The 141,049-nt window shown below is 43.1% G+C and overlaps 4 protein-coding genes, 1 long non-coding RNA gene and 1 pseudogene across 11 annotated transcripts; 2 read left to right on the plus strand and 4 right to left on the minus strand.

Annotated features, from left to right (window-relative positions):
- Window positions 1-14,616: 14,616 nt before the first annotated feature.
- LOC311134009 (fibroleukin-like) lies at window positions 14,617-18,124 on the minus strand (the record flags this gene model as incomplete). The annotated part of the gene is made up of 6 exons (XM_084167623.1): window positions 14,617-15,363; window positions 16,210-16,472; window positions 17,004-17,116; window positions 17,238-17,330; window positions 17,771-17,957; window positions 18,110-18,124. The coding sequence occupies 6 exons, from the start codon at window positions 18,122-18,124 to the stop codon at window positions 15,033-15,035; spliced, it is 1,002 nt and encodes a 333-aa protein (XP_084023749.1). The 3' UTR covers window positions 14,617-15,032.
- Window positions 18,125-21,409: 3,285 nt separating this feature from the next.
- On the plus strand, window positions 21,410-64,816 carry LOC311133459 (ras-related protein rab7-like). 2 transcript variants are annotated; one of them, XM_084166941.1, is made up of 7 exons: window positions 21,410-21,768; window positions 25,202-25,322; window positions 46,586-46,648; window positions 55,465-55,591; window positions 60,828-61,046; window positions 62,789-62,917; window positions 63,343-64,816. In XM_084166941.1, the coding sequence occupies exons 3-7, from the start codon at window positions 46,596-46,598 to the stop codon at window positions 63,436-63,438; spliced, it is 624 nt and encodes a 207-aa protein (XP_084023067.1). In that variant the 5' UTR covers window positions 21,410-21,768; window positions 25,202-25,322; window positions 46,586-46,595; the 3' UTR covers window positions 63,439-64,816. The 2 variants fall into 2 exon arrangements, with proteins under 2 accessions (XP_084023067.1, XP_084023066.1); XM_084166940.1 differs by lacking the exon at window positions 25,202-25,322 and having other exon boundaries at window positions 21,433-21,768.
- A 2,307-nt stretch (window positions 64,817-67,123) lies between these two features.
- Window positions 67,124-75,135, plus strand: LOC311133460 (actin-related protein 2/3 complex subunit 4-like). Its single transcript, XM_084166942.1, has 7 exons — window positions 67,124-67,475; window positions 70,043-70,155; window positions 72,855-72,973; window positions 73,052-73,163; window positions 74,041-74,136; window positions 74,353-74,523; window positions 74,605-75,135. Exons 2-7 carry the CDS (start codon window positions 70,105-70,107, stop codon window positions 74,608-74,610), a joined length of 555 nt encoding a protein of 184 aa, XP_084023068.1. The 5' UTR covers window positions 67,124-67,475; window positions 70,043-70,104; the 3' UTR covers window positions 74,611-75,135.
- Window positions 75,136-78,598: 3,463 nt separating this feature from the next.
- Window positions 78,599-90,098, minus strand: LOC311133454 (6-phosphofructo-2-kinase/fructose-2,6-bisphosphatase 4-like; annotated as a pseudogene). The gene is made up of 14 exons (XR_014615385.1): window positions 89,865-90,098; window positions 86,236-86,352; window positions 86,015-86,111; window positions 85,637-85,703; window positions 85,150-85,224; window positions 84,965-85,021; window positions 84,537-84,658; window positions 84,150-84,357; window positions 83,911-84,057; window positions 83,597-83,701; window positions 83,382-83,511; window positions 82,340-82,402; window positions 79,942-80,006; window positions 78,599-79,809 (listed from the first exon to the last, which is right to left on the minus strand). The product of XR_014615385.1 is annotated as a 6-phosphofructo-2-kinase/fructose-2,6-bisphosphatase 4-like (transcript).
- A 7,585-nt stretch (window positions 90,099-97,683) lies between these two features.
- On the minus strand, window positions 97,684-103,184 carry LOC311133462. Of its 5 annotated transcripts, none has more exons than XR_014613588.1 (4): window positions 102,549-103,184; window positions 99,465-102,032; window positions 99,103-99,261; window positions 97,684-98,744 (listed from the first exon to the last, which is right to left on the minus strand). It is a non-coding gene; the product is annotated as an uncharacterized lncRNA (long non-coding RNA). The 5 variants fall into 5 exon arrangements; XR_014613589.1 differs by having other exon boundaries at window positions 99,465-99,720; window positions 100,478-103,184; XR_014613590.1 differs by having other exon boundaries at window positions 99,465-99,532; window positions 99,635-103,184.
- A 7,705-nt stretch (window positions 103,185-110,889) lies between these two features.
- LOC311133399 (actin nucleation-promoting factor WAS-like) lies at window positions 110,890-120,684 on the minus strand (the record flags this gene model as incomplete). The annotated part of the gene is made up of 9 exons (XM_084166898.1): window positions 110,890-111,137; window positions 111,261-111,351; window positions 111,456-111,688; window positions 111,857-112,004; window positions 112,334-112,376; window positions 112,510-112,615; window positions 112,835-112,922; window positions 113,434-113,520; window positions 120,604-120,684. 9 exons carry the CDS (start codon window positions 120,682-120,684, stop codon window positions 111,085-111,087), a joined length of 930 nt encoding a protein of 309 aa, XP_084023024.1. The 3' UTR covers window positions 110,890-111,084.
- Between the last annotated feature and the right edge of the window lie 20,365 nt (window positions 120,685-141,049).

The following is a 141,049-nucleotide window of genomic DNA, read 5'->3' on the forward strand; positions in this document are numbered from 1 at the left end:
TGCCAAAACCGGAAGTGTCATTCAAAAGCACTATGAAGCATATAAATATGTCTGGATTTCATTAGAGCTTTGATCAGCATGAAAATTCTAACCTGATGTTACCGGAGCCTGATGAGCCATTGTTAAATGCATGTTATGAGCCGTACATTAACATCATTTCATGAGCTCAAGACCAAAAAAGCCCAAATGGTTGTGCCATTATCCAATACATACTGTATATGATATCGGCTACTGCACATTACGCACGACAGAAAAACATAAAAGCCCATATGTAGCTAGATATATGCTCTCTTGGGTAAATAAATGAAACGAGCTCCGTAGGTTATTTGTTTTTGAGTGTGAACTGTATTACTGCACTGTATTGTATTATACTGTATTATATGGACTGTAATTACGCACATCGTTCAAACCGTGATAAAGCAGAAGAGAACATGCGATTCTGGTGCAGCACATGCGGCCTACAAAGTTACAAGTATAGGCTAACGCATTTGATTTTAATTTTGCAATATAATAGGGCCTATTTGTATAATTAGTAGGCTGATGCATACAGTTGAAGTCGGAAGTTTACATACAGCTTAGCCAAATACATTTAAACTCAGTTTTCACAATTCCTGACATTTAATCCTAGTAAATATTCCCTGTTTTAGGTCAGTTAGGATCACCACTTTATTTTAAGAATGTGAAATGTCAGAATAATTGTAGAGAGAATGATTTATTTCAGCTTTTCTTTCTTTCATCACATTCCCAGTGGGTCAGAAGTTTACATACACTCAATTAATATTTGGTAGCATTGCCTTTACATTTTATAACTTGGGTCAAACGTTTCGGGTAGCCTTCCACAAGCTTCCCACAATAAGTTGGGTGAATTTTGGCCCATTCCTCCTGACAGAGCTGGTGTAACTGAGTCAGGTTTGTAGGCCTCCTTGCTCGCACACGCTTTTTCAGTTCTCCCACAAATGTTCTATAGGATTGAGGTCAGGGCTTTGTGATGGCCACTCCAATACCTTGACTTTGTTGTCCTTAAGCCATTTTGCCACAACTTTGGAAGTATGCTTGGGGTCATTGTCCATTTGGAAGACCCATTTGCGACCAAGCTTTAAATTCCTGACTGATGTCTTGAGATGTTGCTTCAATATGTCCACATAATTTTCCTTCCTCATGATGCCATCTATTTTGTGAAGTGCACCAGTCCCTCCTGCAGCAAAGCACCCCCACAGCATGATGCTGGCACCCCCGTGCTTCACGGTTGGGATGGTGTTCTTCGGCTTGCAAGGCCGCCTTTTTCCTCCAAATATAACGATGGTCATTATGACAAACAGTTTTATTTTTGTTTCATCAGACCAGACAACCTTTCTCCAAAAAGTATGATCTTTGTCCCCATGTGCAGTTGCAAACCGTAGTCTGGCTTTTTTATGGCGGTTTTGGAGCAGTGGCTTCTTCCTTGCTGAGCAGCCTTTCAGGTTATGTCGATATAGGACTTGTTTTACTGTGGATATAGATACTTTTGTACCTGTTTCCTCCAGCATCTTCACAAGGTCCTTTGCTGTTGTTCTGGGATTGATTTGCACTTTTCGCACCAAAGTACGTTCATCTCTAGGAGACAGAACGCGTCTCCTTCCTGAGCGGTATGATGGCTGCGTGGTCCCATGGTGTTTATACTTGCGTACTATTGGTTGTACAGATGAACGTGGTACCTTCAGGCGTTTGGAAATTGCTCCCAAGGATGAACCAGACTTGTGGAGGTCTACAATCTTTTATTATGAGGTCTTGGCTGATTTCTTTTGATTTTCCCATGATGTCAAGCAAAGAGTCACTGAGTTTGAAGGTAGGCCTTCAAATACATCCACAGGGACACCTCCAATTGACTCAAATTATGTCAATTAGCCTATCAGAAGCTTCTAAAGCCATTACATAATTTTGTGGAATTTTACAAGCTGTTTAAAGGCACAGTCAACTTAGTGTATGTAAACTTCTAACCCACTGGAGTTGTGATACAGTGAATTATAAGTGAAATAATCTGTCTGTAAACAATTGTTGGAAAAATTACTTGTGTCATGCACAAAGTAGATGTCCTAACCAACTTGCCAAAACGATAGTTTGTTAACAAGAAATTTGTGGAGTGGTTGAAAAATGAGTTTTAATGACTCCAACCTAAGTGTATGTAAACTTACGACTTCAACTGTATATACTTTCCACCAGTCTTTCACATTGATGTTGGGTGACTTTATGCCACTCCTGGCGCAAAAATTCAAGCAGCTTGGCTTTGTTTGATGGCTTGTGACCATCCATCTTCCTCTTGATCACATTCCAGAAGTTTTCAATGGGGTTCAGGTCTGGAGATTGGGCTGGCCATGACAGGGTCTTGATCTGGTGGTCCTCCATCCACACCTTGATTCACCTGGCTGTGTGACATGGCGCATTGTCCTGCTGGAAAAACCAATCCTCAGAGTTGGGGAACAATGTCAGAGCAAAAGGAAGCATGTTTTCTTCCAGGACAACCTTGTACGTGGCCTGATTCATGCGTCCTTCACAAAGACAAATCTGCCCGATTCCAGCCTTGCTGAAGCACCCCCAGATCATCACCGATCCTCCACGAAATTTCACAGTGGGTGCGAGACACTGTGGCTTTTAGGCCTCTCCAGGTCTCCGTCTAACCATTAGATGACCAGGTGTTGGGCAAAGCTGAAAATTGGACTCATCAGAGAAGATGACCTTACTCCAGTCCTCTTTGGCCCAATCCTAATGGTCTTTTGCAAACCTCAGCCTGGCTCTTCTTTGCTTCTCATTGATGAAGGGCTTTTTTCTAGCTTTGCATGACTTCAGCCCTGCCCCTAGGAGCCTGTTTCGAACCGTCCTCGCCGTGCACTTCACCCCAGCTGCCGTTTGCCATTCTTCATGTAGGTCACTTGGTGTCATCCTACGGTTGTTGAGTGACATTCAAATGAGTTGGCGGTCATCCCGGTCAGTAGAGAGTCGTTTTTGCCCTCTGCCGGTCAGTAGCTTTGATGTCCCCAATGTCTGCTGCTTGACCTTGTTCTCATGAACTGCCGTCTTTGAAAATTTAAGGATGGAAACAACCTGACGCTCACTGTATCCCTCTGCCAGCAAAGCCAGAATTGAACCCTTCTTTTCCTCACTCAAAACTTTCATTTTCAACTCTTTTGGCATGGTCAATAGTTCTTTTTTGATTAATATTACTTTTGAGGTACTATTAGCACTGTTTTTGCCATCCAGCTGGTCCTATTGCAAGAGGATAGTGATGACCACAGCAGTGGATTTTATACTTTTCCTCGTTAAATAAGATTTGGTTCATGTGATCACCTAATCAGTACCTAATTCAGTAGATTGAGGTGTGCCTGTGTTGGAATTCAACAGACACTGGAATGGAATGGCTGTCATACATGTAGAGATGCTGATTTAAGACACATTTGCAGTGGTCTCTTAATTTTTTTCAGAGCTGTATAACTTAACAGTTCCATTTCACGCCATGCTGTTCATATAAATAATGTATTATAATTGACAGATTTCGCAGTTATTTATCCCAGGAAAAGGGAGTGGTTTTGGGCAGTAAATCTCGGTAACCGGGTTCTCGCCATTCAACCCTAGTATGGACAGAGCTGCATTTCCTATTACACTGTGACAAATACTCAGACCTATGAGAATCTTTCTTTCCCAAAATTGTCATTCTGAACAAAGAATTTGGAACTATAAAAGAAGAAGAAGAAATTAAATATTTATTGGGTGAAAAGCCAAAATGTGCAAATGGTCCCACCTTTGTTGTTATATGTGTACTTTGACAATGTAAGTAATTTAACTTGCCATGTCAATAAAGTCTGCTGAATTGAAATTGAATTGATATAGAGAGAGAGAGAGAGAGAGAGAGAGAGAGCAGAGAGAGAGAGAGAGAGAGAGAGAGAGAGAGAGAGAGAGAGAGAGAGAGAGAGAGAGAGAGAGAGAGAGAGAGAGAGAGAGAGAGAGAGAGAGAGAGAGAGAGAGAGAGAGAGAGAGAGAGGTAGGACGGGGAGGAACATGTGACTTGAGATTTGCAACACCAGATGGCCTTGGTCATGGATTCATCTCAACATTCAACCACTTTTGAGGTCTGAACATGCATGACAAAGTTAGATTTTGCAGTAAATTGACCTGAGAATTGAGGGTGTGTTTGTATAATGTTGTGTATCTTTATGTCTGGTCTGTCAGTAGATCCTGGTTGATGGTAAGACTTAAATCCCCAGCAGACTGTCGTCCTCCTGCAGGGAACTGTCTGACAGTCTGTCTGCTTCTTAAGCTGATTCACCAGCAACAACTAGTCCTGCCTGTCATATCCACTCTATACACATGCAGACAGGGAGTAAATAAGATGCAGATCTGTGTGTGTGTGTGTGTGTGTGTGTGTGTGTGTGTGTGTGTGTGTGTGTGTGTGTGTGTGTGTGTGTGTGTGTGTGTGTGTGTGTGTGTAAGATTATGATTGAAGTTAAGCTAAAGCTGGTCTTTTACATAAGCATCTAAATAAATTATCAACTTTATTTTTTACTCACTGACTTTCGCTCTCGCTCTCTCTCTCTCTCTCTCTCTCTCTCTCTCTCTCACACGCACGCACGCACGCACGCACGCACGCACGCACGCACGCACGCACGCACGCACGCACGCACGCACACACACACACACACACACACACACACACACACACACACACACACACACACACACACATACACAAAGTGTGTTCCATCCCTCGCCCACCTTCTTCAGCATCCTATTTCTCCTGTCTTTGGCACGGAATGTTGCTCTCTCCTCACCTGAATCCTCTCCTCTGTTTGAAGTCACTGTATCAGTCAGTCAGTGAGTCTTTCTCCCACTCAGTGTGTGTGTGTGTTTGTGTGTGTGACTCTCTCTCTCTCTCTCTCTCTCTCTCTCTCTCTCTCTCTCTCTCTCTCTCTCTCTCTCTCTGTCTCTGTCTCTGTCTTTCTCTCTCTGTCTCTCTGTCTGTCTGTTTTATTTTAGCCACAGCCAACCCAGGCCCTGCAGGTGCAAGAGAGAGAGACACAGTTGGCCATTGTGCTACTTTACCACATCCTTCAATCCCCTACCTCTCGCTCTGTCCCTCCCCAACATACACACCTGCACAGACATGCTGGTGGGAAAAGACAAGGAGAGGGGTCAGGGGGCTACTGTCACTGAAGAAGGTTTTGTTGATTGGCCTATGGATGATTATTGAAAAAGGTAATGCTTTGCCAGTGCCATGTATTCCATAATCCATGTATCTGTCTCTTACCCTGATTCCTCTGAGCTACTCCTGACCCCTAGTGGTGATCTAGCCAACTTACAGTCTCATGTCAGAATTAGACATCCATCCATGTTTCTCAAACATCAAATTTCGTAGTTGTTGCGAGTCACATTTCAAAGTGTTTGAGGTTAAGTTTAGGCATTAACTCAGAAGTCTTAAGGTTAGGCATTAACTCCCAATGGTTAAGGTAAGGGTTAAGGTTTGGGATAGGCTTAAACAAAGATTATATCTCTGGATTCAAACTTGCAACCTTTGGAATCAGAGGCAGACAGGGTCCTGTGTGGCGCAGCGGTCAAAAGCACTGCACCGCAGTACTGAGGTGCCACTACAGCCTGGGGTTCGATCCCAGGCTATCTCACAACTGGCCGTGACCGGGAGCCCCATAAGACGTTGCACAATTGGCCCAGTGCCGTCCGGGGTAGGGAAGGGTTTGGCCGGTGGGGCTTTCCTTGGCTCATCGTGTTTTAGCAACTCCTTGTGGCAAGCTGCCAGCTGGATCCGGTCATCAGTCGAACAGTGTTTCCTCCGACACATTGGTATGACTGACATCCGAGTTAAGCGAGCAATGTTATAAAAAGTAGGCGGCCAGGTGGGTCATGTTTCGGAGGACTCATGACTCGACCTTCACCTCTCTCGAGCCCGTTGCAGAGATGAGCCAAGAGACCTAATTCGGGGAGATAATGGTGTAAAATAAAATATGCTTGTGGCCATACCACCCTGAACACGCCTGTTCAGGGTCAGGCCTGGTTAGTACTGAGACCGCTTGGGAATACCAGGTGCCTTAAGCAAAAATAATAATATAAAAATAAGGAATCAGACGCTTACGCCCATCCGCCATCCCTGTCCACAACGCCCTTGCAAAACCAAAACCTACTTGAAGGTAACAGAGCTCACTGTTGCCCCTAGTGGCTGGTTTCTACACCATCTTCTGACGTCCTCAGACATGGATGGACGTCAAATACTGACTTGTATCACGGGTGACCTGGCTGGATCTAGGACGGTCAGATACACCAAATCTATCTCTGTGTGTGGTGGGTAAAGTACAATGTTTTGATAGTAGAATGTTTTGTATATGAATACATTTGTTAATGGTTGATCATGTTGACCACCCATGGTTGATCATGTGTAAAATGTGTGATGTCTATTGTGGTGTTTTTATGTACTCTTATGCATTTAAGTTTATTTTTTGTGCCTTCCATTTAGAAGTGAGAGCCATTGCCAACAGTCTCTATGTGTGTATGTGTTTGTGTCTTTCAGGGCAGGCTAAGCAGTTTTATCAAGGCGAAACATCACTCTGTTATGAGGATTAGATTCTGCTCATCCTCCCCTCTAGCTTTCTCCCTTTCCTCCTCTCTCTTGTAAAGGTGACAGATGACAGTTGAGCACTGGGTTATTGGAGAGCAAAGCAGCACATTCTACTAAACTCCTTCCTTTCACCCTATCAGTGCGCACAACATTTACAACATCTACTCTTTTCTTCATATACAGTATGTGTGTGTCAGTGGAGGCTGCTGAGGGGAGGACGGCTCATAATAATGGCTAGAACGAAGCGAATGGAATGGCATCAAACACATGGAAACCATGTGATTGATGTATTTGATACCATTCCACTTATTCCGCTCCAACCATTACCATGAGCCTGTCCTCCCCAATTAAGGTACCACCAACCTCCTGTGGTGTGTGTGTATGTGTGTGTGTGTGTATGTGTCATCATTAATTTGGCTAGCAGTAATTCCAGTGTGTGAGAACAACTCTGTTCATGGACTTGGTTCAAGCTCACCAGACGAAGCAGTCATAAACGAAGGCCTGTTGTGGAGTTTGTGGTTGGAGATACACTGCAAGCCTAAGCAATTGATTTGAGAAGGTGTTACTCGATGTTACTGACCAATTACACAACAAAACAAACCTCTACTTCCACCGCACCTCTCCCCTCTTCCACTCAACCCACCTGCCACCTCTGTGAATGCAGAGAGAGCAATAGAAACAGAGAAAGAAGGAGAGTGAGGCTAGCCACATGGCGTCCCTGTCTTCTCCTTCACTCCCTCCCTCCCCCACCCCCTCTACTCACCACATCAGGATACACTTGTTCTGGTGGGATCCGGTTTCTAACGGAATTCTGCCTTGCTCTGGTTTGCCGCAGGCCTGGTATTATTAGCAGACACATCCCGTCCCCTCTCAGTGGGCTGGTGGTCAGGGAGGGGCATCCCTAACGGACGCTTAATCCCCCACCACCTTACTAACACCCCCACCCACCCTCCCGACACACAACACACTCACATTCCCTCCCACCCCAAAGTCACTCACCTCACCTTGCTTGCGGCCCAGAGTGCATTCCATCCCTTCATAGTGATCTTTACACAGTATAGATCTTAAAGGGAAAAAGAGAAACTGCTGCTTTTCACATACTGAGCTCTCTTTTCACTTTTCTCTTTATCCCCTTTTCCAATCTCCTCTTCTGCCCCTGTAGCTGAGAGCCAAGGCTTTACGTCTCAGCTTAGGACAATAAGGACCTGAGGCCCAGGGACTCTGAATCACGTGACCACTCTCTCTTACCATCTCCTCACTCTATGTGCACCTAATGACCCTTAGGCCAGGGTCTAGTGCCCCAAGTGTTGAGATGAGGTTAGTAGAAGCTTAGCTCTAGTCTAAACTCTAGTTCTACAGGAGTGGATGTGGGAATGCCAACCTCAGCTATTATCATATAACTTTCATATGGCTATTCAATATTCATAAATGTACATACTTTCAACAATTCTTAAAGATCACATTAGGATCCACTGGTGTGTCGTGGTTGAACTACATTCTGGCATACAGATTATTTCGAGGGTCACAAGAATATTGGGTGAGTCACTCCCAGCACTAAAAGGTTTGGAAACTACTTTCCCCACATATTCTTCATATCTCTGTACAATAGCTATAGGATGGTATCATACTAAGCTGATCCTCCACTGTAGGCTATGATACACCCAGAGAACCATGAGGATAGAGTTCTCACGATGTCAAAACCCAGTGTGGTGGGAACGGCCTCTTATTCCCATAGAGAGGCACTGATCATGTCCCCTGTCGCCCTCCGCTCTGCTCCGCCACAATGTGTTTCTTATACACACTGCCTTTTTGTGTGTGCACTGTATGTTCCCTTACTGTTTATTTCCCTATGAAATACAATTTCTATTGTCTAGTGACGGATAACTTTCTTACACATTGTGCCTATGCACGTAGCTGCACCGTGCCCCTGTGTATTCACATGTGAACCTTTTAGGCCTTTTGGCTAGTTTGTTCCCAGATGAACTTTTTAGTACAAGTCAGAAAGAGAGAAAAAATACCCTCTCTTGACTTCAAGCCTCATCCCTAAGCAACGCTGCCATCTTGTGTTGAGATCTGCTCTTGGGGGGTTTAATGTGTTCAGACCTGCTGAGTGTGTCAGAATACAGCTCCATGGAAAGCTCGATTTATAATCATGCTCCAAATCCAGGTCCAAGCCTTCATTGGGCCTGTTTGGGTCAGGATGAGTTTCATTGTATTGGGTCTCTTTGTATAACATTCTTTCTATTTTACAGTATTTCAGTATGTATTGGACTTTACACAACTAAACAGGCCAACTGAAAGTAGGCTTCTATCACGTGTACCCAAAAGGTTGTATCTAATACGAGAAAAGCAGAAAAAGAGTAACACTGAGTCCCTCTTGATCATATATTGCTCTTGAACATCACCAGTAGTGCTTTGAGGTTGCCATGTTAATGTTGGCACAGAACCAGAGGAGAGTGGGTTGTGAGAGCGCCTGTCTGCTGACTCTCATGGTCACTGTAGCCCAATGTCTATCTAGTACCAGTGCTGAAGTGAGGTGAGGCAGGTTGTTGTTTGTAACACTGTGTACTCTGTGCTCCAGGGCTGTTGAAACGGTGCGGGTCACATGTGCCACATCCCCCAGGGGCATATGGCGGTTCTCAGGGGGGATGTTGCTGGCTAACCGCTGCCCAGGCTGGGCTTCCGGCCTTTGGGAAGCTCAGCCCGCAGGTGCCCCTCTCGCCCTCCAGGACCCCCACTATCATCCCACTCCAGACACCATGCCAGGATACTGTGGTGACACAGCCCTGGGCCCTTGGTTCCTCCCATGTCAACAAGACTGAATATGGGAAATTGGCTCCAATTCCATTAATATGATTAAAATACTATATGCCAATCCCTCAGCCATAGTTATAACAGGCAATATCTGCTCTGCTCTGTTCAGAATCATTAGAAGCAGCAGACACGGCGATCCGATTCCTCCTTTACTATTTTTATTATCCATGGAACCCTTGGCCCAGACAATTTGTCAATCAAAGGAAATAACACACATTTCCCTTAAATCTACTGATCATTTCATCTCATTATACGCTGACGATATTTTGCTATATCTAGGCAATGTATCTCAATTTCTCCCAAACACATTGAAGATCATAGATAAATTCAGATTCATCTCAAGTTGTAAAATGAATCTAACCAAATTATCTCTACTTATGGAATACCAAACATTTCGTTTAAATATTTGGGAGTAGATTTATTTCCTTCCTTAGATAAAACCATTGCCAGAAACTTTAACAGAACGCTCAAATCAATACAATCCGACCTCAGTAGATGGATAAACATTCCAGTTCCTTTAACCGGCAGAATATCTATTGTCAAAATGAATATATTGCCATGGCTGAATTTCTGCAGTTCAGTTCTTCCCATGTCGCCCCCTTCTGGCTATTGAGAAAAAATATATAACTGAGAAAACATAATTTAGGAAAATATGAAACATAATTTGGGATAAATCACAGATTCTACAGGGCCCCCCTTAGAGTTGTTTATGAACCATTATTTTACCAGGTACAGTGCATTCAGAAAGTATTCAGACCCCTTGACTTTTTCCACATTTTGTTACGTTACAGCCTTTTTCTAAAATTGATGAAATCGTTTCCTCCCCCCTCATCACCCTCATCACACAATACCCCATAATGACAAAGCAAAAACAGGTTTTTAGAAATGTTTGCAAGATTTGAAAGGCACAAACATTACCAGGCAACTACTTTTAAAAAATATATATATTTACAACTTAGGTCAGCTATGCTGGTATGGAGTCCCTTGGAAAACCCAACTACCAAACCATCCAATGATGGGATTTATAAACAAATTAAAAACATTGCCCTTGAACATTACTGTAACTCCATTATACTACATTTCTCTTGACATCATGTAATGTTGATTGTACCAGTGACAGTGAACTTGTCAGGTTTTGATCCTAACTAAAGATTTTCAGATCTGAGTTTGTCAGCACTAATAGCTAATGAACCTCATAGAGGACAATATGCCTGGTTTGGTTTTACTCTTTCTAACTCAACCCAGGTATCAGTAATTAACAGTTCTCTCTTTACATCTCCAACCACAAGGAGGCAGATTGTCTCTTATTCCACATCAAGTTACATTAAAGCCAGAACTGTCAATCAATGACATGGCAAAAGAGACATCACAGGAGTGTGTGTGTGTGTGTGTGTGTGTGTGTGTGTGTGTGTGTGTGTGTGTGTGTGTGTGTGTGTGTGTGTGTGTGAGAGAGAGAGAGAGAGAGAGAGAGAGAGAGAGAGAGAGAGAGAGAGAGAGAGAGAGAGAGACAGATAATGATGACTGAGGAGGTATGATCAAACCATGTCTGTGAGGGGAGAAGCCAGCTTGAAGCCTTTTCATCTCTAATAGAGGCTTGTTTTTATTGCTAAGCACATCATGCACCTCCCATTTGTGTGTGTGCATGCATGCGTGTGTGCATGAGCATGAATGTGTGTGTGCTTTTCTGGTAGTAGTGTTTATGCATAAGTACTGTGTGTTCAAGTTTGCGTATATGAGAACTGCACCGCATATAGTGTCTGCTATGCTGAGGTCAGTGTGTGTTTGCTTTGCTGCAGGCAGTATGTGTTTGGCTTGTCGGTTTGTGTGTATAAGTAGTGTGTGTGAAATACTGTGGCTGGTTGAGTGTCTGCCTGCCTGCTGTATGTCCGTCTGTCTAACCCCAACGCCCCCCCCCCGGTGTTATTATTAGCCACTCAGAGCTTGTTGGACAGACTGACAGCTCGTCACGAACACTGCTAAAACGGACACAGCAGTTTACACACCCCCTCATCCACCACCCCAACATAGCCTCACCATCCCCCATGCACACACTCACACCCCGCACACACCCTGTACAACCGCCCCCCCCCCCCCCCCCCTACACACACACACACCGTTCACACACTCTAAACTCCCAAAAAAGCTCTGTGAACCACAGCCAGAGGGAGCCGCACGTCTGACGCCAACTCCAAAGGACAACCGGGGGTCAGTGTGTGTGTGTGTGTGTGTGTGTGTGTGTGTGTGTGTGTGTGTGTGTGTGTGTGTGTGTGTGTGTGTGTGTGTGTGTGTGTGTGTGTGTGTGCGTGCACGCATGTGTTTGTGTACATGAGTGTGTATGTGAGTGCATACATTTGCGTGTGTGTCTCTTTCTCTCTATGTGTGTCAGAGAGTGAGTGAGCTACCAAGGTAGGCATCATCGTACCGCCAATGCCATCATTGTGTGGGACTTTGGTATGGGACAGTGTGAAAGCTGTTACAGGTTATTTGTGGTAGGAGAAGGAGAGGCCCTTTACCAAAACTGAGCTCTTCTCTGTTGACTGTCATAGCATCATTTCAAAAGAAATTACAGTTTGGGTTTGGCTGAGCAATCCCACAGCTGGAGTCAGAACACAGGGGCCTGGAGACCTGTGGGTAGAGAGCGCTGAGTTGGCTGTTGGCTGCCCCTCTGTTGTACGTTAACACGTTAGCATGTTATCGGGCCATGGCTTTGTGGGGTCTGAGTATCACCCAACTGATAACTGACCCCCCTCTGCATGAACCTGGCACCAGCTGTCCCTATAGCCAGGGGGGAAGAAACGAGAGAAGCAGCCACCATGTAACTCTGACTGTCTAAGTTTCATAGTGTAACTTAGAATTTTTTTTGACACTACAGACCTTGTTCACCTAAAAGTACAAATGAAAAATGAAGAGGTGCTTTGCTCAAGTACTGTCACATACAGTGAGGGAAAAAAGTATTTGATCCCCTGCTGATTTTGTACGTTTTCCCACTGGCAAAGACATGATCAGTCTATAATTTTAATGGTAGGTTTATTTGAACAGTGAGAGACAGAATAACAACAACAAAAATCCAGAAAAACGCATGTCAAAAATGTTATAAATTGATTTGCATTTTAATGAGGGAAATAAGTATTTGACCCCTCTGCAAAACATGACTTAGTACTTGGTGGCAAAACCCTTGTTGGCAATCACAGAGGTCAGACGTTTCTTGTAGTTGGCCACCAGGTTTGCACACATCTCAGGAGGGATTTTGTCCCACTCCTCTTTGCAGATCTTCTCCAAGTCATTAAGGTTTCGAGGCTGACGTTTGGCAACTCGAACCTTCAGCTCCCTCCACAGATTTTCTATGGGATTAAGGTCTGGAGACTGGCTAGGCCACTCCAGGACCTTAATGTGCTTCTTCTTGAGCCACTCCTTTGTTGCCTTGGCCGTGTGTTTTGGGTCATTGTCATGCTGGAATACCCATCCACGACCCATTTTCAATGCCCTGGCTGAGGGAAGGAGGTTCTCACCCAAGATTTGACGGTACATGGCCCCGTCCATCGTCCCTTTGATGCGGTGAAGTTGTCCTGTCCCCTTAGCAGAAAAACACCCCCAAAGCATAATGTTTCCACCTCCATGTTTGACGGTGGGGATGGTGTTCTTGTGGTCATAGGCAGCATTCCTCCTCCTCCAAACACAGCGAGTTGAGTTGATGCCAAAGAGCTCCATTTTGGTCTCATCTGACCACAACACTTTCACCCAGTTCTCCTCTGAATCATTCAGATGTTCATTGGCAAACTTCAGACGGCCCTGTATATGCGCTTTCTTGAGCAGGGGGACCTTGCGGGCGCTGCAGGATTTCAGTCCTTCACGGCGTAGTGTGTTACCAATTGTTTTCTTGGTGACTATGGTCCCAGCTGCCTTGAGATCATTGACAAGATCCAGTTCTGGGCTGATTCCTCACCATTCTCATGATCATTGCAACTCCACAAGGTGAGATCTTGCATGGAGCCCCAGGCCGAGGGAGATTGACAGTTCTTTTGTGTTTCTTCCATTTGCAAATAATCACACCAACTGTTGTCACCTTCTCACCAAGCTGCTTGGCGATGGTCTTGTAGCCCATTCCAGCCTTGTGTAGGTCTACAATCTTGTCCCTGACATCCTTGGAGAACTCTTTGGTCTTGGCCATGGTGGAGAGTTTGGAATCTGATTGATTGATTGCTTCTGTGGACAGGTGTCTTTTATACAGGTAACAAACTGAGATTAGGAGCACTCCCTTTAAGAGTGTGCTCCTAATCTCAGCTCGTTACCTGTATAAAAGACACCCGGGAGCCAGAAATCTTTCTGATTGAGAGGGGGTCAAATACTTATTTCCCTCATTAAAATGCAAATCAATTTATAACATTTTCGACATTAGTTTTTGTTGTTATTCTGTCTATCACTGTTCAAATAAACCTACCATTAAAATGATAGACTGATAATTTCTTTGTCAGTGGGCAAACGTACAAAATCAGCAGGGAGTCAAATACTTTTTATCCCTCACTGTACTCTGTAAAATGTCATTTTCTACATGATGCAGGGTATTTCCTTAGTTTTCCTTATCAATTCACATGGTCAGCTAATGCTCCATGGTTTGGATCTATTGACACAACTCCTGCTGAGACTGAGGCATTCCTAATATGGACACCGTAAAAGATTATCTGAGAGAGAGAGAGAGAGAGAGAGAGAGCGAGAGCGAGAGAGAGAGAGAGAGAGAGAGCGAGAGCGAGAGCGAGAGCGAGAGCGAGCGAGAGAGAGAGAGAGTTTGGATGGTTGAAACGAATATGGTTGTTTGGGTGATTGAATAAAACCTGTGTAGAATGTCATACATATACACCTAACAGGACACCTGGGTGTCAAGTACCTTTCTTACATAACTTCAAACAGATTTTCAGGCAGAATCTGTTAATCTTTGATGTTTTTATATGTTGACATATCTTATTTACCCAAAATAATACTGATAAAGCATATTCAGAGACACAATAACTCAGTCATTGGTTAGAAATGTTATAGAAATGAATTTCAAGAATAATTTCTCTATACTAAAGCCATGATTGTCAATGTACATGTCTACATTTCATTTTTTGTGGAAAGATTTACATAACATACTGTATGTATGAAAACTTTACTGTTGTTTAAATATCACAACAAAAAAAGATGCGGAGTGGTATATGGCTCGAATTATGGAGAATAAAAATGAAGCAGGCGTGAGGAACCCATGAGCCTTTAGGGTCACAGATTTTGCTGGTTAATGGTGTAATTCAACTTCTTCAACACATACTTGAATTATAAATAAGGATAGAGACATCTAACCACTTTTCCATTTAGCACTATATTTACACCTGGAAGAACTGATTTAGTGTCTCACTATCCCAACATTATCCAGTCATCAGCTGATTAACAATTACCTTCACACACTCTGCAAGCAGATTAGGGTTTCCCTAGCTGGGGCACATCACAAACAGATCTGGGACCAGGCTAGGGTTCCCACCCTAGATTTACATATACAGAACCTGGCTCAGAGTATGGAGTAGTAGGCCTACATTTTACAGATTGCTACTTCACATCAACTGTCCCATTTCAATCTGCTCCCAAGTCATCTTCTTTATTAGAAGTTGCGTGGGCGTGTCTTCATCTCCACACTCTTAAAGGAGTAGCGCTCTCCACTGCGGCTGTCTGTCAGGATGTACCAGGTGCCCCAGTAAATGCCGTTGGTCAGCCCGCTGTAACGCCCGCGGTAGTACCGTCCATTCGGGTTAGCCGCCAGGCAGGCGTCGAACCACCAGCCCGCACCGTAGTACTGTGCACAGTTCCCCGAGGTGTAGCGGTCGTGGTCACGGTCGTTGGTGCTGAACGCTCGGCCGTCGTGGTTGTAGCGTTTGCTGTAGCTCAGGGCGTTGCCCGCGTCACCAGAGTACTCCCGTGCTGTCAGACGGTACCTGGGAGAAGGAGATACAGCATTTACCCAGCGTTCATAACCAAGTGGGAAGGTGGTATTTACCACATATGACTAGGACAAATCCACTTGAACGCCCTTCTAACTGGTAATTACTAGTGGGACACTCGTCTATCATCCCTGATCTCCGACTTCTCCCACATACTGACCTCTGACGTCACCTACTAAGGAAATGACCTCGATAACAGGATTTTCGGCAGTTAAATTCAACAACAAAATATTATTTATAAAAATCTATTAAAAGTGTTTTTGAACACTATAATTTGTTTGCGAGCACGATAGCTGTACTTTTAGTTTATGGTTGACGCAACTTGTTTGCCATTAGCCAATCGGCTTATCTCAACGAGTTCAAAGCACATGAATGCATCAAACTCATATTTACTACTTCACAACTGGAAATTGCCACCTTCCCACTTGGTTATGAACACAGCATAACACCATGAGTAGTGAGTGATGGTGTACTATGTTGTTAAAGAGATATTATGTTCACTCCAAAATCAAAGTTTGTCCTATGTTTTTTTATGTCAAAAGAGGTCTAATGTTGAGATGAGTCCACGTCATACTCCACCAGTTGTGTAGATCCAGATACATGCCTTAATTCCAAATGAATGGGAAAGATAGTCAACGTCTAATTTCAGGCTGTGCCTATCCTCCCATTCAGATGCCGTGGGACCTGAACTGATCTCGACATTATACCACTTTTGTAAAAAAATATATATATATTTGACAATCTTTGATTTTGAGGTGAACAATCTCTTTAATTTGTGTATAATATACACTGTATATCTTAGTCTTCCTATCTGTCTGTGTGTTTGTATGTTTCCATTACTTCTGTGCCTCTGCTGCCACTCTAAATGTGTTGTAGGTGGCTTGGCGCTTCTGCTTGTGCCAGTCCTCCAGTTGAATATGCAGCAGGTGTTGACCAGTGTTGGTAAGAGCATGCAGCTCTGCGTTCCCCAGCCAGTGTTCTCCCTGTGGGGAACCAAAACCCTCACGGTACTCCTGCCACGTCCGATTGAAGTCCACAGAGCCATCTCTCCGTCGCTGGAACATCGTCCACCCTCCGCCTGCCGTCTCCATGTCACACTCTGCCTGGGGAGGGGCAAAGGTCACAACTCTTGGACATCCGACACAATAATGATGAGGTTTCCTTGACCATTGCCAATAGTAGAGAGGATATAGGGGGTGATTATTGAGATACAGTATGCAACGCATTGAGACATTTTACTGTAATCAGTGGCCTTGTGGTTTGAGTGTTCGCCCTGAGATTGGAAGGTTCGGAGTTCCATCCCCAGCCGAGTCATACCAAAGACTGTAAAAATGGAACCCGGTGCGTCTCTGCTTGGCACTCAGCATTAAGGAGATAGATTTGGGGTAAGGCCCTGCGATAGACTAGCGTCCTGTCCAGGGAAGCTGCCTCACGCTACAGAAACAGGAGATAGGCTCCTGCTCCTATGAGCCATTCTGGCTTGCACAAGCAAGGCTACTTTACTACTGTAATCTGTAACATCAGCTCCCTCCTTGTCTGTTTTTTCTCTCCCCTCCAAGCTCTACAGATGGTGCATAACACACATACTGTAAACAGGTTGTTTGCATTTTGTGTGTGTAAGTATTAGGAGGTACGTCGACTGCAGGTCTGCGTGGGTCAGGCTGGATGGTGAAGATTCCGTTCTCTTTGATCCCCAAACGATAGATCTCAGCACAGTCCTGAGGATGCAGCCTCGCTGAGGGGGCCACTGCAACACACACACACACTTGCGCTCTTACATCTGTATATTCTGTACGCACATGCGCACACATGCACTCAAGTACACACAAGCATACATACACAAACACAGAGTACACAACACAGAGTACACACACTGCTCTCACCTGTTGGAGGGTGTTGTGTGATGCTTCTCAATAGTAGTAGCAGGTCTTTCACTCCCTCTCTCCCAACCGCTGCCCCCTCTAAACACATAAAAAAAGAAGAGGTTGTGTGAGATTGAGGACCCATCCCACTGTAGTTATATATAGCAGTTATCTTCTGATCTGCTGTAGTAGTTATATGGTGGTTTTGTGAAGGTTCAAGAGTTGTGCACTGGGTTGTGATATACCGCTGAGCTTTCTATCGGCCTTACTCATCCCAAACAGAGCCTTGCATTCCTGTGCACTCACCTCTGACCGACACAGAGCAGGCCTCACTAAGGCTTTGTTTACTGTGTGTGTGTGTGGCCCTCTTAAGAGATAGCAGAGACACCGTCATTGTGTGGGTGTTGAGTGTTTGTGTAGAGAGAGATCAAGAGATTGAACAGGAGGATACACAGAAAGAGAGAAGATAAGTAGTAACAATGTGTGCATCAGTGTGTATGTGTGTGTATATGTGTGTGTGTGTTCGCCATGCTCCTCACCCAGTCGTCTGGCCATAGCCCTGAGGGCCTGGCTGTGACAGTGGAGGTCACACTCTGTCAGCACTGCAGCCATCAGAGCCAGAATGGCCCCCAGCGTGTCCCCTCCCTGGCCCCTGGGGGCCCCCGGCTCCTGGAGGGAATGCAAACAGCGCTGCAACTGGACCAGACGCTCCGACACATCCCATGCCTGCAGAGACCACACACAGCATTACAGTCATGACATGACACACACACACAAGCACGTACCAGCATTTACAGTCACATCACACAAACACAAACTGACACTAAGGCATGCAAAGTAGATGACTGCCACAGACTCAATCACTCAGTCACACTTACATTCCTCCTAGCCATGTCAGTGAAACACCTGTCATTGCATGAGCTCAGCAAAGCCATATGATGAGGACATTTATAAACCCAACCCTAATTTTACTCCCTTTGATTGTTATCCCTGGAAAGCGTCTGTCAAGTGGTACAAAGTGGAGAGTGCCCCTTATCCCCAGAGTAGGGACCTGTTGCCCACTCTCCACATACTATACCACTGACACTAATGCTTAAGACACCAGACACTACCCACTGGGCACAGACGTCAGTTCAACGTCTATTTCACATTGGTTCAACATAATTTCATTGAAATTACGTGGAAACGTTGACTCAACCAGTGAGTACCCACTAGGTATCTATGCCACTATGCTACAGAGTTGGGCTCAATTCCATTTCAATTGGCTGAGTGACATTATGTCCATAGTCACTGTTTCAGCAGCCTAAACTTTACCACCCACCACAGAAACCAGAGGGACATGGTGTGTCAGACTCAGAGACTCTTCCCCCGCATTATCTAATCACCCATACAGAACAAACATTGTCCAGGCCTTCCTCTGTACCACCCAGCTCAGAATGATCATTGTTTGGTGTGTACAATACCTGAGTCAGTTATATCAATACATCACTCATTCTATTGGGAAAAGCACAGGAAATGACCTCAGATTGACCTGGTGATGTCACTCACCTCGAGCTGGACCTGTCGGACTTCTTGTCTGTGTTCCTCCCTCAGAGGGGGGTTGGAGGCAGCCAGGGGGGCGACCACTACCCTGCAGCCTGCCGTCCCGGGGCTCCCCTCACACCCCCCTGACCCTGTCCTCGCAGGCGGAGCGGCCACCAGATTGTCCCTGCAAGGGGGGTGGGAACAGGCGGGGGGTGCATCCGGGGGGGACAACACGGCCCCCACACACAGGGACAGCAGTGGGAGCATGCCGAGAGAGCCCAGTGGAATCATGGGAAAACTCCTAAAATAATTTGAAAAGCTGGCAGAATTCAGTCTCTCAGACACCTCTGTGTTTCGTTGTTTACTGTCCCTCCTGACACCGGTTTTCACCTTAAAGCTGTTCCGCCTTGCCAGCCTCTTGGACTTGGGTGCCCACACGTCTTAAGTGCCACTTGTCCTCTTTTTTTTGTCTTTTTTGTTGTACTTGATGGGTCTCTGCTCCACTCCTGAGTCCGTCGGCTTGATGCTTTGTTTGAAGCCTTGGATGGTGTCACTCCACGCTCTGCCCATATAACCTTCTTCTATTTCTGTGTGAACTTCTTCATCTTTTTTTGTCTCTCCATCTCTTTTTTTAATCTAATCTTCCTGTAATCCTGATCTCTGTGGCTGTCTCTTTCTATCTGTGTTTCTATCTATATACCGATTTCATCCTCTCCACTTCTCTCTCCCTCTGTTTCGCTTTCTCTCTCTCTTTCTGTTAGTGAGGTTCCTTTGGTTCAAATTCCTAGATAACTGCACCTCTCTTTGCTGTCTCACCTCTCTTTGCTGTCTGGCACACACTAACGCACACACCTCCTGATTCACACACACACGCACGGGCGCATGCACGGACACACGGTCACACACAATCCATCCATCTCTTTGACCCATCCCCTCTCTCTCTCTCTCTCTCTCTCTCTCTCTCTCTCTCTCTCTCTCTCTCTCTCTCTCTCTCTCTCTCTCTCTCTCTCTCTCTCTCTCTCTCTCTCTCTCTCTCTCTCTCTCTCTCTCTCTCTCTCTCTCTCTCTCTCTCTCTCTCTCTCTCTCTCTCTCTCTCTCTCTCTCTCTCTCTCTCTCTCTCTCTCTCTCTCTCTCTCTCTCTCTCTCTCTCTCTTTCCCTCTGACAGTCAGTGCCTGTCTTTAACTCTCCCCTGTTAATGTGTGTCTGTGTGACAAAATGTGTATGTGTATTTGTGACGCTTTTCCTCCAAGAGGCCAAATCTTTTCTAGCACTACCGTCTCTTGTATACCCCCACCTTTCTCACCCCATACCTTTAGTTTATTGGTGGATGTGTTCACCAACTGAGTTCCTACCAGGTCTTAAAGACTAGGCACTCAATAGGGGAGAGCAGTCAGGAATTTGTCCATTAACACTAGGGTCATCCCTACTCATTAGGATGTGCCAAATGGACACACTAACAGAATACACACCCACGGACACACAGTCTGCCCACAGCAAAGGGGCAAAGACACTTCCAGTGAACTGACCCCCATTCCCTTTGGCCTTTGCCCTCTCACTGTCAGACAGTTTGCATACTTCAGCCACGTCCTCCCAGTACGTGTTCAGTCAGTCAGGAATGGAGAGCAGTCCATCATCCCTGTTCCAGTGTCCCTTCTTTGGACAAGCATGAAGGACTGAATGACTTCAGGGAGCTCAGAATCTCAGGAAATATCAGGGTAAGATCAGACACAACAGCACTTTGATGATGAAGTATAGAGCTGAGCAGCTGCATTCTAGATCAAAAACCAGACGCAGAACAGAACCTTGAGTTAGAATCACAAAGTTCTATTATGGAGCCTTGATTCAATATAAATTGTATATTTTACTTATGAGATTCATTATACAAATCATTCAGCTACAGACAGTAGAGACAACAGAGAGTAGCTCCTCAACATCTGTGGTGATGATTATGCTCAGGCAAGATAGTGTTCAGAGCCTCTGCCAGAAATGAACGAAGACTGCCCTCTAGTGGTACTCATATTTGCTGTCTCCATCAAAGAAATGTAATAATAACCAATAGCGCTCCTAAACTACATTTTCAGCCCTACATGAAAAACAAAATAGGCTACTCTTCCAGATATTAGGCAGGGGCTATATTATGCTATGTGCTATAGACTACAAATGTGTGGTATGTTTCGAGCCAGTCTGCTTTGGGTAACATAATACGCCAACGTTTTATGGAGCATAGTGTAGCTCAGTTGGTAGAGCATGGCGCTTGCAACGCCAGGGTTGTGGGTTCGATTCTCACGGGTGCCAGTATGGAAGAAAAAAAAAATATATATATATATGCTCTCACTAACTGTAAGTCGCTCTGGAAAAAGAGCGTCTGCTAAATGATAAAAAAATAAAAAAGCCATATACGCTGTTCATTTTTCCTAAACAAAATGTATCTTCCATAAAAACATGTTTAGGTGTTATCTGCTTCTCTCCTACTGCTCATGGTGTTCTTTAGCCTGGCATGTTATATCAGAGCAAATGTGCTATTGCAATTTGGAGAACATTTAAGAATAGATTAATTTACATCTGGACAGTAAAAAACTAAAGCCAAGGTATTTACAAAAGTATTAAAGATCAATTTCTGGTGCAGTAAGTGGGCGTGGTGTATCATGTTTGTGCGTGATTACGTAACAGCGCGGTGACGCAAGACTAGTTGTTTTGGAGGAAGTGAGAGAAAAAAATCAGTCGCGAAAAGAAACCAGGGCAAAAGACAAGACAACAAAATCTGAACTAAAATTATATAGCTAGATATTTGTATTTACACTAATGTGAAGGGAGTCTGAAAATAGTCATCGGGGAAGCTGAATATCAAAGAGAGATAAGCATCGCAAGCTACAGCCACCAACTCGATACAATAACGCATTACGTTAGCTAGCTATCTGTTTTGCCCGTGACAGTTATTCAAATCCAGCAAGAGGCTGACCTGAGACAATACAGCAGGTCGAAAACAGCGGTCTGGTGTGTTGGAAGTCGAAGGTAAGCTATAAGATATAATTAACTAGCTAATGACTGCGACATACTATAACATAATTTCATACGAAAAGCTTTTGTTCATGGTCTAACGTTACCGACGCGACGGGGGGAATGCAAGACATGGGTGACGGTCACAGTGGGGCGGCCTCTTGCAGACGAATTGAGCAATAGGTCGAGGACGTGTAACCGTGGGCCTCCTGTCCTGTCAGCTCCGACAGAGTGAACATTGCGTTCTAATGTGGACATGTTTTCCATTAACAACTTGGAATGGAGAGTTTGAACAACAACGACGCCGCAAATTGAAGAGGTTCAGGACCTTTCAAATAGCTAAGCTTCCATGTTTAAAAACAACAAATATTTTATGGAACATTACATATAATTTCTTTGTACAAAATATTGATTCACGCATTGTTTGTTAGATATGTCACACGTAGGATCCCAGTGAGTCGATTGTAAAACAAACGTCTTATTGGTCCTGAGTTTGGGGAAATCTTTCTCCCATGTGATCCGACTTCTATAATGCAGTGTCATGGGTTGCAGATTAGGCGAGGACTGGGGTTGTTAAAGTAACAACTAACTTTACAGTAGGATTCCTATAAATCCCACTTAACAGTTATACTAGTTTATATTATGACAACTATTCATTAGTATTTTGGTTATATTCAGTTGGAGTGTTGGTTATAAACTCAGCAAAAAAAGAAACGTCCTTTCACTGTCAACTGCGTTTATTTTCAGCAAACTTAACATATGTAAATATTTGTATGAACATAACAAGATTCAACAACTGAGACATATACTGAACAAGTTCCACAGACATGTGACTAACAGAAATTGAATAATGTGTCCCTGAACAAAGGGGGGTCAAAATCAAAAGTAACAGTCAGTATCTGGTGTGGCCACCAGCTGCATTAAGTACTGCAGTGCATCTCCTCCTCATAGACTGCACCAGATTTGCCAGTTCTTGCTGTGAGATGTTACCCCACTCTTCCACCAAGACACCTGCAAGTTCGCGGACATTTCTGAGGGGAATGGCCCTAGCCCACACCCTCCGATCCAACAGGTCCCAGACGTGCTCAATGGGATTGAGATCCGGGCTCTTCGCTGGCCATGGCAGAACACTGACATTCCTGTCTTGCAGGAAATCACGCACAGAACTAGCAGTATGGCTGGTGGCATTGTCATGCTGGAGGGTCATGTCAGGATGAGCCTGTAGGAAGGGTACCACATGAGGGAGGAGGATGTCTTCCCTGTAACGCACAGTGTTGAGATTGCCTGCAATGACAACAAGCTCAGTCCGATGATGCTCTGACACACCGCTGCAGACCATGACGGACCCTCCACCTCCAAATTGATCATGCTCCAGAGTACAGGCCTCGGTATAACGTTAATTCCTTCGACAATAAACGTGAATCCGACCATCACCCCTGGTGAGACAATACCGCGACTCGTCAGTGAAGAGCACCTTTTTCCAGTCCTGTCTGGTCCAGCGACGGTGGGTTTGTGCCCATATGCGACGTTGCTGCTGGTGATGTCTGGTGAGGACCTGCCTTACAACAGGCCTACAAGCCCTCAGTCCAGCCTCTCTCAGCCTGTTGCGGACAGTCTGAGCATTGATGGCGGGATTGTGCGTTCCTGGTGTAACTCGGGCAGTTGTTGTTGCCATCCTGTACCTGTCCCGCAGGTGTGATGTTCGGATGTACCGATCCTGTGCAGGTGTTGTTACAAGTGGTCTGCCACTGCGGGGACGATCAGCTGTCCGTCCTGTCTCCCTGTAGTGCTGTCTTAGGCGTCTCACAGTACGGACATTGCAATTTATTGCCCTGGCCACATCTGCAGTCCTCATGCCTCCTTGCAGTATGGCTAAGGCACGTTCACGTAGATGAGCAGGGACGCTGGGCATCTTTCTTTTGGTGTTTTTCTGAGTCAGTAGAAAGGCCTCTTTAGTGTCCTAAGTTTTCATAACTGTGACCTTAATTGCCTACCGTCTGTAAGATGTTAGTGTCTTAACGACCATTCCACAGGTGCATGTTCATTAATTGTTTATGGTTTATTGAACAAGCATGGGAAACAGTGTTTAAACCCTTTACAATGAAGATCTGTGAAGTTATTTGGATTTTTACGAATTATCTTTGAAAGACAGGGTCCTGAAAAAGGGACGTTTCTTTTTTTGCTGAGTTTAGTTCCACTACAACCTAGGCATAATACTGTGCTTTCCAGCTAGGCATTTCATCAGCATAGAGATGACTCAGTGCCCTTTCCCCTCGTTAGAGCATCAGTGTCAAACTCACAGTATCTCCAGCTGCGGGAGTCAAACTAGCAGGGACTCAGGTGCTGCTGTCAACCTGGTAGCGTTGAGGGTGTTAAGTATGTGACATGTTTGGAAATGAGTTAATCTCATCAGGGTTATTTATGCACAACACATCTAGCCTATATTTAGAGTTTGTGTCTGAATGTGCCACTGTATCTGTGGGTGTATGTGCATACAAATCATTGAAGTGACTGGTCCCAGCTGCCTCTCCACCTCTCCCTCCCTGTGCAGTGTTCAGAATCCAACATCATTGACAGAGGAGACGGAGGGCAGAGGGCATCAGACCATAACCAAAGAACACTGTTTGGGATTTGCTGGAGTCATCGTGTTATGCATGATGTCATGCTACTCCCACAAGAGAACAATGCCTACTATATTAATGACCATGAAATGTGAAATACAACCATGAATCACTGCCTACTCTAGCGAGCACAGTCAGACGATCAACCCGGTATTCTAGGAATCCGTTCTTCAAGTTATGGAGAACCTCTATAAATACTGGAACTCAAGACTACCTGACCCCTAGCCTCTCTGAGTTGGAGGTCAAAGGTCAGTAGTCTTCTCTGTAGTCATGTACGAGACTGTGGTGTTGGCATGCCCAGTGGGCCATCCTGAAGGGCTGTTCTCCACGCTCCAGAGTCAATACACTGGCCCTGTTCGAATGCTTTAAAAGTTTGCCCTTTATTCCTTGTTTCCTTTGGGTAAACCCAGGTCATAAGTGTTGGGAAGCCAATGAGTTCTTCAAAGAAGCGAGAAAGCACGGATTTTCAAAGTATTCAACAATGGCCCCTACCTCACTACACTTCACTAGTCAATGGAGAGCAGAGCAGGAGGACTGAAGGGGTTCTTGTACTCAGAGGAGAACTAGAGTGTTTGGCCAACTCTGGTGTCTGTGCAGTGCCGTAAATTAGACTGTTTGTAAATATAGCCGTCATTATCATATCAATGTTGGATTTATGATTATGGCTAAACAATCTTTAAAAGTCTCACAGGTGGAGCAGTTGTCTGTAGTTAGATGTCTGCTGGCGGTCGCCTATGGGTTGTATTATGAGTACAGATCCAGAGGCCTAGTTAGTATTTTGTCAATAGAAAGACAGGGCTTGTTAATGGGCTATGACTTGTTCACAGAGCGAGACAGAGTGGATCACAAGGTCTGGACGCGAAGGGTCACTGACCCCACAGAGCCACAGCTGGGACAACTGAGAGAGAGAGAGAGAGAAAGAGAGAGTGACCACTATCCAGGTGTTGTGTAAGTGTTGTTATTTTGGAACCTTTTTTACAAGTGTCTGCTCTGAAAATGGAGAGAAGTGTCAGGCTTTGGCCAGATGGGACATCCCTGTGTTTCACTTAATTAAGGGAGAGTGGAGACTGGAGAGAGTGCTGTGGATGGATGGGAGGCTTGGGCAGTGTATACTGGGGTATTTGGAAATAGCCAGGGGATAATTATTCAATAAACTATTTATTTTGACGTTTTTTAATACTACATTTGAATATTTGTAGCTACTTTTCAAGTGTATACATGTAGTCAACTTGTGCAATACGTTAGGAGATAAAAATGCTTTCTTAATTTCACCACATTATTTTCCATTATGAAGCTTAGCATTAGGCCCCAGTCACATGGTGTTTGTTTACAAGTACACAACAACGAGAGACCGGAGCCTTGTGAGTCACCCACTGTTGTGCAGCACACGCCAGGTGATCTAGTTACTCTATGGAATTCACAACTAAATGTTTGGCAGCTAGATATCTTATAACTTTTAAGTTAACTGTCTAAAATGTGCTAAATGCTCTGCAGTTGTGCATTTGGTTTGCTAATTTAGTAGCAAGTTATCTAGCGAAGTAGTTAGCTTCTTGCAAAATCAAGCTTCTCTTGGTAACAGCAGAGAATTCCCTCCTGGCTCAAGAGCCTTGCTGTTTAATATTTGTTTTGTGCGTGCTGCAAACTGTCAGTAGCATTTCTGAGTTACTTGTATAACTTTGAGCTGGGATGTCTGTCCTGCAAATAGGGATGGGCATTTGCAATTTTTTGACTGTTTAAGTACTCGCAACAGATCGCAACAATGCCTAATTTATCATAACCATTATTGTTGTGTGCTTGTATCCCACAAGACATGCCACCAGAGTTCTCTTCACAGTCCCCAAGTCCAGAACAGACTATGGGAGGAGCACAGTACTACATAGAGCCATGACTACATGGAACTCTATTCCACATCAGGTAACTGATGCAAGCAGTAGAATCAGATTTTTTTTTTAAACAGGTAAAAATACACCTTATGGAACAACAGGGACTGTGAAGAGACACACACAAAGGTATAGACACATGCATACACACACACTGTGATATTGTTGTATGGTGGTATTAAACATTTTGTATTGTAGATAGGTAGTGGTGTAATAATGTTAAATGATGTACTGTTTTATATTTTGTTTTATAAGTAATGTAAGTGTTTTAATATGTTTGGACCCCAGGAAGAGTAGCTGCTGCCTTGGCAGCAGCTAATGGGGATCCATAATAAATACAATACAAATAAAAAATCCAAATTGCTAAGTTGCTACATGACCAAAAGTATGTGGACACCTGCCCATCAAACATCTTATTACAAAATCATGGGCATTAATATGGAGTTGGTCCTCCCCTTTGCTGCTATAACAGCTTCCACTCTTTTGGAAAGGCTTTCCACTAGATGTTGGAACATTGCTGCAGGGACTTGACTTCCATTCAGCCATGAGCATTAGTGAGGTCGGGCACTGATGTTGGGCAATTAGGCCTGGCTCGTAGTCGGCGTTCCAATTCATCACAAAGGTGTTCGATGGGGTTGAGGTCCATGTTCCCTCTAAGCTGTGCGCGTGCGTGACTGCGCACCTCCTCCAGGACTGCTGCGCAGAAGAAATGCCAAGCTGCGCAGAGGCCCAAGAGACTGAACTTCACTGAGTTCACCCCATTAGCTTACACTATATAGCCAGAGCGCAACAGAGTAGAATTTGGGCAGGTAGCCCACAAGGGGTCTTTCAATCACCTGCGAGTGAATGAATGCACTTTTCAGATTAGTTCAGAGCTGTGCGTGTGAACATTTGTTGATATTCTTTCTATTAGCACAGTTATAGATCCGTATAGGTCAGCAATGGGGAGTTACTGCTTCCTTCAAGAGCACAAAACGTGTAGGCTACATTTCAAGATGTCTTTGAAAAGCGAATCATGTAAACATCTTATGTCTTAATTAAAGAGGCAGTGTTGTATTTTGAGACAGTCTTGAATATGCAAATAATTCAAGGGTGTCTAATTCTCTGTATTGTAATAACAATATTTAATTGTATTTTGTAAAGTGGTTTCTTGCATCATACAACACAATACAATGCAATTTACAGTCACCTTTTTGGCTCATGGTGTTACAGACTAAGTACAAAATCATAAATTAATGTCTTGACCTTAAAAAAGAAAGTCTCATGCAATGTAGGCCTGTATTGAACACCACATATAGGCTACAACATAGAAATCAAAAGCTATTTCCACGTGAAAATGTTATGGGATTTGCTCCATTGGTTCTGTTGGTAGGCCTACATTATGCTCAAATAGCCACAATAGCCTATTGGCTACTGTATAAAACTCTAAGGTTACAGCCTCAGTGTTCACTGTAAATGCGAGCCGGAAGTTGCACAGAATTCTCACAAAGTTCAAGTTTGGTCAGTGCCCAAATTTTTTTGAGGGAACATCGGTTGAGGTCAGGGCTCTGTGCAGGCCAGTCAAGTTCTTCCACACTGATCTCGACAAACCATTTCTGTACAGACCTCGCTTTGTGCACAGGGGCATTGTCATGCTGAAACAGGAAAGGGCCTTCCCCAAACTGTTGCCACAAAATTGGAAGCACAGAATCGTCTAGATTGTCATTGTATGCTGTAGCGTTAAGATTTCCCTTCACCGGAACTAAGGGGTCTAGCCCGAACGATGAAAAACAGCCCCAGACCATTATTCCACCTCCACCAAACCTTACAGTTGGCACTATGCATTGAGGAAGGTAGCGTTCTCCTGGCATCCGCCAAACCCAGATTCGTCCGCCGGACTGCCAGATGGTAAAAAATAGCCGAATCCACTAATTTGAAGGGGTGTCCACATACCTTTGTGTATATATAGTGTATATACAGCACCAGTCAAAAGTTTACACACTTACTCATTCCAGGGTCTTTATTTTTACAATTTTCTACATTGTAGAATAATAGTGAGGACATCAAAACTATGAAATAACACATATGGAATCATCTAGTAACCAAAAAAGTGTTAAACAAATAATATATATATGTTATATTTGAGATTCTTCAAATAGCCACCTTTTGCCTTGATGACAGCTGTGCACACTCTTGGCATTCTCTCAACCAGCTTCATGAGGTAGTCACCTGGAATGCTTTTCCAACAGTCTTGATGGAGTTCCCACATATGCTTAGCACTTGTTGGCTGCTTTTCCTTCACTCTGCGGTCCAACTCATCCCAAACCATCTCAATTGGGTTGAGGTCGGGTGATTGTGGAGGCCAGGTCATCTGATGCAGCACTCCATCACTCTCCTTCTGGGGCTCCACGCAAGATCTCACCCCGTGGGGTCAAAATGATCACAAGAACGGTGAGCAAAAATTCCAGAACCACACGGGGGGACCTAGTGAATGACCTGCAGAGAGCTGGGACCAAAGTAACAAAGCCTACCATCAGTAACACACTACGCCGCCAGGGACTCAAATCCTGCAGTGCCAGACGTGTCCCCCTGCTTAAGCCAGTACATGTCCAGGCCCGTCTGAAGTTTGCTAGAGTGCATTTGGATGATCCAGAAGAGGATTGGGAGAATGTCATATGGCCAGATGAAACCAAAATAGAACGTTTTGGTAAAAACTCAACTCGTCGTGTTTGGAGGACAAAGAATGCTGAGTTGCATCCAAAGAACACCATAACTACTGTGAAGCATGGGGTTGGAAACATCATGCTTTGGGGCTGTTTTTCTGCAAAGGGACCAGGACGACTGATCCGTGTAAAGGAAAGAATGAATGGGGCCATGTATCGTGAGATTTTGAGTGAAAACCTCCTTCCATCAGCAAGGACATTGAAGATGAAACGTGGCTGGGTCTTTCAGCATGACAATGATCCCAAACACACCGCCCGGGCAACGAAGGAGTGGCTTCGTATGAAGCATTTCAAGGTCCTGGAGTGGCCTAGCCAGTCTCCAGATCTCAACCCCATAGAAAATCTTTGGAGGGAGTTGAAAGTCTGTGTTGCCCAGCGACAGCCCCAAAACATCACTGCTCTAGAGGAGATCTGCATGGAGGAATGGGCCAAAATACCAGCAACAGTGTGTGAAAACCTTGTGAAGACTTACAGAAAACGTTTGACCTGTGTCATTGCCAACAAAGGGTATATAACAAAGTATTGAGAAACTTTTGTTATTGACCAAATACTTATTTTCCACCATACTTTGCAAATAAATTCATTAAAAATCCTACAATGTGATTTTCTGGATTTTTTTCCCCTCATTTTGTCTGTCATAGTTGACGTGTACCTATGATGAAAATGACAGGACTCTCATCTTTTTAAGTGGGAGAACTTGCACAATTGGTGGCTGACTAAATACTTTTTCCCCCCACTGTATATACAATGGGGGGAAAAAAGTATTTAGTCAGCCACCAATTGTGCAAGTTCTCCCACTTAAAAAGATGAGAGAGGCCTGTAATTTTCATCATAGGTACACGTCAACTATGACAGACAAATTGAGGAAAAGAATTCCAGAAAATCACATTGTAGGATTTTTTGTGAATTTATTTGCAAATTATGGTGGAAAATAAGTATTTGGTCACCTACAAACAAGCAAGATTTCTGGCTCTCACAGACCTCTAACTTCTTCTTTAAGAGGCTCCTCTGTCCTCCACTCGTTACCTGTATTAATGGCACCTGTTTGAACTTGTTATCAGTATAAAAGACACCTGTCCACAACCTCAAACAGTCACACTCCAGACTCCACTATGGCCAAGACCAAAGAGCTGTCAAAGGACACCAGAAACAAAATTGTAGACCTGCACCAGGCTGGGAAGACTGAATCTGGAATAGGTAAGCAGCTTGGTTTGAAGAAATCAACTGTGGGAGCAATTATTAGGAAATGGAAGACATACAAGACCACTGATAATCTCCCTCGATCTGGGGCTCCACGCAAGATCTCACCCCGTGGGGTCAAAATGATCACAAGAACGGTGAGCAAAATTCCCAGAACCACACGGGGGGACCTAGTGAATGACCTGCAGAGAGCTGGGACCAAAGTAACAAAGCCTACCATCAGTAACACACTACGCCGCCAGGGACTCAAATCCTGCAGTGCCAGACGTGTCCCCCTGCTTAAGCCAGTACATGTCCAGGCCCGTCTGAAGTTTGCTAGAGTGCATTTGGATGATCCAGAAGAGGATTGGGAGAATGGCATATGGTCAGATGAAACCAAAATAGAACTTTTTGGTAAAAACTCAACTCGTCGTGTTTGGAGGACAAAGAATGCTGAGTTGCATCCAAAGAACACCATACCTACTGTGAAGCATGGGGGTGGAAACATCATGCTTTGGGGCTGTTTTTCTGCAAAGGGACCAGGACGACTGATCCGTGTAAAGGAAAGAATGAATGGGGCCATGTATCGTGAGATTTTGAGTGAAAACTTCCTTCCATCAGCAAGGGCATTGAAGATGAAACGTGGCTGGGTGTTTCAGCATGACAATGATCCCAAACACACCGCTCGTGCAACGAAGGAGTGGCTTCGTAAGAAGCATTTCAAGGTCCTGGAGTGGCCTAGCCAGTCTCCAGATCTCAACCCCATAGAAAATCTTTGGAGGGAGTTGAAAGTCTGTGTTGCCCAGCGACAGCCCCAAAACATCACTGCTCTAGAGGAGATCTGCATGGAGGAATGGGCCAAAATACCAGCAACAGTGTGTGAAAACCTTGTGAAGACTTACAGAAAATGTTTGACCTGTGTCATTGCCAACAAAGGGTATATAACAAAGTTTTGAGAAACTTTTGTTATTGACCAAATACTTATTTTCCACCATAATTTGCAAATAAATTCATTAAAAGTCCTACAATGTGATTTTCTGGATTTTTCTTTCTCATTTTGTCTGTCATAGTTGACGTGTACCTATGATGAAAATGACAGGCCTCTCTCATCTTTTTAAGTGGGAGAACTTGCACAATTGGTGGCTGACTAAATACTTTTTTTCCCCACTGTATATATGAGGTGACAGCATTGGAAATGCTTTTGGCGGTTAATCTGCTTCTGTTTTGTGGGTGTCACTGTGTCCTGTTGTCGATGGATGGGTCCTGGCCTCTCGGGGCCCTAGGGATCTGGAGGGACGTGGGTGGGATGCCGATCACTGTGATGTTGGCTCAACTTGGGATGGGGAGGGGCTTTAGCAGGGGAATTAGTGGAGAACAATTGAAGGGTTACTTAGTAGCAATGCAAATATCACGGTACAGCTATATGGACACTCAATCATTACGGTATTTTTTATTGGTAAATTTTCAAACATATATAATGATAAATAGACTTGAAACTTGTATCTCATTATGGTGTATGGTGAAATAAGTATAGCCAGTTATAATTGTAATGGCTTAGCTGATAATAACAAAAGAATAACATTATTTACATGGCTCAAAGAGAAGGAATATAATATCTATTGTTTACAGGAAACTCATTCAACAATTCTAGATGAAGTTGCATGGGAATTTTAATTTTAAATTTTAATTTCACCTTTATTTAACCAGGTTAGCCAGTTGAGAACAAGTTCTCATTTACAACTGCGACCTGGCCAAGATAAAGCAAAGCAGTGCGATAAAAACAACAACACAGAGTTACATATGGGGTAAACAAAACATAAAGTCAAAAATACAAACAGAAAATATATATACAGTGTGTGCGAATGTAGTAAGTTATGGAGGTAAGGCAATAAATAGGCCATAGTGCAAAATAGTTACAATTTTGTATTAACACTGGAATGATAGATGTGCAAAAGATGATGTGCAAATAGAGATACTGGGGTGCAAATTAGCAAAATAAATTACAATATGGGGATGAGGTAGTTGGGTGGGCTAATTTCAGAATGGCTGTGTACAGGTGCAGTGATCGGTAAGCTGCTCTGACAACTGACGCTTACATTTAGTGAGGGAGATAAGAGTCTCCAGCTTCAGAGACTTTTTCAGTTCGTTCCAGTCATTGGCAGCAGAGAACTGGAAGGAATGACGGCCAAAGGAGGTGTTGGCTTTGGGGATGACCAGTGCGATATACAGTGGGGAGAACAAGTATTTGATACACTGCCGATTTTGCAGATTTTCCTACTTACAAAGCATGTAGAGGTCTGTAATTTTTATCATAGGTACACTTCAACTGTGAGAGACGGAATCTAAAACAAAAATCCAGAAAATCACATTGTATGATTTTAAAGTAATTAATTTGCATTTTATTGCATGACATAAGTATTTGATACATCAGAAAAGCAGAACTTAATATTTGGTACAGAAACCTTTGTTTGCAATTACAGAGATCATACGTTTCCTGTAGGTCTTGACCAGGTTTGCACACACTGCAGCAGGGATTTTGGCCCACTCCTCCATACAGACCTTCTCCAGATCCTTCAGGTTTCGGGGCTGTCGCTGGGCAATACGGACTTTCAGCTCCCTCCAAAGATTTTCTATTGGGTTCAGGTCTGGAGACTGGCTAGGCCACTCCAGGACCTTGAGATGCTTCTTACGGAGCCACTCCTTAGTTGCCCTGGCTGTGTGTTTTGGGTCGTTGTCATGCTGGAAGACCCAGCCACGACCCATCTTCAATGCTCTTACTGAGGGAAGGAGGTTGTTGGCCAAGATCTAGCGATACATGGCCCCATCCATCCTCCCCTCAATACGGTGCAGTCGTCCTGTCCCCTTTGCAGAAAAGCATCCCCAAAGAATGATGTTTCCACCTCCATGCTTCACGGTTGGGATAGTGTTCTTGGGGTTGTACTCATCCTTCTTCTTCCTCCAGACCAAAAAGCTCAATTTTTGTCTCATCAGACCACATGACCTTCTCCCATTCCTCCTCTGGATCATCCAGATGGTCATTGGCAAACTTCAGACGGGCCTGGACATGTGCTGGCTTGAGCAGGGGGACCTTGCGTGCGCTGCAGGATTTTAATCCATGACGGCGTAGTGTGTTACTAATGGTTTTCTTTGAGACTGTGGTCCCAGCTCTCTTCAGGTCATTGACCAGGTCCTGCCGTGTAGTTCTGGGCTGATCCCTCACCTTCCTCATGATCATTGATGCCCCACGAGGTGAGATCTTGCATGGAGCCCCAGACCGAGGGTGATTGACCGTCATCTTGAACTTCTTCCATTTTCTAATAATTGCGCCAACAGTTGTTGCCTTCTCACCAAGCTGCTTGCCTATTGTCCTGTAGCCCATCCCAGCCTTGTGCAGGTCTACCATTTTTATCCCTGATGTCTTTACACAGCTCTCTGGTCTTGGCCATTGTGGAGAGGTTGGAGTGAGTGTGTGAACAGGTGTCTTTTATACATGTAACGAGTTCAAACAGGTGCAGTTAATACAGGTAATGAGTGGAGAACAGGAGGGCTTAAAGAAAAACTAACAGGTCTGTGAGAGCTGGAATTCTTACTGGTTGGTAGGTGATCAAATACTTATGTCATGCAATAAAATGCAAATTAATTACTTAAAAATCATACAATGTGATTTTCTGGATTTTTGTTTTAGATTCCGTCTCTCATAGTTGAAGTGTACCTATGATAAAAATTACAGACCTCTACATGCTTTGTAAGTAGGAAAACCTGCAAAATTCTCAGTGTATCAAATCCTTGTTCTCCCCACTGTACCTGCTGGAGCGCAGACTACGGGTGGGTGTTGCTATGGTGACCAGTGAGCTAAGGTAAGACGGTGATTTGCCTAGCAGTGATTTTATAGATGACCTGGAGCCTGTGGGTTTGGCGACGAATATGTAGTGAGGGCCAGCCAACAAGAGCGTACAGGTCACAATGGTGGGTAGTATATGGGGCTTTGGTGACAAAACGGATGGCTCTGTGATAGACTACATCCAATTTGCTGAGTAGAGTGTTGGAGGCTATTTTGTAAATGACATCGCCGAAGTCAAGGATCGGTAGGATAGTCAGTTTTACGAGGGCATGTTTGGCAGCATGAGTGAAGGAGGCTTTGTTGTGAAAGAGGAAGCCGATTCTAGATCTAACTTTTGATTGGAGATGCTTAATGTGAGTCTGGAAGGAGAGTTTACAGTCTAACCAGACACCTAGGTATTTGTAGTTGTCCACATACTCTAGGTCAGACACGCTGAGAGTAGTGATTCTAGTCGGGTGGGCGGGTGCAAGCAGCGTTCGGTTGAAGAGCATGCATTTAGTTTTACTAGTGTTTAAGAGCAGTTGGAGGCTACGGAAGGAGTGTTGTATGGCGTTGAAGCTCGTTTGGAGGTTTGTTAACACAGTGTCCAATGAAGGGCCAGATGTATACAAAATGGTGTCGTCCGCATAGAGGTGGATCCGAGCTTCACCAACAGCAAGAGCAACATCATTGATATACACAGAGAATAGAGTCGACCCGAGAATTGAACCCTGTGGCACCCCCATAGAGACGGCCAGAGGTCCAGACAATAGGCCCTCCGATTTCACACATTGAACTCTATCTGAGAAGTAGTTGGTGAACCAGGCGAGGCAGTCATTAGAGAAACCAAGGCTATTTAGTCTGCCAATAAGAATGTGGTGGTTGACAGAGTCAGGTTATAATATCGTTTAGGACCTTGAGCGTGGCTGAGGTTCACCCATGACCAGCTCGGAAACCGTATTGCATAGCGGAGAAGGTCCGGTGGGATTCGAAATGGTCGGTGATCTGTTTGTTAACTTGGCTTTCAAATACTTTCGAAAGGCAGGGCAGGATGGATATAGGTCTGTAACAGTTTGGATCTAGAGTGTCACCCCCTTTGAAGAGGGGGATGACCGCGGCAGCTTTCCAATCTCTGGGGATCTCAGACGTTACGAAAGAGAGGTTGAACAGGCTAGAAATAGGGGTTGCGACAATATCGGCGGCTAATTTTAGAAAGAAAGGGTCCAGATTGTCTAGCCCAGCTGATTTGTAGGGGTCCAGATTTTTCAGCTCTTTCAGAACATCAGCTGTCTGAATTTGTGTGAAGGACAAGCGGGGGGGGGCATGGGCAAGTTGCAGCGGAGGGTGCAGAGCTGGTGGCCGGGATAGTGGTAGCCAGGTGGAAAGCATGGCCAGCCGTAGCAAAATGCTTGTTGAAATTCTCGATTATTGTAGATTTATCTGTGGTGACAGTGTTTCCTAGCCTCAGTGCAGTTGGGAGGAGGTGCTCTTATTTTCCATGGACTTTACAGTGTCCCAAAACTTTTTGGAGTTAGTGCAACAGGATGCAAATTTCTGTTTGAAAAAGCTAGCCTTTGCTTTCCTAACTAAAAAGGAATAGGGGGGCGAAATATACTTCTCCCATGGGCAAAGAAATTCAAAAGGGGTGATGATATTAATTATTAGTAATTTCGATCCGAATGTGCAAATTGTCCAAATAGATACGCAAGGTAGATGGATTCTTTTAAATATGTTATTGGACCATAAACAGATATGGCTCATTAACCTTTACGGACCAAATAATAATGATCCACACTTCTTTGACAATATATATAATAAATTATCAACCCTGCAAGCAATTCAAGACAATATTATTATGGTGGGGGATTATAATACTGTTTTTAAATAGCTCAATGGACCGTAAAGGAAATCACACAACATACAATCACCCACTTGCTCTTAAGGAAATCGTGAATGTCATGGATACATTAGAACTAGTAGATATATGGAGGCTTAAATATCCTGATCTAGTGAGATATACAGTGAGGGAAAAAAGTATTTGATCCCCTGCTGATTTTGTACGTTTTCCCACTGACAAAGAAATGATCAGTCTATAATTTTAATGGTAGGTTTATTTGAACAGTGAGAGACAGAATAACAACAAAAACACCCAGAAAAACGCATGTCAAAAATGTTATGAATTGATTTGCATTTTAATGAGGGAAATAAGTATTTGACCCCTCTGCAAAACATGACTTAGTACTTGGTGGCAAAATCCACGACCCATTTTCAATGCCCTGGCTGAGGGAAGGAGGTTCTCACCCAAGATTTGACGGTACATGGCCCCGTCCATCGTCCCTTTGATGCGGTGAAGTTGTCCTGTCCCCTTAGCAGAAAAACACCCCCAAAGCATATTGTTTCCACCTCCATGTTTGACGGTGGGGATGGTGTTCAGCTCAGGGATGTAGCTCAGTTGGTAGAGCATGGCGTTTGCAACGCCAGGGTTGTGGGTTCGATTCCCATGGGGGGCCGTATGAAAATATAAAATAAAAAATGTATGTACTCACTAACTGTAAGTCGCTCTGGATAAGAGCGTCTGCTAAATGACTAAAATGTAAATCAAATCAAATCAAATCAAATTTTATTGGTCACATGCGCCGAATACAACAGGTGCAGACATTGCAGTGAAATGCTTACTTACAGCCCTTAACCAACAGTGCATTTATTTTAAACAAAAAAAGTAAGAATAAAACAACAACAAAAAAAAAGTGTTGAGAAAAAAAGAGCAGAAGTAAAATAAAGTGACAGTAAGGAGGCTATATATACAGTAAAATAAAGTGACAGTAGGGAGGCTATATATACAGGGGGGTACCGTTGCAGAGTCAATGTGCGGGGGCACCGGCTAGTTGAGGTAGTTGAGGTAATATGGACATGTGGGTAGAGTTAAAGTGACTATGCATAAATACTTAACAGAGTAGCAGCAGCGTAAAAAGGATGGGGTGGGGGGGCAGTGCAAATAGTCCGGGTAGCCATGATTAGCTGTTCAGGAGTCTTATGGCTTGGGGGTAGAAGCTGTTGAGAAGTCTTTTGGACCTAGACTTGGCACTCCGGTACCGCTTGCCGTGCGGTAGCAGAGAGAACAGTCTATGACTAGGGTGGCTGGAGTCTTTGACAATTTTGAGGGCCTTCCTCTGACACCGCCTGGTATAGAGGTCCTGGATGGCAGGGAGCTTTGCCCCAGTGATGTACTGGGCCGTACGCACTACCCTCTGTAGTGCCTTGCGGTCAGAGGCCAAGCAGTTGCCATACCAGGCGGTGATGCAACCAGTCAGGATGCTCTCGATGGTGCAGCTGTAGAATTTTTTGAGGATCTGAGGACCCATGCCAAATCTTTTTAGTCTCCTGAGGGGGAATAGGCTTTGTCGTGCCCTCTTCACGACTGTCTTGGTGTGTTTGGACCATGATAGTTCGTTGGTGATGTGGACACCAAGGAACTTGAAGCTCTCAACCTGTTCCACTACAGCCCCGTCGATGAGAATGGGGGCGTGCTCAGTCCTCTTTTTTTTCCTGTAGTCCACAATCATCTCCTTTGTCTTGGTCACGTTGAGGGAGAGGTTGTTGTCCTGGCACCACACGGCCAGATCTCTGACCTCCTCCCTATAGGCTGTCTCATCGTTGTCGGTGATCAGGCCTACCACTGTTGTGTCGTCGGCAAACTTAATGATGGTGTTGGAGTCGTGCCTGGCCATGCAGTCATGGGTGAACAGAGAGTACAGGAGGGGACTGAGCACGCACCCCTGAGGGGCCCCCGTGTTGAGGATCAGTGTGGCAGATGTGTTGTTACCTACCCTTACCACCTGGGGGCGGCCCGTCAGGAAGTCCAGGATCCAGTTGCAGAGGGAGGTGTTTAGTCCCAGGATCCTTAGCTTAGTGATGCGCTTAGAGGGCACTATGGTGTTGAATGCTGAGCTGTAGTCAATGAATAGCATTCTCACGTAGGTGTTCCTCTTGTCCAGGTGGGAAAGAGCAGTGTGGAGTGCGATAGAGATTGCATCATCTGTGGATCTGTTGGGGCGGTATGCAAATTGGAGTGGGTCTAGGGTTTCTGGGATTATGCTGTTGATGTGAGCCATGACCAGTCTTTCAAAGCACTTCATGGCTACAGACGTCAGTGCTACGGGTCGGTAGTCATTTAGGCAGGTTATCTTAGAGTTCTTGGGGACGGGGACTATGGTGGTCTGCTTGAAACATGTTGGTATTACAGACTCAGTCAGGGACATGTTGAAAATGTCAGTGAAGACACTTGAAGACAAATGTGTTCTTGGGGTCATAGGCAGCATTCCTCCTCCTCCAAACACGGCGAGTTGAGTTGATGCCAAAGAGCTCCATTTTGGTCTCATCTGACCACAACACTTTCACCCAGTTCTCCTCTGAATCATTCAGATGTTCATTGGCAAACTTCAGACGGGCATGTATATGTGCTTTCTTGAACAGGGGGACCTTGCGGACGCTGCAGGATTTCAGTCCTTCACGTCGTAGTGTGTTACCAATTGTTTTCTTGGTGACTATGGTCCAAGCTGCCTTGAGATCATTGACAAGATCCTCCTGTGTAGTTCTGGGCTGATTCCTCACCGTTCTCATGATCATTGCAACTCCACGAGGTGAGATCTTGCATGGAGCCCCAGGCCGAGGGAAATTGACAGTTATTTTGTGTTTCTTCCATTTGCAAATAATCGCACCAACTGTTGTCACCTTCTCACCAAGCTGCTTGGCGATAGTCTTGTAGCCCATTCCAGCTTTGTGTAGGTCTACAATCTTGTCCCTGACATCCTTGGAGAGCTCTTTGGTCTTGGCCATGGTGGAGAGTTTGGAATCTGATTGATTGATTGCTTCTGTGGACAGGTGTCTTTTATACAGGTAACAAGCTGAGATTAGGAGCATTCACTTTAAGAGTGTGCTCCTAATCTCAGCTCGTTACCTGTATAAAAGACACCTGGGAGCCAGAAATCTTTCTGATTGAGAGGGGGTCAAATACTTATTTCCCTCATTAAAATGCAAATCAATTTAGAACATTTTTGACATGCGTTTTTCTGGATTTTTTTGTTGTTATTCTGTCTCTCACTGTTCAAATAAACCTACCATTAAAATGATAGACTGATCGTTTCTTTGTCAGTGGGCAGACGTACAAAATCAGCAGGTGATCAAATACTTTTTTCCCTCACTGTACATGGCGGAGACTCAATCAAGCTAGTCGTCTTGACTTCTTTCTTATCTCATTCTCGTTGGCACCAAAAGTTTAAAAAGTGTTGATAGGGGACAGAATGCGGTCGGACCATCATATAATTGGCATATACATTACTCTTACTGAATTTCCACGTGGGCGAGGATATTGGAAATTTAATCAAAGCCTATTGGATGATAATTTATATTTAACTAGGACAAAGGAATTTATAACTGATTTTTTCGACATAACATACAGTGGGGAAAAAAAATATTTAGTCAGCCACCAATTGTGCAAGTTCTCCCACTTAAAAAGATGAGAGAGGCCTGTCATTTTCATCATAGGTACACGTCAACTATGACAGACAAAATGAGAAAAAAAAATCCAGAAAATCACATTGTAGGATTTTTAATGAATTTATTTGCAAATTATGGTGGAAAATAAGTATTTGGTCAATAACAAAAGTTTCTCAATACTTTGTTATATACCCTTTGTTGGCAATGACACAGGTCAAACGTTTTCTGTAAGTCTTCACAAGGTTTTCACACACTGTTGCTGGTATTTTGGCCCATTCCTCCATGCAGATCTCCTCTAGAGCAGTGATGTTTTGGGGCTGTCGCTGGGCAACACAGACTTTCAACTCCCTCCAAAGATTTTCTATGGGGTAGAGATCTGGAGACTGGCTAGGCCACTCCAGGACCTTGAAATGCTTCTTACGAAGCCACTCCTTCGTTGCCCGGGCGGTGTGTTTGGGATCATTGTCATGCTGAAAGACCCAGCCATGTTTCATCTTCAATGCCCTTGCTGATGGAAGGAGGTTTTCACTCAAAATCTCATGATACATGGCCCCATTCATTCTTTCCTTTACACGAATCAGTCGTCCTGGTCCCTTTGCAGAAAAACAGCCCCAAAGCATGATGTTTCCACCCCCATGCTTCACAGTAGGTATGGTGTTCTTTGGATGCAACTCAGCATTCTTTGTCCTCCAAACACGACGAGTTGAGTTTTTACCAAAAAGTTCTATTTTGGTTTCATCTGGCCATATGACATTCTCCCAATCCTCTTCTGGATCATCCAAATGCACTCTAGCAAACTTCAGACGGGCCTGGACATGTACTGGCTTAAGCAGGGGGACACGTCTTGCACTGCAGGATTTGAGTCCCTGGCGGCGTAGTGTGTTACTGATGGTAGGCTTTGTTACTTTGGTCCCAGCTCTCTGCAGGTCATTCACTAGGTCCCCCTGTGTGGTTCTGGGATTTTTGCTCACCGTTCTTGTGATCATTTTGACCCCACGGGGTGAGATCTTGCGTGGAGCCCCAGATCGAGGGAGATTATCAGTGGTCTTGTATGTCTTCCATTTCCTAATAATTGCTCCCACAGTTGATTTCTTCAAACCAAGCTGCTTACCTATTGCAGATTCAGTCTTCCCAGCCTGGTGCAGGTCTACAATTTTATTTCTGGTGTCCTTTGACAGCTCTTTGGTCTTGGCCATAGTGGAGTTTGGAGTGTGACTGTTTGAGGTTGTGGACAGGTGTCTTTTATACTGATAACAAGTTCAAACAGGTGCCATTAATACAGGTAACGAGTGGAGGACAGAGGAGCCTCTTAAAGAAGAAGTTACAGGTCTGTGAGAGCCTGAAATCTTGCTTGTTTGTAGGTGACCAAATACTTATTTTCCACCATAATTTGCAAATTAATTAATTAAAAATCCTACAATGTGATTTTCTGGATTTTTTTTTCTCAATTTGTCTGTCATAGTTGACGTGTACCTATGATGAAAATTACAGGCCTCTCTCATCTTTTTAAGTGGGAGAACTTGCACAATTGGTGGCTGACTAAATACTTTTTTCCCCCACTGTAGGTACAGCAAATCCCCTTATTGTATGGGACACCTTTAAATGTGCCTTTAGAGGCCATGCAATTCAGTACTCATCTCGAAAACAAAAAGCAATTTAGGTCAAAAGAGTTTATACTAACAAAGGAAATAGAAAGTCTAACAGAACAGATAGAAGGCAATAAAAACTGTAACATAGAATAAATTACAGGAAAAACAAAAATAAATGGAGAAACGTATTCAAGAAAGATCAAGTGTAATATATTATAAAAAATAAAGCAAACTGGATGGAATATGGGGAAAAATGCACCAAATTATTTTTTTATCTTCAACATAGGAATGCTACCAAAAATAATTTAATGAAACTGGTTACAATTGACAGAGTAACCCATGATTCACCAAATGATATTTTGAAGGAGGAAACAAAGTACTTTAAGCATATGTTTTCGTTTCAGTCGCCTCCATCTCCTCTAACTGAAGCTAATGGTAGATCTTTTTTTTCTATTGATAATGTAAAATTAACAGCCATACAGAAAGACTCATGTGAAGGTGAAATTACAGAGGAGGAACTTCTAGATGCAATTAAAGACTTTAAGTCCGGGAAAACTCCAGGGTTGGATGGCATACCAGTCGAGGTATACCAAACCTTTTTTGATATACTAAGAGGACCGTTATTAGCATGTTTTAACCACTCCTATGTAAATGGTAGATTATCTGACACTCAAGAAGAAGGTCTGATCTCATTATTACTGAAACAGGATACAAGTGGAAAATATAAAAGATCCAGTCCATTAAAAAAATTGGAGGCCCCTTACACTTCAGTGTTGTGATGCAACAATTCTAGCAAAATGTATAGCGCATAGAATTAAAAAGGTATTGTCGGATATTATTCATTCTAATCACAGGTTTTTTACATGGAAGATACATTGGAGATAATATCAGGCAAGTATTGGAAACAATAGAACACTATTGAAAATCTGGGAAACCAGGCCTGCTATTCATAGCAGACTTCGAAAAGGCATTTGATAAAGTACGACTGGGGTGTATATATATATATAAATGCCTGGAGCATTTCAATTTTGGAGAATCTCTTTATAAAATGGGTCAAAATCATGTATAGTAACCCTAGGTGTAAAATAGTAAATAATGGCTATTTCTCCGAAAGTTTTAAACTGTAAAGAGGAGTGAAACAAGGTTGTCCATTATCGGCATATCTATTTATTGTGGCCATCGAGATGTTAGCTATTAAAATCAGATCCAACAATAATATCCGGGGATTAGAAATCCAGGGCTTAAAAACAAAGGTGTCATTGTACGCTGATGATTCATGTTTTCTTTTAAATACACAACTAGAATCCCTCCACAGCCTCATAGAGGATCTAGATACATTTTCTAACCTCTCTGGATTACAACCAAATTATGACAAATGTACTATATTACATATTGGATCACTAAAAAATACAATTTTTACATTACCATGTAGTTTACCAATAAAATGGTCTGATGGTGATGTGGATATACTCGGAATACATATCCCAAACGAAATAAATGATCTCACTTCAATACATTTTAATAGAAAGTTAGCAAAAATAGATAAGATCTTGCTACCATGGAAAGGTAAATACCTTTCATTTTGTGGAAAAATCACCCTGATTAACTCTTTAGTATTATCCCAGTGTACCTATTTGCTTATGGTCTGGCCTACGCCTAGCGAACAGTTTTTTAAAAATTATATGAGAAAGAAATATTCCATTTTATTTGGAACGGCAAGCCAGACAAAATTAAACGGGCCTATTTATATAATGAATATGAATTCGGAGGACAGAAATGATTAAATATTAAAGCATTAGACCTATCACTAAAAGCTTCAGTCATACAATAGTTATACTTAAATCCGAACTGGTTCTCTAGCAAATTAGTAAGATTGTCTCACCCAATGTTCAAGAATGGCCTTTTTCCCTTTATTCAGATTACAACCACTCACTTTCAGTTATTTGAAAAGGAGATCATCTCCCAAATATCACTATTTCTAAAACAAGCCATAGAAAGTTGGTTGCAATTTCAATTTAATCCTCCAGAAAAGACAGAACAAATAATGCAACAAATATTGTGGTTAAACTCAAATACACTAATTGACCAAAAACTTGTTTTTTTGACAAAATGTTTAAAAAAGGTATAATCTTCGTAAATGATATTATCGGTAGGACTGGTGGAGTTATGTCGCACATGCAGCTAACAAAAACATATGCAAATGTCTGCTCTACCCAAAATTACAACCAAATAATTGCAGCCTTACCGCAAAAATGGAAGAGGAAAGTGGAAGGGGGAGAAAGTAAGGAACTTGTCTGTCGGCCTTGCATTAAAGAACATAATTGGTTAAGGAAAACTGTGATAAATAAAAAAAAGTATATCAGTTTCATTTAAGGACCAAAGGATTGACAGCCGTCCCATATAGATTGCAAAATAATTGGGAAGAGATTTTTGACGTGCCGATCCCATGGCATAGTGTTTATAAACTGATACGCAAAACGACACCGCATTCAAAACTTAGAATCTTTCAATTTAAATTATTATATAAAATTCTTGCTACCAATAGAATGTTATTTATATGAGGGATACAATCTTCCCAGCTCTGCAGATTTTGCTGCGAAGAGACAGAATCATTAGATCATTTGTTTTGGTACTGTCCATTTGTAGCTTGTTTTTGGACACAGGTCCAGGAATGGATAAAGGATTGCAATATTTACCTGGAGCTAACCTTGCAGATAGCATTACTGGGTGATCTGAAAAGTCATAGTCAATCGATCAATAACATAATAATACTTTTAGCAAAAATGTTTATTTTCAATGCACAATCTGTAGAAACAATGAGAATTGAAAGGTTCAGAACTTTTGTAAGACATCACAGTACAGTTGAAATATATATGGCAAATAGAAATCCTATATGGATGGTGTTAAAAGATAGATGGGAGGTGTTGAATGGAATTGAAGGATGGGACTAATAACAACTAACAACAAATAATAACAAGATAACTAATAATGTAAGCATACTGTGTCCATAATAAGTATATAGGTTGTGGGTTGGGAGCTTTTGTGAAAGAGCACAGTTAGAAAGATATGGCATATAGAAGCAAACCGGATGGACATCATGAAAATGATCGGAGAGGTTGAGAGTAGAGGAAGTTCAGGAGAAAAATACTAATATATATATATATATATATATATATATATATATATATATATATATATATATATATATATAATTATTATAAAATTGACTGTGTCCATAAAATGTAGATAGTAGGTATAAACTGGAAGTAGAGGCCTAAGCATTGTTGTTCACTAGTTTACTCCAAGTAGGTAAAGGGTGGTGGGGTTGGAAAGTAATAAAGGGGAATATATACAGTGGGGAGAACAAGTATTTGATACACTGCCGATTTTGCAGGTTTTCCTACTTACAAAGCATGTAGAGGTCTGTACTTTTTATCATAGGTACACTTCAACTGTGAGAGACGGAATCTAAAACAAAAATCTAGAAAATCACATTGTATGATTTTTAAGTAATTCATTTGCATTTTATTGCATGACATAAGTATTTGATCACCTACCAACCAGTAAGAATTCCGCGTCTCACAGACCTGTTTAGTTTTTCTTTAAGAAGCCCTCCTGTTCTCCACTCATTACCTGTATTAACTGCACCTGTTTGAACTCGTTACCTGTATAAAAGACACCTGTCCCCCTGCTCAAGCCAGCGCATGTCCAGGCCCGTCTGAAGTTTGCCAATGACCATCTTGATGATCCAGAGGAGGAATGGGAGAAGGTCATGTGGTCTGATGAGACAAAAATAGAGCTTTTTGGTCTAAACTCCACTCCACTAAACAGGTCTGTGAGAGCCGGAATTCTTACATGCAATAAAATGCAAATGAATTACTTAAAAATCATACAATGTGATTTTCTGGGTTTTTGTTTTAGATTCCGTCTCTCACAGTTGAAGTGTACCTATGATAAAAATTACAGACCTCTACATGCTTTGTAAGTAGGAAAACCTGCAAAATCGGCAGTGTATCAAATACTTGTTCTCCCCACTGTATATCTCCATGGTAATAGGCCGGACAAAGGCTGTTGTACTCATTAATCTGACTGTTGGCCTGGCTGTTACATTGTTGTTTCCCATGATAAACACAAGATGGATTTGAATGGGTCTCACTCATCATTGTTTCAGTATAACATTGGGGGGCTTTTCTATTATCCCTTATCTCAGGCAGTGCCTGATAGGATTGGGATGGGTTCTTTCCCATGACACTGCACCAGGTGTGTGTGCCTTTGTGAGAGATCTCACCTAGATTGCTCCATTGAGTGAATGTGCCCTCAAAGTTAGAATGTCTGCCAGTAGTATTGAAGCATAATCACTTATTAAAACTGCAGTTTGGGAACGGCCACCCTAGAAGTGATTGGGAAAGAGTAGAGTTTTATGGTTGGGTCGTTCTCTCGCCTCTGGCGGGAAACATGATCTAGTGCTCAGACTCACTTTGTGTGAGTGTGAGAGAGATTAGGGAACACATGACTGGAATGAATGGAGTTCAAGTCTGATTGGCCCAGTGTATCTTAGTCCATGCCACTGTCATTGCTCGTCCATATGTATATATTCTTAATTCCATTCCTTACTTAGATTTGTGTGTATTGGGTATATTTTGTGAAATTGTTAGATATTACTTGTTAGATAATACTGCACTGTCGGAGCTAGAAGCACAAGCATTTCGCTACACCCGCAATAACATCTGCTAAACACATGTATGTGACAAATAACATTTGATTTGATTTTTTATTTGAATAGCACTGGCTCTACACACAGTGCTAAATCACACACATTATAGCATTTTTCTGACACTCATTGTGCAGAGCTATGGATTTCAACCCCAGCGATCAGTTTGAAACTATTTGAAAAATATAAAATGTCTAGAGAAATCAGGTCAATATGCTTGCAATAACTATTTTTTTCCAGGTGTGTGCAAATTTTTGTGTTTAGGTAGTGCAGGGGTGTCAAATTAATTTTGCCCTGGGGGTCCGTTCGGTCTTCACCATGGTCTGGACCCCAGTAGGGCCACACTGAAAATGTGTTATATTTCCTCGCCATCAAAATGTGCAAATAATGGTCCTCTATCCATCGTTTTTGGAATTTCGGATGATTCCTTACTGTCTAGCTTTCGTTTTGATGATTGTTAGCGAGTTGGACACATTGAAGAGACTGTCAGGGAAGATACATTATAATGTCTACACAGTTTCGATTTGGTTTTAGTCATTTGGAGGAAAGAAATCTACAAAAAATGCATTGTTTTTTTTTACTAAGACATCATGGCGTGCCATATTAAATCGTCTCGTGTGCGTGCGTGCATAGTCCAAATCCTTGGTTGCATCCAAATAATCTCCTTTCTTCCAAAGTATGGATTTGAAAGGAAATTAATGGTAAATGGAAACTCCCTCTTGGCCTACACCAATACAATGCTTTTAAATGTGTAGGGAGTAGAGTGCACACTTCAGGAGGAAGGAGAGATTATTGGGACGCAACCCTGATTTTGTGTGTGTGGTCTCTCCTCAGACACGACAGAATGACATCCAGGAAGAAAGTGCTCCTGAAAGTCATCATCCTTGGGGATTCTGGGTAAGTCACCGAATATTTGTGTTCTCTTCCTGTTTGACCACAGTGTTTCGTCTTCCACTTTGATCAGAGACTGCTGTTTGGGTATTCCAGATTCATTAGAAACTACAGTCTACCACAGTCTTCCTGTACAACCAGACTGCTGTTGGTTGGTTGTCCCACACATTTACAGGTAACTGCTTAAATAAAGGAAACACTCGAGTAAATGAGGGGTACAAAGTATATTGAAAGCAGATGCTTCCACACAGGTGTGGTTCCTGAGTTAATTAAGCAATTAAAACATCCCGTCATGCTTATGTATACTGGTCATGTATACAAATGCCCAGTTGCCCATTATTTTGGCTACCATGGCTAGAAGAAGAGATCTCAGTGACTTTGAAAGCGGGGTCTCAAAGGAGCATAGGGGGTTTAAAGGGTGTGTGTGTGTGTGTCTGTCTCAGTCACCAGATCCCAACCCAATTGAACACTTATGGGACATTCTGGAGCGGCGCCTGAGACCGCATTTTCCACCACCATCAACAAAACACCAAATTATGGAATTTCTTGTGGAAGAATGGTGTCGCATCCCTCCAATTGAGTTCCAGACACTTGTAGAATATATGCCAAGGTGCGTTGAAGCTTTTCTGGTGCCTCATGGTGGCCCAACGCCCTATTAAGACCCTTTATTTTGCTGTTTCCTTTATTTTGGCAGTTACCTGTATGTCTCCATTTGATTTATGACAGTGTACTTTCTATTTCACTTTCCCTCCACCCCCCTCTCACACTGTGTAATCTGATGCTGCTCTATTCTCATTGTGTCACTGCATGCTCAGCACTGCAGAGGAGAACTAGAGAGCGTGAGTGTCCACAGAATTGCATCAGAGCACCTCTGATGGGGTTTTAATGGTATCTGATCTCTCATACATAATCAGAGTTCGCAGCTGAACATTGTATGCTGGAAAACACTCTGTTTGTTATTTTTGATTAAAACAAAAACGCTATTCATAAATACGAATACAGAACTTGTTTTTGCTTGGATTCCACAACGCGGTTAGCTTTTAACATCTAGGACCGCTATTTCTTGTCCCGGAATCCCGCTTAAGAGACAGGTTGAAGCCTGCTTGACAGAGAGGCTAAGCTGCTAGCCATCAAGCTAACAAAGTTGGTACCAGATGAGTTTTGCAATGGAGCCCTCTTTGTCTGGAGAACTAAATGAACGGTTCCAGCGCTGTAGGAGCTGTATCTATTACGCTTCGCTTCGGGACAAACCAGATCACTTGGAGTTCCAATGCGGCAATTGTTTACTTGCCGAGGATTATAGGCTTGAGGTGGCCAGCCTACGTAAGAAACTGGGGAAAACGCAGAGTGGAATGTTTACATTTTCTACGCCGGTGGCTGGACGGCGTTCGCGCTTGTTGGATGCATCTCCGCCTTGTCGTTTGTTATTATCCAACTGGCCGGTGTTGCCCGGAGCGCCCCCATCTGATAGCGCCGTCAAAGGAGCACAGCATGAGGAGAAAGGCAATCAACGATGGTCGCATGTTACGAGCCGTGGAAGGCGAAGACAGCGACCTCCCGCAAAGCAAGCCCAGCTCAGCTAATCCCTACCATTGTGACGCAGAGTTGTCAAAATGCTTCAGAAAATGTACATTACACAAGGGGCGTCGGTAGACACAATATAAGTAACCTAATTTATGTCCCTCTAACTGCCCTGAATGCCTCTGCTGATCCTACAGCTATTGTATGCAGCAATCATGTGCCAAAGAACCAGATTTATATTGTTAGCACTGAGCCTGTGTGCCCTAGGAGGAAGTCCACTGTGTGCAGCTCACCCTGCACTAACATAAAGAACATGAGCACATCTACTGCTGCTAAGCTTCCCAGTAAAGCAATAAAAACAAGTAAGCATCGCAGAAGAAAAGTGCTCAAAATAGCCCACATTAACATATGTAGCTTAAGAAACAAGGTTCATGAAATCAATAATCAATAACAGATTACATTCATATTCTGACTATCTCTGAAACTCACTTAGATAATACATTTGATGATACAGTGGTAGCAATACAAGGTTATAACATTTACAGAAAATATAGAAATGCCAATGGTGGAGGTGTTGCTGTTTATTTTCAGAAACACGTTCCTGTGAAGATTAGAGAGGATCTCATGTTAAATACTGTTTAAGTAATATGGCTACAGGTTCATCTGCCTCACCTAAAGCCCATTCTGGTGGGAAGCTGCTATAGACCACCAAGTGCTAACAGTCAGTATCTGGATAATGTGTGAAATGCTTGATAATGTACAGTTGAAGTCGGAAGCTTACATACACCTTAGCCAAATACATTTAAACTCAGTTTTATCCACAATTCCTGACATTTAATCCTAGTAAAAATTCCCTGTCTGAGGTCAGTTAGGATCACCACTTTATTTTAAGAATGTGAAATGTCAGAATAATAGTAGAGAGAATTATTTATTTCAGCTTTTTATTTATTTAATCACATTCCCAGTGGGTCAGAAGTTTACATACACTCAATTAGTATTTGGTAGCATTGCCTTTAACTTGGGTCAAACATTTCGGGTAGCCTTCCACAAGCTTCACACAATAAGTTGGTTGAATTTTGGCCCATTCCTCCTGACAGAGCTGGTGTAACTGAGTCAGGTTTGTAAGTCTCCTTGCTCGCACACGCTTTTTCAGTTCTGCTCACACATTTTCTATAGGATTGAGGTCAGGGCTTTGTGATGGCCACTCCCAATACCTTGACTTTGTAGTCCTTAAGCCATTTTGCCCCAACTTTGGAAGTATGCTTGGGGTCATTGTCCATTTGGAAGACCCATTTGCGACCAAGCTTTAACTTCCTGACTGATGTCTTGATGTTGCTTCAATATATCCACATCATTTTTCTTCCTCATGATGCCATCTATTTTGCACCAGTCCCTCCTGCAGCAAAGCACCCCCACAGCATGATGCTGCCACCCCCGGGCTTCACGGTTGGGATGGTGTTATTTGGCTTGCAAGCCACCCCCCTTTTCCTCCAAACATAACGATGGTCATTATGGCCAAACAGTTCTATTTTTTTTTCATCAGACCAGAGGACATTTCTCCAAAAAGTACGATCTTTGTCCCCATGTGCAGTTGCAAACCATAGTCTGGCTTTTTTATGGCGGTTTTGGAGCAGTGGCTTCTTCCTTGCTGAGCGGCCTTTCAGGTTATGTCGATATAGGACTCGTTTTACTGTGGATATAGATATTTTTGTACCCGTTTCCTCCAGAATGGATTGATTTGCACTTTTCGCACCAAAGTACGTTCATCTCTAGGAGACAGAACGCGTCTCCTTCCTGAGCGGTATGACGGCTGCATGGTCCCATGGTGTTTATACTTGCATACTATTGTTTGTACAGATTAACGTGGTACCTTCAGGCGTTTGAAAATTGCTCCCAAGGATGAACCAGACTTGTGGCAATAAGTGCATCGATGACGTCGTCCCTACAGTGACCGTACGTACATACCCCAACCAGAAACCATGGATTACAGGCAACATCTGCACTGAGCTAAAGGGTAGAGCTGGCGCTTTCAAGGAGCGGGACTCTAACCCAGACGCTTATAAGAAATCCCGCTATGCCCTCCGACGAACCATCAAGCAGGCAGAGTCAATACAGGACTAAGATTGAATCGTACTACACCGGCTCTGACGCTCGTCGGATGTGGCAGGGCTTGAAAACTATTACAGTCTACAAAGGGAAGCACAGCCGCGAGCTGCCCAGTGACACAAGCCTACCAGACGAGCTAAACCACTTCTATGCTCGCTTTGAGGCAAGCAACACTGAAGCATGCATGAGAGCACCAGCTGTTCCGGATGACTATGTGATCACGCTCTCCGTAGCCGATGTGAGTAAGACTTTTAAGCAGGTCAACATTCACAAGGCCGCAGGGCCAGACGGATTACCAGGATGTGTACTCCGAGCATGTGCTGACCAACTGGCAAGTGTCTTCACTGACATTTTCAACATGTCCCTGACTGAGTCTGTAATACCAACATGTTTCAAGAAGACCACCATAGTCTCCGTGCCCAAGGACACTAAGATAACCTGCCTAAATGACTACCGACCCGTAGCACTGACATCTGTAGCCATGAAGTGCTTTGAAAGGCTGGTCATGGCTCATATCAACACCATTATCCCAGAAACCCTAGACCCACTCCAAATTGCATACCGCCCCAACAGATCCACAGATGATGCAATCTCTATTGCACTCCACACTGCCCTTTCCAACCTGGACAAGAGGAACACCTACATGAGAATGCTATTCATTGACTACAGCTAAGCGTTCAACACCATAGTGCCCTCAAAACTCATCACTAAGCTAAGGATCCTGGGACTAAACACCTCCCTCTTTGCAACTGGATCCTGGACTTCCTGACGGGCCACACCCAGGTGGTAAGGGTAGGTAACAACACATCTGCCCCGCTGATCCTCAACACGGGAGACTCAGGGGTGCGTGCTCAGTCCCCTCCTGTACTCCCTGTTCACCCATGACTGCATGGCCAGGCATGACTCCAACACCATCATTAAGTTTGCTGACGACACAACAGTGGTAGGCCTGATAACTGACAACGATGAGACAGCCTATAGGGAGGAGGTCAGAGACCTGGCCGTGTGGTGCCAGGATAACAACCTCTCCCTCAACGTGACCAAGACAAATGAGATGATTGTGGACTACAGGAACAAAAAGAGGACTGAGCACGCCCCTGTTCTCATTGACGGGGCTGTAGTGGAACAGGTTGAGAGCTTCAGGTTCCTTGGTGTCCACATCACCAACAAACTATCATGGTCCAAACACACCAAGACAGTCGTGAAGAGGGCACGACAAAGCCTATTCCCCCTCAGGAGACTGAAAAGATTTGGCATGAGTCCTCAGATCCTCAAAAAGTTATACAGCTGCACCATCGAGAGCATCCTGACTGGTTGCATCACCGCCTGGTATGGCAACTGCTCGGCCTCCGACCGCAAGGCACTACAGAGGGTAGTGCGTACGGCCCAGTACATCACTGGGGCCAGGACCTCTATACCAGGCTGTGTCAGAGGAAGGCCCTCAAAATTGTCAAACTCCAGCCACCATAGACTGTTCTCTCTGCTACCGCACGGCAAGCGGTACCGGAGCGCCAAGTTTAGGTCCAAAAGGCTTCTCAACAGCTTCTACCCCCAAGCTATAAGACTCCTGAACAGCTAATCATGGCTACCCAGACTATTTGCACTGCCCCCCCACCCCCACCCCATCTTTTTACGCTGCTGCTACTCTGTTAATTATTTATGCATAGTCACTTTAACTCTACCCACATGTACATATTACCTCAACTACCTCAACTAGCCGGTGCCCCCGCAAATTGACTCTGCACCGGTACTGTTATTTTATTTTACTTCTGTTCTTTGTTTCTCAACACGTTTTTGTTGTTGTTTTTTTATTTTACTTTTTTATTAAAAAATAAATGCATTGTTGGTTAAGGGCTGTAAGTAAGCAGTTCACGGTAATGTCTACACTTGTTGTATTCGGCGCATGTGGCAAATAAAAATTGATTTGATTTACAAAAAAGAATTGGATTTCTTTTGATTTTCCCATGATGTCAAGCAAAGAGGCAGTGAGTTTGAAGGTAGGCCTTGAAATACATCCACAGGTACACCTCCAATTGACTCAAATGATGTCAATTAGCCTATCAGAAGCTTCTAAAGCCATGACATAATTTTCTGGAATTTTCCAAGTCAACTTGGTGTATGTAAACTTCTGACCCACTGGAATTGTGATACAGTGAATTATAAGTGAAATAATCTGTCTGTAAACAATTGTTGGAAAAATTACTTGTGTCATGCACAAAGTAGATGTCCTAACCGACTTGCCAAAACTATAGTTTGTTAACAAGAAATGTGTGGAGTGGTTGAAAAACTAGTTTTAATGACCTAAGTGTATGTAAATCTCCGACTTCAACTGTATGTGATATCAATAGAGAGGTATACTTTCTGGGTGATTTTAAATATTGACTGGCTTTCATCAGGCTGCCCACTCAAGAGAAAGCTTCAAACTGTAACCAGTGCCTGCAACCTGGTTCAGGTTATCAGTCAACCTACCAGGGTAGTTACAAACAGTACAGGAATTAAATAATCAACATGTATTGATCATATCTTTACTAATTCTGCAGAGATTTGTTTGAAAGCAGCATCCAAATCCATTGGATGTAGTGATCACAATATAGTAGCCATATCTAGGAAAACCAAAGTTCCAAAGGCTGGGCCTAATATTGTGTATAAGTCATACAATTAGTTTTGTAGTGATTCCTATATTGTTGATGTAAAGAATATATGTTGGTCCGTGGTGTGTAATGAGAAGCAAACAGACACTGCACTTGACACATTTATGAAATTGTTTATTCCAGTTACTAATAAGCATGCACCCATTAAGAAAATGACTGTAAAAACTGTTAAATCCCAGTGGATTGATGAGGAATTGAAAAATTGTATGGTTGAGAGGGATGAGGCAAAGGGAATGGCAAATAAGTCTGGCTGCACAACAGATTGGCAAACATATTGCAAATTGAGAAATCATGTGACTAAACTGAATAAAAAGAAGAAGAAACTACACTATGAAACAAAGATAAATGACATAAAGAATGATAGTAAAAAGCATTTGAGCACCATAAATGACATTTTGGGGAAAAAAGGCAAACTCAGCTCCATCATTCATTGAATCAGATGGCTCATTCATCACAAAACCAACTGATATTGCCAACTACTTTAATTATGTTTTCATTGGCAAGATTAGCAAACTTAGGCATGACATGCCAGCAACAATTGCTTACACTACACATCGAAGTATATCTGACCAAATTATGAAAGACAAGCATTGTAATTTTGAATTCCGTAAAGTGAGTGTGGAAGAGGTGAAAAAATGTATTGTTGTCTATCAACAATGACAACCCACCGGGGTCTGACAACTTGGATGGAAAATTACTGATGATAATAGCGGACGATATTGCCACTACTATTTGCCATATTTTCAATTTAAGCCTAATAGAATGTGTGTGCCCCCAGGCTTGGAGGGAAGCAAAAGTCTTTCCGCTACCTAAGAATAGTAAAGCCCCCTTTACTGGCTCAATTAGCTGACCAATTAGCCTGTTACCAACCCTTAGTAAACTATTGGAAAAAATTGTGTTTGACCAGATACAATGCTATTTTACAGTAAACAAATTTACAACAAACTTTCAGCATGCTTATAGAGAAGGACATTCAACAAGCACAGCACTAACACAAATGACTGATGATTGACTGAGAGAAATTGATAATAAAAAGATTGTGGGGGCTGTTTTGTTAGACTTCAGTGTGGCTTTTGACATTATCGATCATAGTCTGCTGCTGGAAAAACGTATGTGTTATGGCTTTACTCCACCTGCTATATTGTGGATACAGAGTTACCTGTCTAACAGAACACAGAGGGTGTTCTTTAATGGAAGCCTCTCCAACATCATCCAGGTAGAATCAGGAATTCCCCAGGGCAGCTGTCTAGGCCCATTACTTTTTTCAATCTTTACTAATGACATGCCACTGGCTTTGAGTAAAGCCAGAGTGTCTATGTATGCGGATGAGTCAACACTATACATGTCAGCAACTACAGCAACTGAAATGACTGCAACACTTAACAAAGAGTTGCAGTTAGTTTCAGAGTGGGTGGCAAGGAATAAGTTAGTCCTAAATATTTCTAAAACTATAAAAGCATTGTATTTGGGACAAATCATTAACTAAACCCTAAACCTCAACTAAATCTTGTAATAAATAATGTGGAAATTGAGCAAGTTGAGGTGACTAAACTGCTTGGAGTAACCTTGGATTGTAAACTGTCATGGTCAAATCATATTGATACAACAGTAGCTAAGATGGGGTGAAGTATGTCCATAATAAAGCACTGCTCTACCTTCTTAACAGCACTATCAACAAGGCAGCTCCTACAGGCCCTAGTTTTGTCAAACCTGGACTACTGTTCAGTCGTGTGGCCAGGTGCCACAGAAAAGGACTTAGGAAAATTGCAATTGGCTCAAAACAGGGCAGCACGGCTGGCCCTTGGATGTACACAGAGAGCTAATATTAATAATATTCATGTTAATCTCTCCTGGCTCAAAGTGGAGGAGAGATTGACTTCATCACTACTTGTATTTATGAGAGGTATTGACATGTTGAATGAACCAAGCTGTCTGTTTGAACTACTGGCGCACAGCTCGGTCACCCATGCATGCCCCACAAGACATACCACCAGAGGTCTCTTCACAGTCCCCAAGTCCAGAACAGACTATGGGAGGCGCACAGTACTACATAGAGCCATGACTACATGGAACTCTATTCCACATCAGGTAACTGATGCAAGTAGTAAAATTAGATTTAAAAAAAAAAAAACAGATTAAAAAACACCTTATGGAACAGCGGGACTGTGAAGCAACACAAACATAGGTGCAGACACATGCATACACACGATAACATACGCACTATACACACACGTACACATGGATTTTTGTACTGTAGATATGTGGTAGTGGTGTAGTAGGGGCCTGAGGGCACACAGTGTGTTGTGAAATCTGTGAATGTATTGTCATGTTTTTAAAAGGCAGCAGCTAATGTGGATCCGTAATAAATACAAATACATTGAGTTTGGCTCATGAGCCATCGGCCATGGTTCCTCTTTCACCATTAGGACTGAATGGAATAATGCAGTCATGTCGAATACCAGCTATTAATCTATCTTTAACACCTTTCTCTCCCCTGTTTGTTGTCCACCTCTTTCTCTCCCTTCATATCTCTCTCCTTCTCAGTGTTGGGAAGACCTCCCTGATGAACCAGTATGTGAATAGGAAGTTCAGTAACCAGTACAAAGCCACAATAGGAGCTGATTTCCTGACCAAGGAGGTGATGGTGGACGATCGGCTCGTCACAATGCAGGTACAGCAACATGGCCACAGCAACACCATCACAGCAACAATATCCAATAATAAAGATGGTGCCGATAGACATGGCCACCTTGTTTCAGGCTGCTAAGCAACTTTGCAGTACTTTAAAAAAAAATTATGTTCTTTCTCACGTTATTAGCCCAAAACGTTCTTTGCATTATTACATACAGCTGGAAATAACTTTTGGATATCAGAGAGGCAGTAACTCACCAGCATTTCGACTTTCCTGAATTGGATCCTTTGTTCGTACCTTCCAAGGGGATGTTGTACCCATTGTGACGATTAAAACCTATCCAAACCAAAAACCGTGGATAGATGGCAGCATTCTCGATAACTGAAAGCGCAAACGCATTTAACTACGGCAAGGTGACTGGGAATATGATCGAATACAAACAGTCCAGTTATGCCCTCTGTAAGGCAATCAAACAGGCAAAACGTCAGTACAGAAAGAAAGTGGAGTATAAGTTCAACAGCTCAGACACGAGACATACAGTGCCTTGCAAAAGTATTCATCCCCCTTGGCGTTTTTCCTATTTTCTTGCATTACAACCTGTAATTTAAATTGATTTTTATTTGGATTTCATGTAATGGACATACACAAAATAGTCCAAATTGGTGAAGTGAAATTTAAAAAATAACTTGTTTCAAAAAATTCTAACCAATAAATAACGGAAAAGTGGTGCGTGCATATGTATTCACCCCCTTTGCTATGAAGCCCCTAAATAAGATCTGGTGCAACCAATTACCTTCAGAAGTCACATAATTAGTTAAATAAAGTCCACCTGTGTGCAATCTAAGTGTCACATGATCTCAGTATATATACACCTGTTCTGAAAGGCCCCAGAGTCTGCAACACCACTAAGCAAGGGGCACCACCAAGCAAGCGGCACCATGAAGACTAAGGAGCTCTCCAAACAGGTCAGGGACAAAGTTGTGGAGAAGTACAGATCAGGGTTGGGTTATAAAAAAATATCTGAAACTTTGAACATCTCACGGAGCACCATTAAATTATTATTAAAAAATTGAAATAATACGGCACCACAACAAACCTGCCAAGAGAGGGCCACCCACCAAAACTCACGGACCAGGCAAGGAGGGTATTAATCAGAGAGGCAACAAAGAGACCAAAGATAACCGTGAAGGAGCTGCAAAGCTCCACAGCGGAGATTGGAGTGTCTGTCCATAGGACCACTTTAAGCTGTACACTCCACAGAGCTGGGCTTTACGGAAGAGTGGCCAGAAAAAAGCCTTTGCTTTAAGAAAAAAATAAGCGAACACTTTTGGTGTTCACCAAAAGGCATATGGGAGACTCCCCAAACATATGAAAGAAGGTACTCTGGTCAGATGAGACTAAAATTGAGGAATCAAGGAAAACGCTATGTCTGGCGTAAACCCAAAACCTCTCATCACACCGAGAACACCATCCCCACAGTGAAGCATGGTGGTGGCAGCATCATGCTGTGGGGATGTTTTTCATTGGCAGGGACTGGGAAACTGGTCAGAATTGAAGGAATGATTGATGGCGCTAAATACAGGGAAATGCTAAATACAGAGGTTCACCTTCCAGCAGGACAATGACCCTAAGCATAATGCTAAAGCAACACTTGAGTGGTTTAAGGGGAAACATTTAAATGTCTTGGGTGGCCTAGTCAAAGCCCAGACCTCAATCCAATTGAGAATCTGTGGTATGACTTAAAGATTGCTGTACACCAGCGGAACCCATCCAACTTGAAGGAGCTGGAGCAGTTTTGCCTTGATGAATGGGCAAAAATCCCAGTGGCTAGATATGCCAAGCTTATAGAGACATACCCCAAGAGACTTGCAGCTGTAATTGCTGCAAAAGGTGGCTCTACAAAGTATTGACTTTTGGGGGCGTGAATAGTTGTGCACGCTCAAGTTCTGTTTTTTTGTCTTATTTCTTGTTTGTTTCACAATAAAAAATATTTTGCATCTTCAAAGTGGTAGGCATGTTGTGTAAATCAAACCATAATACATACAAACCAAAAATCAATTTTAATTCCAGGTTGTAAGGCAACAAAATAGGAAAAATGCCAAGGGGGGTGAATACTTTCGCAAGCCACTGTATGTGGCAGAGACCCCAGACAATCACAGATTATAAAGGGAAAACCAGCCACGTCGCGGACACCGACATAATGCTCCCGGACAAGCTAGCCTTCTTCGCCCGCTTTGAGGATAACACAGTGCCGCCGACATGGGCCGCTACCAAGGACTGTGAGCTCTCGTTCTCCGTGGCCGACGTGAGTAAGACATTTAAGCGTGTTCACCCTTGCAAGGCTGCCGGCCCAGGCGTCCTCAGAGCATGCACAGACCAGCTGGCTGGAGTGTTTACGGACATATTCAATCTCTCCCTATCTCAGTCCCCACTTGCTTCAAGATGTCCACCATTGTTCCTGTACCCAATAAAGTGAAGGTAACTGAATTAAATGACTATCGCCCGCTAGCACTCACTTCAAAGCACTGTCATCATGAAGTGCTTTGAGAGGCTAGTTAAGGAGCATATCACCTCCACCTTACCCGATACCCTAGACCCACTGCAATTTGCATACCGCCCCAATATATCCACGGATGATGCAATCGCCGTCGTACTGCACACTGGCCTATCCCATCTGGACAAGAGGAATACATATGTAAGAATGCTGTTCATTAACTACAGCTCAGCCTTCAACACCGTAGTACCCTCCAAGCTCATCATTAAGTTGAGGGCCCTGGGTCTGAACCCAGTCCTGTGTAACTGGGTCCTGGACTTCCTGACTGGCCGCCCCCAGGTGGTGAAGGTAGGCAACAACACCTCCACTACGCTGAACACTGGGACCCCATAAGGGTGCGTGCTCAGCCCCCTCCTGTACTCCTGGTTTACCCATGACTGCATGGCCACGCACGCCTCCAACTCAATCATCAAGTTTGCAGACGATACCACAGTGGTAGGCCTGATTTACCAACAATGACGAGACAGCCTACAGGGAGGAGGTCAGGGCCCTGGCGGAGTGGTGCCAGGAAAACAACCTCTCTCTCAACATCAACAAAACGAAGGAGCTGATACCGGACTTCAGGAGACAGCAGAGGGAGCACACCCCCATCCACATCGACATGGCCGCAGTGGAGAAGGTGAAAAGCTTAAAGTTCCTCAGGCTCCTCTTCAACCTCAGGAGGCTGAATAAATGTGGCTTGGTCCCTAACACCCTCACCAACTTTTACATATGCACCATTAAGAGCATCCTGTAAGGCTGTATCACCGCCTGGTACGGCAACTTCACCGTCCGCAACCGCAGGGCTCTACAGAGGGTGGTACGGTCAGCCCAACGCATCACTGAGAGCACACTGCCTGCCCTTCAGGACAACTAAATCACCCGGTGTCACAGGAAGGCCAAGAAGATCATCAAGGACCTCAGCCACCCGAGCCACGGCCTATTCGCCCCGCTATCATCCAGAATGCGAGGTCAGTACAGGTGCATCAAAGCTGGGACCGAGGGACTGAAAAACAGCTTCTATCTCAAGGCCATCAGACTGTTAAATAGCCATCACTAGCGGGCCTCCACCCAGTACCCTGGCCTGAACTTAGTCGCTGTCACTAGCCGGCTACCACCCGGTTACTCATCCCTGCACCATAGAGGCTGCTGCCCTATGTACATAGACATGGAACACTGGTCACTTTAATAATGTTTACAAAGTGTTTTACCCATTTCATATGTATATACTGTATTCTAGTCAAGGCCATCCTATTCAACTATTGCTGTACATACATTGCATTCGGAAAGTATTCAGACCCCTTGACTTTTTACATATTGTGATACGTTAAGTCTTATTCTAAAATTGATTAATTGTTTCTTTCCCCCTCATCAATCTACACACTACCACATAATGATAAAGCAAAAACAGGTTGTTAGAAATGTTTACACGTATAAAAAAAAAAATAATATATGATCACATTTACATAAGTATTCAGACCCTTTACTCAGTACTTTGTTGAAGCACCTTTGGCAGCGATTATAGTCTCAAGTCTTCTTGGGTATGATGCTACAAGCTTGGCCACCTGTATTTGGGGAGTTTCTCCCATTCTTCTCTGCAGATCCTCTCAAGCTCTGTCAGGTTGGATGGGGATCGTCGCTGCACAGTTATTTTCAGGTCTCTTCAGAGATGTTCGTTCAGGTTCAAGTCCGGGCTCTGGCTGGGCCACTCAAAGACATTCAGAGACTTGTAATGAAGCCACTCCTGCGTTGTCTTGGCTGTGTGCTTAGGGTTGTTGTCCTGTTGGAAGGTGAACATTTGCCCCAGTCTGAGGTCCTGAGTGCTCTGGAGCAGGTTTTCATTAAGGTTCTCTCTGTACTTTGCTCCGTTCATCTTTCTCTCGATCCTGACTAGTCTCCCAGTCCCTGCCACTGAAAAACATGATGCTGCCACCACCATGCTTCACCGTAGGGATGGTGCCAGGTTTCCTCCAGATATGACGCTTGTCATTCAGACCAAAGAGTTCAATCTTTGTTTCATCAGACCAGAGAATCCTAAAAAACAGTATATCATTGGAGCACATTTTTTATTTATACATCACCTTTATTTTTACAGGGAGTAATGTTGAGACCAAGGTCTCTTTACAAATGAGCCCTGTAATTACAAAGATACACACAATTTTCAGGCTGAGAAAAGCCTTTGAAGACTGGGGAAGTGATATGATGTGGCTACATCAGTAGTGCCAAACAGGTACACTGCTGAATTGACAATATGATAATAGATTTTAAGGAAGTCTGAAGTATGGTCTATGATTTACATACATTTTAGTCATTTAGCAGACGCTATTATCCAGAGCAATTACAGGAGCAATTAGGGTTAAATGCCTTGCTCAATGGCACATCGACATATTTTTCACATAGTCAGCTCGGGGATTCGAACCAGCGACCTTTCGTTTACTGGCCCAACACTCTTAACCTTTAGGCTACATACTAAGGAAAGGCAAACAACTTGTCATACCAATGGGTGATCAGCATGAATTGATCAACAGTTAATTATAAAGTACTCTTTTGGTAGCACTGATGCAAACTTCAAGTGGCAACCAGACAAGTCTGATTACATGACACTGTGAGTGTGATTAGTTTAAGATCTTAATTCAGAAGAAAACATGTTGCCCAACAATAGTTAATCCTCTTGTCTTCTGTCACGGTTTCCCTCCCTCCTTTCTTCCCTCCGTCGCTCCCTCGACCTGTCCTCATGGTCAGATCTGGGACACGGCAGGGCAGGAGAGGTTCCAGTCTCTGGGTGTTGCGTTCTACCGCGGGGCAGACTGCTGTGTGCTGGTGTTTGATGTGACTGCCCCCAACACCTTCAAAACTCTAGACAGCTGGAGGGACGAGTTCCTCATCCAGGCCAGCCCCAGAGACCCCGAGAACTTCCCCTTTGTGGTGCTAGGCAACAAGATCGACCTGGAGAACAGACAGGTGGGTGACAGATGACTATAGACGTTACCACATCTAATGTTAGTTACTGGACCTAATGCTACTTGGTTAAAGATGGTAATGTTACCACTTCTAGTACTACAGTCACTGGCCCTAATGCTACTGTTGCTAATGTCATCTCCAATGGAGTTTCCATACATATGATTCAAAGTTTCTCAGTAGCAGGGTATGCTCTAATGTAAACTCAGCAAAAAAAGAAACGTCCTTTCACTGTCAACTGCGTTTATTTTCAGCAAACTTAACATGTGTAAATATTTGTATGAACATAACAAGATTCAACAACTGAGACATAAACTGAACAAGTACCACAGACATGTGACTAACAGAAATTGAATAATGTGTCCCGGAATAAAGGGGGGTCAAAATCAAAAGTAACAGTCAGTATCTGGTGTGGCCACCAGCTGCATTAAGTACTGCAGTGCATCTCCTCCTCATGGACTGCACCAGATTTGCCAGTTCTTGCTGTGAGATGTTACCCCACTCTTCCACCAAGACACCTGCAAGTTCCCGGACATTTCTGGGGGGAATGGCCCTAGCCCACACCCTCCGATCCAACAGGTCCCAGACGTGCTCAATGGGATTGAGATCCGGGGTCTTCGCTGGCCATGGCAGAACACTTGACATTCCTGTCTTGCAGGAAATCACGCACAGAACGACCAGTATGGCTGGTGGCATTGTCATGCTGGAGGGTCATGTCAGGATGAGCCTGCAGGAAGGGTAACACATGAGGGAGGAGGATGTCTTCCCTGTAACGCACAGTGTTGAGATTGCCTGCAATGATAACAAGCTCAGTCCAATGATGCTGTGACACACCGCCCCAGACCATGACAGACCCTCCACCTCCAAATTGATCCCGCTCCAGAGTACAGGCCTCGGTGTAACACTCATTCCTTCAACGATAAACGCGAATCCGACCATCACCCCTGGTGAGACAAAACCGCGACTCGTCAGTGAAGAGCACTTTTTGCCAGTCCTGTCTGGTCCAGCGACGGTGGGTTTGTGCCCATAGGCAACAATGATGTCTGGTGAGGACCTGCTTTACAACAGGCCTACAAGCCCTCAGTCCAGCCTCTCTGTCTATTGCGGACAGTCTGAGCACTGATGGAGGGATTGTGCATTCCTGGTGTAACTCGGGCAGTTGTTGTTGCCATCCTGTACCTGTCCCGCAGGTGTGATGTTTGGATGTACCGATCCTGTGCAGGTGTTGTTACACGTGGTCTGCCACTGCGAGGACGATCAGCTGTCCGTCCTGTCTCCCTGTAGCGCTGTCTTAGGCGTCTCATAGTACGGACATTGCAATTTATTGCCCTGGCCACATCTGCAGTCCTCATGCCTCCTTGCAGCATGCCTAAGGCACATTCACGCAGATGAGCAGGGACCCTTGGTGTTTTTCAGAGTCAGTAGAAAGGCCTCTTTAGTGTCCTAAGTTTTCATAACTGTGACCTTAATTGCCTACCGTCTGTAAGTTGTTAGTGTCTTAACGACCATTCCACAGGTACATGTTCATTAATTGTTTATGGTTTATTGAACAAGCATGGGAAACAGTGTTTAAACCCTTTACAATGAAGATCTGTGAAGTTATTTGGATTTTTACTAATTATCTTTGAAAGACAGGGTCCTGAAAAAGGGACGTTTCTTTTTTTGCTGAGTTTATGTGTTTCACCAATATTGGGGTCTCATAGATCTCATCTGATGTTTGTGAATGTCTTTCCATCCACACCCAGGTGACGACCAAGCGGGCTCAGGCATGGTGTCAGAGTAAGAACAACATCCCCTACTTTGAGACCAGTGCCAAGGAGGCCATCAACGTAGAGCAGGCCTTCCAGACCATCGCACGCAACGCCCTAAAACAGGTGGGTGGGGCCAGGATCATCATGGCAGCTCACAGGAGGGAATTGGGGGTTTTGTTGAAAGAAATACATTTTATTTTTGTGTCAAATCGTCAGTTGACAACCCATCCCTTATGGGATTAGTTGACACATAAACAAACATGACAATAATTAACTGTGATAATTCAGTGTGCATCGCATAAAGAGTAAAAATATATATCAATACATAATAGTAAATAAGGTCATCCAAACAATAATTATATCCCTAGAGCAGCAAAAATATATATATACATATACAGATAAATACAGGAAAATGAAATCGAAGGCATTTGAACACAGTCTGGCACAAAGAGAAGATTAAAGTGGGAGACAGGCCTTGTTTTTGTTGACTGTTCTTTCAGAGGACTACTTAGATTCCAGTTTCTCCCTCTCTCTTTTATTTTAATCAGGAGACGGAGGTGGAGCTGTATAATGAATTCCCGGAACCCATCAAGCTGGACAGGAATGACAGAGCAAAGCCTTCAGCAGAGGCCTGCATCTGCTGAGGGGCAACATGGACTATCTTCTGTCTGGCTTTCAGGAACAACCCTCTTCTCTCTCGACACCTGCTCCCCCCTAGGGAAAGGACTGCCCCTCTGGTTTCTGCATGCACCCATATCACATCCCCCTCCCAGCCAGAATCCCACCGAGTTTCCAGTTACTTACACGTACTGCACATGATGGGTGTATACATACACCTCCAACACACATTCATTCACTCCCACACATACACATCTTGATGAATCCAATGCCCAAAGATCACGTGAGAGAAGAATTGGTACACCCCTGTAGACTCCACTATGCCTGCCCGTTCCTGAATCCATATCATGAGTGAACCCACAACCTGGCCCACCCTGTCTGACTGTGTCCCCTCTCTGTCTCACATTTGGGGGGCAGATGGAGCCATGTCCTAAGAGTGCAGTGGAGAACTCTAAAGTGATGGCTGAAGCTTTTTGACATGAGATTATGATGATATCTTTGTGTCATTGTCCTGAGACATCTAATCCTCTGTATTTTCTGTTCTTCTGAAATATGTTTTGTTTTGACTTGAAGTTCTATATTGCCTACCTTACTGTTGACAAATAATCAGCTGTACTATACTTTTTTGTTCGTATTGGCTGTCGATGTTAAGTCTTAAGCCAATCGGAAGCTTATACTTGTTTTTGCACTTTGTTGTTTTACTGATATTTTTTTGTTATAAACTCTTATTTGGGCTAGACTGACGACAAGCCACGAACAACACTGCTCCCATCATCCTTCCCCGGGAAGCCTGTTGATGCTATAAAAAAAATGCACAGGAGGCTGTCAACGCCCTTTTGTAGGGAGTGCGCATTGGTTGGTTTAGTAGCCTCACGTTGCAGGGGAAATATTCATAAGTAGGCAATGACGAGAAAAGCTGACGACACAAATACAATGAAAGACATGGAGAAAGTACTTATTAAGAGATTAATACTATTTGCTACTTAATAATACTAGAGCTACTGCTACTACTGTTCTATATGTCATTTCCATTGTCAGCCAACTTGTTTCAACACTAGAATTACAGCTCTGTCCCTATTTACATCTGTCAACTGTTATGTCTGTATTGTCTCTACTGTATCTCTCTCTCTGCTGGTAGCTCAGGTTGGCAAGAGTTTGTTAATAAGTGCTTAATATTACTTTTTAACAGATTGTGTACTACTATTGCGTGTGGATATAACAGGAACAGTCGGAAAAAGATGAGAGATGAAACAATTAGATGTTATTTCTATCAATCACAAAGAAACAGTCCAAGGATTTGCCCTGGTATTACTCCTCTTAATGAAATAATCAGTGCTATGCCAATTCAGTTGTTGAGTATTGGGATTTCAAAAGTAATGCTAATAAAAAATTATTCAATATAAACATTGTTTCTGATTGTCTTATTGACATGTGTTTTAAAATGCTGGTGAGTGAGTAAAATCACTGAGGAAGCCAAGCCAGTAAAAAAATCCCTATTACAAACTACTGCATGTTGTGATAATTGCATTGTTTGCTCTATAACCCATTAGTTCATATGCCAGCGTGATATACAATAAGGCCGTGACAACAAAAAGACAACAGTCACACAGTGGTGGAATAAATTAAACTACACACATATGAAAAATGTATGCACTCACTAACTGTAAGTCGCTCTGGATAAGAGCGTCTGCTAAATGACTAAAATGTAAATTTGTTTCATCACAAAACCGGAGAGCAACATCTGTCCGGTGAAGTCTACAAAGCAAATATTGCATGTAACAAACAGTTATGACCTGCAACATGGTCAAGGAAGTTAATGTTTTAGACAATTTACTAAACAACTACTGATTTAGAACCACGCAAGTCAGCACAAAGACAACAGGAGCACTGCCTCTGCTATTTCAGCACCATTTCAACTTCAACATCAAATCAATGTTGCTAAATATCATGTGGCTGTCCATGGGACTGATTCTGTGCGTAAGTAAAACATTTGGACTCACCCTACTTGTAGACTAGTTGAACGTCAATGCCATCCTCCTCTCTTTCATGTTGGCAAAACAGTCTATGGCTCTGTCATTGAAGATGAAACGTGGCCGGGTCATTCAGCATGACAATGATCCCAAACACACCGCCCGGGCAACGAAGGAGTGGCTTCGTAAGAAGCATTTCAAGGTCCTGGAGTGGCCTAGCCAGTCTCCAGATCTCAACCCCATAGAAAATCTTTGGAGGGAGTTGAAAGTCCGTGTTGCCCAGCGACAGCCCCAAAACATCACTGCTCTAGAGGAGATCTGCATGGAGGAATGGGCCAAAATACCAGCAACAGTGTGTGAAAATCTTGTGAAGACTTACAGAAAACGTTTGACCTGTGTCATTGCCAACAAAGGGTATATAACAGGGTTCTTCAATTCCGGTCCTGGAGGGCAGAAACACCTCTGTTTTTCATCCTCTCCTTCTAATCAGGGGCTAATTCAGACCTGGTACACCAGGTGAGTGCAATTAACTACCAGGTAGAAATAAAAAACAGAAGTGTTTAAGCCCTCCAGGACCGGAATTGAAGAACCCTGGTATATAACAAAGTATTGAGAAACTTTTGTTATTGACCAAATACTTATTTTCCACCATAATTTGCAAATAAATTCATTAAAATTATTTTATAATTTTTGCTTGCTGACATCAATCAAATGCTACAGTCGCAACGTCAAACTGTTTTGGTCCAGACAGCATCAGATACATGGGCTACACATACTGAGACAGAGGGGCGCTGTTTCTCTCACTCTGATGATTTTTCTGGTGAGATTCAGCCACAGAGAGACAAAATATAAATTATTTTATAATGTTTTTGGGGTCAAATATTTTGGGAAGCCTGTCTTCCCTTGGCATCCATGAATACACTACACTGGAGTTGAAAGGTTGATGGGATAGATTTATTAAGAATATGTCATCATGATGTTACATAGGGAGCATGTTTTATTTTATTCACTTGTGAAGAGTAAATGTAGCCATTTCCATTTTGCTACTCAAATAAAGTTGAATTGGGGAGACAGAAATAATTCAAAGAGGAGCAGTGTAGGCAACGTGGCTTGAATACCTGATCGCATGTTTTAAACACTCTTAAAAGTACTCTTTTAAAATCCCCAGTCATCCCCTCCATATTTTATAGGCCTACAATAATTTATGTAATGGCTACTTTCTTGCCAACTCCCCAATGCTACAAGTTGTATGATTGGAAGTTGGAATCACATATTTTCCTTAAAGTATTTCGCTTAATTGTGTGCATTAACTAAGTTTGTAAGGAATGTCTGAGAATTCTAATCTAATAGTATCGGGGCCGCACGTGATGAGGCACAATACGGTCTGATTTGTTAATAGGCTGCCACGCTAGGGCATTTGCTGTGTTAGTTTACATTAATTAAACGTTTTGTATTGCAGTGGTAGTTCATTTAATAGGAAAAGCATTGGTCAATTTCGATTGGCTATACTCTACACTGTTATTTTGTCAAATCATTTACAGTTTTCAAGTATGTTGCTCCTGAAGTGGGTGCGCAAATCTCTCTCGGACAAGGTAACTTTTTTTCCTCCTGTAATTTCCCACAAAAAATGAAACGCTAATTAGCCGCTAATGTGGCTATCATATAGAACTACACATCCTGTCGCAAGCTTTGACGTCATCACTCAAGGCAATGTTGCAGGGTGTGAAAAACCTCAACATTTCTCCATGCAAACTTTCAGCAACAAGTAGCAAGGAACCTAGCAAGTAAAGTCAAATAGAATAACTAGTAGATATTTTAGCCTTTTTGTAGTTTCTTGTTTAAATCATTGATATTGTGTATTTCTCGTGTGTATTGTTTAGCATCTTTCCAATCACCTACCTTGGTATTTTTTTAAATAACTATAATTGTTTTTAATTACCCTGGCCTTTGTAGCTAACTAGCTAGCTAACCTTAGGTCTCTCTGTCGATCAGAAACAAGGATGGTTCTATGCCATGTACCAGATTGTAACCACTACTACGATAAGCACGCATGCATTTGATCATTTCCCGACCTCTGTAATCCATGTGATAAGGTAAACCCTGTTTGTTAGCTGCTAACAAGCTGTTTTGGTTAGGTCAAAGATCTGTGGTTAGCTAGGTGCTAATGAAAATGAGCTAGATGACCACTGACTGTAGTTACGTGTACAACGCACGTTACAATAAAACCAGTAAATCAAATTGTATTGGACACATACACATATTTAGCAGATGTCATTGTGGGTGTAGCGAAATGCTTGTGTTCCTAGCTCCAACAGTGCAGTAATATCTAACAATACAAACATCTAAAAGTAAAAGTATGGAATTAAGAAATATTAGGACGAGCAATGTCGGAGTATATATATTCAGTACCAGTCAAAAGTTTGGACACCTACTCATTCAAGGGTTTTTCTTTATTTTTACAATTTTCTACATTGTAGAATAATAGTGAAGACATCAAAACTATGAAGTAACACATGGAATCATGTAGTAACCAAAAAAGTGTTAAACAAATCAAAATATATTTTATATTTGAGGTTCTTCAAATAGCCACCCTTTGCCTTGATGACAGCTTTGCACACTCTTGGCATTCTCTCAACCAGCTTCACCTGGAATGCTTTTCCAACAGTCTTGAAGGAGTTCCCACATATGCTGAGCACTTGTTGGCTGCTTTTCCTTCACTCTGCCGTCCGACTCATCCCAAACCATCTCAATTTACACTGCTGCTACTCGCTGTTTATTATCTATGCATAGTCACTTTACCCCTACCTACATGTACAAATTACTTCGACTAACCTGTACCCCCGCACATTGACTCAGTACCGGTACCCCCTGTATATAGCCTCGTTATTGTTACTTTTTATTTTATTTTTTACTTTATTTAGTAACAATTTTCTTAACTCTATTTCTTGAACTGCATTGTTGGTTAAGGGCTTGTAACTAAGCATTTCACGGTAAGGTCTACACCTGTTGTATTCAGCGCATGGGACAAATCAAATTTGATTTTGATTTGATTTATATACACGTGGTACCAGTACCGAGTCGATGTGTAGGGGTACGAGGTAATTGAAGAAGATATGTACATTTAACTATGAATAAAGTGACAGATAATAAACAGTAGCAGCAGTGTATGTGATGAGTCAAAAAAGTGAGTGCAAAAAGGGTCAATGCAGATAGTCCGGGTAGCTATTTGATTAACTATTTAACTAACTATTTAGCAGTCTTGTGTCTTGGGGGTAGAAGCTGTTCAGGGTCCTGTTGGTTCCAGACTTGGTGCATCTGTACTGCTTGCCGTGCGGTAGCAGAGAGAACAGTTTAAGACTTGGGTGGCTGGAGTCTTTGACAATTTCTACGGCCTTCTTATGACACCGCCTGGTATAGAGGTCCTGGATGGCAGGGAGCTCGGCCCCAGTGATGTACTGGGCTGTACTCACTACCCTCTATAGTGCCTTGCGGTTAGATGCCAAGTAGTTGCCATACCAAGCGGTGATGCAGCCAGTCAAGATTATCTCAGTGGTGCAGCTGTGGAACTTTTTGTGGATCTGAGGGCCCATGCCAAATCTTTTCAGCCTTCTGAGGGGGAAGAGGCCCTGTCATGCCCTTTTCACGACTATGTTGGTGTGTGTGGACCATGATCGATCCTTAGTGATGTAGACACTGAGGAACTTGAAGCTCTCGACCCGCCCAACTACAGCCCCGTCGATGTGAATGGGTGGCTGCTCGGCCCACCGTTTCCTGTTGTTCATGATCAGCTCCTTTGTCTTGCTGACGTTGAGGGAGAGGTTGTTGTCATGGCACCACACTGCCAGGTCTCTGACCTCCTCCCTATATGCTGTCTCATTGTTGTCGGTGATCAAGCCTACCACCGTCACGTCGTCGGCAAACTTAATGATGGTGTTGGAGTGAATTACACAACAGCATATCCATGTAATAAACATTATCTTTACAATTTAAGAGTGTTTAACGGTACAATCCTTTCCAAGATCATCATATGTAGTCTAGTCAATTTACACACATATGGCCTACACACACTGAAACAAATGAAAATATCTAATGGGGGGACTTTCTATGGGACAGAATCTGTCTCTGGAGCAAAAAGTTTCATGCTGCAGCTCTTTTAGGATCACAATTGAACTTTTTTGTTGAGTTTGAAAATTCTAAAATGTTAATAATAAAGAATCTGATAAATGTACCATAGGACCCACTGAGACTCTGGAAACAGACCTTTGTAAATTCCCCCCCTATTGGAAAAATAGTGGAGAGCTCCCTTTACCTTATAAGGAAGAAAACACCAGGCACACACATTTTGCATTAATAAGAATGATGAGACAAAATCACTATCATTCAGTTGAACAATTTCTAGATTGATTACGTTTCTCATATGAACAATGAGAACACCCAAAATAAGTCAGAATGTACTTTTTATATAAACATTTTGCAACTGTAAAGGATATCGTCAACATGTTCTCATCCTTATAAATTGGGAAATTATGTAACCAAAGAATGAAAACCACCTATTTAACAATATGACATTTTTAAATAAGAAAATGAATGTATTCAATGTTCGTGTCTGCTACATACAATCCATTACTTGTAAAGAAACATATTTGTCCAAACGATATAGGCTCCCCTATAAAGTGTTGTACATGGTGTGTTCCGGTTTGCGCAGAGGGTCACGGAAAAGCCATGGCAAGTGTACTACTTCCGTCTTCTCCCCCCAGCGGATACAGAGAAATGGTAAGAGAATTTATGGTGTTTACTATGAAAATAAAGACATTTCGACGTCATTTCAACATCAGTCATACGATGAGCAGTATATTGAATATGACATTATTCGTGGTTTACGCGAGTCTTGCGTTAATCCGTATGTTTATCGCTAGATTTGGTTTGGTAGCTAGCAAGCTAGTTAGCTAACGTTAGCATCCCCACCCAAAATGTGAAATCATCTGTTTTTAGCTAGTGATGTAGCTATAAGGTAAGTTTGCTAGTTTGGAAGCTAGTACCAAATACTGTAAAGTAAAGTAAAGTATCCTTTCAAATGTATGCATAAATATAAACATACATTTTCGGGTAACTAGCTAAGTAAGTTAGTTATCTGTAATAGTGCATCAGGTTCTTTGATGTCACTATGAAGCAGGTAAATAAAAAATGAATACCATGAGTAAAGATCCGCATGCCACATTGAAAATATACCGAACACTAGCTGGTAGAAGAGGGTAGCTAGTTAGCTAGCAACATGGAAATATTGCAAGTCAGGCAGCCAGCCTAGGTATTTAAGACAGCAAATGTTGTCTGTCACATTTGCTGTCATTTGTCCTCACCAGCTAGCTGGATCATTCCTATGATGCGGTGCCTTTTCTGTCCCCAGGAAATATCAGTTCTTATTTACTGTAAAATGTGGATTCCAAAAGGCTTTAAATATATCCTTTACCTTAAACACCAACATATGGATCTTGAAAGGGAATTTTATGCATTTTAAACACTTTTTGTAAGTGGATGTAGGCGTTTTTGCCATGTCCCCAGGTGTTATTTATCAACTTCCACAAGAAATATAAGCAAAAGATGTTTCAAATCTTTCTTCATTCTTTTATATTCTAGTTAGTCTGTTTCATCAATAAAGTTTTTAAATGATTATTGTATTTATGATTTTATTTAGGTTTTCCTGTGTGTCCCTGATCACGTTCCACCCTGTTAGTTTGTTGTAATTCTCCATTTAAGAAAACAACCCCTTCCTACAATGACACCACATTCAGGAAGTGTCATGATTTCTTTGGTGGGAAAACAATGGTGCAAAGCTAAATAAATATAAACACTCAGTTGTCTATTTGTTCATGTTGTTAGTCTGTATGTCCCACTCATACATTTCCACCCTGTTATGCTAAATTATATAGAAAAATGAAAATGTTAAAATGTTTGATAGAGAAGTTAAAATCCTGTTCAAGTGTTCACCATTATGCTAGCTCAATCTTGCTCAATCACAGAGCTATGGCTAATTTAGGCTCAACATTTCTACCCTGTTAGGATTATGCACCTAACAAATTGGAAAATAAACCCAAAAATGTAAGTGCCTGAGCTTGACCAATTTGTTTTTCTGAAAGGCAAACCAGTCCTTTTTCTGATATATGTATGTGTGTGTGTGTTCTCCTAAAGTTGAGGTGCAAATGGCAGCGCATAGTAGGAATGACCCAGCTAACTATGCACTAGCCCCTGATCATGACTCTAGGTTTCATTACATTATACATAAGAGTCATTGGACGAAGGCATCTTCTGTATGGGGGACTTTTGGTTAGAGCCCTAACGCTCTGTCTGAACTAGCCCAAAGGCCGGCAGATGGCGATATTGATCTGGTATTGAGGGTTTCATCTTACCGTCCAAACGCATTGTATGCAGCTGGCAATACACTCGTATCCCCCGTGGACCGGTTCGTACCGAAAACATTCTCCATTCAGGCTGTAAAGACATCAATTTCCTCCTTAACTATATGTATTAATGGCGAGAAGGTGTGGGGGAAAATATGCGTACTTTCTTTATGAAACACAATGTTTTCACCACCATGCTAGTGGCTAATGCTACTTCTTGATGTTGCGCCCTGCGTTCAATTAGGGGTAAACAGACTGCTGCAACCTGTTTGGCTGACCGCGATACGCAACATCCAGGACTAGCATTCCTAAGCGTTAGCCACTTCAGCATAGTGGTGGAAAAATAGTGTTTCGTAAAGGAAGTATGCATATTCCCCCAAAAAATTCATTCTACTGCTGTAAGGCCTGAGCCAATGTGTACACACTGTCCTTATCTATTATAGTGATTATTCAGTGTGAAACAGTGGTGGTGTACAGTACATTGGTATGGTGAACTGTGAATTTAATGGTGCAATTGTTCAGACCCATGTATGGCCATGAAAGGCTTCAGTGTGACTAGGCCTAGGCTATATTCTAGGGGTTTCAGTATGTACTCATGCGGTCAATATATTTCCTCTTTTTACATTTGAGTCACTCAGGGTGTATCAACTTAAGCAGTCAACAATTCTTTTAATTTTTTTGCACAAGGTTAGGCCTATTTGAACTTTTACTGACTGTGTTGGTGAGTTTCTGTGATGGTGAAATCAGTGTTGAGCTGTTAGAAACCACAGTGTCAAATCTGACTTATTATTATTATCTGCACTGCAGCCTCAGCCATGAGCCATTGCTATGGAAGAAACATTATGCCAAGAATTCTAGCTGCAAGTCTAGGCCTGCATGCTTGACAGTACTTTTGCCTTCAGTTCGTAAGGAGGGGTGGTGGTGTGGGAATAAGGGTAAGGGCCGTTTAGCTAATAGTTTGAGGATAGTAGGGTGGCGCGAGGCAGTATTTGGTGGGCATGGGAAAGAGAGACGGAGGCTTCCCTCTTTCTCATCTTCTAACGTTTCTTTCTCCTATCCCTTTCTTCTCTCCCTCAGACAGCGACTCTGCGCCCGTACCTCAATGCTGTGCGTGCCACGCTGCAGGCCGCCCTCTGTCTGGAGAACTTCTCCTCTCAGGTTGTGGAGCGCCACAACAAGCCAGAGGTGGAGGTCCGGTGAGTGTCTCTGTCTTTGTTTGTGTGTATGTGCGTGAGAGTGTGTTTGACCTTGCATGTGTATGCTATCCCCCTCAGGAGCAGTAAAGAGTTGCTGCTGCAGCCAGTCATCATCAGTCGTAATGACAAGGAGAAGGTTCTTATCGAGGGCTCCATCAACTCAGTCCGAGTCAGCATCGCTGTCAAGCAGGTCAGGGATATTATTTATTCCAATGTGTATAGTCTATAACCTGTCCTTTACTGGTGCAGTTGACAGGCTTGATTTTGGTGACATTCATGCTTTATTTAAGCAATAAGGCCAGAGGTGGTGGGGTGTATATGGCCAATATACCACGGCTAAGGGCGTGGATACAGCCCTTAGCAGTGGTACGTTGGCCATATACCACAAACCCTCGAGGTGCCTTATTGCTATTATACAAGGGTTACCAACATAATTAGAACAGTAAGCAATATGTTTTGTGTCATACCTGTGGTATATTGTCTGATATACCACAGCTTTCAACCAATAAGCATCCAGGAGCCAAACTAACCGGTTTATAATTAAGCAATAAGGCACTAGGTGTGGTATATGGCCAATATTCCACGGCTAAGGACTGTTCTTATGCACGACGCAACGCAGAGTGCCTGGATACAGCCCTTAGCCGTGGTATATTGGCCGTATACCACAAACCCCTGACGTGCCTTATTGCTATTATAAATGGGTTACCAACGTAATTAGCAGTAAAAATACATGTTTTGTCATACCTGTGGTATACGGTCTGATATACCACGGCTGTCAGCCAATCAGCATTCAGGGCTCGAACCACCCAGTTTATAATAATACTTTGGGAACACCTATCTTTTTGTCATTGTCGTAACCCAAACAGAAGTGCATAGATGGAAGCGCAGCGGTTCCCTTTTTTCTCTGTTCTTTGAGGCTGATTGTGTGTTGGTTTGTCATAGACATGAAATGTACTACTGTGATTCGTTTTTTTACGACCTGGTGATGATTGGTTACTATCAGAGCTGCTGTCCTGTGATTGGTGGGTGCTGAGTCTGACTGCTGTGTGATTGGTGTGTCCCTGCAGGCGGATGAGATTGAGAAGATCCTGTGCCATAAATTCATGCGCTTCATGATGATGAGAGCTGAGAACTTTTTCATCCTGAGGAGGAAACCAGTGGAGGTAAGAGGAGAGGACTGGTGGTACAACCAACATTATATATTTTTTAGTTGGAAGATCTCAAACTTTTCACATTAAGATAATTACCTGAAGTCTGTTCTCCTCTTAGAGGTGGTCATATTTTCACTCAGACAAAATATTCTGTAAGAATTGGGATTACAAAGAGCATAATGGTCCGCTCATTCCCCCCTCCTTTATCTCTCCCTCATTCGTCCGCAGGGTTATGACATCAGTTTCCTCATCACCAACTTCCATACGGAGCAGATGTACAAGCACAAGCTGGTGGACTTCGTCATCCACTTCATGGAGGAGATCGACAAGGAGATCAGCGAGATGAAGTTGTCTGTCAACGCCAGGGCCCGTATCGTCGCAGAGGAGTTCCTAAAAAATGTGAGTCTGTCTCCATATCTGTCAGTCTTTTCACCTAGAAGTTGCAGTTTTATCTGACATCCATGTTTTTGACTTACGCAGTTCTAAGAAAATTCCCAAACATTCCTTACGCTGATCACGACCGTCACCATGGTTTCTCTGAGGGTGCGCATCACAGGACGGAGAGAGGGGCAAAAATTGTGACCAGTCATTCACAATGGAAAAAAGATGCATCAGACCAATGGGGTGTTGCCCTACATCATTGAGGTATACCTGTGCTCAGAAATATTGATGTTTGTACATAATGAATATTCACAGCCTCGTTTAATTTCTGCCTTTTAGAAGAAAGCATTAAATCAGGGCGAGTCCTTAAAATAATACCCTAATCAATATTAATGAGCACAGGGAAATGCATGGAGATTTCTGATAATTGAAACTATTTGTTTTTTTATATAAATATTATATTCACAGAATGTTTTGCTAAGTTTTTGTTACGACACACCTTCAACCCTGAGGAAAAATGTATTGGTGAATATGTTGTCTTAATACACACAGAGCAGACCCTATCATTGATGGAAATGATTGTGATGATGATAGTGCTGGCGGTGATGATGAATAAATCCCTTTATCGTTTGTTTGTATTTTGGTGTGTTATTTTACCATACTAATATATTGCACCGTGTGTATTGCTTGGATCTGGTCTTTGTCTTTATGAAGAAATATTTGACATTGCAACTATTTACATACTATAGAAATGTGGGTACATTTGTTGGGACCAGTCACCTGTCAGATGACATGTTTGTTTCTGCATAACATGCCATAGTAGATATATCACAACTGTATGATCAAACATGGTATAAGTCTATGGGAAATGATGCATGAGAAATTGGGAATGCCACCTTGTTAGCTACTACATCATGATTAGCATAAATAAATATGCTCAACTATCTAGTAGGCATCGGTTCGAATTCATATCGTTCTTTTATAATCCTGTATGGCTCAGTTGGTAGACCATGGCATTTGCAACGCCAGGATAGTGGGTTCGATTCCCAGGGTCACTGTAAAATGTATGCACGCATGACTCAAAGTCGCTACTAAATTAGCAGTGTATATAATTGGAAATTAAGGTAACATTTTATTTGGATAGACTATCTATTAACCCTAGCTATAACCCTAATTCTAAAGGTAACCTTGGCAAGCAGTTGCTTATCAACAGATAGTTTGTTGATAGTAAGACAGAGGAAATCCAGACTATCCAAATAAAGTGTGACCATTTGCTTTCTGGACCGACTGCTGGTGGCAGCGTCATGCTATGGGTATGCTTGTCACCGGCAGTGACTGGGATGTTTGTTAGGATCCAAATAAATATGAAAGGAGCAACACCCAGGTAAAAGGTTAGAGGAAAACCTGCTGTAGTATTCTGAAAACCTAACCCCGGGATAGTTACATTTTTCAGCGGCACAATTGCACAAATTATAATGCCAAAGACACCTGAATGTCTTTCCAAGCGGTGTTGTTGAGTGGTCCAGTCCTGATTTAAAATTGCTCGAAGATCAGCATTATAGCCTGATTGGAATTTAGGGCTGGGTTCAATCTGTAGCGCCGAAGGTCTGCTTTGTAGCGCAAGTGAAATTTAAAGGTCATTTTCAATTGAGCTCACATATGCATCATTTACTGTGAATGCAGTCTCCTCGAGTCCGGAAACATTGTCTTTAAATTCGAATCAGGCTATAACGCTGATATTCGGTTACTGATTGAATACAGCCCTTAAAGACAATGTTTTTGAGTTCGTGGAGACTGCATTCTAGGGCTGACCTCATTTAGTGGACTGGTCGATTGTTTGGTCGATAGGCTGTTGGTCAACCGAGATTTCTTTAGTCGAGCAGTCACAATAAAAAAATAAGAAATGTATGGCGCACAAGACACCTGTCTGATTCATGCTTTGAAATGCAATTAAGCATTTTAGTTTTACAATTAAATAACAAAGGGAGCTTTGAATAATTAGTCTAAACATGAAATAAATCGCAATTCATGAATGCAGGCAACTGTTTTTAGTCTGCTGTAATAAAGGCTTTCTATATTTTCCCCGTTAGAACAGACTATGGTCCACTTATTTATTTAGTGTTGTTTACACTGTTCCAAATGGTAAGAAAAAAGTATAATATTGCAATCTATCAGAAACTGTTTGGCACACATAATACTCAGACAACACTTGCTCCTATACCCTCCTTTTTATTCATCTCCAGTAGCTTCCACAACTAAGTCAAATGTCTTTCCCTTTCCCTCCTGAGAAACCAGTAAACATTTGCCCGTTTCAAGTAAATTTTTCATGTCTTCCGCATCCATTTTGCTGTCGACATTACTGTGTTCAGAGTTAGTTATAACCAATTTATTGATGTGATTATGTTAGGCTATATGTCAGGCCCTATTGGTCACATGCATGCTTACACTTTTTGAACACAGTGTGACAATTGGGCTATTTCTTGAGTCATTTGTGTCTTATTTATTTAATCAAACAGTGTGCTTAAAGCATCAGACAAGCTCAGTGCATATGAAGTTGATTGTATTCAAACACATAGGGTGTGTCTGTTTATATATGGAAAAATACATTTAAACATTTTGACCAATCGATTGGTCGAAATAACATTTATTTTTGTCGGGGACAGCCCAACTGCATTCAGGGTAAACGCTGCATATGTCGGCTCAATCGAAAATGACCTTTACATTTAAACCGCACTACAATGCAAATCTTCGGCGCTATAGATGGAATCCAACCCAAGGTTTGAATATTGCTGTCCATCAATAATTCCCAACCAAATGTACTGAGCTTGAGCAATTTAGACAAAAACAATGGATATATGTTGCCCTAAGAGTTGTGCAAAGTTGGTAGAATCTTATTCAAAATGTAATGGCTGCCAAAGGTGCTTCCACCATTTATTAACTCTGCGGTGTGAAGACATACGCAATAAATACAATAAATAAAAAATATTAATTATGAAAATATCCAAAAAAAATTCACTTTCAAAATGTGGAAAGGTTTTGTCGAAAAAAAAGGGGGCTAAACGCACTGATTTTTCTACTTGGTCATTAAGAAATGCAGCGCCATGACTGAAGCCTAACGAGAGTTGTCTTGGGGGAGGGGTGGTTTAATGTGGGTATTCGCACATGGCAAGCATTTGCACATACATTCACTCTGCCAAAAAAGTACACAGTTACAGTCACTCACCCTTCTAGATAACTTGAAACCGTCTAACCAGGGCCCGGTTTCCCAAAAGCATCTTAAGGCTAAGTTCATCATTAGAACTTAGCCTAACGATGAACTTAGCCTTAAGATGCTTATAGGAAACCGGGCCCAGGTCTTGAAGTCGCATAGGCTAGCTAGTGCTAGCCAACTTCTTTCACCAATTAGCTTCAGCTAACTGGTGTGTGACCATGGTTTTACATTGGATAGCCTATCTCTGGGGCTAGTTAGGGACCATCAATAAATTACACAATGTAAATGGGACAATATTTTAATGTTGCAAATCGTTTAGTTGTTTCATTAAATGCGTTCAATATTTGTATATGAATTTCTAAAATGTATAGTTGGTTTGAGGTCATTGAAGTTTGGAGCTATTGACCGTTTAAAATATTGTCCCATGTACATTGTGTAATTTACTGATGGTCCCTAACTAGCCCCATAGGGTAATCTAATGTCAAACCAAATTGATCATGGGCAATAAGATCAGGTCAGGTCCAGCTGCGCTCTGAATTGATTACTTGGGTGCTGCCAGCGGTGGGCATGATTGAAATAAACCCAACCCATGGAAAACAGTTTTTTCTATCATGTTTCAGACAAGACTGACTTTATGACCAAAATTATCCTATTTACAATTTGTAGTCAATTTTGACACTAGACTAAATGTTTGAGTCATATCAATGCCACATAGGGTGTTTTCAAAACAAGATGTTGCTTTTTAGGGACAGTTGCTCTTTAAGGCAGCAAAATGTGAAGACTACACAAAACACTTCAATAAGTCTTTTTGAGCAGAAGACTACAGCAAGAGACTTAACTCAAAATATTTATTACATTTGGATGATGTAGATATTTACATTGAAAGAATCATATTCTTGACACATTGACAGACAAGTTAAAATGAACAAACAAGACATGGTGAACATGCTGAAAACTATATAAAACCAGTGAGCGATTTAATGAAATTTAAAGCATTACGGACAACTGATTATGGTGATCATTACTTATACGCGTATACACAGGCATTAGAAGTCATTTCAATTTCCATTGATTTGTTACGATATCACAGATGTCAACAACTATTCCTGTGCTCCTGAACTACAGCAGCATTTTAGATATCAAAGTATCCTTCACTTGTAGACATTAAACAAGAGAGCCAAACACATTCTAGATATAGCAGATCATGGGAAAAAAAACGTGTAAATCTTTTTAGATTTTAACTAGATGAAGGTGAACTTAATTGAAGATGATAGATGTGCAAAACCGCCTTTATAGGAACAGCCTGATTTTATACCAGACATATTAGAAATACTAGCTACAATTTGTGTCCCTGCTTAGAGTCTGCATATCACAGCCTCTGCAACGTGTAATGCAATAGTTGGTTTAATAGGAAATTCAACAAATGGGGTGGACAAACACTAAAATACTAACAATAAAATGTCACCATAAATTGTTCTTAGACTGTGTTTACACAGTCAGCCCAATTCTGATCTTTTGCCAAATTATTGGCAAAAGAGTTTCTGATTGGTCAACAGACCAATTAGTAGAAAAATATCAGAATTGGGCTGCCTGTGTAATTGCAGTCATAGTGACAGATACGATTTCAGAAAAGCTAAACTCTACAATTAGTTGAAAATCCATATGTATTGTATTTAAAATAAGTTTCACACCAGATTGTCCTTACCGTGATCATATACACTCACACACATACAAAACACACTCACTCACACATACCCCGATAGTGGGGCGAATCACCATTGAACTGGATTCCAGTTGTCTAGACTTTCATTGTTCAGAAGGAAAGAGAAAGATCAGGTGAACAAACCAAGATTACATTTTTTGGGGGGGGGAACCTGAAAGAGGAATATGTCCAATGAAAGATCCGGATGTGCTCTTTTCCAATCCCACTGCAAGGAAAAAATTAAAAGAGGAATTTGGATTGATTGCTGATTGAGTAGAGGAAGTGGCCATGGTGAGTGATGTCACTCTGGAGTCTTGGGCGCTGTCATTAATCACTGGTGGGCGGGGACTGTGAACAGGGCTTCCTCCGGCATCCGTGAAGTGTCTACATTCTGTACAATGAAAAGAGATAGAGCGATCAGTCAGCACTAGGACACATAAGGTTAGTCCAATTGAACCTGAACCTCTTTCTCGCTCTGTTTTAGAGTACAAGTCCAGTGAGGGTGCTTGTCTGGGGTACCTACCTCTGGCCTGTCCCTGTGGGTGTTCACAGCTTCCACGTTCAAAAAGACAGACTCTACTTTACAGCCTACAGGGACAGGATAGGATGAGAAGAAAACCAAACAATAGTTCAAGACAGAAATAGAAAGGGAAGAGATTGAGGGCAAATGTGTTTTTAAGTTTCTAAACTAGAGGGCAGCAGCAGTACACTGTGTTTAATACACAGACTAAGGCCAGGGTTCAATTAGATCAGCGTTAACCCACGGTAACCAACAATCGCAGGTTTAACTGCGCTGGAGCTGTCAAATTAGTGAGCGGCTGTTCTTGTGTTCATTGTCACGAAGCCACACCCTATCCCACCCACGTTAGAAGTTAAGAATGAGAAAGTGTAGGCTATATAAAAAGAATTACACTCAAATTGAATATAATTAAATAATAACAATTTATATCAGCCTAATGGAGGAGTAGATTACATCACACATTTCAGTGTTTCAACTTGTAACACGGCTGCATGAGATTTCTACTAATGTGACTCTGTGCATCCAATAGCAATGTCCGCGATAGGTATAACGCCAGGAGCTGTTTGTGGATTTGACAGCTCCTACATCGCCTACACAAAAACAATGCCGGTTACCACAGGTTAACGCTGATCTGATTGAATCCTGGCCTAACACTACTACTGTACATTTAAATAGTGCTCGTAGTCTTGACTGAACTGGATTACATGTATCCAGGTGATTCGAATCAAAAGGATGAATACATGTCATTGGAGTAAATACAGTGAGGGAAAAAAGTATTTGATCCCCTGCTGATTTAGTAAGTTTGCCCACTGACAAAGAAATGATCAGTCTATAAGTTTAATGGTAGGTTTATTTAAACAGTGAGAGACAGAATAACAACAAAAAACTCCAGAAAAACGCATGTCAAAAATGTTATAAATTTATTTGCATTTTAATGAAGGGAAATAAGTATTTGACCCCCTCGCAATCAGAAAGATTTCTGGCTCCCAGGTGTCTTTGGAGTGCTCCTAATCTCAGCTTGTTACCTGTATAAAAGACCTGTCCACAGAAGCAATCAATCAATCAGATTCCAAACTCTCCACCATGGCCAAGACCAAAGAGCTCTCCAAGGATGTCAGGGACAAGATTGTAGACCTACACAAGGCTGGAATGGGCTATAAGACCATCGTCAAGCAGCTTGGTGAGAAGGTGACAACAGTTGGTGCGATTATTCGCAAATGGAAGAAACACAAAATAACTGTCAATCTCCCTCAGCTTGGGGCTCCATGCAAGATCTCACCTCGTGGAGTTGCAATGATCACGAGAACGGTGAGGAATCAGGCCAGAACTACACGGGAGGATCTTGTCAATGATCTCAAGGCAGCTGGGACCATAGTCACCAAGAAAACAATTGGTAACACACTACGCCGTGAAGGACTGAAATCCTGCAGCGCCCGCAAGGTCCCCCTGCTCAAGAAAGCACATATACATGCCCGTCTGAAGTTTGCCAATGAACATCTGAATGATTCAGAGGAGAACTGGGTGAAAGTGTTGTGGTCAGATGAGACCAAAATCGAGCTCTTTGGCATCAACTCAACTCGCCGTGTTTGGAGGAGGAGGAATGCTGCCTATGACCCCAAGAACACCATCCCTACCGTCAAACATGGAGGTGGAAACATTATGCTTTGGGGGTGTTTTTCTGCTAAGGGGACAGGACAACTTCACCGCATCAAAGGGACGATGGACGTGGCCATGTACCGTCAAATCTTGGGTGAGAACCTCCTTCCCTCAGCCAGGGCATTGAAAATGGGTCGTGGATGGGTATTCCAGCATGACAATGACCCAAAACACACGTCCAAGGCAACAAAGGAGTGGCTCAAGAAGAAGCACATTAAGGTCCTGGAGTGGCCTAGCCAGTCTCCAGACCTTAATCCCATAGAAAATCTGTGGAGGGAACTGAAGGTTCGAGTTGCCAAACGTCAGCCTCGAAACCTTAATGACTTGGAGAAGATCTGCAAAAAGGAGTGGGACAAAATCCCTCCTGAGATGTGTGCAAACCTGGTGGCCAACTACAAGAAACGTCTGACCTCTGTGATTGCCAACAAGGGTTTTGCCACCAAGTACTAAGTCATGTTTTTCAAATACTTATTTCCCTCATTAAAATGCAAATCAATTTATAACATTTTTGACATGCGTTTTTCTGGATTGTTTTGTTGTTATTCGGTCTCTCACTGTTCAAATAAACCTACCATTAAAATTATAGACTGATCATTTCTTTGTCAGTGGGCAAACGTACAAAATCAGCAGGGGATCAAATACTTTTTCCCCCTCACTGTATGCATAGAATAAAGCATGTAATTGAAACCTTTATCCTGTGTTACTAATACACTTTTAATGCAGTTATTGATAATAGTGTACTCACCATAAGCCACAGGTGTCAGCTTCAGTACAGTGTGCAAAGGGCACATCAGGTAAGGCAGCTCCTCTGAAGAACAAAAACAGAACAACGTAGATGATGCCTAAATGGATTCAATTTAGTTGTATTAGAGCTAATGCTCATCTGATCATGACAGGTGAACACCCTCTCCTATATGCTCAGTTTGTTTTATAGTATAAATTAAGCTGTAATACTGGGGTGTATTACCTGGCATGATGACTCCTGGCTGTCCCCATTCCACCTGTTCATGCTGCTGCAGTTTCAACTGTTCTGCGGCTATGGAACCTTGACCTGTTCACCAGACGTGCTACTCTGTGTGTCTCTCTGCGCGTGTCTCTCTCTGTGTGTGTGTGTGTCGCTCTCTCACTCTCTGTGTGTGTGTCTCTCTCGCTCTCACTCTCTGTGTGTGTGTGTGTGTGTGTGTGTGTGTGTGTGTGTGTGTGTGTGTGTGTGTATGTCTATCTCTCACTCTCTGTGTGTGTGTATGTCTCTCTCTCACTCTCTGTGTGTGTGTGTGTCTCGCTCTCACTCTCTGTTTGTGTGTGTCTCTCTCTCACTCTCTGTGTGTGTGTCTCTCTCTCACTCTCTGTGTGTGTGTGTGTGTGTGTGTGTGTCTCTCGACCTCGACCTCGACCTCTGAATGCTCGGCTATGAAAAGCCAACTGACATTTACTCCTGAGGTACTGACCTGTTGCACCCTCTACAACTGATTATTATTCGACCCTGCTGGTCAACTATGAATGTTTGAACATCTTGAAGAACAATCTGGCCTTAATGGCCATGTACTCATAATCTCCACCAGGCACAGCCAGAAGAGGACTGGCCACCCCTCAGATCCTGGTTCCTCTCTAGGTTTCTTCCTAGGTTCCTGCCGTTCTAGGGAGTTTTTCCTTAGCCACCGTGCTTCTACATCTGCATTGCTTGCTGTTTGGGGTTTTAGGCTGGGTTTCTGTATAAGCACTTTGTGACATCTGCCGATGTAAAAAGGGCTTTATAAATACATTTGATTTGAAGAGATATACGCTACCTGCGCTCTTATCCAGGAAGTAAGCGAGCAGGCAGCGCATGACAGCCTGGTGACAGATGACCAGGACGTTCTCCTGCCTTTCCAGCTCCATGATGACTGGCTCCAGACGCTGCACCAGGTCCTCATAGGACTGAGGGGACAAGCAGAGGCCTGTTAACACACACAGAGCGAGAGAGAGAGAGAGAGAAAGAGTGTTCGTTCTGTGATGGACTCACCTCGCCTTTAGGATAGCGGTAGCGGTATTTGTCCTGGTCTCTCAGAGCAAACTCCTGAGGGAAATGTCCCTGGATCTCCTCATACATCATCTCCTCACACACACCCTGGAAGAGGGAGAGAAACCAAAACAACAAGCCTGTTTAACAGCAAGCTTAGGAGACATGGTAACCGTCAATCACATTGACTGATGCAGAGCATAATCGTAGATAGAGTTATAGATAGATCTATTAAAGAATAAATACAAACAAAATATAATAACAATAGCCAAAATACAAACACACGTTTGCACACACATACACAAACGCACACATACAGCGTCTATCTCATTGAGAGCCTTCCACTGCTCGTAGGGCACAGCCACAGTCTCAGCTGTCTGGATGGTCCTCTTCATCTGGCTGGTCCACACCTTCAGATCCTTAATGTTCTGCTCCTGGATGAACTTCTCCAGACACTTTGCAAACTGACCAACAGGCAGGGAGAGAAATAATGACGTTACATACAGTTTATATTTCTATTACCAATAGATGGACAGACACACACAAAGAAACACACCTCCTTGCCCCTGCCAGACAGGCCAGAGTCTCCTCCGATGCGTCCCTTGACGTTGTGGTCACTCTCTCCATGGCGACACAGGTAGATGGAGCGTGGTGTGATGTGGATGTTCATCAGGTAGTAGACGATGCGGCTCTGGATGTGGTCCTGGACCTGGTTCACCAGGTACCTCCGGCCCACGTCCATTATCTTGATGTAGGAAAGATCCCTGGGGGGGGGGGGGGGGGGGATGGGGGATGGAGTATGAGTGACTATCAGATCTATTAGCAGTGTGAGGCAGTTAAATGACTGCTGACCTTGTCCATGTGTATTCTGTGTGTGTGTGTATTCTCACCTGTCCAGTATATTGTCAGAGCATATTTTGAAACCACTAGTGTGTGTGTTCACCTGTCTAGAACCTCATCCAGTGGCTGGTAGGAGTTCTCATAGCACTTGATCCTCTTCATGAAGTCCTCGATGACCTCTTCTGTATTACAGTCTATGTAGTCAGGACTACCCAGCTTCACTTGCTGCACGGACAGACAGGAAATACAAACAGGAATAGGAAATGAGTCGAGAGAAAAAGAGAAAGAGCATGCTAAAAGCATGCTTTCAGAACCGAAAAACATCTATCTCGCTTCTTTGCTGAAAGTCTGCCAGGGCATATCAACACAAAGATGGTAGAAATTATTCATCAAGAGGCCTATCTTACAGGAATATCAAATATTAAAGCAGAAGTCTTGAATTTCATGCGCAATCATGCTTAATCATGTCTGATCTTTTACATAACCAGTGGCCTACGTAAAATGCTGAAAGATAGCAGAGATATCACTCACCACTATGTTCTCCGCAATGACATCAGGGTCTTCACACACAGACTCCACAAAGAACACCTGGGAGGTTGAAAATGAAGATTCAGTATAAAATACTGTAAAATATACTGTACCCTGTAAGAAAAGTAGTGAATCCCATGAATCAACAATAACTTCAGATACTAATGCCAGACCCTGGGGTTCCATACCTTAAAGCCGTTCTGCTCTGCAAACCTGGTGATGGTCCCTCTCCTCTGCCTGGTGGTGTTAGTGGCATCAAACACCTGAGGCAATGAAGGGCAAACTCCAGTCAGTCACAACATCCTCATTACACTCAGGTTAGGAGTCCTGGGAGCACCAAGCAAAACATAAACATGTATATGAATTGCGGTGCATACCCAAACAAGTACTGTAGACTGAAGATCAATAGTGGGAAAAGGGTGCACAAGGTTATTTCTTGCAAAGTAGCCTACATGAATTACATTTATTGTGCACCCTTTCCCCCCTATTCATCAACATCCTCATTCACAAACTGATCATGAGCCACACTTAAGTCACTGTGGATCTAACCTGGGTCCAGTCTGTTTATCTAACATTCCACCCCAAGTACTCCGTGTCATATGTTTATCATGACAAGGAGTGGCATGATAGCTAAACAGACTGGTAGCCATACTAGGTCTGCTCTGCTCTACTCACCGCCACCTGGCCCCCCTCCACACTCAGGTACTGCCGCACATCATTCAGCGCTGTCAGTGCACACTGCCTATTGGTGGACACACACAACAGAATCAGAAAGACGACCAGAAACACCTTAAAGTGACACTGTAGGTAAAGACCTATGAGAATGAACTGAATTCAAACTTTGCTAATATAAAGCAACTGGTCAAAATGCACTCCGTAGATATTAATGTAAATACAACTTTGTTCTTTCAACGGTCTCTGCCTATTAAAAAGCCCAATAAAGAGTGCATTCCCTGTAACTTTGGTCTGTAATGAGAGATTAGTGAATAGAGTGGTGGGTTAGGCCTAACTTGACCTGTTCAGCTCATTCCAACAGCCCGTCTCCAGCCTCACCTCCTGATCTTCAGCCCCTCTTCATTGTCTGGACGGAAAAACTCAAAGGACTTGTAGATCTTCACACACTCTCTCCTGTACTGACCCACGTTGAACTCTAAACAACACAGACATACTGTCAGTCAACCCTATTTCCTGTGTGTGTGAGTGAGTGAGTGAGTGAGTGAGTGAGATAGACCTCAAAAGAGACTGTTAGATAATGAGAGAGCTTGAGCTGGTACCTTTGGTTGGCACACCAATCCAGTTGAGATAGCGGGTCAGCTTCTTGGAGATGTAGGTCTTACCTCTGGCTGGGAGGCCAACCGTCACAATAAGTGTGGGACAGTTGGTCATACATACTAAGAGAGACAGAGAGGAGAAACAGAAAAATAGGGGGGGAAAAAATAGGACGAGAGAGACAGAAAGTTTAATGACTGTCCCTATTGTACACAGACACAGTGAATGTCAGTGGATGGTACAGTCTGTCATTGAATCAAATGGGACCTTGCCCATTAATGCAGAATCTAAAATCAACAACTCAGGCCTTAATTAAGGCGTAGACTGGATGGAGCAGTTTTGGTGGATCATTTGAGTAAAAGTGAAGCAGATGCAAACAGATGTGTATACACTTGGGTGATTCGTTAATGAAACAAAACAACAAAAAAATAGCATGATTTATCCATAGAAGGGTCCTTTGGAGGAAATATTGTTGACATATATTTGACATTTGTATCTTAAAGCATAATTGAGAAATAATTAATTGAATTTGGAACATTTGTGACATTTTGGCCTCTTAAAATTCGATGATGTTTCATCTGTAGGTGCTAAGAAGCTCAAGTTGGTGTCAAATGAAGCTTTACCGCTTGCTCTGTAATATGAGTAGCATTTTCTTACATAAATGTATGAATATTGAAAATATGAAGATTAGATTGATTTAGCACATTTTGTAATATATTGAACATAATATACTCTACAGCATTTCAAAGTGGGATCTCTGCTACTTTTAGAGTTACGATCCAATTTGTAAGCGTTACCAACAGAGTGAATGTGAAAATGGATTCAAAATGGTCGCCCTCTGCTGGTGATTTGCAGGATATGCAATGATGCAAGTTAAAATGAGAACAACTGGTTACATTGCCTACTATGCCAATTTCTCTGTATAAAGTGGTCCATAACTTTAAAAAGAGACTGCCTTTAAAAAGCAACAAATCCCTTTGAAAACAGTCTATGGAATCAATATGAGTCAAAATTGACTACAAGTGTAAATAGGATAATTTTGTTTACATAAGACAACACGTTGAGCATTTTTTTAACTTGAGAAATACTGGACCAAACACCTTAGTTAGATGTAAAATTGCACAACTAAAACATCCTCAGCAAAAACGTCAAAATATATTACAGATTTCTTGAGTTATCTTAGATTCATTCTGGGGATTTTGAGGAAGTAAAATAAGCTTCCACATCTACAGTGTCTCATGGGGGATAAATATCATTAAACAAACGCGGAATCAGTCAGGAAACACAACTCCAAGAATAAAATCTAATTTTTCTAACAGAAAAACACGTGCCAATCGGCATGTTCTGTGGCTCTTTAAAACTAGCAGAGATCCCACTCTGGAACTTTGATATGCCCATAGAGTATATTATGTTCAACAATATATTGAACAATTTGCCAAATCTAAAGATATATTATTTATATATTTCATGTTCAGTTTCAATATCCAACTTATATTAATAATTTCTCAATTATGCTTTAAAGGGATATGTTGGGATTTGGGCATTTAGCAGATAGCGCAATGACTGGAAGTTTATAGGTAACACTAGTTAGCATTGGCTCGCGAAACTACCTTTAACTTCTTTCACACTGGACACTGACATAAAAATGGTATCCCCGAGTTCATCTGACTCTGGGGAAGTATATAAAGGGCCTCATTGCCAAAATCTCGAAGTATCCCTTTAAGATACAAATGTCACATGCCAACAATCCAAAGGACCCCCCCACCGTAAAAAAAGGACCCTTCTATGGATTACATTGTGAAAATCCCCAAAAATCATTAGAGATGCTGTGTCATGAACATTGGCAAACACTTAAGGACTGACTTGAGATCAGCCACTCCATAACAGCCATGACCTGGTAGATACCAGAGTCTGGAGAAGCAGGTGGAAAGAAGGACGAATTGGCCAAATGAGGAAAGAGGAGAAAGTAGAGCAGAAAGAGGAGCAGTAGGCATGAATAAGCCTTTTGTGTTGTTGACAGAGGGAATCTAGGAAAATCGCTCCCATATCTAAGAGCAAGTCAAGCAGACAATGTCTTTGGAAGAGCTGGTGAAGCTGTGACACACACACACACACACACACACACACACACACACACACACACACGTTTCCAGATCTAATTAAAGCTGTAATATGTAACTTTATGGGCAACCTGACCAAATTCACATAGAAATGTGACTTATAGAGCTGTCATTCTCATTGAAAGCAAGTCTAAGAAGCAGTAGATCTGTTCTATGTGTGCCATTTCCCATTCTTAAGTTTAGTTTTTGTGTCTTCTACTTTCAGTTTTTTTATACCAGCTTCAAAAAGCTGAAAATACAATATTTTTGGTTATTGAAAATATATTTCACAGTGGTTTAGATGGTACAATGATTCTCTTGCTTGTTTTGTCACATAAATTGAAATTAGGTGAACTATTAGAATTTTAGCAACCACAAAATTGCAGAGCGATTTCTGCATATTGCACCTTTAAACTAGGGTAAATAGCAAGAAGACCTGCTGCTGCTCGACGTGATCCAGACTGCACATAGGCATACTATCTGGTGATCTCAGAATAACCAAGTTTCAGTGTTCAACTGGTTAGGCATAAGTGAAACAGTCAACCAAAGTTCAAAGTGACACAGCATAAAAAACACTGACCAACTGCTCCACTACTGACCTAGTTTGGTAAAGTAATCCTGTGGCCCCCTTCAAAACGGAGGGAGAAGTAGTCTACTGTCCTACAAACTCCGGCTGCTAACTGGCTAACCCTCCTCCTTAACCATTGTAATCCCCTCCAGTGGCCCTATTGGCTAGGATTGGGGGGCTGGATTAGTGAAATCACACAAAGCCTGGCATGGTTCTTTGTTCTCCTTTCTACTTTCTCATTACTGTGCCAAATGTACGAGCCAAAGGGGGAGAAAACCACCTCTGAAATCTGCAATGTCTGCACCTGAAAGAGGAAGAGAGTCGAGCTCAGCACAAGGGAGCATCTGGAATAGTTCAGAGGGAGACAGTGTAGTTTTTTTAGGGTGAGGACCACTGAGGTATAATAAGAACAGGGAACAAATCAACCCTAAAAGTCTACAGATCCCAAGCACGGCTGACTGAACACTTGGTTAACTAAGCGAAAAGTAGACAGAGTTCCACAGGAAGAGAGGCAAACCAAGTCTGCAGAGTAATCATCTGCTGCCTACCTACCACACAGGGCACTACCATCATCACCACGGAAAACGGACGCATTGTCAATGGGGTTGTCATCTTCAATACAGAGATTCCTTACCAGTTCGATACCGTAGCAGGCCATGCGTAATTGCATCATTGGCTTAATAAACAACGTTTTAAAATTGTAACATCAAGAAAAACACACCTTAAAGTCTAATAATTTGAGACGAAATCGAAATGATGCAACGTTGCACCCCTGGAGAAAATGTTGAGCGCACAGAACCTTGTCAGGTTGCGCAACGCCGCAGTGTGTACATAAAAATGTGAATATCTAAGTTCCATGAGGTAGGCCTACAAAATATAAAAATGTACTTAAAATAATCTGTATCTGGCATACGCCTACGTTGCACCCATTGTGCGCTGTTGGCACGAGCCAGCCAAGGCAACTTACCCCTTCTTTGCGAAATGTGCTTTTCAGGCAGCCCGTTTTTACATGGCATCCATATTTTCTTCAGCGGGTTCTGAGTAAGCTCGCGGGGTGATGTTGCCATTATAACCTCTTCGTTGGAAGTCATCTTGGTTGCCGCACCATGCCCCGTTTCTAAGCGACAGAAGTGGTACGTGATGAGGGCTGGTCTGACAACTGCGCTGCGAGGGAATGGATGTCATATCGGCTGAGGAACATCAAACGTATATCATTACCGTAATGTCACTACGCTGAGCGCATCAAATGGTGTGAAATATTCATAATTCCGGACAACACGGTGTTTCGTGCGAGCAGCACTGACTACACCTTTAGATGATCAGATTTCAAGAGTTGTCTTCATTTATAGCCTGAGGGCCAGTCTGTTTGTGCGATCATGCCAGCTCATTGTGACTCATTTTCATGCCAAACATGTTTGTCTTATCAAGGACAGCAATGGAGTAGGCAAGGACACAATATATTTGGGACCAGGCTAGTAGGCTACATGTATGACCATTCAATAAAGTTAAACAAAACGCTGTTATTTATTTTCTGTTTATTAACATTCCTATGAAAATGAGCTGCAATTAACAGAGCATCTAAGTGAGTATGTTTATTCTTATTTTCTTGTCCAAGGCTCACTTGAAAAAGGGATGCCAATGTTAATGTTACTTCCCTGGTTTAGCCTACAGGCCTAGGCTTAAATGATACATTAATATCAAAAAGTAATCTTATATAGGAAGACTATAAATGCTCCAAATACTGCCAGAGTTTTCAGCAAATATATATAGCCCGTTTGTTTTTACATGCTTGAAAATGTTTTGTTCCCCCTTTAACAATGTAGCTACTGCATGCTACAATGTAACAATGAACTGTACTTGTACCGTAATAGAGTAGAACAGTGCACCCTAAAAAGTGCATCTGGCAGCATATTATGCCAAAAAGGGGGGCGCACTCAGCAAGGGAAGGGAAACATAACTGAAAAACAAGTCTTCTGCTGTTCACATGCAACGCACATGGGACAACACAACACATCATGCATAGCATACTGTAGATTCACTGGTTATTTACAGCATTCAGTCAGCTTTTAATCAACTGTTTCAATGACAATTTCTGAGTAGGGAACCTCAAAATCACCCGGGTTGGCCACAAAGATAGTGGATAAAGTTAATTAAAATACGTTTATTATGCAACTATATAACAGTCGGTCTGTGTTTTGAATTGTAGCAATAGGATAAAAACAGCTTTTAACCAGTGTTGTGGTTTTATTGGCCAAATCGACATAAAGTTATACAGACGGAAAGTTGACAGAATGTAGCATCATATTGTATGTAGCTACAGTTTCCCAAGTTGGGTACTCACTTTTAGAGCAGAGGATCATAGCGCCCCCTTGTGTCATTTTTTAGCGGCAAACTGTACTTTCTAAAAACACTAGGTGGGGTTGTCTACCTACTTATTCCCCCAGAGCCATCCAGGAACATTTACTATATGGAAGCATTTAGCTGCCGAAACTCAATTGCAGATGCAAATGAGCAAATGATAAATCAATATCATGTTTGAATTTCCTTTTCCTAAATGGGTATGCATTTTTATGTGACAAAATTCAAATTGAAATGCAAAAAAAAATATATTGCATTATAATTTTCATGATTTAGTATGCTTGTCTGCCAATTTGAAAAATAAATACAGAAGTGTGTTGATATTTCATTTCCATGGTACTATACAGTACAACACTGACACATTTAAAAATCAAAATGACAAATAATTTATCATGTTTGCCATTTCATTTCCTTGTTGTGATAGCATGAATTGTGACGACCCAAAAATAAAATGAATTCTCAATTGGCAATGCTTTTCTATACTCTGTGTGGTTTAAGATTGTCAAAATTCAAATGATCAATCAAATTAGATAAATCAGTCACAATGCTTAATTTTGCTATTTCGTTTCCTCGTTTGACAATCAACACAAGTCGAAAACGATCATGCAATCAAAAACTGTGGGCGGGGTTTCGGTCACTTGAGGCATTAGAGGTTGCCTTAGCTTGCTTGCAACAGTCAAGTTCGGGTATAGCTGTATCAATGTGGTGTGTTTTCAAATCAAATCAAATTTGATTGGCCACACGCGCCGAATTCAACAGGTGCAGACATTACAGTGAAATGCTTACTTACAGCCCTTAACCAACAGTGCAAAATAAAACAACAAAAAAGTGTTGAGAAAAAAAGAGCACAAGTAAAATAAAATAACAGTAGGGAGGCTATATACAGTGGGGAAAACAAGTATTTGATACACTGCCGATTTTGCAGGTTTTCCTACTTACAAAGCATGTAGAGGTCTGGAATTTTTATCATAGGTACACTTCAACTGTGAGAGACGGAATCTAAAACAAAAATCCAGAAAATCACATTGTATGATTTTTAAGTAATTAATTTGCATTTTATTGCATGACATAAGTATTTGATCACATACCAACCAGTAAGAATTCCGGCTCTCATAGACCTGTTAGTTTTTCTTTAAGAAGCCCTCCTGTTCTCCACTCATTACCTGTATTAACTGCACCTGTTTGAACTCTTTACCTGTATAAAAGACACCTGTCCACACACTCAATCAAACAGACTACAACCTCTCCACAATGGCCAAGACCAGAGAACTGTGTAAGGACATCAGGGATAAAATTGTAGACCTGCACAAGGCTGGGATGGGCTACAGGACAATAGGCAAGCAGCTTGGTGAGAAGGCAACAACTGTTGGCGCAATTATTAGAAAATGGAAGAAGTTCAAGATGACGGTCAATCACCCTCGGTCTGGGGCTCCATGCAAGATCTCACCTCGTGTGGCATCAATGATCATGAGGAAGGTGAGGGATCAGCCCAGAACTACACGGCAGGACCTGGTCAATGACCTGAAGAGAGCTGGGACCACAGTCTCAAAGAAAACCATTAGTAACACACTACGCCGTCATGGATTAAAATCCTGCAGCGTACGCAAGGTCCCCCTGCTCAAGCCAGCGCATGTCCAGGCCCGTCTGAAGTTTGCCAATGACCATCTGGATGATCCAGAGGAGGAATGGGAGAAGGTCATGTGGTCTGATGAGACAAAAATAGAGCTTTTTGGTCTAAACTCCACTCGCCGTGTTTGGAGGAAGAAGAAGGATGAGTACAACCCCAAGAACACCATCCCAACCGTGAAGCATGGAGGTGGAAACATCATTCTTTGGGGATGCTTTTCTGCAAAGGGGACAGGGACGACTGCACCGTATTGAGGGGAGGACGGATGGGGCCATGTATCGCGAGATCTTGGCCAACAACCTCCTTCCCTCAGTAAGAGCATTGAAGATGGGTCGTGGCTGGGTCTTCCAGCATGACAACGACCCGAAACACACAGCCAGGGCAACTAAGGAGTGGCTCCGTAAGAAGCATCTCAAGGTCCTGGAGTGGCCTAGCCAGTCTCCAGACCTGAACCCAATAGAAAATCTTTGGAGGGAGCTGAAAGTCCGTATTGCCCAGCGACAGCCCCGAAACCTGAAGGATCTGGAGAAGGTCTGTATGGAGGAGTGGGCCAAAATTCCTGCTGCAGTGTGTGCAAACCTGGTCAAGACCTACAGGAAACATATGATCTCTGTAATTGCAAACAAAGGTTTCTGTACCAAATATTAAGTTCTGCTTTTCTGATGTATCAAATACTTATGTCATGCAATAAAATGCAAATTAATTACTTAAAAATCATACAATGTGATTTTCTGGATTGACAAAAATTACAGACCTCTACATGCTTTGTAAGTAGGAAAACCTGCAAAATCGGCAGTGTATCAAATACTTGTTCTCCCCACTGTATACAGGGGAGTACCGGTGCAGAGTCAATGTGCGGGGACACCGGCTAGTTGAGGTAGTTGAAGTAATATGTACATGTGGGTAGAGTTAAAGTGACTATGCATAAATAATTAACAGAGTAGCAGCAGCGTAAAAGGATGGGGGGGTCTGGGTAGCCATGATTAGTCTGGGTAGCCATGATTAGTTGTTCAGGAGTCTTATGGCTTGGGGGTAGAAGCTGTTGAGAAGTATTTTGGACCTAGACTTGGCACTCCGGTACCGCTTGTCGTGCGGTAGCAGAGAGAACAGTCTATGACTAGGGTGGCTGGAGTCTTTGACAATTTTGAGGGCCTTCCTCTGACACCGCCTGGTATAGAGGTCCTGGATGGCAGGAAGCTTGGCCCCAGTGATGTACTGGGCTGTACGCACTACCCTCTGTAGTGCCTTGCGGTCGGAGGCCGAGCAGTTGCCATACCGGGCGGTGATGCAACCAGTCAGGATGCTCTCGATGGTGCAGCAGTATAACTTTTGGAGGATCTGAGGACCCATGCCAAATCTTTTCAGTCTACTGAGGGGGAATAGGCTTTGTCAAAGTGTTGTTTGCTCTTGGTATAAAATGAATATGTACTTTATCTGCCTTCCTAAGTAAAACTAGTCAAATTCTAACATATACTTTATAGAAAATACGTGATGTATGTTTCTGAACGATGAACCATGCTGTCTTGTTGACAATATGACCTGGCTGCGCAGATTACTGTTAGATTTGAGCAGGGTGCTCCTCCCTCACCGCTTTCGCCCATTCACGTCATGGGCCATAGCCCTGTCACCCCGGCTGGAGGGGCACCAAAATGGCTGAAAGATGCCCTGATTTCTCTCCCCCCCCCCCCCCCTTTTTGCATTTGTTCTCCTTTTTCACAGGAAGTTCTGGCTGGTGACCTGTCTCCATAGCTGATAGATACCGAGAACGAATATCGTCCCCAATGATACCACTAATATTTCTAACTTTACTGATGAGGAAGAGGGCAGACTTGCTTTAAGTGTTCAGTCAAAATTACAGTGCCACTTTTACCACTAGTCACATGTTCAAGAAGATGTTCTGCAAAAATAACAATACAGAAATGTTCTTGCTTTCAAATGATGGTTCTGCCAATCATATGTTGGAAACAATTATCAAGAAAACCTACAGTAGTTGAACACTTTGTGTAGATAGTAATCTGTTTGTTGAACACCAGTGATTCTAAGAATAAGAAAAAGTGTTATCTGTAGGACAATGTCTCATAATATAATAATAATAATAATAATAATAATAATAATAATAATAATAAGCCATTTAGCAGACGCTTTTATCCAAAGCGACTTACAGTCATGCGTGCATACATTTTTTTTTGTGTATGGGTGGTCCCGGGGATCGAACCCACTACCTTGGCGTTACAAGCGCCGTGCTCTACCAGCTGAGCTACAGAGGACCACATCACAGGTCACCAAGGGTACAGTAAGGAATATCCTTAATAAAATAATTTGTGATGGTTAGTTGTGCATGCCTCATTTTCCAGTCAACATGTAACAACTTAATATGCAATATACACTGAGTGTACAACACATTCAAAACACCTTCCTAATAGAGTTGCAACCCCCTTTTGCCCTCAGAACAGCCTCAATTAATCAGGGCATGGACTCTACAAGGTGTCGAACACGTTCCACAAGGATGCTGGCCCATGTGGACTCCAGTGCTTCCCACAGTTGTCAAGTTGGCTGGATGTCCTTTGGGTGGTGGACCATTCTTGATACACACGAGAAACTATTGAGTGTGAAAAACCCAGCAACGATGCAGTTCTTGTCACACTCAAACATTATCTTGCCCATTCACCCTCTGAATGGCACACACACAATCCATGTCTCAATTGTCTCAAGGCTTAAAAATCATTTAACCTGTCTCCTCCCCTTATCTACACTGACTGAAGTGGATTTAAGTGACTTCAATAAGAGATCATAGCTTTCACCTGGTCAGTCTGTCATGGTAAGAGCAGGTGTTCTTAATGTTTTGTGCACTCAGTGTAGTTATACCTATGGCTTGCATAACCAACTCAGTGCCCTTGTAAGTGTCTTCCCTGAGATTTTAAGGTTGGACAGTTCGATCCCTGGCCGAGTCATACCAGAGACTGTAAAAATGGGACGCGATGAGTCTGCTTGGCACTCAAGATAGAGATAGATTGGGGTAAGGCCCTGCGACAGACTAGTGTCCTGTCCAGGAAGTGTACTTGTACATCTAGCTGCCTCACACTACAGAAACAGGAGTTAAACTCCTGCTCCTATGAGCCGTTGTGGCTCGCACAAGCCAAGGCTTGTGCAAAGCTACCTTCTTACTTACTTTGGCTTGCAGCTTTAACAGTACTGACTCAAGACACAGCTTTACTGCTCAAGAAAACATGGTGTCAGTACCTAAGGGGCAGAGCAGGCCGGTGGGCTTCCTATCTCGTGGGGATACCCTGATGGTGCCATGACGTAGACTACATAACCAAAAGTATGTGGACACCTGCTTGTCGAACATCTCATTCCAAAATCATGGGCATTAATATGGAGTTGGTCCCCCCTTTGCTGCTATAACAGCCTCCACTCTTCTGGGAAGGCGTTCCACTACATGTTGGAACATTGCTGCGGGGACTTACTTCGATTCCGCCACGAGCATTAGTGAGGTCGGGCACTGATGTTGGACGATTAGGCCTGGCTCGCAGTCGGTGTTCCAATTCATCCCAAAGGTGTTCGATGGGGTTGAGGTCAGGGCTCTGTGCAGGCCAGTCAAGTTCTTCCACACTGATCTCGACAAACCATTTCTGTATGGATCTCGCTTTGTGCTAGGGGACATTGTCATGCTGAAACAGGAAAGGGCCTCCCCTAAACTGTTGCCACAAAGTTGGAGGCACAGAATCGTCTAGAATGTCATATGCTGTAGCGTTAAGATTTCCCTTCACTGGAACTAAGGGGCATAGCCAGAACCATGAAAAACAGCCCCAGACCATTATTTCTCCTCCACCAAACTTAACAGTTGGCACTATGCATTTTGGCAGGTAGCGTTCTCCTGGCATCCGCCAAACCCAGATTCGTCCGTTGGCCTGCCAGATGGTGAAATGTGATTAATCACTCCAGAGAACGCGTTTCCACTGCTCCAGAGTCCAATGGTGGCAAGCTTTACACCACTCCAGCCGACGCTTGGCATTGCGCATGGTGATCTTATGCTTGTGTGCGGCTGCTCGGCCATGGAAACCTATTTCATGAAGTTCCTGATGAACAGTTCTTGTGCTGACGTTGCTTCCAGAGGTAGTTTGGGACTCGGTAGTGAGTGTTGCAACCAAGGACAGGTGATTTTTACACGCTTCAGCACTCGGAGGTCCCATTGTGTGAGCTTGTGTGGCCTATCACTTTGCGGCTGAGCCATTGTTGCTCCTAGATGTTTCCACTTCGGTTACAGTTGACCAGTGCAGCTCTAGCAGGGCAGAAGTTTGACGAACTGACTTGTTGGAAAGGTTGAAAGAGACAAATCCACTAATTTGAAGGGGTGTATGACAACCGGCAGTTTTTGTAAATACTGTCCCACCAAGGACTAACTCAAAGACTCTCTCACACACAGTCACCGTGTCAAAAAAATTATATGTATATACAGTACCAGTCAAAAGTTTGGGCACACCTACTCATTCCAGGGTTTTTCTTTATTTTTACTATTTTCTACATTGTAGAATAATAGTGAAGACATCAAAACTATGAAATAACACATATGGAATCATGTACAGTGAGGGAAAAAAGTATTTGATCCCCTGCTGATTTTGTACATTTGCCCACTGACAAAGAAATGATCAGTCTATAATTTTAATGGTAGGTTTATTTGAACAGTGAGAGACAGAATAACAACAACAAAATCCAGAAAAACGCATGTCAAAATTTTTATAAATTGATTTGCATTTTAATGAGGAAAATAAGTATTTGACCCCTCTGCAAAACATTACTTAGTACTTGGTGGCAAAACCCTTGTTGGCAATCACAGAGGTCAGACGTTTCTTGTAGTTGGCCACCAGGTTTGCACACATCTCAGGAGGGATTTGTCCCACTCCTCTTTGCAGATCATCTCCAAGTCATTAAGGTTTCGAAGCTGATGTTTGGCAACTCGAACCTTCAGCTCCCTCCACAGATGTTCTATGTGATTAAGGTCTGGAGACTGGCTAGGCCACTCCAGGACCTTAATGTGCTTCTTCTTGAGCCACTCCTTTGTTGCCTTGGCCGTGTGTTGTTGGTCATTGTCATGCTGGAATACCCATCCACGACCCATTTTCAATGCCCTGGCTGAGGGAAGGAGGTTCTCACCCAAGATTTGACGGTATATGGCCCCGTCCATCGTCCCTTTGATGGGGTGAAGTTGTCCTGTCCCCTTAGCAGAAAAACACCCCCAAAGCATAATTTTTACTTGGAGGAATAACCGTATATCACAGGCAGAGTATGTACAGATCTATGGGTTGATCACTAGGAAGGCCACTGATCCATAACTATGGGTGTGGAAGAGTGAATGTGTGGTTTTTCTATGAGAGAGCAGGATACAAAGTGCCATTAATATCAGGATAACATTCATAGAAATACAATGACATTATATGACACCACTTACAATATAAACTATAAAGGCATCACTTTGACAATATTACTACATTTAAAGGGCTTAAACTAAAGCACCACTAGGTGGCAGTAGTAACACAATGACTAGGGCATTAAAAATGACTGAATGGATGGAATATGACTAATTCCTATAAAGTCCCAGGAAAGGGTGGGACCTAATTCAATTTCCAACGTAACATGCTCTGAATACCACGGACATGTTACAAACCCACTGCAGTAATAACCAAACAAAACCATGTGTACGTGTTTACTAAAGGAATTATGCGTCACACCTAGAGTGAGCACATCTCGAGAGGCAACCTTTCGTACAAACCCACCGTGTGACTTATTTACCGACCTGTGTCTGTCCCTGTTTTGCTACGCTTTTACCATGTCGGAGGGTATATCCGTGGTCAGTGGACGGTTCTGAAAAGAAATGCGTTGTTTGCATCACGGAGCGGTGGCCAGGAAAGAAGTAAATCCAAATTGTTAGATGCTAACACCCCCCTTCAAATCAAAACGAAACATGATGTCAATGTTTGCGAGCACACGCTCCATTCTACTTCCTGTCTGCGGCAGCTTATAAATAAGTTGCACGACGGGTTACTATTATACTGCTAGACCGAGATACAAAATCTCGGTCTAGAAGCTGGGCTAAATAACATTCAAGATATAGCACAATGAATTGTGACGTTTAGTTAACAACTGAATCTGATTTGTTCGGTGCTGTTCCGACTGACAGTTTTTATATCAAGTTTTAGATAAAAAAAGAAAGAAAGGTTACCTGTCTGAGAAGTGTTTGTTTTTTGAGGAGGGGTACGACTGGCAGTCGAAGTTGGAGAGAAAGCAGCCAATGGTCAGACATAGGAGGGAGGGGGGGTTGGGGTCGAGTCGAGTGGGCTGGTTGTTGGGCAATTGGACGTCACTAGACACAGGATATCGTCTGGAGGAAGAGAAGAGAACCAGTAACAGGATGAGGAGAAGGTAGAGGCAGAATCAGGAGGGAGAAAGATTCAAACAGAAGGGAGAGATGATAGGTTTTACATCATCCAGATATTATTCATTAGTGCAGATTAAGAAGACACAGGGAGAGAATGTCCTTTGGACTATTGAGATGTTCCATTTGTTTGTTTGTTTGTCACTCACCGTTTGCTGATTGACATGGTTGAAGTTTCACTCGCTGCAGTGATGGTAGGGATTCCAGAGGAATGGAGCTTTAAAAAACAAGGGCAACATCCTGCTTGTAATTGAGATAATGCTATTTTTGTATTTATTAATTGTGCAATGTAAACATGGAAAATATCTGGTTCTCTTGCCTCCTGATGTGATTTTTGAAAGCTCAGCACGCATTTCTGTTGTTGCTGGGAGGAAGTTGTTTGACAGAGGCCCACACCATGGCAACCTATCATGAATGTAGTAATTCAGCAAGAAATCAGTTCATTTACACACACACACTGATATTCAATGGGTACTGTTATTGCTCCTGAGTGGCGCAGTGGTCTAAGGCACTGCATCGCAGTGCTAACTGTGCCACTAGAGATCCTGGTTCGAATCCAGGCTCTGTCGCAGCCGACCGGGAGACTCATGGGCGGCGCACAATTGGCCCAGCGTCGTCCAGGGTAGGGGAGGGAATGGCCGGCAGGGATGTAGCTCAGTTGATAGAGCATGGCGTTTGCAACGCCAGGGTTGTGGGTTTGATTCCCACGGGGGGCCAGTATAAAACAAATATATATATATATATATATATATATGTATTCACTAACTGTAAGTCGCTCTGGATAAGAGCGTCTGCTAAATGACTAAAAATGTAAATGTAAAATTGCTAAAATAACCTCACTGCAACAGGGTTTCCTATGATCTACTAATACAATACAGGTCCTTCCCCTTATGCATTTCCCTGACTAGGCCTATAGTCTGAAACCAACCTCTAATGGTAGACCCAGGTACAATCTGATCACTCATGATGACCAGAAGATTAATTAATGCAGTTCACCTTTTTCCCATTACATTTTACAGCTGATATAGCACTTGTCATAGGCTACTCAGTATAAGAGATAGCTATTTAAAATCAACTGAATTTCTACAAAACACAAATAATACAATACAAAACAAAGCTTAGCTAGCTAGCTAACTAAAGAGATTTGGAAAAGTGGTCTTACCTCACAGTAGTGTTTGCATCCATCATTTGCAGTATCCATGCTTGCTTGCAGCACGCTCATGCTAGCTAAATCAAGTTTTGCAAGCAAGTAAACGTCAATGACCATGCATGGATCATGTTTTGTACTTTATCCACTAATAAATCAGTGAGATTTAAAGCTAAAAAAATATCGTAAATAAACTATTACAATGATCGCATTTTCCCCTGTGTTTTGACTGCACGCACCTCAGAACAATCAGAACATAACAACCAGCATAACAACGAACGCTATCGATTTTTTTCTTTCATTACGTAGACTGGGCAGAATTTGGCATGTTCTAGCAATGGCCCTAGCAACAGATGCTAATAGCACAGATAGAACAATGAGACAGACATTTCACCGGATGTATAAATGTGAAGCATCCGCTTGGCGTTTCCACTCACTACCAAATATGGCAGTGGGAGAAGATGGAACGACATTCTGCTAATTTTCTCATCGATTAAACATTTGATCTCAATACAGTTTTCTGTTCCCAAAACCACAATCTGTTACGAACAGAGTGGACAAAGTATTGTAGACTTTACCTTTTGCCAAAGTAAAAAAAAAAGAAAAAAAGGCATTGTTTAGAAGGAGTGCAAAGGCGAATTGAGTTATTGCACACGTGCACTTCAGAGTAGGCATTCCCTAACGGAAATAGGCAAACGTGTGCTAGAACGCGCCAATAGGATCTCGCTAGCTCGTGCTTGGCTCTGCCCACCTCCTTGCTTGTTCTGCCCACTATGACTAATTTGTTCCCATTTGAAACGACAGACTATAGCCTATCTTGTTTTAGTTATAAAAAACTTTGCTAATTGCTTATCGAATCCCATTGTGGAGGAGGGAGGGGGACACACTTTTTGGCAGGGGGACACTATTTGGCATGACAGGCCCATTCCAAATATGTTCAGCCTCCTGAAGGGGAGAAGGCATTGATGTGCCTGCATGACTGTGTTGCTGTGTGTGGACCATGTTATTCCTTAGTGATGTGGACACAGAGGAACTTGAAGCTCTCAACCCTCTCCACTACAGCCCTGTCGATGTGGATGGGGGCGTGCTCGGCCCTCCGTTTCCTGTAGTCCACGATCAGCTCCGTTGTCTGCCCCTTAATAAAATGAATGTCTATACGGTGGTGACCTGGTCCACATACGACGACCACACACACACACAGAAAATCTTAGGCTATGTTAAACTGAGGAGTGGTCAACTGACCCTCTCCACCCCTTGCCTATATTAGGGTGACAGTGACAGCATGGTCAAGGATGTCCCAGTCCCAGACTAGTCAACAGGTCAGCAGGACTAATCTCATCAGCCAGTAGGTGGACACCTGCTGTACACACTTACTGGTAGGCATAATCATCTTACTCTCACTGACACACACACACACACACACACACACACACACACGAGTCCCTGGACTTGAGGTAGTTACTTACAGACAATTCCTGGCCCTGTTGCATGTTAATTCAATGTTTTTCATTTGGAAGCGTCATTATCTAACCTCCTTTTTTCTCTGGCTGAGAGAGAGCATCAATGGTTTCTGGAGGATGAGAAAATATGAGAAAGGAGGATTAATGCTTGCCTGATGACTCATTCTGAATTTTAATTCCGCTTCTCAATCGACCGCGCCATACATTGTCTGAAACTGCCATCCTAGAAGTTGTTGTGCTGACGTTAAAATGAGGGGCATTGTACGAAACAAATTAATCAGCGATTGGATGTTCTCTAATCAATCAGAGTATCAAAGTTGATAACGTCATCATATAGGCCGGGTCTGGTCCAACCCACCGGTTTCTGGGACCAATCAGATCGTTCAGAATGTGTTTGCATTCTAGAAGACGTCAGGATGGGAAGCAAATCCAGACTCATCGTGGAGAAGAAATACTAGTGGGCGTGGCGTTTGGCCAGAGCAATGTGGATGGGTAGTCAGGCTAGATTAATGCCATCTTCAGGCAGACAAAAAAAGGAATCATAAATCCAGCACTGGATTGAACTGGCATCATGTCTCTTTCTCCCTTTCCCATTTCCTCTCCACCTCTCACTTTCTCTTGCTCACCCTTTCTCCCTCTCGCTACCTCTGGCTCTGATGACGTACAGACTCAGTTCTGGTCAGTGGACAAGCCTGCCCTCACTCATCCACAAAGACAGACAGACGTATCATCACCTCCAGAGAGAAGAGAGAGAAGAGAGAGAAGAGAGAAAGAGAGAGAGAGAGCATTCTCCATTAGCGCTATAGATATACAACGTAAAACACCAAATAATGCATGCAGAGCAGAATTAGGCCGATACCGGCTAATTATCAAAATCCAGAAAAGAGCCATTAAATTATACAACCAGCTAAAAGGAAGCGATTCCCAAACCTTCCATAACAAAGCAATCACCAACAGAGAGATGAACCTGGAGAAGAGTCCCCTTAGCAAGCTGGACCTGGCACTCTGTTCACAAACACAAACAGACCCCACAGAGCCCCAGGACAGCAACACAATTAGACCCAACCAAATAATAAAAAAAAAAAAAAAAAAAAGAGAATTACTTGACACATTGGAAAGAATTCTGAATGCTGTTTGGCCCTAAACAGATAGTCAAAACGTTCAGGTATTCCGCCACTGTGTACTATGTACAGACTCAGTGAGCATAGCCTTGCTATTGAGAAAGGTCACCGTAGGCAGACCTGGCTCTCAAGAGAAGACAGGCTATGTGCACACTGCCCACAAAATGAGGTGGAAACTGAGCTGCACTTCCTAACCTCCTGCCAAATGTATGACCATATTAGAGACACATATTTCCCTCAGATTACACAGACCCACAAAGAATTCGAAAACAAATCCAATTTTGATAAACTCCCATAGATGTTTGGTGAAATACCACAGTGTGCAATCACAGCAGCAAGATTTGTGACCTGTTGACACAAGAAAAGGGCAACCAGTGAAGAACAAACACCATTGTAAATACAACCCATATTTATGTTTATTTATTTTCCCTTTTTTACTTTAACTATTTGCTCATTGTTACAACAATGTATATAGACGTAATGACATTTGAAATGTCTTTATTCTTTTGGAATTTGTGTGAGTGTAATATTTACTGTTTATTTCACTTTTTTTATCTATTTCACTTGCTTTGGCAATGTAAACATACAGTTGTGGTCAAAAGTTTTGAGAATGACACAAATACAAAATTTTCACAAAGTCTGCTGCCTCCGTTTTGATGATGGCAATTTGCATATACTCCAGAATGTCATGAAGAGTGATCAGATGAATTGCAATTAATTGCAAAGTCCCTCTTTGCCATGTAAATTAACTTAATCCCAAAAAAACATTTCCACTGCATTCCAACCCTGCCACAAGGCTGGAGATCAATCTGTCATGCTGATTGAGTTTGAATAACAGACTGGAAGCTTTAAAAGGAGGGTGGTGCTTGAAATCATTGTTCTTCCTCTGTTAACCATGGTTACCTGCAAGGAAACACGTGCCGTCATCATTGCTTTGCACAAAAAGGGCTTCACAGGCAAGGATATTGCTGCTAGTAAGATTGCACCTAAATCAACCATTTATCGGATCATCAAGAACTTCAAGGAGAGACGTTCAATTGTTGTGAAGAAGGCGTCAGGGCGCCCAAGAAAGTCCAGCAAGCGCCAGGACCGTCTCCTAAAGTTGATTCAGCTGCGGGATCGGGGCACCACCAGTGCAGAGCTTGCTCAGGAATCTCAGCAGGTAGGTGTGGGTGCATCTGCACGCACAGTGAGACTTTTGGAGGATGGCCTGGTGTCAAGAAGGGCAGCAAAGAAGCCACTTCTCTCCAGGAAAAACATCAGGGACAGACTGATATTCTGCAAAAGGTACAGGGATTGGACTGCTGAGGACTGGGGTAAAGTCATTTTCTCTGATGAATCCCCTTTCCGATTGTTTGGGGCATCCGGAAAACACCTTGTCCGGAGTAGACAAGGTGAGCGCTACCATCAGTCCTGTGTCATGCCAACAGTAAAGCATCCTGAGACTATTCATGTGTGGGGTTGCTTCTCAGCCAAGGGAGTGGGCTCACTCACAATTTTGCCTAAGAACACAGCCATGAATAAAGAATGGTACCAACACATCCTCAGAGAGCAACTTCTCCCAACCATCCAAGAACAGTTTGGTGACGACCAATGCCTTTTCAAGCATGATGGAGCACCTTGCCATAAGGCAAAAGTGATAACTAAGTAGCTCTGGGAACAAAACATCGACATTTTGGGTCCATGGCCAGGAAACTCCCCAGACCTTAATCCCATTGAGAACTTGTGGTCGATCCTCAAGAGGCGGGTGGACAAACAAAAACCCACAAATTCTGACAAACTCCAAGCATTGATTATGCAAGAATGGGCTGCCATCAGTCAGGATGTGGCCCAGAAGTTAATTGACAGCATTACATTTTACATTTTAGCATGCCAGGGCGGATTGAAGAAGTCTTGAAAAAGAAGGGTCAACACTGCAAATATTGACTCTTTGCATAAACTTAATGTAATTGTCAATAAAAGCCTTTGACACTTATGGAATGCTTGTAATTATACTTCAGTATACCATAGTAACATCTGACAAAAATATCTCATAACATTGAAGCAGTGAACTTACCAATACTTGTGTCATTCTCAAAACTTTTGACCACGACTGTACAATGTTGGGGTCAAATCAATTTATTTGTCCATTAAAATAACATAAAATTTATCAGAAATACAGTGTAGACATTGTTAATGTTGTAAATGGCTATTGTAGCTGGAAACAGCTGATTTTTTATGGAATATCTACATAGGCGTACAGAGGCCCATTATCAGCAACCATCAGTCCTGTGTTCCAATGGCATGTTGCGTTTGCTAATCCAAGTTTATCATTATAAAAGGCTAATTGATCATTAGAAAACCCTTTTTCAATTCTGTTAGAACAGCTGAAAACTGTTGTGCTGATTAAAGAAGCAATAAAACTGGCCTTCTTGAGACTAGTTGATTATCTGGAGCATCAGTAATTGTGGGTTCGATTACAGGCTCCAAATGGCCAGAAACAAAGAACTTTCTTCTGAAACTCGTCAGTCTATTCTTGTTCTGAGAAATGAAGGCTATTCTATGCGAGAAATTGCCAAGAAACTGAAGATCTCGTACAACGCTGTGTACTACTCCCTTCACAGAACAGTGCAAACTAGCTCTAACCAGTTCTTTCTAAAACAATGACATTTCTAAGTGACCCCAAACTTTTGAACGGTAGTGTATGTTTCCCATGCCAATAAAGCCCCTTCAATTGAATTGAATTGAGAGAGAGAGATGGAGATAAAGAGATGCATGCTTATAGATGGGTTGGTTGTTTAGCAAGAAAACCGAAATGTGCGCAACTATGGGGAAAAACAGACGGGGTTGGCTAAGATTGTTGACAACATGTAAACTACGCTATATTTAATCTCCAATGTTAATTGATAACAAAAATAAATCTGCACAATGAGCACTTGTTGTCTCTCAAATACATCATTACAGTTGTTGGTTAGCTAGCTAGCCAATTTTGGCCATATTAGCATATACATGACATCAGTCAAAACACCTCAAAACAGCCACCTATGATTCCCCACATGACAGCTTCTTGTCATTGTTGCTAGCTATCTGGCCATCCAGAATCACAACACATGGACTTCTGACCCATTGAAGCGCTTGCAAAACTGCGCTACACCAATGAATATAGCTCTACATCGTAAACCTACAACACAAACCAAACACACACACACCCAATATCATCAGCCTCTCTCTGACCAAACTAATATTGATTCATGGAATAGTTAAAACAATTACCTCATGGTCCCACTTTCATTAGACTAGAATCAATGAGAAAATGAAATAGGCCTATTTCATCAACGATAAAGGCTTAGAGCACAATATTTTTGCATGTTTGTAATAAAATACATTCAATGCATGCCACTCTTCCTCTTTGTTCATATTGCAGTGTACACTATGCTATTTAGGAAGCAAAGGCATTCTTATCTGGATGGAAAAGAAAAGGCTGAGCCCTATGACCTACACATACAAACACACAAACATGGATTCATGAACATGAACATGCTCTTGAACACACACAACAACATATCATAGACAGATGAACATGCATGCAGACACTCAGTAGTAGATAAATCCCTCCCTGGAGCCTTTAATGGGATTTTGAGAGTGTGGGTTGAACTTTCACACAGATAGAGAGAGGCAGTGTAGAGAGAATGAGGCAGAGGATAAGGATGAGGGAGAAAAAGCAAGGAAGAAAGTGAGGGGGAGAGAGAAAAAAGGATAGAGGGAGATTTACAATCACTTATAGACCTGGAGGCTGGAGAGAGGAGGGTCTGTTGTTGGCAGAGCAGCAGCCCAGAGAGATGAATGTGCCCTGTGGCATACAGTCACAGTGAACACATTACTGGCCTGATCCTACCAATTCAGTCCTGTCCTTACCACAGCTCTGTGCAAAGCACAGACCTCCAAAACACCGCCTTCTGTATGTACCTGACATAGAAACAGATGGACCCCTAATCTTTTAACACACACACTGACATTACCCCCTCATCTTAAGAGTGTTTTTGAGGTTAACAGCCTCCCGTCACTCTGACCTCGTAGCTAGGCTATTTAGTGTCTGAGACAGTGATGGAAATTAAGCTAGCGCACTAGCCCAAGGCTAGTTAGTACTTTTCAGACAGGGCTAGTAGAAATTGTGCCAAAGTAGCCCGGGATGCAGGTGAATTTTTGTATTTTCCATTATTGCATAGCAGATTTTGGACCAGGGCTAGTAGAAATGTTGGTATACTAGCCTGGCTGGCTAGTGCCCAAAATTCTTAAATTCCATCACTGGTCTGAGACATTATTCAGATGATTCTTTGGCTCTACATCCGAGACGGTGCAAATATTTTGGTGGCCCACAATGTCTAAAAACTATGTCAATGTTTAAAACAATGTTTAAATTACTAATAGGGAATTGACAAATGTTTACAACTAGGCTACCTCCCTCTGTGTGGTCTGATTGATGCTTGCAGTCACTAATCAGCTTTTTATTGCATCTGTACTTCTCTGTAGCGTTTTGTGATCTCACGCACCACTGTGAAGGGCACTGTACATTACTCAAAGAAGAATACAATTAGACTCAGTGGATCGACATGGGCCATAAGTAGAGCCAGGAGTTTTTTCTGCCCATATGACCTGGGCCCTGGAGTTTTCCCTGGGGAGCGCTTTCAGCAGGACGTTTTGGAACATTCAGATAGAAATAAGTAATGTAGGACAAACATGCCTCTCCAACATATTCATGGCATTTCTATCTGCAAGGCTCGACAACGTTTGGCAACTGAACATGGACCATGTCAGGTCACGTGGTCCAGCCTGACTTGGATCAATTCTGAAGAAAAGTAGCAACTGTCATCTAAATTGTTAAAAGTTTTAAAAGCAATTATAATAAATGCAACAGTTGGACAATGGATGAAGATACTCCCCCCAAAAAAAATTATTTCACATTTTTTTTCTTAGAATGCACTCATACATGCATTTTCTTATTGTATTTTTTTTTTTTTTTTTTAATTGTATCAAGTATTTCAAAAATATTTTGTGCTAAAATAAATAAAATAATATGTGCCTAATTTGCATAAATACAGCATGTGTATTTGTATATGGATAAATTAACATAAAGGGGTGGGACAGGGCTGCAAGCACCAAACATATGCTCTGTCTAAAGTACGTTCTCGTGCAGAAGTGTGTCAATAGCAGGCTACCCTCGGATTAAAAATCAACACGCTTGGCACAAGCATTTCGCTACACCCGCTATAACATCTGCTAAACACGTGTATGTGACAAATCAAATTTGATTTGACTAGATTACGCATATCTAAACATACTTTACATTTTTTGCGAGATCAAACATAATATCACTATAATCCAAGTGTTCAAATTCGGAAGTTGCCTTCATTTCAGCGCATCTAATTTGTAAACATTTCAACTGTATTAAATTATTACTTTTTCCAATTCCACAAAAAATTTACATCCATCAAAATAAAATCACCTTTCTTCTCTTTCTTGTGATGTAATTATTGAGGCGGTGCGTTAAATCCCTGAAGAAGCTTTAGAGTTCTTATAGATTCAATACAAAGACAATGTATTCCATTGAGCCCATTTTGTCGTAACGTTAAAAGGGAAAAACTACAGTATGAAAAAGTCGCAGGAGTGAAATGGAAGCAATCAACCACCGAGATTTAAGTGACAAATGGATTTTGCACCCCTCAAACACAGGAAATAGATGGCTGAAAAAGACAGATCTTCAGGTGGGCGGAGATGATGTTACTGCTGCTGATGTCATCATTGGAAGCCTTCAGGCTCCATATCCCAGAACAGGGGTCTTGCATAATAGTGCAGTGTCGTAATGGCTGAGTCATGGGATAACACAGCATCAGATGTTTAAATATGGAGATAGTACTACATGTTATACTGTGTAGTCTGACAACTGCAGAAGACAATATACCTATTCAACTGCAAACATTTGTTTTTCCATTGGTGGACACTCAGTGAAAAAGCACTGTTTGTGCACTCATACCCCAGCCTATGTGGCTAGTCTGAAATTGTAATATAGGCTATATTCAGGGTCAAATTCATGATGCGCCTTTATATGGGACAAGGCATTGATTGTTCATAGAGAAAGCAGCCAAACTTTCTGCTGGCATAGTCTGACAATCCCACGTATGGAAGAAACAGACCTAGCGTTCTCGTAACAGGAAACAGTGTCAGTAAATGAAACTGAAGGTGTAGCTGTATAGGCTAGTAGCCTAGCGGTTAGAGCGTTGGGCCACTAACTGAACGTTCGCTGGTTTGAATACCTGAGCCGCCAAGGTAAAAACATCTGTTGATGTGCCCTTGAGCAAGGCACTTTACCCTAATTTGCTCCAGGGGCACCGTTCTACTATGTCTGACCCTGTAAAACAACACATTTCACTGCGCCTATTCAGTGTATGTGACAGTAAAACACTTTCCCCCCTTATTTTTTTGGTATTAACAGAGAAAGAGCAGTTTTTTTGTCACGCCACAGACAGACTACAGTTCACCAAGTATTTTAGAATCCCATAGAACAGCAGATATGTGCAGCACTGAAATGCTTACATCTGACATACAGGAGGACCATGGTTTATAGTGACACACGGTTCAATCAATATAGTAACAATCACAGCATTCTATGACAAGGATTGGGATTTAAGCAACCACATTTAAATCCCATTTTAAACAACTTAGACAAGACGTTTCCAAGGGCAACCCCCTACATACATTTTACATCATCAACAAGCAGCTTGTTTACAGCTGACCACTACTATGGTAAACATTCCATAAGCTCCACTTCTCCAGTCCTGCAAATGAGCTGCCCAATCAAAGCTTCATTCCGTTCATGGCAATGACTGAGCAACAACAATCCGTGATAGGCTATTTGTGGATCAAATAAGAAATGTATTACATTTACTAACAAATAACATCTCACATAGCATTATCATTGAACCAAATTTTAACAAATGCATTTTTATCAAATAGCCTACCAGCTGGCACAGTCACGATTCTGCTGATAAAAATACAACATATATGCTACCCTAAAATATGTAATGGACAGTTAATGTTCCACTAGCTAAATCAGATTGTGATGCTAGCAGAGAGGCACTATCAACAACAGTCTTTGCGAACGCTAAACTTGTATATTAATGACAAATATTCGCCTCTTGCCTTCTAAAAAAAAGAGGCAATATGGCTCTGTTGTTGGAGACCTAGCCCTAGCCTACCTGAGGAGCTTGTTTACTTCCTCCGCTAGTTAGCCAACGCAACGCACTAGGGGCTGCAGCACACATCGTTGAAACTCCGTCATTGCATCCAGCATGAAATGACAAGTGCTACGACTCCATCGGCATTGAACCCTTACCTTCCCTGTCTCGCGTTGATCGTGGGCGGCAGGAAACTCTCATTGTCCAGGTTTGAAGGAGAGTAGTTGCTCGTTGCCAGCGTAGTTTCGTTTAATGTGCGTCTCTCAGCGGCGCTCAATGAAATTGAATGTAGATGGTGGAGAGGATTTCAGAGCGCGCAAATGCAGCAGCAGCAGATGCGCTACAACGGTTGCGTTTTAAGCACAGGCACGGGGTTAGGCTATGTGAGCCACTAGCTAGATTGTGTTTTACACTACCAGAAATTAATGATATTTTAAAATACAAATGTCCCTGTTTTTTTTAAACTAAGGTTGCTTTCAGATGAATCAAAAGATGACAGCCTATGCGGCAATGAGATCAGGGGTCACCACAAGAGTTCAGGGGTCACCACAAGAGTTGAGTGGTGATGAGGTCAGCAAGATTGAGAACGTTTGTATTTGTACACACACAATTCATGGGAAGTTTTAGTCAGAGTTAGATGGAGAATTGTACAGATTTTATTTTAGAAAGGGCTTGATTGAGCATTGCATTCTTCACTAAAACACCACTTTTCCAATGATGCATCATTATTTAACAATGAATTAATTCAAAAGCAAAGACAAACGTGAAGACTTCAAATAACAACATGCTTGTGAAAGCAGGAGGATATTTCTCCTCTCAAGCTGGTATCTCTACAGCCACTGCCCGCTGTAAGAATCCATCTCTGACTGGCTTGTGGTGTCATCTGCAGAGGAGAAGACAGACATGATGAGCTGCAGAACAGGCCTGACTTGAGATGACCCCAGGGTGAGCTGACATCACAGACTGTGGATGAGATGAGATGGAGAGAGAGATACAGTAGGCCTACCTTTATGATGCTGGAGGTGTTGACGTTTCTGAAATGTCTCCCTCTTTGCACTCAGGACCAGGTCAGACTCTACAGCAGAGGGTGAGCCCACCTATCATATGTGCACACACACACACCATTGTATCAACCACACATCGCCATACATTGGACATAGTCTACGACTTTGATTGACATGCCCCAGTCATTTTCTCTCACCGGTCTGAAACTGATGGTCTTTCTGATCCTCTCAGCGTGTGCACCTGCAGGAGGAGGGGGGGCGGGCATAGAGGGAGGTTGGGGGACCCAGGGTGGGAGAGGGCTCTTGGAGACATCTCGGGAGCTGACACTGCGTGTGAGGGGGGACGGGAGAGGAGGCAGAGGCCCCTTCCTCAGGGCCAGGGAGGTGGAGGTCCCTGTATATCTGTTGGGTAAGGTCTTAGAGGCTGGACCTGTGGCAGACACAAAAACAATTCTGTCCTGTGTTCTTCAAACCTGGCTCTGGAGACACACAGGGTGGGTGCACAGGCTTTTGTTCTAGCCTAGCACTAACACACCTGTTTCAACTAATCATCAAGGCAATGCAACAGATGATCCCTCCTAGCCAGCAGGGGGCCTACCTCTGTTGTACATGTCCCTGCTGACAGCTTCCAGGCCCCCCAGTCTGTAGAAGAGGCTGCAGATGACTTTAGAGGTGTGTCTGGCCTCCTCCTCGTTTAGCCTCTGCATCCTGAGCTGCTTCCTCAGAGCAGGGTCCAGCTCACTAGTCTGCACACAAGTGAGGATGAGAATGCATGTGACATTGCAATAGCATTGATGACTGTGATATAACAGATATAAATGTGCTATTAGAATTCTGTGAATTATTCTATGATGATCATAATACACTGTAGGATGAAAACCTTGTATTAAAAGCAGTAACTCTCATCAATGTACTCTGTACATTTCATGACTCTAGGACCAAGAAAATGTATTCAAAATAGCTTCTGAATTTCATAATTGTTAATTGGACATAAGAGGTTTTCATCCGACAGCGACATAATAATGGTTGTGTTATGGATGTGATAAAACAACAGTGGTGTCGGTGTTGTGCTCACACTGAGGCCTTGTTCTGGGTCCACTGCCACCTGGGACTCCTGTCTGTGGAGAAGAGAGAATATTAAATCAGTATTTATCTTTTACTCCATTCTAATGCAGCGTCATAAAATATCTCTAATAGTGAATTGTCTGAGTCTGTCTGAGCTCTAGTGTGCAGATGTACTATATTTCTCACTCTGACACATATGGAGATGGAGTGCTGATCTCAGATCTGCTCTGTTCCTGTTCACAGACACAGCCTGAGGAGGAGTCAGTACGGTTCAGCTGCACGCTAGCTCTGTCTGAGAGAGGGGGAGAGAGAGAAAGATTGGGGGGGTTCAGCAAAAGAGAGCAAAATATAAAATGTTATGGGGAGAAATAGAGTGAAAGAGGGAGACAGAGAGATTGGGAAGAGGAGACAAGGGAGAGTAAGAAAGAGAAGAGGACTGGCCTGCCTGAAGCTGAGAGAGCTTATTATAATGTAAATGTAATCTGACGTGTGTGTGTTTTTCTCTCCAAACCTGGGGCTTGTTGAATCTGTCTCTCCACGGCTGCACAGAACCTCTCTGCCTCTGCCTCATCTGCAAAGTTCAGGCCCGCCTGGCAGTCCTAAACAAACACACAGCCAGTGTGGAAGGTCATCAATGACCAGAACAATCACCCTTTCAGAGCTATGCTATTAGCCAAAGCCTTTTAAGAGCCAGTGATATTATGAACATGTTGCAGAACCAACCAACCAATGAACTCACATAACCCTGTAGGTCTAACCCTAACCCTAGCTCCACACCCTGGCTCAACCCTAACCCTAGCCATTAACCTAATCCCAACCCTAGCATAACGCCAACACTAGCTTAATATCCACACACCGGCTCAACCCTCAGCCCTAACTTCATATCCACACCAGGCTCAACCCTAACCCTAGCTTCATGTCCACATCCTGGTTCAACTCTAACCCTCAACCCTAACCCATTTAATAGCAGAATGGTTAATATGCCCTTAAAAGCTGTTCCATGAGCAGTTTTGTTGCTTTGGTCATCAGGGTTGAAACAGAATTATAGAGTTCTGTTTGATATGGGAATAACTTAACTCTTTAGATGTGATTTCTGGGCATGTCACTTACATTTGCAGGGAAGGTGTGGAAGTAGGAGTGGGGTGCTGAGTATCGAAAAGGAACATACAGCTCCTGTTCCCACAGCAACTTAGATCTCTGGTAGGTTAAAGGTGAAAGAGAGGAGATTAGATAATTAAGTGTACATAAAGTTGATTAGAGGTGCACAAGACACACTCCCCACCTCTCATCATGAGCCGTCTGGCTGTTACCAAGAACCACATACCGGATTTTTAACAGGGTCGTTAGCAATTGAGTTTTCATAGTATTTTCTGCGGCTACCTAGCTCAAATTCTAGATGTTGGATTAAAACGAGACTATAGCATCCATAAAGTGACCATTGGATTTACATTTTTGTTGTATTGACTAAATGTGTAGGTGCAACAGTTTTTATTAAATGTATAATTTATCTCACGAGCACACTTCCGTCCATTAAGAAACAACAATGTGCTACCTTTTTGTAGTATTTCTGACAATGCTAACAGTTTTTAGCCAAAGCTCATAGTTCTACGTGTTGCCAACTTAGCGACTTTGTCGCTATATTTAGCGAGTATTCGGGCCCCTCTAGTGACACATTTTCAAAAAATCGACTAGCGACAAATCTAGCGACTTTTTCTGGTGTTATTGGAGACTTTTGGAGACTCTGACGTGAAAGCACGTATCGTTCTTACTCTTCTCAACGAGCAGCGGGTGCTGCCGTGGGCCCCACCCCCGTGGGCCCCACCCCCCTCCCAAAGCACTCACAGGCGGCCCAGTCCTCGCGCAGCAATCAGCTGTGTGTGTGCCTCTGTGACATAAGCTAAACATCTAGCTGGCTAGCTCATCATCTCTCAGTCTAAACTCAAAAATACACAAAGGAGTGGGAATCAAACCCTGAATTCAAAGGCTGGTTGAAGCCGTTTATTAGAGATGATACACAGGCATACTGCCTGTATTGAAAGGCTGATTTCTACGGCAAACTTAGTGATGTAAAAAAACACATGACAACTCAAAAAACAAAGCCTTATAACAGTTCCACCCAAAACAAGCTGCCATTTATGGTTTAAAAAAATTGACTCTGCAAAAAAGGCTGAGGCCACCATGACATTAGCTATCGCTGAACACTGTTCCATGCTGGCATGTGATCGCATTGGAGAAGCATGTAGAGCTGCTTTCTCAGACTCCACTGCTGCTACCCACTTAGAAATGCACAGGACAAAGTGCACAGAAATTATTAATTGTGTTTTAGCACCATACTTTCTGAAAAGGTTGGTTGCAGATGTGGGTGACCAGCGTTTCAGCCTCCTCCTCGATGAGTCCACGGATGTAAGTGTTCCTAAGTACCTGGGGGTTGTGATAAGGTACTTTAGTGACACCAAGCAGACAATTGTATCAACATTTCTGGGGCTTGTTGAGTTGGAAGGAGGAGATGCCAAATCTATAGCCCGTGCTGTTGTGGCTTTCCTCGAAGTGTTGTCTTAAAAAAGAGAAACTCCTGGGGATATGGACTGATAATGCCTCTGTTATGACGGGGATTAACAATGGGGTCGATAAAGTGCTGAAGGAGGAGTATGGCCTCAAAGATCTGGTTCTTATTCGCTGTGTGTGCCACTCTCTGCAGCTTGCTGTAAGTCATGCTTCCAATAACACCATCCCCCGTAGTGTGGAGTACTTTGTACGAGAGACTTATAACTGGTTTTCAGTGTCTCCAAAGCGCAGTGAGGCCTACAAGGCCATATATGAGACCATCAACTGTGGGGAGAAACCTTTACAGATAACCAAGGTGTGTGCCACACGTTGGCTCTCCATTGAACCCGCGGTTTCACGCATTTTGGACCAGTGGGAGGAGCTTAGGCTGCATTTCGCAGTCACCAAGTCCAGTGAACACTGCTACATGGCTGAGGTTTTATACTCCATGTACAGTGATCCTGAAAACATATTGTATCTGACTTTTATAAGTCAGTGCTGGGTGAGGTACAGTTGGCCATCAAGGCTTTTGAGGGAGAGCAAGTAGATCCTCTTAAGCTACTTGACAACTTGGTTAGCCTGATCAAGTCTGTGAGCAGCAGGGTGCTGAATCCACTGGCAAATGTTGATGTACTCAAAGGGCCAATAGATGGATACATCAGTCCCAAACCGTACCTTGGTTACCTTTTTGAGTCAAAGGCAGCTGAGCTCCACCTTGCGCTTGAGGATGAAAACAATGTCTGAAAGCGGTGTGTAGCCTTCACCATCTCCCTCACTAATGAGTTGAGGGTGAGACTGCCGGACAACATTGAAGCATATTCGTAACATATCATACGAATTGTAATTTGTAACATATCATGCAAAATCGATGATGGACATCCACAAATTAAAACATACCGTATGAAACCTAGCATCAAGCTAAGTGGTTATGTCTCAGATTTACGTACAGAATAATACTAAATGCTATGAGATCAGGTTGCAACAGCGTGCAGTCAAAAGAAAATGAAATACTTGCTAACTTGGTTAACAACATGATTAAATGAGTCTGTTTTCAACAAATCAACTGTTTTAGACTATTGTATTGTAATCAAGCAAGATAAATAAATGTGCAATGACTACTGAGTGAAGGAACAAAATCATTTTGGAAGAACGCTTCCAGCCATTTAAATGGTCTGTCTAAGCATTTCACTACACCACAAGCATTTCGCTACACCCGCAATAACATCTGCTAAATATGTGTATGGGACCAATACAATTGGATTTGATTTGATAAGTCAATGAGTTGAGAACAGGATTCAAAGTATAATGGATAGAGTTAACACCTGTCGATCATAACATTGCGGGTTGGCCTCCGGAGGAGATATTTTGACCATTTTTTCATTTATAGTTTTGACAGCCCGCTCCTGACACACACACACTTATTTTAATTTATTAGGTGGCTCTTAAAAGAGCCTTTGGGTTCGTGGAGAGGCAGGCAAGTGCCAGTGAGTGTGGTGGTCAGTAGAGGCTCCTCAGAGGAGGAAGGGGAGGACCATCCTCCTCAGTGAATTTCATACAAATCTAAATAGTGAAACATTAAAAAAAGTTATAATTTTTAGATAAAACTATACTAAATATATTCACGTCACCAAATAATTGATTAAAACACACTGTTTTGCAATGAAGGTCTACAGTAGCCTCAGCAGCACTCTGTAGGATAGCACCATGGTGTAGCCGGAGGACAGCTAGCTTCTGTCCTCCTCTGGGTACTTTGACTTCAATACAAAACCTAGGAGGGTCATGGTTCTCACCCCCTTCCATAGACTTACACAGTATTTATGACAACTTCCGAAGGACGTCCTCCAACCTATCAGCGCTCTTGCAGCATGAACTGACATGTTGTCCACCCAATCAAAAGATCAGAGAATTCTAGTTCTGAAAGCATAAGCTACAGCTAGCTAGCACTGCAGTGCATAAAATGCAGTGAGTTGACTCAAAGAGAGAGAGAAAGACAATAGTTGAAGAGTTTTGAATAAATTAATTTCTTCCAAAATGAAGGAGAAGCGAGAGAGAGAGCGAGAGACTCGGTTAGCCTACCATTTGAAGTATTTCATTAGCACCTACGTGGTCTAAAAAGGAAGGAAAATACAATCATGAGGATTTTTTAAATGTTCACTTTCACTAGAAGCTAGTTACTTTAGCCTACTCAAACAACCGGCTCAAACAGAGAGGGATGCTATGTTAGCTTGCTGGCTATGGCTATCCAACACTGGAACTCAAATAAAATAAAATAAATTGTATTTGTCACATGCGCCGAATACAACAGGTGTAGACCTTACCGTGAAATGCTTACTTACAAGCCCTTAACCAACAATGCAGTTCAAGAAATAGAGTTAAGAAAATATTTACTAAATAAACAAAAGTAAAAAATAAAATAAAAAGTATCACAATAAAATAACAATAACGAGGCTATATACAGGGGGTACCAGTACCGAGTCAATGTGCGGGGGTACAGGTTAGTTGAGGTAATTTGTACATGTAGGTAGGGGTAAAGTGACTATGCATACATAATAAACAGCGAGTAGCAGCAGTGTAAAAACAAAGGGGGAGGGGTGTCAATGTAAATAGTCCGGGTGGCCATTTGATTAATTGTTCAGCAGTCTTATGGCTTGGGGGTAGAAGCTGTTAAGGAGCCTTTTGGACCTAGACTTGGCGCTCCGGAACCGCTTGCCGTGCAGTAGCAGAGAGAACAGTCTATGACTTGGGTGACTGGAGTTTTTGACAATTTTTTGGGCCTTCCTCTGACACCTCCTAGTATATAGGTCCTGGATGGCAGGAAGCTTGGCCCTAGTGATGTACTGGGCCGTATGCACTACCCTCTGTAGCGCCTTACGGTCGGATGCCGAGCTGTTGCCATACCAGGCGGTGATGCAACTGGTCAGGATGCTCTCGATGGTGCAGCTGTATAACTTTTTGAGGATCTGGGGACCCATGCCAAATCTTTTCAGTCTCCTGAGGGGGAAAAGGTGTTGTCGTGTCCTCTTCACGACTGTCTTGGTGTGTTGGGGACCATGATAGTTTGTTGGTGATGTGGACACCAAGGAACTTGAAACTCTCGACCCGCTCCACTACAGCGCGGTCGATGTTAATGGGGGCATGTTCGGCCCTCCTTTTCCTGTAGTCCACGATCAGCTCCTTTGTCTTGCTCACATTGAGGGAGAGGTTGTTGTCTCTGACCTCCTCCCTATAGGCTGTCTCATTGTCGGTGATCAGGCCTACCACTGTTGTGTCATCAGCAAACTTAATGATGGTGTTGGAGTCGTCCTTGGCCACGCAGTTGTGGGTGAAAAGGGAGTACAGGAGGGGACTAAGCATGCACCCCTGAGGGGCCCGTGTGTTGAGGATCAGCGTGGCAGATGTGTTGTTGCCTACCCTTACCACCTGGGGGCGGCCCGTCAGGAAGTCCAGGATCCAGTTGCAGAGGGAGGTGTTTAGTCCCAGGGTCCTTAACTCTTCCATGTCAAGGTAAGCTTTTGGTTTTATTAATTTATTGCCACCGGGGCAATAAACAGCTTTTTGACTGTACTGCATGATTGTAGCGGGTTTACTAACATGTTAGTTCTAGTATGTTGACCATGACATGACAAAGATGTAGGCTGTGTGTAGCGGTTAGCGGTCATGATATGAAGGTTTGGCTTAGAAAGGTTTTTCTCCTGGTCACAGACAGTTGATGTGTTGTGCACTGAAGTCCACAAGCGAAGGGAAAAGGTGAGAGGAGGAGAGCGGTTGTGAGTTGTGAGGCCGGTTGGACGTACTGCCAAATTCTCTAAAACAACGTTGGAGGAGGCTTATGCTAGAGAAATTAACATTCGATTCTCTGGCAACAGCTCTGGTGGACATGCCGATTGCACGCTCCCTCAAAACTTGAGACATCTGTGGCATTGTGTTGTGTGACAAAACTGCACATTTTAGAGTGGACTTTTATTGTCCCCAGCACAAGGTGCACCGGTGTAAAAATCATGGATATGAAAAACAAAAATGTTTTAAGTGAGAAGTAGGCATTGGCCTGAAGCCGAAAAATAAAGGACATTCACATGAGCACCACAATGCCTACTCCACCCATGCTCTACCAAGGTTTTCCAGCACACAGCTTTGCCCTACTACAGTAGCTATGTTGGTATTGTACTTCAAACTATATGTAGGCAGGTTGCTTAGGATTCAAACCTTCTCAAACAGCCTAATTCATACTCTTCATATATATATATATCATTTGGCTGTATGTATTTTTAGATATAGGTGTAGAAGCCAAATAGGTCATATTGTATATTTGCATGTTTCCAATTCATGATACATTTCTGTTGCATGTGTGTTTGCCATTAATCCCGTCAAGTGTGTGTGCCCCCTCTACAGGCCAATGGAGTATACACTTAAAAGGAAACAGAGACCGTGGAGCATGTATTGCTACAATGTGGGCAGTATCAGAGGGAAAGCGAGAGGATGAGGGAGAAGGGGATACAGGAAATTAGTTTAACGAGTATATTGAGTAGAACGTCATTTGATATAGTCTCAAATATTTTGCAATCTTTTTTTTAGAGCAACGGCAGCTGGCACCTAGGGTTTAGTTTCTCCCTATCTCTGGCCCACACTCCAGTATAGTAGGTGGCGGTAATGCACCATAACGTTGGATGCCAAACGCCGATAAACCCCACTGAAGAAGAAGAAGAAGAAGACTGGAATGGCAGCACACAGTCTTTTGACCATACCAGACCATGTTACCATGCTGTTTGTTTCTTTAGTTTAATGATCACAATTCATTTTGGTAGAATGTTATACATTTTTGTATCCAGAAAAATGACACATAAATGTATTATTATTTTTCAACTTGAATCAAACTCTGGACATTGGATTTGTATGTGTCAAGACTAACATTTCACCACTCTCCATTGTGGCTAAAGGATTAGAATGGAAATTGTATTGGGACAATTATATTGGACAATTTAGCCACTACATTTAGTCAAAAGACGCACTTGGGTATGTAAAGTAGCCTAACAAGCGCACAAACTTTTGGATTGATTAATGGTACATTTGAGTGTATGGCTACACTTATAATGCATTCAAAGTATGGAAAGTTTGCTATTGGAGTGACTTATTTGGAAAATGGCTTGTGAATGCATAGAATCCGATTTCCAATCTCCGCTGCCTAATTCATTGAAGTGTGAAGATTAATGATGTATTGACACTGTTAAAGGAGCGCAGCGCATCGGAGCGCTTATTGATCTATGTTCATGGTTGCATATCGAAATATATATTATTGTGATAGCCTATTGAGGGAATATGGCTGAAGAGAATTATACCACTGCAGATAGCGTTGTGTATGGGGGCGACATGGCGCTAGTGGAGGAGCCTTTATCAGAAAAGGTCTTGAAGGAGAAAGTTTCCCAAATGCGCAAATCCAGAAGGGGTAAACTGGGAAAACTGACTCGCGAAATGAACATTGTTACTGATCTAATGACTGACAATACGAATATTGAAGTTGTAAAAAACAAACATGCTCCAGTTAAATGAAATTTGATTAATTGATTCCTGTCATCACATGATACCTGAGGATGAAATAAAAAATATGTTGAATTGGTATGAACCCAAATGGCAGCATATTAAGGCATTTCTTCTTACTGTGTCCCAATGGATCTCAGGTGTAGCCCCAGCACCAGAGAAAGCTGATGAATGCACTGATGAGAAAGATGACGTTAAACCTACTGACAGTGTGTCCAAAACCTCCAGCCGCAGGTCTAACAGGAGTTCACGCTCTGGTGTATCCTCCACATCCTCAGCCTGCATTCGAGCAGAGGCTGAAAGAGCAGCATTAATAACAAAGGCTGCTGCTCTCAAGTTCAAACACCATCTAGAGGGTAAGGAGGAGGAATTGATCCAAGAAAAGATGGAACTGAGGGAAAGAAGGGAGACTCTTGAGCTGCAAACTGAAATAGCAGCTGCCTCAGCAAAACTCACGGTTTTGACATCTGCAGGGGAAGAAAGAAAGGCCAACTCAACAACAATAGATGGCATGAATGGCTACTTTGAGGAAATGGTGGGGATATACAGGATCTCAGACCATGAATTTCACACAGGGCAGAGGGGCACTTCTGCCAGACATGCACCAAGTGTGCGTCCCAAAGAAGGATCCCAATTCATTGAGCACATTGACAGTTAATCAGCCCAGGCTCACAGTGTTTCAGCTCAATCAGAACAGTCAGGACACAGTGGGATTCAGACAGCAGCTCATGGAGAGCACACTGCTGCACAAGACTCTAACCCAAGTCTGTAGGCCTATACAGGACAAGGATCGTTGCTGACCAACTCACATAGAGGGCCACGGGGAGAACAGACAAGACTTCCCAATTCACAGGAAGGTGCTGAGGACATTTCACGGGAAAACAACATAGAAAACCCTCTCATCACCATTCTCCAAAGACAGAATTAAGTTACTGCTATGTTAGCCAAAAAGCAACATCATTCCTTTCTGCCACCCAAAGACATTACTGTTTTTGATGGTGACATTTTACAGTACAGGTCCTTCATTCAGTCATTTGAACATGGTATAGAGAATAGAGCCCAAACTAGCCACGACAAACTGCACTTCCTCGAACAGTACACCAGAGGGCAGGCTCGAGAGCTAGTTAGGAGCTGCCAACATACAGCTCCAGATAGGGGCTATCACAAAGCCAAGTGCTTATTAAAGGAGCGCTACGAAAATGAATACAAGATTGCCAATGCATACATGGAGAAGGCTTTTAGCTGGCCTAGCATCAAATCTGAAGACCCCAAGGCATTACAGGCTCATGTATTATACCTCAGAGGTTGTTGTAATGCAATGGAAGATATGGACAAGATGGATCTGGCCTGCTTAAAGAACATCATCCTGAAACTACCCTACAAACTCAGGGAGAGGTGGAGGTCAGTTGCCTGTGATTTACAGGAGCAGCACCATGACAGGCGTGCTAGACTCCTTGATCTCATCCTGTTAATTGAAAAACAAGTGAGAATAGCCACACATCCAGTGTTCGATGATATTCAAGATCCTACAGAAACCAGTAGCAAGACTCAAAGGCCACACTCAAGGCTCATTCACACGTCTATTCACAAATCCACAGGGAGCAGCTTTGCTACCAGCGTGTCATCACCACAGCAAACCCCCCAAACCCAATACATCAGATGGCTGTTCTGTAACGGCGGTCACAAATTGGAGCTGTGTCCACAACTTAGGAAAAGGAGCCACAGGGAGAAGATTGGTATCCTAAAGGAAAAGGGAATTTGTTTTGGTTGCTTGTCAAGTGGACACATGTCAAGAGACTGCAATAGGCGTCTCAAATGCAGAGTATATAACCAAACTCACCCAAGTGTGCTTCATATTGATCAGAGAGACAGAGGAACAGCAGAGCAGTCATCAGAAGCACCAGTGAGCAGTGCACTGGTTTCTCTGAACATATATGGGCATACTGGGGCCGGGGACCAGGAATGTGTACTTGCTATTGTACCAGTAAAGGTCAAACACAGTAAAGGCAACAGGGTTATCCAGACATACGCCTTCCTAGACCCAGGAAGCACAGCCACATAATGCATAGAGAGACTGATGACACAGCTTGGCATCACAGGAAAAGGAGCCAAAATTGTGTTGAAGACCATGAATCAAGTAAAAGGAAAGTCGATGCACACTCATGTTATCACAGGATTGGAGGTTTCTAAGTTGAAGAAAAACAACTTAATCAAATTACCTGATGTCTACACTCAGAACAACATGCCAGTGAGTACAGAAAATATCCCCACAGAGAAAGACCTGTCCAAGTGGCCTTACCTGAGTAATGTAAAGATTCCTGAAATTAATGCAGAAGTGGAGATGTTGATAGGAACCAACGCTCCCAAGCTCATGGAACCATGGGAGGTGGTTAACAGCTGCGAAAATGGACCATATGCTGTGAGGACCCTACTGGGGTGGGTTGTCAATGGTCCCTTTCGAAGCCATAATAATGAGGACAAGAGTCGCTGTCCTACTGTTACAGCTAACAGAATCTCCGTTTCGAATCTGGAAGAGATGTTGATAAGTCAATACAACACAGATTTCAATGAGAAGTCCTACGAGGAGAAAAAATAAATGTCAGTGGAAGACAAAAGGTTTATGAAGATAATTAATTATTCTGTCAAGTTACAGGAGGGCCATTACAGCCTGAGGTTACCTTTTCAGGAAGGATGATGTCACCTTACCCGACAAGTGTCATGTTGCTGAACAGCACCTCCTAAACTTGAAATGCAAGTTCAAAAGAAATGAACACTTCCTTAAGGAATACAAAGGTTTCCTCTCTGATGTCATTGACAAGGGGTACGCTGAGAGAGTGCCAGAAGAGCAACTAGAGCGTACAGATGGTAAAGTTTGGTATATTCCTGAGTGGCGCAGTGGTCTAAGGCACTGCATCGCAGTGCTAACTGTGCCACTAGAGATCCTGGTTCGAATCCAGGCTCTGTCGCAGCCGGCCGCGACCGGGAGACTCATGGGCGGCGCACAATTGGCCCAGCGTCGTCCAGGGTAGGGGAGGGAATGGCCGGCAGGGATGTAGCTCAGTTGATAGAGCATGGCGTTTGCAACGCCAGGGTTGTGGGTTCGATTCCCACGGGGGGCCAGTATAAAAATATATGTATTCACTAACTGTAAGTCGCTCTGGATAAGAGCATCTGCTAAATGACTAAAATGTATATTCTACACCATGGGGTATATCACCCAAAGAAGGGGACAATCAGAGTTGTTTTTGACTGTGCTGCTACATACAAGGGCACATCACTGAACTCAGAGCTTCTTCAAGGCCCAGATCTGACTAACAGTCTTGTAGGTGTGCCAGGAGCCTGTAACAATGATGTCTGACGTACAAGCAATGTTTCACCAGGTAAAGGTATCACACAGTGATGTTGATTTCCTGAGGTTCCTGTGGTGGCCTGGAGGTGACACTAACCTCTCACCTGTTGAGTATCGCATGACTGTACATTTGTTTGGAGCTGCCTCATCACCGAGCTGTGCAAGCTATGCATTAAAGAAGACTGCAGAGGAATGTTGTCATCTGGAGGTGGTTGACACAATCAGAAATACGTTTTATGTTGATGACTGCCTGAAATCAGTGTCCGCTGAAGAGGAGGCAGTGCAATATGCCAAGGATAGCACAGCTACTTGTCATAAAGGAGGATTCCATCTCTCCAAGTGGGTGAGCAATAGCCAAACTGTACTAGCCTCCATCTCAGAAGCTGACAGAGCTAAAGAGGTGAAACAGTTGAATTTGGACAGAGACAAACATCCCATTGAAAGAGCATTGGGAGTACAATGGTGTGTGGAGAGCACATTTAACTTTAATGTTACCATAAAAGACCAACCCCACACACGTAGTGGAATTCTATCCATGGTGAGTTCTATCTATGATCCCCTGGGCTTCCTCGCTCCCTTCACCCTGCCTGCCAAACTGCTGTTACAGGAGCTGTGTAGGAGAAGCTGTGGCTGGGATAAGAATATCCCCACGTGTTTGTCTGAAAAGTAATTTAAATGGACAAGCAATCTTGAAAAAAAATTAAACTTTAAGATTGAAAGGTGTATTAAGCCAACTAACTTTGGCCCACTCACTCAAGCTCAACTGCACCATTTCTCAGATGCCAGTGAGCTAGGTTATGGAACAGTAAGCTATGTGAGACTGATGAATCAAAGGGGTGATGTTCATGTATATCTTGTCATGGCGAAGGCCAGAGTTGCACCTCTGAAGCAGATAACCATCCCTCGCATGGAGCTGGCAGCTACAGTACTGAGTGTAAAGGTGGACAAGATGCTGCGTACAGAGCTACAGCTGAAGCTGGATGACTCGGTTTTCTGGACAGATAGTCAGTCAGTGCTCAAGTACATAGCCAATGAGCGTACAAGGTTTCAAATATTTGTGGCCAATAGGATCTCTGTTATCAGAGAGAACGCATCCGTATCACAGTGGAGTTCCTGCTGATGATGCCTCAAGAGGACTAAGTGGAAACAAGTTTCTGGAGTGAAAAAGGTGGATCCATGGCCCAATGTTTCTATGGAAACCAGAAGTGCAGTGAGCCCTGGAACACATGAACTCAGTCAAATAGTGTTGTTGTGTGCAGTGCTACTGTCAATTCAATCAATCAATCAATGAAATTTTTTTATAAAGCCCTTTTTACATCAGCAGATGTCGCAAAGTGCTATACAGAAACCCATCCTAAAACCCCAAACAGCAAGCAATGCAGATGTAGAAGCACGGTGGCTAGGAAAAACTCCATAGGATGAAACCTAGAGAGGAACCAGGCTCTGAGGGGTGGCCAGTCCCCTTCTGGCTGTGCCGGGTGGAGATTATCACAGTACATTCTCTAAGATGTTCAAACGTTCATAGATGACCAGCAGGGTCAAGTAATAATCACAGTGGTTGTAGAGGTTGCATGGAAAGCACCAGTAAGCAAGTGACTCAGCCCCCGTAATAGGGTCAGAGGCAGAGAATCCCAATGGAGAGACAGGAACTGGCCAGGCAGAGACAGCAAGGGTGGTTTGTCGCTCCAAGATTAATTGTCAGATCCAACAGAAAATCTCTTTGTTTCTTGGGACCTAGAACTAGCATCTCTGTTTTGTCCGAGTTTAAAAGTAAAAAATGTGCTGCCATCCACTTCCTTATGTGTGAAACACATGTTTCCAGGGTAGGACATTTTGGGGCTTCACCATGTTTCATCGAAATGTAGAGCTGTGTGTCGTCCGCATAGCAATGAAAGTTAACATTGTGTTTCCGAATGACATCACCAAGAGGTAAAATATATAGTGAAAACAATAGTGGTCCTAAAACGGAACCTTGTGGAACACCGAAACGTACAATTGATTTGTCAGAGGACAAACCATCCACAGAGACTAACTGATATCTTTCCGACAGATAAGATCTAAACCAGGCAAGAACTTGTCCGTGTAGACCAGGGGTGTCAAACGTCCGGCCCGCGGGCCGGATCAGGCCCGCAAACGGGTTTAATCCGGGCCCGCGAGATGATTTTGTAAAGTATAAAAATGAGCTGCAATTTTTCAATAAAATAAACTGCTGTTCCAATTGCGTCCACTGGATGGCGCAATAGCAATTGTGTTAAGCAAGCAAACTGTTTATACCGGGGCAGAGCAAGTAGGTCAAGCAAGTGCAGCCAGTCCGGATGAGCTACTTTGTTTTGCCCGCTATATTTATTACGGCTTCTACTTTTAACATTATGTGCTTTGGCACCCTCATTGCCCCAATATGTCTCTGTCAAAAAAAGAGAAAAGTGGACGCAGAGTGCAGAGTGTTCCAAGAAAAATGGTCATCCTCCTATTTATTCACAGAATTGAATGGGAAAGCTGTATGTTTGGTGTGTTCACAGCATGTTGCAGTGCTGAAAGAATATAACCTTCGTCGCCACTATGTGAGTCTTCATGCCGACAAATATGACAACTTTCAAGGACAGCGGAGAAGAGAGAAGGTGAATGAACTGTTGGCGGGTCTGAAGAAACAGCAGTCTGTGTTTACTCACAGCCGAGACATCAGTGACGCTGCAGTGAAAGCTAGCTACCTCATTGCTAATGAAATCGCAGTGGCTTCAAAACCATTTAGTGAGGGTGAATTTGTAAAAACATGCATGATGAAGGCAGCGGAGATTGTGTGCCCTGAAAAGCGCCAGGCTTTTGCAAATATCAGCCTGACAAGAAACACAGTTGCAGACAGGATTTCCGATCTTTCAGTGGATTTGGACAGCCAGTTGAAGCAAAAAGTAAAGTCATTTATTGCGTTTTCGGTTGCAATTGATGAAAGCACGGACATTACAGATGTTGCACAACTGGCCATTTCCATCTGCGGAGTTGATGACACATTGACCATCACCGAGGAGTTCGTGGAGTTGGTGCCGATGACAGATACAACGACAGCAGCTGATATTTTCACCGCACTCGTAGGCGCGCTGGACAGGGTCGGAGTGGACTGGTCCCGCGCTGTCAGCCTGGCTACAGATGGTGCGCCCTCAATGATCGGGAAAAAAGCAGGCGTTGTGACAAAGTTCAGAGAGAAAGTGCAATCTGCAAATGGAGGACGTGATTTTTGGACTTTTCACTGTATTTTGCACCAGGAGGCTTTGTGTTGCAAGTCATTAAAAATGGATAACGTCATGAAGGTGGTCATCCAAACTGTTAATTTCATCCGATCCAGAAGCCTGAATCACCGTCAGTTTGACAGCCTTCTCAGAGAGAAAGACCACATCTATGGCCTGCCATACCACACTGAGGTAAGATGGTTAAGCCGAGGTGCTGTGCTGAGGCGTTTCTTTGATTTACGAGAAGAAATTGAACAGTTCATGGAAGAAAAGGGCAAACCAGTGTTAGAATTTCATTCCGCAGAATGGATGCAGGACCTTGCATTTATGGTGGATGTTACAGAGCACCTGAATAACTTGAACAAACAGCTGCAAGGGCGCAACAAAGTTGTCACGCAGTATTATAACAGCATACGTTCTTTCAAGTTGAATCTGTCATTGTAGGAGACACAACTCGCCGGTGGTGATGCAGCTCACTTCCCCTGTCTGAAAAATGTGTGCGCGACCCAACATGTGGCAGACATGAAGCGGTTCAAAGATAAAATAACGGGACTGTTACGGGAGTATTTTGGTGAACTGGAGAAAGACTTCAACGTTTTTTGCTCGCCATTCACCGTGAATCCCTCTGATCTGCCCGTCAGCATCCAACTTGAAATAATAGACTTGCAGTGTGACTCGGATTTGAAGGGCAAATTTGCCGCAGCTGGCTTGGACACATTTTATCAGAATCTCTTGCCAGGTTACCCCAACTTGACAGCCCTCGCTGCAAAACTGTTGTGCATGTTTGGAACCACATATCTTTGTGAGCAAGTTTTCTCTGTAATGAGGATAAATAAAACAAAGCTGCGCTCAAGGCTCACGCATAAGCACTTGAATCACATCCTGAAGTTGGCTGCCACTCAGGATGTGACGCCTGATATTGATGCGCTGGTGAAAGCTAAAACATGCCAGGTATCAGGAGACAAATAAACTATGCAACCCCACTTAAAGTGCTGCATGAGACACCCTGATATAGTTCTGTGATCTGTGATATACTTCTGTGAATCACTGAGGCATTGTGTGTTTGTGAGTTCTTTATCCTCAACATTTTCAAATAACTTGAGGTGTTTTATGATTAATAGTGATGTTGTGCTTTTGGACACACTGTCCTCAGGCTCCAGCTTTATGTTTACAGTGGGGGGAAAAGTATTTAGTCAGCCACCAATTGTGCAAGTTCTCTCAATTAAAAAGATGAGAGAGGCCTGTAATTTTCATCATAGGTACACGTCAACTATGACAGACAAATTGAGATTTTTCTTCTCTCCAGAAAATCACATTGTAGGATTTTTAATGAATTTATTTGCAAATTATGGTGGAAAATAAGTATTTGGTCACCTACAAACAAGGAAGATGTCTGGCTCTCACAGACCTGTAACTTCTTCTTTAAGAGGCTCCTCTGTCCTCCACTCGTTACCTGTATTAATGGCACCTGTTTGAACTTGTTATCAGTATAAAAGACACCTGTCCACAACCTCAAACAGTCACACTCCAAACTCCACTATGGCCAAGACCAAAGAGCTGTCAAAGGACACCAGAAACAAAATTGTAGACCTGCACCAGGCTGGGAAGACTGAATCTGCAATAGGTAAGCAGCTTGGTTTGAAGAAATCAACTGTGGGAGCAATTATTAGGAAATGGAAGACATACAAGACCACTGATAATCTCCCTCGATCTGGGGCTCCACGCAAGATCTCACCCCGTGGGGTCAAAATGATCACAAGAACGGTGAGCAAAAATCCCAGAACCACACGGGGGGACCTAGTGAATGACCTGCAGAGAGCTGGGACCAAAGTAAGCCAGTACATGTCCAGGCCCGTCTGAAGTTTGCTAGAGTGCATTTGGATGATCCAGAAGAGGATTGGGAGAATGTCATATGGTCAGATGAAACCAAAATATAACTTTTTGGTAAAAACTCAACTTGTCGTGTTTGGAGGACAAAGAATGCTGAGTTGCATCCAAAGAACACCATACCTACTGTGAAGCATGTGGGTGGAAACATCATGCTTTGGGGCTGTTTTTCTGCAAAGGGACCAGGACAACTGATCCGTGTAAAGGAAAGAATGAATGGGGCCATGTATCGTGAGATTTTGAGTGAAAACCTCCTTCCATCAGCAAGGGTATTGAAGATGAAACGTGGCTGGGTCTTTCAGCATGACAATGATCCCAAACACACCGCCCGGGCAACGAAGGAGTGGCTTCGTAAGAAGCATTTCAAGGTCCTGGAGTGGCCTAGCCAGTCTCCAGATCTCAACCCCATAGAAAATCTTTGGAGGGAGTTGAAAGTCCATGTTGCCCAGCGACAGCCCCAAAACATCACTGCTCTAGAGGAGATCTGCATGGAGGAATGGGCCGAAATACCAGCAACAGTGTGTGAAAACCTTGTGAAGACTTACAGAAAACGTTTGACCTGTGTCATTGCCAACAAAGGGTATATAACAAAGTATTGAGAAACTTTTGTTATTGACCAAATACTTATTTTCCACCATCATTTGCAAATAAATTCATAAAAAATCCTACAATGTGATTTTCTGGAATTTTTTTTCTCATTTTGTCTGTCATAGTTGACGTGTACCTATGATGAAAATTACAGGCCTCTCTCATCTTTTTAAGTGGGAGAACTTGCACAATTGGTGGCTGACAAAATACTTTTTTCCCCACTGTATATGTTTTTATGTTGATGTGCTATTGTTTTTTCAATTGATTTTATTTTATTTGTATATTAAACCTATTCTTGACTCTGTGGTTCTTGCACTTGTTTGGGGAACAGGATTTCATTCTTTTTATCTACATTTCTGCCAGAGAAATGACACCCTGATATAGTTCTGTGATCTGTGAAACAGTTCTGTGAATCACTGAGGCATTGTGTGTTTGTGTGTTCTTTTTCTTTAGAATTTTCAAATAAACTTGAGGTGTTTTATGATTTAATAGTGATGTTGTGCTTGTACTATTTTGGACACACAGTCCTCAGGCTCCAGCTTTATGTTTTATGTTGATCGTATTAAAACAAAGAAAACAATCTGAAGTTGTTGTTTTTAAGTTATATATACCATGATTTTACCGGTCCGGCCCACTTGGGAATAGATTTTCCTCCATGTGGCCCCTGAGGTAAAATGAGTTTGACACCCCTGGTCTTGTAAGTATAAAAGCAAAGCTTGCTTTCATTTAATAAAAAAAAGCTTGAAAAGGGCTTAATGGGATAATGTCATACTGGTGTGTAAAGAATCCAATACTTGACCTTGTATGCGGTACAAATCACATTATTGTGGTAGCACCTCCTCTAAGAGTATGAATTAGGCTGTTTGAGAAGGTTTGAATCCTAAGTAACCTGCCTACACATTGTTTGAAGTACAATACCAACATAGCCACTGTAGTAGCTCAAAGCTGTGTGCTGGAAAACCTTGGTAGAGCATGGGTGGAGTAGGCATTGTGGTGCTCATGTGGATTTCCTTTATTTTTCGGCTTCAGACCAATGCCTACTTCTCATTTAAAACGTTGTTTTTGTTTTTAATAAAAAAGCAGTTGAGTCATCAGTAATATACAAAGGAAAAACACATCCAAACACCCTTTAACACAAAGCCTATTGTTTTTTAAGGAACCTGTGTGCTCATGGTGACTGGTAAAGACATGAGAAAACTGTCACAGCCAAAAAACACATGCACGGAGAGAGAGAGAGAGAGATAAAGAGATTCCAATGAGGCCTGCTCTATGGAGACTGAATAAACAGGTCAACCTGGCATCTTGCCAGAGGTCAGAAGCACTTCCTGCTTTTAGTTTTAAACCAGAGACATTGAATGACAACAGCCGTGACAACTTAACCGCCATAAAAATAATAAAAAATAAAATAAAATATATTTATGCACACTATATGGTCTCATACTATTCTGATTACTGATAAAAAATCTGTAAATAGTATAAGTATTGAGAGACAGAGAGAGGTAACTCCTCTGAAGGTCTGAGTGACTGGTGCAGCGGGTGTTATGACTCGTTTGGTGATGGTTCCTCTGACCTTGACGCAATAGAGACGCAGGAAGTAGGAGTGTTGTGAGGGGTCTTTGACCAGACACACTACCCCACAGCCCTCATGCCGCCACACCGGATGCCCAGGGAGTGACACATACACCTGGGCTACTGCTGAGGCCACCGCCTGAAACGCGCACACACAGACACACACACACACACACACACATAATTAGTAACAGGTTAGAGATTAGGTTCACTATTTAACACACTAGCTCTCACAGCCTCATGACAGAATTAGATGGTTAAGTTTAGGCATTAACTCAGAAGTCTTAAGGTTAGGCATTAACTCCAAATGGTTAAGGTAAGGGTTAAGGTTTGGGATTGTCACGATCGTTGACACATGATGAAGCGGACCAAGGCGCAGCGTTGAAGGTGAACATATTATTTATTTAGAATGATCACACGATCAAAACAACAACGATAACGTGACGTCTACGGTATAACACAAACCAAATCAGAACAAGATCCCACAAAGAATAGCTGAAAACAGCCTACCTAAGTATGGCTCCCAATCAGAGACAACGAGCAACAGCTGCCTCTGATTGGGAACCACCCTGACCAACATAGATCTATATGATCTAGAACAAAACCCAAAACATAGAAAACAACATAGAAGCTACCCCGTGAAACTAAACATAGAAAATCCACACCCTGGCTCAACATTTCAGAGTCCCCAGAGCCAGGGCGTGACAGTACCCCCCCCCAAAGGCGCGGACTCCGACAGCGCCAACAGAACACCACAGGGGAGGGACCGGGTGGGCACTCCGCCTTGGCGGCGGATCCGGCTCTGGGCATGATCCCCACTCCCTCTCTAACCCCCCACAGTACCCCTGGTCCGGTCTGGCCCTGCTGGCCGGAGCTGGACTGAACACTGGTGGAGCGGATTGCTCTAGCTCCGACGTGAAGCATCTGACCGGTGCCGGACCAGCCACCGGTGGAACAGGCACGGGCCGTGCCGGACTGACGACGCACACCACTGGCTTGGTGTGGGGAGCAGGAGCGGGCCGAGCCGGGCTGTCGAAGCGCACCCCTGACTTGGTGCGGGGAACAGGCACGGGCCGTGCCGGACTGACGACGCACACCACTGGCTTGGTGTGGGGAGCAGGAGCGGGCCGAGCCGGGCTGTCGAAGCGCACCCCTGACTTGGTGCGGGGAACAGGCACGGGCCGTGCCGGACTGACGACGCACACCACTGGCTTGGTGTGGGGAGCAGGAGCGGGCCGAGCCGGGCTGTCGAAGCGCACCCGACTTGGTGCGGGGAGCAGGAACGGGCCGAGCCGGGCTGACGAAGCGCACCACTGACTTGGTGCGGGGAGCAGGAATGGGCCGGACTGGGCTGGCGACGCGCACCGTAGACTTGGTGCGAGTGGCAGGAACAGGCCGGACCGTACTGGGAACACACACCACTGGCCCTACGTGGGGATCAGGAACAGGCCGGACCGGACTGGCAACACACGCCAGTACCTCTCGCCGTGCCTCTACAACCACCTTCCCCCTGGTGACCAGTGACTCCCGTAACCTGGCGTCCTCCTGCTGCCCCGTCGTCCACGGCGTTAGCCCCCCCCTAAAAAATGTATGGGCTTCACTCCTACCCGTGGCCAAGGCCTCCATCCCTCTTGCCAGACTCGCACTCATCTCCTCCCACGTCCATCCTCTCTCCTCGTCACGCTGCTTGATCCAGTCGAGGTGGGATCTTCTGTCACGATCGTTGACACATGATGAAGCGGACCAAGGCGCAGCGTTGAAGGTGAACATATTATTTATTTAGAATGATCACACGATCAAAACAACAACGATAACGTGACGTCTACGGTATAACACAAACCAAATCAGAACAAGATCCCACAAAGAATAGCTGAAAACAGCCTACCTAAGTATGGCTCCCAATCAGAGACAACGAGCAACAGCTGCCTCTGATTGGGAACCACCCTGACCAACATAGATCTATATGATCTAGAACAAAACCCAAAACATAGAAAACACAACATAGAAGCTACCCCGTGAAACTAAACATAGAAAATCCACACCCTGGCTCAACATTTCAGAGTCCCCAGAGCCAGGGCGTGACAGGGATAGGCTTAAATGAAAAATCTCAAAACAATTTTCTATCGCTGGATTCAAACTTGCAACCTTTGGAATCAGATGCTTAACCGAAAACTACTTGAAGGTAACAGTGCTCACTGTTGCCCCTAGTGGCCGGTTTCTACGTCAACTCCCAACATCCTTAGACATGGATGGAAGTCCAATACTGACTTGTATCAAGGGTGACCTGGCTGCACAATCTACAGTGCCTTGCAAAAGTATTCATCCCCCTTGGCGTTTTTCCTATTTTGTTGCATTACAACCTGTAATTTAAATTGATTTTTATTTGGATTTCATGTAATGGACATACACAAAATAGTCCAAAATGGTGAAGTGAAATGAAAAAAATAACCTTTCCAAAAATTTGTATATGTATTCACCCCCTTTGCTATGAAGCCCCTAAATAGGATTTGGTGCAACCAATTACCTTCAGAAGTCACATAATTAGTTAAATAAAGTCCACCTGTGTGCAATCTAAGTGTCACATGATCTGTCACATGATCTCAGTATATATACACACCTGTTCTGAAAGGCCCCAGAGTCTGCAACACCACTAAGCAAGGGGCACCACCAAGCAAGCGGCACCATGAAGACCAAGGAGCTCTCCAAACAGGTCAGGGACAAAGTTGTGGAGAAGTACAGCTCAGGGTTAGGTTATAAAAAAATATCTGAAACTTTGAACATCCCACGGAGCACCATTAAATCCATTATTAAAAAATGGAAAGAATATTGCACCACAACAAACCTGCCAAGAGAGGGCCGCCCACCAAATCAGAGAGGCAACAAAGAGACCAAAGATAACCCTGAAGGAGCTGCAAAGCTCCACAGCGGAGATTGGAGTATCTGTCCATAGGACCACTTTAAGCCGTACACTCCACAGAGCTTGGCTTTACGGAAAAAAATAAGCAAACACGTTTGGTGTTTGACAAAAGGCATGTGGGAGACTCCCCAAACATATGGAAGAAGGTACTCTTAAAATTGAGCTTTTTGGCCATCAAGGAAAATGCTATGTCTAGTGCAAACCCAACACCTCTCATCACCCTGAGAACACCATCCCCACAGTGAAGCATGGTGGTGGCAGCATCATGCTGTGGGGATGTTTTTCATCGGCAGGGACTGGGAAACTGGTCAGAATTGAAGGAATGATGGATGGCGCTAAATACAGGGAAATTCTTGAGGGAAACCTGTTTCAGTCTTCCAGAGATTTGAGACTGGGACGGAGGTTCAACTTCCAGCAGGACAATGACCCTAAGCATACTGCTAAAGGAACACTCTAGTGGTTTAAGGGGAAACATTTAAATGTCTTGGAATGGCCTAGTCAAAGCCCAGACCTCTATCAAATTGAGAATCTGTGGTATGACTTAAAGATTGCTGTACACCAGTGGAACCCATCCAACTTGAAGGAGCTGGAGCAGTTTTGCCTTGAAGAATGGGCAAAAATCCCAGTGGCTAGATGTGCCAAGCTTATAGAGACATACCCCAAGAGACTTGCAGTTGTAATTGCTGCAAAAGGTGGCTCTACAAAGTATTGACTTTGGGGGGGTGAATAGTTATGCACGCTCAAGTTTTCTGTTTTTTTGTCTTATTTCTTGTTTGTTTCACAATGTTTTTTATTTTGCATCTTCAAAGTGGTAGGCATGTTGTGTAAATCAAATGATACAACCCCCCCCCCCCCAAAAGGCAACAAAATAGGAAAAATGCCAAGGTGGGTGAATACTTGTTACTTACTACTAGGTCGTGGTATTCAAAATAGATGGTATTTGTATCAGCCACAACCAAATGATCCCCTCTGCCCTCACACACAGCCCTTTCACCTGCAGGGCTTCACGTGTGATTCACTAGGACTGATAACACTGGAAAGTACCTCAGGACTTTCAAAGATCATCACTGACTGGATACTATATATTATTGTTGGATATTGTTATTTAATCCAAAAATTCTGTCTGCAAAGTTTTTAAAACCAAGGCAATGAAGCTAAAACTTTTAATTTGGCTCTATACTACAGCATTTTCGATTTACATTTACATTTAGTCATTTACATTTACATTTTAGTCATTTAGCAGATGCTCTTATCCAGAGCGACTTACAGTTAGTGAATACATATATATATATATATATATATATTATTTTTTTTATACTGCCCCCCCGTGGGATTCAAACCCACAACCCTGGCGTTGCAAACGCCATGCTCTATCAACTGAGCTACATCCCTGCCGGCCATTCCCTCCCCTACCCTGGACGACGCTGGGCGAGATCCTGGTTCGAATCCAGGCTCGGTCGTCGCGACCGGGAGACACATGGGGCGGCACACAATTGGTCCAGGGTAGGGGAGGGAATGGCCGGCAGGGATGTAGCTCAGTTGGTAGAGCATGGCGTTTGCAACGCCAGGGTTGTGGGTTCGATTCCCACGGGGGTATAAAAAATTATGTATGCACTCACTAACTGTAAATCGCTCTGGATTAGAGTGTCTGCTAAAGGACTAAAATGTAAATGTAATAATCACACAATACATTATTAACCATTCATTTCTATTGGGCACAACATAATACGAAACACAACCAAAACAAACTGCAAATGCATCCAACAAGTTTGTAGAGTCACAATCCTTATGTAGTCATTGCGTGCTAGGACTATGGGACCAAACAGTAAACATTTGACTGAATTTAATACACTATAAGTAAATTTGTCCAATTATGACACCTTCAAATGGGGGGACTAGATACAAGTGCTTTCATTTCTAAACGATAAAACATATGTATGAAAATACCTTCAAATAAAAGGTGACATTCGGTACTGTTGCTTCATATAAAACATTTCATCTCAAATCTAGAGCCAAATTAAAAGTTGTATCTTCACAAATAAATACTTAGTGGAGTGTACGTGTGGCAACAATGGGGTTGGGTGGAGAACAATGGGGAAATTAGTGAGTCCTCACTGGCCATTAAGATACATGAGAGAATGAGGATAAATACAGAGGGATAACCAGCAACAGAAAGTGTGAACAAACAGAGAAAGAGGGTAGAATGTTACAGATGCCTCTCTATGAGTTAGACTGACCTTACACTGGACTCCCAGGAGATTGAAGAGCAAGGCGTTCTCGCGGACCGTCAAGTGGTTGCTGAAAACTGGACATCCCACACTGCACGCCATCCCTCTCCTTCTCTCTTTCTTCTATCTCTCTCTCTCTCTCTCTCTCTCTCTCTCTAATTGTATTTATTTATCAGCAATTCACTGACACTTTCTGTCTATCCAAGCTGTCCAAATACATTTACAGTGCACAAAATGTGATTACGCTTACCGTCCAGTACATTCATTTAGTACTTCCTCATGCAAATGTCTGTATGGTTATGCATGGTGTTTGAGTGACTGATGCGTAAGTTAGATAAAATTATACAAGCATAGTACTGTTTTTCTCTGACACACACATCAGTCACTTAAACAGCCATACAGACATTTGCATGAGGAAGTACTAAGTGAATGTACTGGACGGTAAGCGTAAAGTCACCATTGGCCTCCTGGTGAAATTCCTCTCCGGCAACTGAGTTAGGAAGGACGCTTGTATCTTTGTAGTGACTGGGTGTATTGATACATCACCCAAAGTATAATTAATAATTTCACCATGCTCAAAGGGATATTCAATGTCTGCTCTTAAAAAAGAATAATAATCCCATCTACCAATAGGTGCAAGGCATTGGAAAACATCCCTTTTTTTTGTGGTTGAATCTGTTTGAAATTCACTGCTTGACTGAGGGACCTTACAGATAATTGTATGTGTGGGGTACAGAGATGAGGTAGACATCCAAAAATAATGTTAAACACTATTATTGCACACAGAGGGAGTCAATGCAACTTATTATATGACTTGTTAAGCACATTTTTACTCGTGAATTTATTTAGGCTTGCCATAACAAAGGGGTTGAATACATTTTGACTCAAGACATTTCATATTTATTTTCTAAAAACATTATTCCACTTTGACATTATGGGGTATTGTGTGTAGGCAAGTGAGAAAAAAATATAAATTAAATCCATTTTCAGTTCATGCAGTAACACAACAAATTGTGGAAAAAGTCAAGGGGTGTGAATACTTTCTGAAGGCACTGTATATCTGAGAGAAAAAAACACTTTTCAACCCATATGACCTAGTACACAGTAAAGGTATAATAAAACATATGCAAATATGATGATATGATAGTGAATCCATGACATGTAAAAGAAGAAGCCTTATAATATGTCCATACAGGGCCGGCTCTACTGGGTGGCAAAGCCAGGCATGGACCCCCCCAGATAGAATTTGTGCCCCCCCAGTTTTGTTTTGTTTAGGAAACTCATTGGATCCCAGGTAGTATGCCACTACCAAGTTTTGGTAGTGGCATACTGAATAATTATATCTAGTTGGCTAAGGTTTGATCAGCATGGATATCCAAAAATGGCTGGGCACTGCCAAGAGCAAAAACTGAGGACCAGCATGTCGAGACCGATGCCGAGCTCACCGAGCAGCCTGCTAGCCCGACCACGAGGTTGAGGGGTCTAGCAGCAAATGCAATATCCGCCCATCCCCTAAGCCGCCTGCTGCCCAACGAGACCAACAAGAGCCATGGCCTAGCACCAGCAGCATGAGGGTAACAGCATGAGGGTAACAACAAGCACCTGCACCTCCATTACTCCATCCACTAGTACTTGACGACCTCGGTGATAATGGCCAGTGCAGGTTTGTCTTACCCAAGCTGCATTTTCTGTGGGAGAAAGCGGGCCTTTTGAAGCGCCTGGTTCAAGGTCTGCATTTGGTTGTGGTGCACACTATGTCGTCTGAGGAGGCAATAGAGGACTTTTTCAATGTTTATAGCTCCCTGTACAATTTCTTTAGGAAACCCACGGTGGCCACACAGTACAATGGGGGAAAACAGAAACTACTTCTTGATCAGAGATGGACTGGCAACCTCGCCACTGTGTCAGTCATTTTGAAATCAAGTGACAACATCACAGAGATGTTCAGTTGAATCGAATCTACTCGCGCATATGGCACAGATGTGAGATTTACATTTACATTTAAGTAATTTAGCAGACGCTCTTATCCAGAGCGACTTACAAATTGGTGCATTCAACTTAGGATAGCCAGTGGGACAACCACCTTTTTTTATGGGGGGGTGGGGGAGGGGGTTGGGTTAGAAGGATTACTGTTATACTATTCCAGGTATTCCTTAAAGAGGTAGGGTTTCAAGTGTCTCCGGAAGGTGGTCAGTGACTCCGCTGTCCTGGCGTCGCGGGGGAGCTTGTTCCATCATTGGGGTGCCAGAGCAGCGAATAGCTTTGACTGGGCTGAGCCGGAACTGTGCTTCCGTAGAGGTAGGGGGGCTAGCAGGCCAGAGGTGGATGAACGTAGTGCCCTCGTTTGGGTGTAGGGTCTGATCAGAGCCTGAAGGTAAGGAGGTGCCGTTCCCCTCACAGCTCGTAGGCAAGCACCATGGTCTTGTAGTAGATGCAAGCCTCAACTGGAAGCCAGTGGAGTGTGCGGAGGAGCGGGGTGACATGAGAGAACTTGGGAAGGTTGAACACCAGACGGGCTGCAGCGTTCTGGATAAGTTGTAGGGGTTTAATGGCACAGGCAGGGAGCCCAGCCAACAGCGAGTTGCAGTAATCCAGACGGGAGATGACAAGTGCCTGGATTAGGACCTGTGCCGCTTCCTGTGTAAGGGTCACGCCAAGGTTCCTTGCACTCTAGGAGGAGGACACAATTGAGTTGTCAACCGTGATGGCGAGACCATGGAGCGGGCAGTCCTTCCCCGTGAGGAAAAACAGCTGCGTCTTGCTGAGGTTCAGCTTGAGGTGGTGATCTGACATCCACACTGATATGTCCGCCAGACATGCAAAGATTCCTTGCAAAGATGCGATTCGCCACCTGGTTATCAGAAGGGGGAAAGGAGAAAATTAATTGTGTGTCGTCTGCGTAGCAATGATAGGAGAGACCATGTGAGGATATGACAGAGCCAAGTGACTTGGTGTATAGAGAGAATAGGAGAGGGCCTAGAACTGAGCCCTGGGGGACTCCAGTGGTGAGAGCATGTGGTGCGGAGACAGATTCTTGCCACGCCACCTGGTAGGAGTGACCTGTCAGGTAGGACGTAATCCAAGAGTGAGCAGCGCCGGAGATGCCCAACTCGGAGAGGGTGGAGAGGAGGATCTGATGGTTCACAGTATCAAAGGCAGCAGATAGGTCTAGAAGGATAAGAGCAGAGGAGAGAGAGTTAGCTTTAGTAGTGCGGAGAGCCTCCGTGACACAGAGAAGAGCAGTCACAGTTGAATGACCAGTCTTGCAACCTGACTGGTTTGGATCAAGAAGGTCATTCTGAGAGAGATAGCAGGAGAGTTGGCTAGAGACGGAACGCTCAAGAGTTTTGGAGATTTTTTTTCATTTCCGCTCGGCTGTCCGGAGCCCTGTTCTGTGAGCTTGCAATGAGTCGTCAAGCCATGGAGCAGGAGGGGAGGACCGAGCCGGCCGGGAGGATAGGGGACATAGAGAGTCAAAATATGCAGAAAGGGAGGAGAGGAGGGTTGAGGAGGCAGAATCAGGAGACCGGAGGGAGAAGGATTTAGCAGAGGGAAGAGATGATAGGATGGAAGAGGAGAGAGTAGCGGGAGAGAGAGAGCGAAGGTTGCGACGGCACATTACCATCTGAGTAGGGACAGAGTAAGTAGTGTTGGAGGAGAGCGAGATAAAAGGATACAAAGTAGTGGTCGGAGACTTGGAGGGGAGTTGCAGTGAGATTAGTAGAAGAACAGCATCTAGTAAAGATGAGGTCAAGCGTATTGCCTGCCTTGTGAGTAGGGGTGAGGTCAAAAGAGGAAAGGAGTGGAAAGAAGGAGGAAGAGAGAAATGAGTCAAAGGCAGACGTAGGGAGGTTAAAGTCACCCAGAACTGTGAGGGGTGAGCCATCCTCAGGAAAGGAACTTATCAAGGCGTCAAGCTCATTGATGAACTCTCCAAGGGAACCTGGAGGGCGATAAATGATAAGGATGTTAAGCTTGAATGGGCTAGTGACTGTGACAGCATGGAATTCAAATGAGGAGAGAAACAGATGGGTCAGGGGGAAAAGAGAGAATGTCTACTTGGGAGAGATAAGGATTCCTGTGTCACCGCCGCGCTGACCAGATGCTCTCGGGGTATGCGAGAACACATGATCAGACGAGGAAAGAGCAGTAGGAGTAGCAGTGTTTTCTGTGGTAATCCATGTTTCCGTCAGCGCCAAGAAGTCGAGGGACTGGAGGGTAGCATAGGCTGAGATGAACTCTGCCTTGATGGCCGCAGAACGGCAGTTCTTGAGGCTGCCGGAGACCTGGAACTCCACGTGGGTCGTGTGCGCAGGGACCACCAGATTAGACTGGCAGCAGCCACGCGGTGTGAAGCGTTTGTATGGCCTGTGCAGAGAGGAGAGAACAGGGATAGACAGACACATAGTTGACAGGCTACAGAAAAGGCTACAATAATGCAAAAGAGATCAGAATAAAATTAACTAAACATCTGGGGAAGCGAGAGAGTGGGCCTCCCTCACTTACCTTTCACTGAAACACTCAAATATAACTCTCCCAACTTCCACTTTAGAAATTACAATTGTTGTAAACTACAGCGGTTCAATGTTTTCTAGGAATAGACTATAACTTAGTTTATTCAGCTAGCTAACTTGGTACAGTATTCTTCTGTGAAAACTGCCCAGGGCACCGTATCCTATGACGCCATAGCTAGCTAGCATGCTAGCATCCAATAACACACGGTTTAGCACCAATACTTGGTTACAACAAACTACCAATAGTGTGTTAACACACTAAACAGATCATTCATGTCCGTGTCTAGTTCCTTTCATAACGTATAAATAATTAAACGTTGGCTAGCTAGCACAAAGTCAGTCATGCTAGCTACACAAGTGGACTACACATCTCGAAT

The sequence above is a fragment of the Coregonus lavaretus genome (assembly GCF_964263955.1).
Source record: "Coregonus lavaretus genome assembly, chromosome: 8".
NCBI classification, from domain to species: Eukaryota; Metazoa; Chordata; class Actinopteri; order Salmoniformes; family Salmonidae; genus Coregonus; species Coregonus lavaretus.

Excerpts from the sequence above, each read along its gene's own strand:
- LOC311133460 (XM_084166942.1), top strand. The coding sequence starts at position 70,105 with ATGGCAAGTGTACTACTTCCGTCTTCTCCCCCCAGCGGATACAGAGAA. Across the intron at positions 70,156-72,854 it reads CCAGCGGATACAGAGAAATG|ACAGCGACTCTGCGCCCGTA; the intron begins GTAAGAGAATTT and ends TCTCTCCCTCAG. Across the intron at positions 74,137-74,352 it reads TGAGGAGGAAACCAGTGGAG|GGTTATGACATCAGTTTCCT; the intron begins GTAAGAGGAGAG and ends ATTCGTCCGCAG.
- LOC311133459 (XM_084166941.1), top strand. The coding sequence starts at position 46,596 with ATGACATCCAGGAAGAAAGTGCTCCTGAAAGTCATCATCCTTGGGGAT. Across the intron at positions 46,649-55,464 it reads ATCATCCTTGGGGATTCTGG|TGTTGGGAAGACCTCCCTGA; the intron begins GTAAGTCACCGA and ends TCTCCTTCTCAG. Across the intron at positions 61,047-62,788 it reads TCGACCTGGAGAACAGACAG|GTGACGACCAAGCGGGCTCA; the intron begins GTGGGTGACAGA and ends ATCCACACCCAG.